At 37.3% G+C, this 144179-nt stretch overlaps 5 protein-coding genes and 1 long non-coding RNA gene across 13 annotated transcripts in view; 4 read left to right on the top strand and 2 right to left on the bottom strand.

Annotated features, from left to right (window-relative positions):
• The first annotated feature begins 45464 nt into the window (after nucleotides 1-45464).
• KATNBL1 (katanin regulatory subunit B1 like 1) lies at nucleotides 45465-64270 on the top strand. Of its 2 annotated transcripts, none has more exons than XM_027642343.1 (10): nucleotides 45465-45557; nucleotides 53689-53816; nucleotides 54567-54607; nucleotides 54978-55257; nucleotides 56569-56687; nucleotides 56851-56901; nucleotides 56989-57078; nucleotides 57634-57723; nucleotides 58157-58250; nucleotides 59798-64270. In XM_027642343.1, the coding sequence occupies exons 2-10, from the start codon at nucleotides 53703-53705 to the stop codon at nucleotides 59828-59830; spliced, it is 912 nt and encodes a 303-aa protein (XP_027498144.1). In that variant the 5' UTR covers nucleotides 45465-45557; nucleotides 53689-53702; the 3' UTR covers nucleotides 59831-64270. The 2 variants fall into 2 exon arrangements, with proteins under 2 accessions (XP_027498144.1, XP_027498145.1); XM_027642344.1 differs by lacking the exon at nucleotides 45465-45557 and adding an exon at nucleotides 45791-45950.
• A 12240-nt stretch (nucleotides 64271-76510) lies between these two features.
• Nucleotides 76511-84117, top strand: EMC7 (ER membrane protein complex subunit 7). The gene is made up of 5 exons (XM_027642346.1): nucleotides 76511-76791; nucleotides 78870-78989; nucleotides 80858-80996; nucleotides 81496-81576; nucleotides 83641-84117. The coding sequence occupies exons 1-5, from the start codon at nucleotides 76526-76528 to the stop codon at nucleotides 83791-83793; spliced, it is 759 nt and encodes a 252-aa protein (XP_027498147.1). The 5' UTR covers nucleotides 76511-76525; the 3' UTR covers nucleotides 83794-84117.
• Nucleotides 84118-89718: 5601 nt separating this feature from the next.
• On the bottom strand, nucleotides 89719-95985 carry LOC113946691. Its single transcript, XR_003527515.1, has 3 exons — nucleotides 95975-95985; nucleotides 95481-95487; nucleotides 89719-89794 (listed from the first exon to the last, which is right to left on the bottom strand). It is a non-coding gene; the product is annotated as an uncharacterized LOC113946691 (long non-coding RNA).
• On the top strand, nucleotides 90930-107604 carry LOC113946689 (fibrinogen-like protein 1-like protein). Its single transcript, XM_027642345.1, has 4 exons — nucleotides 90930-90942; nucleotides 98435-102009; nucleotides 102092-102276; nucleotides 104577-107604. The coding sequence occupies exons 3-4, from the start codon at nucleotides 102129-102131 to the stop codon at nucleotides 105275-105277; spliced, it is 849 nt and encodes a 282-aa protein (XP_027498146.1). The 5' UTR covers nucleotides 90930-90942; nucleotides 98435-102009; nucleotides 102092-102128; the 3' UTR covers nucleotides 105278-107604.
• Nucleotides 107605-111780: 4176 nt separating this feature from the next.
• Nucleotides 111781-144179, bottom strand: part of CHRM5 (cholinergic receptor muscarinic 5) — a 56835-nt gene continuing 24436 nt past the window's right edge. For 6 of the 7 annotated variants that reach the window (XM_027642340.1, XM_027642334.1, XM_027642336.1 and 3 more), the window contains one exon: nucleotides 111781-114640. In XM_027642340.1, coding sequence (XP_027498141.1) covers nucleotides 112971-114557 — 1587 coding nt within the window. In that variant the 5' untranslated portion in view covers nucleotides 114558-114640 and the 3' untranslated portion in view covers nucleotides 111781-112970. Of the gene's footprint in view, nucleotides 114641-137870; nucleotides 138011-144179 lie in introns of all 7 variants that reach the window. The other variant, XM_027642335.1, reaches the window with a different exon arrangement.
• Nucleotides 120273-144179, top strand: part of AVEN (apoptosis and caspase activation inhibitor) — a 93878-nt gene continuing 69971 nt past the window's right edge. The window contains exons 1-2 of the mRNA XM_027642342.1: nucleotides 120273-120530; nucleotides 142363-142543. Coding sequence (XP_027498143.1) covers nucleotides 120288-120530; nucleotides 142363-142543 — 424 coding nt within the window. The 5' untranslated portion in view covers nucleotides 120273-120287. The remainder of the gene's footprint in view (nucleotides 120531-142362; nucleotides 142544-144179) is intronic.

The following is a 144179-nucleotide window of genomic DNA, read 5'->3' as shown; positions in this document are numbered from 1 at the left end:
TAAGGAGAAATCCTTCTTCTAAGATTTTCCATTGCCTGATATTCTCTGCAGTGGCTGCAATGCTACCATTTCAACTGAGCTGGTGGGCTCTTTCCGTCTCAGAACAGTTGCTGTTGAGTGAATACAAAACCAGTCTCTAACAGCTGCACTCCTTATACTAATTTCTAACAGCTACACTCCACATTATATTAGACTTTATTTTTAAAACCCTTTACTGACACTGGCAAATCCTAGCCATAGTCTTGTGAATGATTGACATATTCTGAACCTAGAAAAAGGTGCAGAAAAATTAAAAATTACTTATCCCGACCAGTGAGACAGACAGCATTTCAAGCTTAAAATAAGAAGCAGAAATTCCTGGGTCTCAGCTGTATAATCAGCTACAGATTCTCTTCAAATACATACATACAGAATCCACAGGCAAAAGTCAACTTTAAAAAATGTATGTTATTATAATGTATTCAATGCATTGGGCATCCATATGTTTCAATTTTCACAAGGGAATTTTTGATGTTGGTAAAAATTCAGTCCACTGTCCATTCAGATGAAATTTTGTATCTGCAGGAGCAAATATAAAAATATATGTCACCTGTCAAAGAGTCATCTGTTCATTGATAATTTCTGGACTTCAAGAATGTAGTCATTTCTGAAAGCAGGTGAAGTTCTGACACATAAGTATGTCCAAGGAGAATCTGATAGGGAAGTAAGCTTGCTGTGAGAATGTAATCAGCAAGCAAGTGGAGAGCTGAGAAGCTATTAAATAATTCAGATTTTATCCGCTTGATAACTGAGTGCATAGGTCAATAGGGACTTACTGTAGGCTCAGGAACAGCAGTTAGTTTCCTAAGGCAGCAGACTCTGGGTTGTTAGCAATAACCTTGGCCTGGTGGCTTCCTTAACCCACACCTAAGCTACGGAAAACCAGTCTGGCAGCTTCCGAACCAGTGTGGGTTTGGCATAAGCTTATTCTGTCATGTGGAGAGGTCCCCACAATCAGCAGCTGTCTGCCCCTCCTTCCCACGGCAGTGGGAGGAGTAATCCCTATTCTCCAAGGTCCTTCCCTATAACTGGCTTCCTGGACATCTGTCCCCACTCTTCCCTGTGGCAGGATCCTTCCTGAGACTGCAAAATTCATGGTTTTCTACAGTGCTGAGAAGCATTGGGCCAGTTCTGGTTCAGTATCACAATTTTTAATGACCAGCAAATGGTTACTTAAAAAATCATTACCCTTACAAAAGGCCTGTGTTTTTAATCCTAAAGAAGGACTGGCACCAATGTAAGGAAAACCACTAGGTGATAAGGTTCAGTAGCTAATAAGATACTCAGTTTCACTGATTGCCTCCACCTTTCACTATGCGAGCTGCAATCTTAAGACTCCAGGTTTATTACTATTATAGATGTCTGACACAATTTCGAGACGCATGTCAAAATTAAAACAGACAATTTATGAGAATGGACCATCTACACAGAGTTAAATGATTTGAAATTATGTACTTCTCTGCTGATGCAGTGTTAAAATCCTTACTGTTAATTCAGATTAGCTTCTTCCAGATTGCAGATTCTCAATTTTACTTTGCACGTAAAGCCTGAAATGAGGCAAGCCATTTTTCTCTATAAGCAATATTTTGTCCATTTGATATACACTAGGAATCATCCCTAGGCAAGCTTTTCCCCCATCATTAGTTTTTTTCTCATAACAGAGCTGTTGGATTTGAAACAAAAATGTGGTTCTCTAACCACAAAAATCTAACAAGGAGCACGAAGTAAAAGAATCCTTAAAAGGCTCCAGTTTTTGGTTTTGATTTTAAATATAGTATTAGTAAAGTGCTAGATATGTCAGAAATCTACAAACAGAGCACCTAATATAAATGGAATGCAGCTTAAAATCACAAGTCTTCATATGCCAGCTTCATATGCAGCTACTTCAAAAGTATCATTTTGAACATCAAATACAAGGATGAGGAGAAAAGTTATTATATGTTCCTATTCCATCTCATCTTCTCTCTGTAGAAAGTATTTGCGTAACCTTTCAAAACTCTGGTGTATTCTGAAGAATTTATTACCTTCTTATCCATTAAATGAACTGTAAATTTTACTATACTTTTGAGCTAGTGCCTTTAATAAGATAATGGATTTCAATAAAATGAAATCACTATCCTTCTTAGTATATATTATATATTTTATTGTAATTGATCCAGAATTTAAGTATAAAAACTCTTGCACATTAGTTTTTAAATATGAGTTTAGAGCTTCTGTGGTGCTTTCTCAACTGTTTGTTATGGACAGCAAATGCCATCTTTTTGTCAGCCATTAATTAATATTTAAATTGCTGTTGTGCTTGATAATATATTGGCATTTGTTTCATTATGTTATACTCCAGAAGAGAATACATTACTGAGAAAGACACAATGTTTTCGACAAATGTATATTTGTGGAATGTTTTTTTGACAAATCAAATTAAAATCGTAGGAATTTTGATACCTCTTTTTCATTCCATGACCTTCAAAGATTGTTCTCTAATCAGCTGGCACATTTCCAAAAAGTGCAGTCACACAAGTCCATATTTCTGAGTTCACTGCCTTTAACAGAGCTACACAAAAGAAAATTTGGCCTCTTTTTGCTAATAAAATGCTAGCAGATAAAAGAAGGGTGATATGAAGACAAGAAATCACTGATTCAAACTGTACCCCACATTCTGAATCTGTCTTCTGTATTTGTGGTGATTTCCTGATCTACTTGGCCAACGAATAGTGAAAGACTCATGGGACAATCATCACTAACGTTCATTCCACTCAGAAAATGCATCTCATTCATATAAGAAAAACATGAAGATATCTAGGTTCGGAATTTGCTATGTATAACAATCAGAAATGTCCCTGAAAAGAAGTCGTGATAACTGTGACAAAAAAAAATTACATGTGTCATTGGTGTTATGCCAGATACATGTCTCATTTAGCTTTTTCTTAGACAGATGTTTTCTTAGTTGCAAGATTTCATTGCCCAGAAAACTGCTTTAATTCTTCTGATTTCTGCCTCTCATAGGCTAACTAAAATGCAGAGCAATGGCACCCTGCCATATATCTCAGGATATCACTTCCCCATCTGTCCAAATCAGGTATCTGTCCAGAGTGAAATGGAGCTTTTCTCTGTTGCACATCTAGATTTAATTCTGAAGGAAATCCAGGGCTGTGAATGATGGGATGTGCACCTGCATCTGACTGGCACACAGAATCACAATGCTGCTTGGGCATGTGTCCATCATCAGCCTAATGTGTGGCAGGAAGTCCTGAACCACTTTCATAATGCCTCTGTAGCTGCTGTCTCTTACGGATGTGTCTTGCAGAAGTCAGCCAGACCCTGTCAGATCCTGTGCTGGAGACCATTTCTCACAATCCTCTAAAATCTCGTCAGCAATAAAATTCAATTACCACTCATGGTGCCATCAATTGCTCTGTTTCTTATCAAAACCAAACATTGAGCTTTCTCTCTAAAAGGTAGTCTTGGACATTGAATCAATTCACCACAAGTGAACCGGTTCCGAATAATCTTCCACCATGTTCTCACTGCAGACAAATGCTATTCCATGTCTGATGAAGATGCCTAAATTAGACCACCTTTGCTGACATGGCTAGAATTTTTGCAGTTTAATATCTGCTATCAGAAATTAATATGTCTTTCCTTTTTTCTGGATTTAGAATAGTTCTGCTTACAAATTATTTATAGGTTACATAATTTAATTATTCATTCTCTGAAAAAAACATTTTTGCTTGTTCACAAATGTACTGACAGTTTCATTGTGTGCCTCATAGTTCTTGAATTGTGAAATATATAACAAAAACATAATTCTGCAGTTAAGAATATAGTAGAACCAAATAGCAGCACTCCTAGACTGCTCTAGTTTTTTTGATCAGAAATTCATTTTGATTTTGTCAATGACCTTTGGAACTCACTTTTCTCTCCGGTCTGTTCTTGATCATGTATTGCTCACATATAGGCTTTGAAATCTCACAAAATGTATCCGTTTGTTTCTGATGCAATGCCTGATCTTTTTCATAAAAATTTCTCATCTCATGTCACCATTGCCACTTTTGCTGAAGGAACAACTAAGGAAAGTTAGAAGACAATTAAGAAAACAGTCCAATGTAAATTTTAACTAGACATACTACCCCAGATAAGGAAAAAAATTGGAGAGTTATACCTATACACCTAACACCAAGAACACCAAAAGATGTCAATGACAAAGGCAGACATGCATAGTTTTCTGTGTCTACTCCCATACTCAGTCTACTTCCATGTGCACTTCCAGGACAGAACTTCAGTGTCTACAGAAACTGCAGCTTTGAAAATACCCACTGATCGTCTCTACCACAAAATCATGTGGGTAAAGTTCAGGGCCAAACAGCTCAGCATATAAGTATCAGTCCAAAATTAAATCTTTGACCCCTTTCAACAAATATACACATATACAGCTGTTAAGATTATTATCTATCTCTTTACCCTTCTACATTTCACAGATCTAGGTAACATTTATCTTTTGGAAAGTATCTCACTTAATGTGTACATCATAAAGAAACTTGAAGAAAATGTAAGGCTTAATTTTATTTTTAGGGACAGCCAATAGAAAGTACACAAATATGTTTTCTTCAATATTTAGACTGGTGCCTGAAGTCACAGGATAAAAACTGTAAGAATTTTTCCAGATGAACCAAAACACCCTGCTACTTGTTTAGCGTCCACAACGCAAACACTTCAAGTCTGACAACTGCCAGGATGGGTGTGTTTGTGTGTGTGGTACACACATATGTGTGTTTATCTCCCTCTTTGTCTTGTTCCCTCTTTTCCTATTTTCATAGAGTCTGCTCTCTGGCTTTACTTTTTTTAGCAGTTTTTGCCAATCCAAAATATGTAGACACTAAGTTAAATCACTCCTGTTGTTTATGTGGCAACAAGTTCAGACTTCTTGCCGAAAAATGTTCTTGGCTTTGGACAAAGCAGGCTTTGAGATGCTTTCATCTGTTTTGAATACACCACAAATCGTAGTATGGAAACCATTGCTCTCAACTGGTAGCCAATTTGCTGAATAAACCTATATTAAAAAAAAAATAAGAATTATTCAAACGCAGACTGTTTTCATATTTTTATATCATTTAACTTCACAGGAATCCAATCCTTATATGGAAGAATTTTAAATACTTGTGAATTTGTTTTACTGGGTAGAGGGTGGAGCAAGTAACAAAAAACAGTTCTTTTACATTTGTTAATTGCTATTATCAGTGAGGGAAAAATGTTTAGGCCCTTTGTTTTCTTATAGTACTATTCATAATAGGACCTCAGCAATGTTGTAAAGGTAATCTCTCGATCTCTCAGCAGTTTTAGTTCTTTTTAGTTTCTACTACTGCTTGAAAGGAAGTATTTGAGAGAATTTGTGAGTCAACTGTATAGAGAGTCTTGGAAAAAGTAGATATTCTCTGTTTTGTCTTTTGTCTGTTGTGGGAATCTTGGTTCATCATTTTACTCTTCTCTTAGTTCCTTTTTAATTTCCACTGCTGGTTTTGGAAAGGGAGAAGGTTTCTTTAACAACATGTATAGACAGCACCATCAATAAGGACTCCCAAAAAGAATTGTTTTCAAGCACAGCTCCTTTGGACTCCAGAAAATTATAATAATAGAATCATAGAATATCTCACGTTGGAAGGGATCATCAAGCCCAATTCCCTGCTCCTCACAGGGATTTCTTTCTTTCAAAATAGTGAGCAAAATGTGATTTGTTTATACTTGTGTATGATTTTACATGAAAACTAATTCTAGGATTTACTCAAAAGATCAGAGTAGATACTGAAGTAAAACCTTGAACAACCTTTTGAAATATATCTTTCAACTCATAGCACTGGTGCCCACATTCTGCATCTAAAATCAAGCATAGCATGGGAATGTACTCTAATTTATCCTCTAAGCAAAGGCTAACAGAGATGTTAGTAATTACAAAACATTGGTTTGTTCCAAAATATACCCAGAAAAAATCACTGGCACAAGGAACTTCACTGTAGGCTGGCAGTCATTATCTCAGCTCTGTCAGACTTAATGTTATCCTCCATTCTTTTACATGTAGACAAAATTTAGAGTAATATCAGGACTGCCTGCCTTCAGTAAAGGGAAAAAAAATCCTGTTCCCTCATTTGAAAGCAATTTTTACATGTTCTAACTCAAGGATTCCCTATTATTCTGGTTATACCTACCTGAGATTATACCCTACAACATCTGCAATCACAAAAAGCATGTATATCTACATGCTTTTTGTGGATGCAGATATTGTAGGGTATAACCTGAGATAATGTGGAAGTAGTATCTAAAGGTATGCAAAACTAAATCCCAACTTTGACACGCTAGTGCTAACATTTCACCTATGTTGCTAGTTTTCCACCCTTTTCTATATTGTTTTTCTACTTCATCATGTCTCCTAGCATTTCTTGAACAAAAAGGATGAGAAGCAAGAGGCAGCTCTTCTCTGCACCTCAGCTAGGGATGCTCCTCCCCTCAGCAGAGCTCATGGCAGGATGATGCTACTGCATGCATAGAAATAGTGGCAATCTGTGGATGCTGTGAAGAGCCCAAGGTAGGTGGGGGTTGCATACTCTAAAGATATAAAGGAGAAAATAATCCCATTTCCTCTACCATGTGGGTGCCAAGATCCCCCTGAAAGAACAGACCCATGGAAGGTTAGGATAAGAATGCAATTCCCTTCACAAGCCCCTATTATATCTTTAACTCTTTGGCCAGAACACTTATTAGTATCTCAATACTTGTTGATCCTTTCTGCTATCAATATTATTACAAATTTAACTAATGAGATCTTTCATTGTTAATCTGCCAGTGCTATTACTGTTTGCTTCCTGGATTGAGACTTGGCCTCTTTCACTTTCCAATAAATTATACTTTTTTTTCAGCTGTTCCTAGTGAATATTTTTTTAAATTCTTCCAAGGACAATAGCTCATACCTTAATAGCACCAAAACCAGGAAGGGAGACATTAGTAATTAAATCATTAAACCCTCTCACTTCTCTAAATTTGCAGAGCATGAGTTAGAGAGACAAGAAAGTATTCCCACACAACAATGAACTACTTCATTTGCTCACTTATTTTAGACCCTGAACATCACATATACAAACTTTATACATTTTTAAGCATAGCTCAAAATCTCTTGCCTCACATAGGATTACTATAAAATGACCTTACATCTGTAACTTCTCAGCATAGTAAAATCTCTCACACCATAAAAAGAGACCTTCAAATGACTTCTAAATATGTTGCAATTTACATTTCATCATCTCTGACTATTCTTCAGCAGATATCACTGCTTAAATCTCCAGTTAGATATATCAAAGAAGGCATCTTTCTGGTATATTCCTAAGTTTTTATTAACTTGACGACATCTTTGGAATATGTAGCTTTACTGAGTCATTGCTCCAGTTTGACAGTCAGATGGATCTAGCAGTCTTATTTAGGAGTAGGCTGAGGGTCTGCTGCTTACAATTATATCCTTATAAGACATCTTGGTTCACTTCAAATAATTTCTTTTTCTACAGCTTTCATATTGTGGTGAATTATTTTTGCCAGCAAACCAAGAACTCTCATTGCTGATAGTATCACAATGTTGATAAGAAATAACATCTGAGACTCCAGCTTCTATATACCTCCACAGAATGAGAAATGAAGAAGCTCTCTGTTCTTCTTCATAAGCAAATAGCTGGTATACTAATGACACTATATGCTGAGCACAATGCACAAGGAAAGCCTAGCCCCTGGGCTTTCAGCAGGTTGTCAGCTTGTCCTCACTCACACAATGCTTCTCCATAGACCTGTTTTACAGCACATATCCTTCACCCAAATCCACCAAACATGAGATGGCAACAGTTTTTCTCTTCTGAAGTTCTGAACGGTAATATAAGTAAGGGAGGGGGAAACTTGAAAGAAAAAGCACAGATTAAAAGAAGGCCTGTCCTCTGTTAGCACTGGCTGGAGTAGAGCATGCTCTCAAGCCAGGTGACACTTTGCACAAGCACAGCTGTGACTTCTCTCCCCTCCTTGTTCAGCGAACCATGCTTCCACCAGTCTCTTAGCAGTCCCTCTAGTCACTCCTAGATCTCAAATTCAATAAATGTGCTAATTTTTCTCCTGTGCTCTGCTGCTCCTCAGGCACTGCAGTGTTTCTCTCAGTACCTCAAAATCAGGTCAGAGGCTTACAGGACAGATGCAGCTTTTTGCTGTGCATACACTATATGTACATTGAGTTCTCTCTGGTCAGGGTCTGGAACCACTGCAACACAAATGAGTAAATTATACCCACATATTGGAAAGGGATAGCATTACCGAAGCCATATCTAGCTGCTAACTCAACATGCCAAATGGGTACCTAAAGAGACTTTCTGAGCTTTGCTAGTAGTATCTTCTAACTAGACACAAGGGTAAGCAGTGCACCATAAATATTTATTATAAATCCTACCTTTTGTTCTGATCTGTCTATACCACCAGGTTGAAATACCAGCCAGTTCAGTGGTATTCAGAAGTGTATCAATGTGTATCAGTTTTCATGCAGAGAGAGTATCAATATAAATATCAGTGAGAGGAGAGTTTCATTCTCAGTGGTAACTTCATAAACAGACAAAATATTCAAAATGTTAAATTTTTTTATTGTTTTTAACAAGCAATTAATCAGAACTGACTGAGAAAAGGCCATAATGTTAAATCTTAAATCACAAAAAGTGCAAACAGTCCTTTTTTAAGTAATTCTAAGTAAAGCATTCTGGCTGCCCTTTCGCTTCAATAATGTGCTATTCCTGTGAATTCAGTTTGCTTTGTGTGCTTTGTTCTCTTTTCCTACAGCAACACCTACTGTTAAAAATACAACTGGAATTTTCAATTACAAGCCCACTGGCTTATTTTTAAGTAACCACTAAGAGTTCAAACTTTCAAAGTGATCCTAATCCTGTTATACAACGTGTATTGTTTCCCCAACAACCTTTTTAGGAAGCGATCTCCTATCTAAACTGGTCTCTGAGTGCAAAAGACATGAATTCAGATTTTTAAGACAACTCTGCACCTGATTGAAATATCTGAACTGACATTCCATCTTGTGCTAGGTCAGTGACAAAACTCAGATGTGGACTAAGATTTTTTAAAATCCAATGCCCAACCTGACTTCTGACTTAAAATAAAAATACTGAAATAAAAAGTAGATAATCAAACAAGCCCAAGTTAAGGAAAAAGAAAGCCATCCTATAAAATTGGATCTGGTTTTACTTTAAGATTTCAGTTTCAGGGGAGTATGATCCCAGTTTTTGGATCCAGTTCTAGCCTTAATTTCACCTATGCTGTGAGGTAGAAATTTAGATTTATAATTTAGTGTTCATGCTTTGAAGAAAAATTATATGGAACACAAAATGGAGGCCTACAGAAAGTCCAAGTTTTGTGTCCATTTTTGTAAAAACTTAAGTGAATATTTAAAATGGAATAACAAAACCCATGCTTTTGGTGGCTTATTATGAGATTGTTTTGACAGAAGGCTGGTTCACAGCTTCTGTTCCCACATTTATAGAAACTGACAGCAGAGCTTCCACTATTTCTTGTTTTGAAAAAATGTATTCTATGTTTCTCTGTGACTAAGGTCACTGTGTGTCATCATATTCCCTAGAGCATGCTGCGAGCAAAGTTCAGCCTCAAGAAGCCCGTTAGCAGACTGTTTTTCTGAAGTCATGTTCTATGTCTGTCTTTTATACCTAGAAGAATTTAGAGCAACCTTATATACAGAAACACTCTGTGACGATGTCATACTTTGTCTGAACTTGAATCACTGACAGATTCAAAAGATAAGCTGTTTAAATGAAACACATCATTTGACTTGAGCCAGCTGCAAAAAACATACAATATTTTATTTTCCAAAGTTCCTACAGTGAATTTTTACTAAGCTTTAAAGATGAAAAAAATCTTTTAAAATCTCACTAATTCTTCAGAAAATAAAAGCATTTTCCATTGCCTTCCTCAGTTTGGATATGAATCTACATTTCTTTCTGCATTGCCTGACAGGTCATGAAGGTGAGAATTTCCTATGGAGAGACACAGTGAGAAAGCTTGAATAACAGGATCAGTGAATAGATGGTAGCCCCATAACACCACAAGCTGTTTGGGTCAGCCAACAACTCTCAACACCTTCTGTTAAATTCCCCTGAAATCTGAACTGCCATAGATGCATTGATCTTAGTTTCCAAGCAATCTCTGTTTACCCATTCAGTCATCAGAGAAAAGGATATGTATTACATATCTGGACGAGGTTGCCCAGAGAAGCTGTGGATGCCCCATCCCTAGAAATGTTGAAGGCCAGATTGTATGGGGCTTTTAGCAACCTGGTCTAGTAGAAGATATCCCTGCCCATGGCAGGTGGGGTGGAAATAGATGATATTTAAGGGTCTTTTCCAACCTAAACCATTCTATGATTCTACTATTTGTTGGCTTCTGATGTCAGTCTTCAGCAATCCCATCTAATAATAATATACTCAGTACCTGAAACTTGGCATTTGTCACCTTCATGTAGCAAAATATCCATGGCTTAAAGTAGAAAAACACTCAACCTCTCAGGTTCCCGACAGAGAGATGCAAGAAATACACATCACACAAACCCAGCACAGGACTGTACAGAGGCTGCTTTTCACTATCAGTTGAAGTAATTTCCTTGTTCAAATTGCCATACCAGACCAGCCTCCAAAACCCATAGGAGTGGAACTGCAGTCCATACCCTACCATAACCACTTACATTGTTTTCCCTCGTATAGTAGATCTTGAAAAAAAAAATCTTTATGAAAGAAATTGCCACAGGCCTGGTTAATAATCCATATGTCCTTTGAAGCCAAATCAAACCATCCTTTCTAAGTAGGACAATTGGTGCATATTAAGAGAAACTTTCACCTCTATTGAGTGCTTCAGATATGCATAGGTTTATTCCACAGGGAATGCAAATTTCACAAGATTTTATCTACAGAAAGTGTGCAATATTCACCATTGTTTTACTTCAGCATGACAATGAATAATCATGTCACGAGGCTGAGTCTGGCACAGATCTCAATCTGCTGTGAGCTTATAACTTATGGAGTTACTTCTTTAGCCTAACTGCTAAAAGTGGAGCTAAAACCTTGATTGAAAGAAAGCCTGCTGCAGTCCATGTGAAAATTTCCACTGACTTCAATATGCTTTAGTACAAGCCAGAGTTCAACTGATGAAAGCAGCATTTGTATGCGGTTGTGATTTGCTATGTAAACATATGATGGAATATGCTTTCCATGGATTCTTTGGCCAGCAACAAAGAATCTGGTAAACATTCACCCCCTTCAGACTGCAGTTTCAGCAACTGAAAGTTTTGTTTTTTCTGAGAACTGTGTGAACAGAAGTTAAATTTCATAATAGCTCCCTAAACACTGCTGTCTGGTTTCTGTTAACATTTCCATTACCACAGCTTTGCAGATAGATTCACTACAATGCTAAATTCTCAAGGAGGCATTAGGAAAAGATATCATTTCCCAGTAGGTGTTTTTTACTACACAGCTCAAGTGCCACAGTGGAGATTGATTTTTACATGGAGACTCACCTAGGGAAAGCAGAATCACCTGATCAATAATAAGCATGCAATAAACTTGCAAGGAAAATGAAAACTAAATGCCTATTTATCATTGGCATGAAACAGTCTCGAGACAGTGGTGCATGGCTTATCAGGAAGGAGTGCTATGAGACCTGGTTGTGGATTTGTGTACTTGAGTTTGCACAGACCCACACAGATAAATCTATTTACTTGGTATGATTGAACCTCAGTAGACATAAGTAAATTGTCTGACAAAGTGTGACAAAGAATCTTAATTTTAAAATTTTATACATATAAAAAATTTTTAAACGCTTCTAATTAAAAAAAAAACAACTTAATTATATTCAGCCAGTCACTTCAACAAAGATATTACAGCTAGTATAAAAAAATATCTCTGGCATTTTGACCAAAATCATCTATTAAAGCTTATTTGTACTCAGTGAAGATATAACACAAGAGACTTGGATAGCATTAACCTTCATCTCAAGGAAAATTTGGAACTGACTTATCTTTTCTCTATTTCAGGTAGACATAGCAGAGAGGCATTTCTAATGATAATAATTCCACTGATTTTGTGGATACATTGCCTTCGTACAAATGAATTTACTTGAAGAAAAACTATTTCATTTATAAATCAAGCTGAAGATGCAACATGGAAAAGGCTAAAGAATATCGCGTTCATACACACTTAGAAAACGTCAACAAAACAGAGAAAGCTGCCTACAAGGAATGAATCTCTCACTGGCTGCTGGATGCAGAGAAAAGCTTCTGAGAATTTTGATGATCGCTTTCAGCTTAAATTACATTCTAATTCTGAAAGAATAGCTATAGGTACAACTGGTATTATTTCACAATACCCGTTCTTCACTGGCACTAACAAGTTCTTCATTTGAGATATAATTCTCCTTTCAGGGACAATAGCAGATTGCAGTTCCAATATCTTGCTTCCCCAGCATGCACAGAAGCACAGAATTGATCTCAACATCTGACAGAAGCGCTAAAAATGACCTCTGAAGGAACTAAAAGCAGAATCTAGGAAGTAAATGTACACGAACCACAGATCATAAATAATGTTGTCCCAAAGGAAAGAAGAATCTTCAAAAAATTTCCAAGGACATATCTGCCCCACAGATGTAGTACTGCCCAATGTTTTGCACTGTAGCAAGAAGCAAAGTGCATGCGCATTCACATGCTGTATGAAAGATATGTGTTATGTGACTGTTCTCAGTATAATTAATCTTGTTCTCTCAGAACTAACAGCTCTGCCTCATTCTACTTCTATAGATATTGTTAAACGACCAGTGAGGCTGCAATTTCAGCAGAAAAGGAGAGGACCTATGCCTTGTAATGCACTTTGAGATTTACTATGAGGAGAGATGGTAAATATGTTTCTATCACTTACACAGATATAAAGATAAAAATACACATTTGTGCACACACACATACACAAGCACACACATATATGAAAAATTCACTATATATAAAGTTAACAAAAAGACAAGAATAAATTATCAAAATTAATAATGATTGAATAATTTGAATATGAGACTAACATACTACTTTAAAAAGCACTATAAATGCTATACAGCAATATTTTCAGCAATAACTATGATATGCTAGACACTTTCCAAAAATTCACAAATATTCAGTCCCTGTCCTTAGGTGACCACATGGCAAACTGACAAGTACATTAGGGTTAGGAAAAGGATATAAATACTTTTTCATATAGTCTGTCAGAGAGAAATATTTTCACTTATTTGAAATATTTTCTATAAAGTTGATTATTTAATATTAGTCAAAAAATCATAAATTAATCCTTATGTTTTCACTGCAAGGGACACTTAAAGGGAGCTTTCAGGGAAGTTCAGACTCTAGGAAGTGAAAAATTCTGCTGCCCAAAAGAGGCATAAAAGTGCCAGTTTCACAAAATAAACTCTGCAAAAGTGATCAGACTGCAGACTGAAAAATCTAGTTCAGAAGTCAAAAATGTAATAGTAAACCAGGGCAGTACAGACTAGATAGAACAACATTTTCAGCAGCAGACAAAGAGGACAAATTTGCTCAATGACTGTCTTGAAGGAAATACTTGACTGCTCTGTAGTATCTCTGAGCTAAAGAACAAGTGTTGGAAAGTGACAGGAGCTTCTGCTGCCTTCCAAAAGGTGTGTTCAGAAAGCCTGATGCCCCACAAAATCTGCACGTGGAGTTGCTGCCAGGGTTATTCTTAGTTTTACCTTCTTTTGTGTCTTTCTACTTTAGTGGTTCAAACCTCTTTGCTTTTTGTTTCTTCCAAACTATGGTTACATTCCAGTTCAGGATATTCCTAAAGTCTGGTTTTTTCAAAGATTATGTTTTTGAAATGTCAGTATTTAAGTTATACATTTCCTGTAGTTTCTTTTAGAATAACCATAATTTCTTACATATTTCCTTCAAAACATTCTTCCCCAAAACAGTGACCCTGAGGGTATGATCCTCACCGATTCATGGAAATGTTTTCTTAACAGAAAATAAGGGTTCTGTGGTTTCATCCTGTATTGCAACCTTCCAGCCTAAGACCATGTAAGACAAAACAGAAGGAATAGAAAGCCTCATTTGTCTAAGGCAGAACTGCTTGCAGGTTGAAAACAAAGGAGGCATCTCCACTTCATTGCAATGGCAATGAACAACTACTTTTGTGCCTTCCCACGCTTTTGTTTGCAGAGACAAGCAAAAACTATCAAAAATGTAGTATCCTCAGCTGACATTTCTTGTAGACTGGCTGGCAGCCTCTACAGAGAGAAGAAAAACTAAAATACATTTGAGGGTGCTATTTCCAAGTCACTTTACAGATGTGCTGGCCAGACAATGTGGGAAACGGGCCTTCCACATGTCTGTGCCACCCGTACCAGATTTAGAAGGTTAAGTAAGGGGACTAGTAGAGCTTCATCTAAAGTGTTCATTGTCGTAGATGCACAATTTTTCTTTGACAATCAAAATGTGTGGACTCATTCCCAAAGCTCAAAATGAAGCCTTGCACCATATTTGATTGTTCTGCAGTGCTAAGCTACATGTTTCTGCTCTGTCAGGCAAGGGTAACAGCAGAAAATAAATAAAAGGCATCTTCTGCAGGGGTTAAAGGAAAGGTTATGCTGTGGTAAAGCTAAGGCATATTATCTTGTCTAATTCTATACCACATTTCCAATCCAGTTTCTGGCATTAGCAGTCCCAGTAGAACTGCAGTGTAGACATCAAAGGCTCTGAATTTTGTCAGTCTTGAGATACCATAGAAGCTACAGTCTTGCAATTCATCTTTAACGAGTTGTTTACATGGAAATCAAACAGCCATGGAATTTCTTGAAACTAGCCGAGGATCATTCCTAGCTCCTGTCCAGCACTCTGTGTCTTAAAAACAACTTCTGTGGCCATACATCAACTATCACTGAGTGAGATTCATAGCTGTAATAAAGCTGTTTACTCTTTAATTCAGAACAGTTTTCATATTTATGTGTCCCAGCCCATAACTGCTAAAATATATACCATCTCTTATTGTTGTGACCTGGAATTTACTAAAAGTATCATTAATAAATCACAAGAAACTACTCTCACTTTTATTTCTCTCTCAGAAGTGGGCTGGAAACCTTTACACACAGCTGTCTGAAGTTGGATCATTTGCAGATAAATGTATTATTTATGCTCTTAAGTGTCCTAGGAGCCTCCTAGGCAGAATTGCAAATAGCTGGGATCTGCCTATTTTCACATATGGGGAAACTAGGCAAGATTCATAATGGAAAATCTCATCCCAGTTGAGTCTGGACCATGCATGTGCATACACAAAGTTCAACCAGCTGCTTAGGAGGTCATTGGACATTCAGCATGATCACTTCAGAAAAATACTGAAATTTGCATTGGTTTTGTTAAATCTGTTTATTCCTGTGTTCCAGTTTGTTCCTTTTTCAAACACCTCTTCTTAGTCTGACTATGCTTTTTCCAAAATTGTATGTTGTTGGTTTGGATTTTGGATACTAAGAGGTTTAGCTCCATTATGAGATACAGTGTTCCATGTAAGTGCAATTTGACACTGGATACAATCCAGGATGAAATATATAAAACCTGGGCTGTCACATCAAAAGATACTCAGTAAATTCAGTCCTTTAACCTTATGGCTTTCAGCATTTTTAATTATACTTTATGTGTTAGGATCTTTGTGCATTCAGTCTGTAAAGGGATGCTGTATTTGGTGCAAGAGCTAATCCTAGCTCTTTAACAGCACTACACTCTGCTATCAAAGCTCTCAATAGCAGCTGCTAAATTCAAGAGCTTGCTGTGTGTATTAATCCAGTTTTGTTAAGGTCTCTGGGATGAAAGACACTGCTGAAATGCAACCCCCTATCACTATTTATTTAATAACAAGCCAAAAAGGCTAGCGGGACTTGCACAATGTTTAAATTTGACAATGATATCGTTTTGTCCTCTTTACTTTTGAACTAACATGTGACCACAGAACTTAAGAAATTATCTTTAACGTGCCAATCCCTGTAAAAAGACCTGAAAACATTTAAAAAAAAAATTGGTTTAGTTTTTCTCTAGTCCTTTAAAACAGAAATACCAGAAAACCTAAAATTTAAATTAAAACTTTCTCTGTGCTCCCAAGGAGAAAGTAGAGATCAGTAACTAAAACAAGATCTAATGTTATTAAATTACAGTCATACTTTATAGTAACATAGTTACAATTATCTAAAAATGGCCTATCAGACAAAAATACATGTTCAATATTTTTAACTGAAAGCTTATTTAGAATACCTATGGGCTTATTATAAAGGTGACTAAACCTGAAGCCTGTATCCTCAAAGACTGGCATTTTACTGGGATTTAAATGTAAGGCTTCCATGACAATAAAAAAGAGATATTTTGAAATGTAGCTTGTAAGTAGCTGAGTAACAGCAAGAGTGCCATATACAAATAGGTGGAATATTTGTTAGGGCAGAAAGGTAGCTCTGCAAGCTTAATTTCATGTGTGTGTGTATGTAATTCTTGTCCTATACTCCTGTTATGTTTTTTTAATATTTCATTTGGAAAAACTCTAAAGCTTAGGTGACATGAACTGATCGTTCACCAGTGAAACACATCATGGAAGAAAACAGGCCATTCAATGTCCCTGGGCATAAGAAATTTTAATGGAATTGAGCAGTGGGGATAACATTTTCAAATATAGAGTTCCTAAATTAAAATGAAAGATTTTCTAGGATAACAGAAAAATGCATATCAAGTAGACGCTGCACCCTGGAAAATAATTGACCTAATATTTGCCAAGCGACCAGACACAATATTTGATTTGAAATGTCATATAGCTAAATGAAGTCATTTTACTCTGACTGATAAACAAGCCAGAGAATAAAAAGGAAGAAGTCTGACAGACCTTCTTTCTTGCAAAACTAACAGAAGACAAGAAAGCTTTTATGAGTTACTGTGTTTACTTCTAGCAGTAGGAACTGACAAGACTGACAGCAACAAAGCAAAAAAGGACAGATCTGCTTCATGAATTAGAATCTACTTTTGAAATATTTTCCCCTTCTCTAAAGAAAAGTTTGTCAAAACATGATTTTAATTACTTTCAGAGGTATTTTTTGTGTTTCCCTTAAGTGTCTACAGCTGTCCCCTGCTTAATCATTTAAAAAATCAGATGAACTCTCCTAAAAATCATTTGCTCAGAAGCAATTTTTTACATATCACATATTTACCATATCTTTATTCCTTTACTGTTTCATTAATTTGAATATTGGAATGAAAATAGGATAACTGCTTCATAAAAAATGTTTTTGTTTCTGCCACTTATTTTCCCATTTGCACAATAATTTCTTGGATTTAAGAAGATGGTTAGGTTAAGACATCTCTAAAAAATACCTAATAAAGCAATAACATGATACAAATATAAAACATTCTCAACTGCAAGTGTTCCATTCCCCAAAACAGGCAGCATGGGACAGACTGAACCACAGGAAGAGTTGGGTCCTTCTCTTCGTGTGCATAAATGTAAGAAAATAACATGTCATTATAGAAGACAGAATATAAAACTTTGGGTCATCTGACAGTTTCTAACAGGAGCTTGAAGAACCAGTGTCAAGGAAAAGATTCAGGACAAAATTTTCACACAGTATTTTGTAGCTCAAACTGTGTGCATCCTTCAAGAATCATGTCAGAGAGCATACTAGGGACAATACAGCTAAAAGCATTCCGGAAGCCATGGTGTTCTTCAGCTGCTGTACAGAGCCATCTGTATTTGAATATGTATGCAGAGCCATCAGTACTTCGGTAGCATGTAACAGGAACTGAAGAATTAGTATTTGCACCATCTTGGTTGGAGTCTTTAGCTGAAGTACTTCCTGGATTCTGACTATAAGAAGAAAATGAGTACTAGGAATATATATTTATAGTATTATTTGTTTACAATATTGTTTCTTTACAGTATTGCTTGTTTACAGAAGAGCTAGGAGAGAGGGAAAGAGAGAAGGATATGTAGTTTTCAAATACTACTTTTAACCACAGAACACTCAGTTTCTATTATTCACCTTAACAGAATCAAATGCAACCTCCACATGAATCAAGCTCCCTCTCTGCAAGCTCTTGAAAATAAGTACATACATACATAAAAATGGACAATTCTTTGAAAAAGGATATAACAAAGGATTTGGTGGTGTTTAAGAGGTATCAGAGTACAATCATACAGAAGTATACACTGTCCATGTTTACGGGTTTCTACAGTGATTCCTTGAGATTTCAACTGCTTAACTGAGCCTTAAAAGGCATGTAAATGCTGGGTGTATACAGGCAAATATGGCATTTCATGACAAGCCTCTTTCTTTTTCACTTCTGTGGACATTACATCTCTTCTTTATCTCTGGTCATATCACCCACTTTTAGATAGAACTCTCTGCAATCAGTAAATGGAACCAGGATTGTATGGAGAGTGAACAGAGCCTTTGGTTGTTCCTCTCCTCAGTGCATAGACTACCAGAGTTACGCCAGAAATCACAGTCTGTAAGAGACAGGGCCAGCACAGTTCTGAAGGAAGCCAAAAGAAAAGTCACAGTCCTCTTGCTGGTGGGTCCCAGAGAAAAAGTGCTTGAAAAGTTGAAAATAATTTATTAATAGCTGACCAAACCTCTATCTTCCTACATCAAAATTATAATGCATTAGTTACCTATTTTAAAATTCATGTTATTTAATTACGCAGTATTTCTAACTTCTAGGGTAGGTATTCTAGAGATACTGTTGCAAATCAGTTTGTGTCAGTCTCATATGCTTCTTAGAAACTGTCCTGTAAAAGCACAAAGATTTCATAATTATTTTCTCCAGAATTTTAATTAAAAAAAAATATTGTGTCTAACCACCAAAAAGCTTGGTTTCTGTGCAATAACTCCCAAAAAGCTGCTTGCTGATCTCTAGACTGTCAGACCCATTAGTCTGCAGACTAGCATAAAAATGAGTTTCTAATCTACTCATCCTAATAGATAGATAGAACAATAACATTTTACAAGACAGACATTGTTTCTATCAAAATCTTATAATATTAGTTATATGTGAAATTCAACTGTGAAACTTGACCCATGTTCTGCAACAGCCTTATTTGTCCTTGGAGAATATTTAGAGTCACAGAGGTGGATTACTGAGAAAAAAAATTTGCCACTGAAATGGGAGATCAGTAGCAGAAAAGAACCAGAACACTGCATGTAAGTTTGTAATTAGGGACCTGATTCTGCAATAGTCTTTCCTGAGTATTTCCTGAATGGTTTGGTGCTGAGTACCTTTAACTCATCAAATGATGTCATCAGTTTAGTTTATTTAACAACACAGCACTGTGGTAAGAGGAAGGTACAGAAGGTTGTTTAATTGGAGATGTGTTCCAATTGTTATTCAAAGGCAGAAAATCAAATGTCAGACAACTATAATTTTTTGGTTGGGACTGCACACATACTGTGCCAACCAAGGCACTAGAGCACCTCACCTGAAGCAGGCAGAAGGCCACTTCATGAATTAAATGGCTGGAGAGATGCCCAACAACTAAGAACATAGAGCGAGAGCCACAGACTCGCTCCCACACTCAAAGTGCTCTCACACTCAAAGCATTCTCGCAGCATTAAAATTTGATGCTGTCCGAGCCACAGAGCCACTTTTCTTGGTACTGATTATGAGGATAATGTGTAGCTGTGTTGGGGGGGCTTGAAAACTGTTCAGATTGGCTCCAAGTTTGTTTTGCTTCAACTGTCTAACACGTAAAAAATTTTTCCTCATAAATCCGTATCTTCAAACATGCTGCCTTATCAAGCATTACAGATTTACCCATGAGGAAGAATAAGATTGTTCTATGACCTAGAAAACCCAGACCAACAAGTTCATATGAACATGGGAACAAGGTGGCATGACCATCTAATCGTACATGAAGGAGGAAAGAAACTAAGAAATTGTAGTGTACAAATTCTATCTGCTGAGGTGTAAGTTGAGGTGTCCAGGGGTTAAACTCTTTTCCTCATTGATTTAAATATAACTAGTAGGAAAAAGAGAGTATATACTTTTAAACTAGGACTGTGAATTGTATTAAGGAATTTCCAAACTTTCACACCATCTTCCTGTGTCAGAACAGGATTTTTGGAATCAGTGCATCATTGCTAAAAAGTACTGGCGGTTTCTTGAGAGGGATTTCAATTAATGTTTACAGCTTTTATGCAAGGGATAATGTCCTCTCCTACCTGCCCTGACTGGATGTAGTAAATAGTTTGTGACTGATTTTGAAAGTATTCATGCAAGTGACATCTGCCATTAGTTCCTTTCTAGTTCCACAAATCAATTCAATATACACGGTCCATACTTGCCTCCCAGAGATGCAACACAAGTGATTTATCCACTGCAAATCTGTCTAAAAACATTGGTTCTGGAAATGAAGCTTCGGGTGTCTAATACAAAGGCTAAAAATCAGTAGGTTGGATTCCTACATGAACTGTTTCACCTCACATTAATGAAGGTAAACAGTTACTGAAAAGTTCATTATGCAGAAGTATATGGACCTGATTTCAGGAAAAGCCAAATTTTCAATGTTAGTAGTTTCACACCACCAGTCCTTTCCCCCTCATACACAAATCTAAGGGCAAACACAGCCTATTCAGAGACTGAACTTTAGCTGACTCTTTTTTTCTGTTCCTGTCATCATACTCCATCTGCTTTGATGTTACTAGAGATTACACTGAGGTATGATTAGAAGGGGAGCTGGAATTATGCCCACCTCTCCTCCCAGGATTTTTAAGAGAGATGTAAGTAGAACTTTCAGACTTTGGCTGAAGATGAAAGACTCTAAAAATATGAAGTGTGAAAACATGAAGGGCTCACATGCTCTCTGTAACCAAGTAGAGCCCTCACAATTGTCTTCAGTGCAATACCACACAAGGGAATATCCTCAAAGGAAACAGGATAGTCAAAAAATACACATTTAGTATCGGATGTCTAGATCTATTTTGCAAAGAATCCAGATACTGAATGTTTTTGTTCAGTTCTTCAACTGAGGTTAAAAATTAAAAAAAAATAATTAAAAGGAAATAGAAATTAAAAATAGCCATATATTCCAAAAAATAGGGTTTGTACATTAGAATCTTAGCTTTGCTTTTGCTAACAAGTATCCTCTCACAAAACAGTATCTCTCACCAAACAGTCAATAGGGACAGCACTTGAAATAGAGAGTACCCTGCAGCGTAATGGCATGCATTATTCCTGAGGACTAAATAACTCACACTGGATGACAGCTCTTCAAGTACCATGCAGGAGCTGGAACAGAACCCTGTAAGCTGCAGGTTCCACAACCCCATCAAAAGTCTTTGCAGACAGCAGCTGCTCCTGCTCCTTTAATCCTCACCCACACGTCATTGCTCAGATTTTGCAAAGTCAACAGAAAAAAAAAAAAATCTGAACATCCTTTTTAGGAGGTACTGTTTGACCAAACATTGCAACGAGCAAAAAAATTGCTGAAATAACCATTAACTAACAAAAGTGCATAGGAAATTATTTTTTTATATATAATAAAAGTGCCAAAATTAAACTCTCCTCAGTCTCTCCAAAAATTATGTTTTATCCATTTACTACATGATAAAACTAATTCTCACCAAGACCTGTTGAGCAAGCAGTGTTAATCCTGCATTTTGACCATCAGCTAATGTAAAACTTTGCTCAGATTAATATTTTTGCTCAGGTTTAATATTTTATACTATGGGGCCAATGTTGGGAACAAAGTCAAAAAGGAGTACCTAAATGTGATCTTCTATTTTTAATTTTACATTATTTTCTCCAGATTACCAACAATGGTAGGATGACAATAGAAAATATCTCTTCTTCATGTTTTATGAATGCTATGGATAAGTACAGAGTTTAACACGTTGCTGCTTAGGGTGCAGAGCCATCATGCAGCAATTATTTCCATGATAGAGATTTTCCTGTTTGATGCTTCGGCATAAGTGTCAGACAAAATTCCATAAGGATCTTTTCAAAGAATTTCAAAGTAGTACAGAGAGCATACATCTTAAACAGAGAGTCAGCTTTCTGAATTTTATATACAGCTCAACTGTTTATTTCCTGCATGATTTTGGTCAAGATCACAGGTATGCACCAGTTTCAAAGAAACAGTTACAAAGGACCATGGAAACTAAGGAAGCAAAGACTTACTAAAGAACCAATGTGCTGCTCTTATTACCAAGCCTGTGGTGTCTTAACTGTGGCTCAACAGAACATCCAGCACTTCTCATGCCACAAGCAGAGAAAGAGGTAAAGCTGAGGACCTTAGACAGGTTTTCAGCAGGAGACTGGACTAGATGACCTCTTGAAGTCTTTTCCAACTCATATGATACCATAAAAATGCCATGTTCCAACAGATAAGTACTTGTTTACTATTGCTGCTTATAGACCGGAAATAATCAAAAGAATAATTTAAAAAAATAAAATGCAACTACTTAGACTTTCACATTTAGTAAGATTTGGCTTATTAACGGTTAAGCAATGTTTTCTAAATTTATGACTATTCCTAGTGGTGAGATTTAGTCTGTATTTCCTAGAGGAAAAAAACCCCAGCCTATCAAATATCTAATACATTAGTAGTGCTTATCAAACTCGCAGATGTTTTCTCTGAGTTGTACACAACTCACAGCAAAATACTTGAAAATATTTAAGTTTGTGCATTTCATTATCACAGAGAAAAATGCCAAAACAAAAGCATTTTTAAGAAAGAATTAAAAGAGTTTCCTCTCACTGATCGACAGGGTCATTTGAATACGAATTTGGGTCCTTTCAGCTGTAAATTAAATAATCTAAGATTTATTCCAGAAGCAGATAGGAAGCTATGAAAAATCAAGCAGTTACATAAACTGTCCTCTGTTCTTAAACAAAAGAGAAGGAAACAAATCTGCCAAGAGTAAGAATATGTAATGAAAAATAAGTATACTGAAAAACAGCTGCTCCTGAAATGACTGATCACTTGGGTGGGCAGATACTGGAATACACGTTAGGGTGATCGGTGCTGACTGAAACAGCTGCAGTGAAAACTAGGCTTGCAGTAAGAAAGGTATATATATTAAATTATTTACTATTTGCCAGCCACTACCCTCAGTTCCTTATATATTATGCTAGAATTCCCTGAGCCAAGTATTACTTCTCCCAAGGCTTGACTCTGTATGTATGAAGGCAATGGGTATTTTGCTCTTGACTTAAGTGGAGAATGACTAAGTTCTGAACTTGATTTACCTAAGCATGAAAAAACCCTCAGTTGTTTATCACAAACCAAAGTCTTGGCTAACATTGTATTGTTATTCTCACTAAAATCCTTGACCTTACTCACTAAGTAACTGTAGCTACAGTCACAAACCTAAAATTTGTTTTTAATAACAGCAGTGAAAATCTAGCCTTCCCTGAAGTCAGGAAAGAGGAGTAGATCCGCACCTATGAAATTTCCAGGAGGAGGTTTTGGCAAAAAACTTTCACAGATCACTTAATGAAGACTGTCCCCTCCATCACACTGCATCTGAGCAGAGACTGAATCATTACAATAGCTGTGGCTCCTGACAGCAAGCACTGACTTGGCAGTCAGTGACAGGACTTTTTCTTGGATAATGTATCTCTAAAACTTCTCAGAATGAGGTTTTCCGAGAAAGACAATGTCAATTGGAATCAATAAATTTTTGGAAGATTTTTTAGAGGGGAGAAAAAAAATGTTCCTTCACACTCCATATGCATTTGGCTTATTTTGGCTCTGCCTCTTCTGCCAGAATCGTATCTGCACCACAAAAAATCTTAAACCCCAATGCACTGAATCCAGTCAAGCACAAGCAAAGGTTGCTGTTGCCCTAAATATCTGGAGGAACTCTGTCTCATAATTTTATTCTACATTTTTTGTGTTCCTTCAAAGTGTTCTGAGCCCAATGCTGAGTATCCAAATAGGAATAAATTGCAGTAAGTATATCTGTGATACTCTTAGCCTTGTCTGCTTCTGTGTTCTCTTTCAAGCTACAACTGAAAGCATAATTTGAATCAGGAATTCAGCAAACACCCATCTCTCAGTTGGGTGGCCCTGACTATTCTCATAACTTTTTGCACAGTTACTTCAGGAAAACGAGCAAGTTATGAGCAGAAATCTCTCATGTACTGATCAGGAAATCCTGTTAGATGTTGGTGTGAGTACCTTCAAGAATATCTGAGAATTAAATTCAGAATATGCTTCAACTACCACTTTCTATTCACAAAACAAAGAATAAGCATAACTTATGCTTTGAGGAAAAAAAAAAGACATCAGCAACTAACTCCAGGAGGCAATTTAGTGCTGCAGATCCTGTGTAAGTGGATGTATCCCTTACAGTGGAGGAAATAGTCTGAGGAAGGGGATTTGAGATTTCCCCTCACCTCAGTTTAGATATTGGGCTAGATTCCTTCTTAGCAGTGAAGCTTCACAAATCTTTCACTTCAAACCCACTGTTGGGGTTATGTAATAATAAAAACCGGGTTCTGAAGTGTAATCCAGGGGTAAAGTGCCTAACAAAGGTTTATGGTGTCAACCTTTTCTGAATCTGGCCTCTAATTTAATCTTATTACCAAATAAAAACATCAAAGGCAAATTACGAAGATATTTCCAGCACAGAAATAAAGCTGCATTTATTATTACTTAAATCAGCTAGAGCAGACTCACACATGCTCTCCTTCCTAAGGTCAGTCTTGATTTCTTTAAATAAAAGGAAGACACAAGATGAACAAAATATTTGGAACAAAAAATATTCGGATAATAGTTTTGTAAAAGTTAATCTCAGAGGTGTAAATTTTTTATAAAAGACATGTAAAATAAGACAGAAGTTCAGCAATTGAAAAGATTTGACAGTTAAAATTCTGTGGCTGCTCCACCCTGTCCTAAATGTTAAAATGAACAGTAGCATGAAGGCATGTGTGCCCTTAGAACAATTTCTTCTTGTTTACAATTGCAGTAGGCTACAATGAGTCATCGTTCTGTACAAAAAGAGAACTACGTGCTCCCAAAAAATGTTTTCATATTATCTGAAAAGTTTCAGTAAATTAGAATGTCAGAGTGATATATACAATTTCTTTGAATATAAATTTGTAAATCATGGTGCCTTTAAGAATGAAAAGATATACAATTATTTGAAATTCTGTTTCATGATGATAACTTAGAGGAGAATTTCTATTTTTCTTCACAACTGTTCAAAGGACAGGTGTTCTAAAACTAAATTAAGTTCACCACAATATTTGTCCTTCAGGAATTTCTAAAATAGAACATTTTCTAGGGTTATAAAAATTGTACGTAGCATTTTGGAAAATTTTAAGAACTCTTTTTGTCATGAGTTTCTCCTAATACACATACTAAATATAGAGAGTTTTTATGAAAGGCTCCTGTATTAAAACATAAGCTGTAAAGATATCATCTTCATAAGTTTCCTGTACTAACCATGTGTATGGCAGTTTTAGTGATAATTTCAAAGGCAGTAGAATAAGACAAGCACTTTGTGCTTGAAAAGAACTCAAATAATTAATTGTAAAGTGTAATTCTGCTCAAATTATGCTTAGGCAGCTATTATAATGTCTATATAAAGACTACATCTTTTCTTAGTTTAATAACATAATATATAATATATATTTCAGTAAGTTATCAAATCAGTTGGAGAATAATTCATACAATACATAAACACAAATTTCAATACATATTAGAAAATATATACATACACCATGAAGGATTTAATCTATTCTTCAGCCTCAGTGTTGAAACACAAGCTAACTTCACTTGAAAACCATGCTACTTGTCTGAAAATTCAATTAAGTAGATGAAGAGGTTAAAGTCTTCACTTCAGGAATGGAAAATCAAACAGAAAGAAGACATGTACATTCCCGTAAGTACTCTCCACAAAACAAGCTATCAGAAAGGTAAATCCCATGTACTTTAGCAAATATTCTAGGAAAGAGTATTTGTGTTTTGTGTTAGAGGAGAGCACCATCATAGAAGAAGCTTTTGATTTTCTTTAAAGGTCACAAAAGAGGCAGAGCAACAAGAACTTTTAAAGAACAATATACCGTCACATCAACTACCAAAACACAGTAGAAAATATACAGAAAAAAGTATTCACAGCAATTTTACCAGTGGTTTCTGTATTGACCCAAAAATTTCCACACAAATGAAGACTTAACTAAATGACGATATCAGGCCCATCATGAAATCCATTTAGTATGAATGAAAATACTAACTTAGTCTGTGTTCAAACCCTCTGATGACATTAAAGATGCTCTTGTTTTGCTATGTTTTAGAAAATAAGAGGAGAACCCACAAAGAAAGAAAACAGTCCTTACCTTTCTGAAAATGAAAATGCAACACACTCAGGAGCTGTAAAATTGTACCTTTATTTCTCACTGTATCTGGACCTACATGCAGGTACAAATTAGAGAAATTAAAACTGTAGTGGAAAGTATGAATGGACAGTTATCACAGCCTCCTATTTTCACTAAGATTTGTTTAATGAATAGAAATACAAATATTCCTGTAAAACTTGTGGGGAATATCAATTTTAAGAAATTGAATGGGGTCAGAAGTGTTGGCTCTTTCCTTGTGTTTGCTGTCTTTTCTCCATGGGTTTGGCAGTGAAGTTCATTAAGTTCACAGTAGAAATTTCTGCTTCTTCACAACACACCTCATTATAAAAGGGATTTATAAAACTCATGCTGATTGTAGCCATGGGGGCTGTCTTACAGAAAAGGCAACAGCTGGACAGGTAAGTTTCCTAGAATTTCAGGCAGAATGTAAATGAGAGCAGAATGGGAAAAGACTCATTAACTTCTCCAAAGAAAGTCCCATTTTGTCACTTTGACCTGTAACTGCTTGAAAAATCACATCAAAGACTACTTCAGAGGGCTTTCTACAATTTTAGCCTTAAAAGAGGTGTTCAAACTTTCTGAGGCAAGTCACTAGATTTAATTTGAACTACAAAACATCAACAAAAATAGCCAGCTACTTGATAGACAAAACAAACCTATAATCAACTTTCATTGTTATTAAAACATAACTGTTTTGGCCACCTGGAATCCAAACAAAATCCCATGTGGATTAATGTGTTAAAGCAGCCAAGTTTAACAACAACGTTTATGACTTCATTTCCGAAGTAAATGTCATCAAAAAAGACTTTATCATTGCTTTGATTTCCGTTTTGCACAGAAAAATTCCTTAGGATTTTGCAGACTTAAAGATGGGAAAAGATACAGAATTAAAAAAAAAATAAAATGTTGTGTGCACCTCATTCTATCATAGATATGCATTCTACTCTGCAGAAACATCTTATCATGTTATAAGGGGGAGAGTGGGGATAAAGTGCAATCACTTGGCCAAACATCCCAATGACCCACCTTCGAAACAGCTGTTAATTTCAAAGAAAAGCAGAACAAGTCAGCACAAACGGAACAAGGAACAACAGAGAAGCAATGCAGACAGAAGAGAGAAAGGGAAGAGCTAGAAATCCTTAAATTAAATATTAAATTTTTCTCTCAGAAAGTTAATTGTTGATTTTACAACATCAAAAATATAAAAAACTTACATAACACAACTTCATCTCTCTATTCTGTAAACCATATTGTTTCTTAAGAACATGTGTATATGCACTGGGATTTGGGGAAGAAAAGGCATAGACTTTTTAAGCAAGAAGCAGGAAGACTGTATAAGTATTAGTTCCCTGACTGCTATCCAAAAAGCTCCATGTTGATCCTTACATTTTTCCAGAGTATATGAGGTTAGGTCCGCTTAAAACAGTTTTGTGTTAAGCTGAATATAAAACTATCTGGAACAAAAGATGAGTTTACTTGCACAGCATTATAAATCAATATAATATCCTTTATATTTTTTGAAATCCCAATTGACTTCCCACAATGCAGTGTTACACAGTCTACTGTCTTTCAAAGAGGTACCTGTTATATAGGTTGGACAGGTAATCTATAAAACACAATTTATAAGGAAATACCAAAATGACCATAAGCATTTCAGGAGTCCAGGGAATTTTCCAACCAACAAATCAAAAAGAAAGGAAAAAGCAGTTGAGAGGCTGTTGCCTCATAGTGTTTTATATTGTATTATCTCTAACAGTTGTTAGGGATGAAAGTGCTTATTCCTCCTATCCTTCAAAAGAGAGATCTTCCCCAGGATGTTCTGCTTACTTAAAGCTAGAAGAAAGCTAGCTAATGGGGGACTGATGGGCTGCATCAAAAGAAACATGGCCAGCATGACAAGGGAGATGACTCTTTCCCCTCTACTCCACTCTCGTGAGATCCCACCTGGCGTACTGCCTCCAGCTCTGGGGCCCTCAGCACAGGAAAGAAGCCGACCTGCTAGAGCAAGTTCAGAGTAAGGCCATGAAGAATAACAGAGGGCTGAAGCACCTCTCCTGTGAAGACAGATAGAGAGATTTGGGGTTGTTCAGCCTGGAGAAGGCTGTGGGGAGACCTTATTGCAGCCTTTCAGTATGTAAAGGATGCCTGCAAGAAAGATGGGTACAGACCTTTTAGCAGGGCCTGTTGAGATAGGACAAGGGGCAACGGTTTTAAACCAAAAGAGGGTAAATTTAGACTGGAAGGAAGAAGATTTTTACAATGAGGGTGGTGAGACACTGGAAGAGATTTCCCAGAGAAGCAGTAAATGCCTCATCCCTGGAACCATTCAAGGTCAAGTTGGAGGGGGCTCTGAGCAACCCAATCTATTTGAAGATGACCCTGCTCATTACAGGAGTGTTGAACTAGATGGCCTTTACAGGTCCTTTCAAACCCAAACTATTCTATGATTCTACATGTTTCTATTACTATTGCATATGCCACTGAGCATAGAAATTGCCATCTTCCTTTTAGTCATGGATTTATGCTGTTCTTCATATTCAACCAGATACATCATTATGGAGAAAATATAAATAGCAATATAGAAGTTTTGTAAAAGTCACAAGTGCAGAAATGCTAGTGTAAGTAAAAAAAATGGAAAAGATTAGGTTAGTAAAGGTAGAATTAGTATATACAGTGTTCAATCACTAAAGATACAAATTGGATTAGCAAATGTGATTGCATAGGCAAAGGAATTGTCAAAAATAACAACTTATTATATCCAGCCATTTTTTTTTATTTATTTTTATTATCTGGCAGATATACTTCATTCTGATAACATGTAAGACATGTGGCAAGACAAGAAGTTTCTGCTCTACCATATCCCTCCATAGTAGTACTATTGTGAGTCCTTTTTCACTATTCTGCTACAAATTTTCAGAATACTTGAAAAACATTTGGTGTCCTTAAGACTTCTACACCTATTTGAAACCTTCTCTAAATTTATCAGTGTCACTTGGAGAAATACAGGAAAAGGGACTAGTGCATTTCCATGATGCTGCACTAGAGAGTTTCTAGGGTCTTTAAAGTCTCTTTTTTGAGATGAGAAATTATCCACACAAAAACACATTAAGAAAATATTATTTGAGTTATAATCAATCAGAATTAGGAACTGCTTAAGTTACCATTTTTTCTGACTGCATTATGATATGGCCTTTAACTACACAGTCTTTTTTCAAGCTCATCCTCATCCTACATCACACTTACGATTTCCTGTGCCATGCTGACAAATCAATTAAATTGAACATTTCACAGACTGCCAGTAGAGCATGCTTCTAGATGACAAGCTTATTACCTTATTGGAAGTCATGTCTAAACATATGAAATGTTTAATGCCAAGTTCAGTGAAGAAATCATGCCATGATTCATAGTATTCACAGAAGTTCATAGTAACAAATAAACAGTCTTGGCTTCCTTTTGCTGGCAAAACTGGCAGCCAGGGTGTGAAGAGTGATTGTCTTACCCCACTAACTGTTTTCTTGTATTGCGATCACAGTAAATAGTGTGAATGCAGTCCTTTAAATCTGTGTCTCCCCTTTGCTAAATAAGGTTAATAATGACTCCTTTTGCAGAGTTGTGGCGAAAATGAGTAATATCTGTACAGTTATGAGATATTATTGAAAGATGCAATAAAACAGTGGATGGGGGAATTAATCACTTTCTCTGAAAAGCAGAATTTCAATACTGTGAAATATATGTGGTGCTGGACTGCTTTATTCTCACTAAATAAGAATAACTGGGTTTTTTCTCAAGGCCTTTAACAAGATGGGCACTGTTTTACACTAGGCTTTGGAAGAAGTTTTCTGTAAAAATTCTCTTTAAAACTGACCACATTTGCAATTTACTAAAATGCAAATTGACTACTATAGTAATTAAACTGTTACTCATAATTCATTTACATACTTTACTTACTCATTTAACAGAATCTAGGATTCGCTTCTCTTTCTTTCTGATATTGCTTAAGTGGAGCTTTAAACTTGTTTTGGAGACTGAGGTCACGGAATGGTGGTTCTCTGAGCATCTGCAAACTTAACTTTAACATAGTGGCTATGAACCAGTAGCACCTATTAGTGGGTGCTACTTTACACCTTATTTCTATATTACCAAGTTTGACCTTGGAATTCTCAAAACTACAGAACAAAAAGGAGTCTCAACACAATTCTCACATTTAAATCACATTATAGCTCTTCAAACACTTTACTAGAAGCAGTTGGACCAAAAGTCTGCTCAGATGATAAAGAAATGGTAAGAGAGGAAAACATTATACATTAAGATTTTCAAATTTCTTACACTACATAGAATACAAACATTCGATAAACAAGAGGAATGAGAAAAGTCTGTACATAGACTTTTGCACTAGCTGATGACCAAACTTCAAAAATATAATATGAAAGATGCCAAGCATGAAATGCTAACCTACTATTGAATAATAACAGTGAAAGATTTGTCATTTATTTCACTGTGAACAGTGCTTTATTTCAGCTCCCAGCAGGATTTATGATCTTGATGAACAAAATTACTAATCTGCTGTGAGTTTATCCCACAAGTATCTGGAAAGAAGGAAGCATGGGGAAGAATCTTGCATGACTGTAGGTTTCTTTCCCTAAAGAAATTGGAACATTTTCATTGTAAGCAGCAGGAGCTAGTTTTGCATTCCAACAAAGACCTGGAGAGAAAACACTCTCTACCTCCTTAAAAGTTGATGTCTCTCATGTAAGTTCATTTATGCTTTATTACAATAAAACTATTTATAACCTTAATAACAGTATTTACAAGCTTTGACTCAGTTCTTCCTCCTCTGTCAGACAGTACTGTGTCCTCCCTTCCTGCTAGAGCTGTGGCAGGATTCCATGCAGAAATATAAGACTCGCAGGGTGAGAAAACTACCAGGAAAGTGGGAGGCCAGCTGGGGGGATGGGGGTGGGGATGGTAGTTCTATGCCTTTTATTTGCATTTAAAATGTCAACTCATGCTTAATAGAAAAAAATGGAAATGTTGATGTAAACAGGGACCCATACCTTGCAAGTGCCAGAAAACTCCCTAAATAATATTTCCTTCTAGACTTCCTCATTCCGTAACAGAGCCCGGAATTTCTCTTTTTACTCCACAGTTGGTCAGATTCAGAAGAGCAACAAAGTGCCCTCCAACCAGCATAGTCAATAATTTGATGACTAAGACATTTTTCAGAAGAGCAGTAAGGTGGGTTTCAACTCCATTCAGTTAAGAAGTGCACCAAATCTATGTCACCACCTTCTGGGTAAAAAAATGCTCTGAACCAGCAGCTATTATAGGCACTTCTTACAACAGAATTTTGAAACAAAATAGTACAGAATGCTCAATTATTTTAATATCTAGATACTGGCAGGGTAAACACTGGGAAAATGTGGAGACACATAACAGCTTTAGCCCCTACCCACCCTACCTGTTGGGATACACAGCCTGTCACAGCAGGGAAGACTGTGTGTACTATCAACCCACTACCACTATCACCATTATAGTCACAGTATTTAATAACAGGAGCAGACACAAATTGGAGATAAATATATGAAGAACTTGCCTACCACGTATATGAAGTATTCTTGCTCCACTGGAGCACAAGATTTTAGGCACATTCATAGAATCACAGAATCACAGAATGATTTGAATTGGAAGAAACCTTAAAGATCATTTCACTCCAGTCCCAATGCCATGGTCAGGTACACCAGGACACCTTCCAGGCCATCCAGTCTGGCCTTTAACACTTCCAGGGATGGGGCATCCTGGGTAACCTGTTCCAGTGCCTCACCACGCTTGCAGTAAAGAATATCATCCTAATATCTACTCTAAACCTACCATTTTTCAGCTTGAGGCCATTAACCCTTGTCCAAGCATTACCTACCCTTGTAAAGTGTCCATCTCCAGTTTTCTTGTAGTCCCCTTTAGTCACTGGAAGGTGCTATAAGGTCTCCCTGGAGCCTTCTCTTCTCCAGGCTGAACAACCCCAAATCTCTCAGCCTGTCTTCACAGGAGAGGTGCTCCAGCCCCCTGATCATCTTCATGACCTTCCTTTGGACTCGCTCCAGCTACGTCCATCCTAAGTTGAGGGCTCTGGAGCTGAATGCAGTACTCCAGATGCGGTCTCACAAGAGCAGAATAGAGAAGGAAAATCACCTCCCCCTACCTGCTTGTCTATTCATCTGATTTGGCTCCCTATACAGACTGAAAAATGTTCAAATAAACCTTTAAAGGTTCTGATGTTCCCATACATTGGAGAGGAAGTTGACATATATAACACACAGTTCTGGATCTGGAACTCCAGCAACTGGCTATATAAAAGGCATAGTGACACCTGCTTTTCGAAGCTTCCAAGTCTTTTACTGTTCTTGGCAATTTGCTGTGATGTAATTTCTTAAAATGTATCCATTTCTCTTTTACTTACAGTTTTATGCTTTATACTCTGTAGTGCTTTCTCTACACCAAAAAAGGCAGTGTAGGCATTTCTCTTTATTTACTATTAATGATTAGCAATTCAGTAAAACCTGTCACTTACATTCATCTTGATCTTTTAAAATACTGTATTTATACCCTAATTTCAATGTACACCAAGAACTGAATATATTAGCTGTCATGTTTTTTGCTACCTACTTTAAAAACGTCCACTTGTATAATAGCTGACTCAGGTCTCCAGGCAGTTCTTATCTATGAAAACCACCATTTTGTCTTGATAAAGCAAAACCAGAAGATCTCACTGCTTTATAAGAACCAAATATTTGAACTACGAGATTAGGTAAAAGAAATTTCTACGGTTTCCTCAGTAGAGGAGATGTCCCATGCACTCTGTCATTTTCTCCAATACCAATGAAAACAGTGACTACTCTGGCTTTCTAAAGTCTGGGAAGTACCTTAAAAGCTCATTTCCATCCTATCACAATCCCAGTAACTAAGACATTCACTAAAACTGATGCTGTCACAAAATGGGAGATGGACTTTGTAGAACTTTGCCTGGTCGGATGACTTTTCATGGATCATATTTTTCTGTGCATCTTACATCTTTCTGCATGTCTTTCTGTATGTCTTTTTGTATTTCTGCACATCGTATACCACCATGCTTTGGGTCCTCATCACAATAATTCACCAGCACACCAAAAGTGATATTCGATTTTTCTCCTTAAAGACATATTATTTCAGATATTTGACAAGAACCATGCAAACATAGAATAGTCTAGGTTGAAAGGTGGCTCTTAAGATGATCTGGTCTAAACTTCTCCTGAAAGTAGGGATTTAGATTAGGTTACTCAGGGCTCTGCCAAGCCAAGTTTTAAGTAATTCCTGTGAGAAATACTCCACCACCTCTCTAAGCAACCTATTCCAGAGTTTAGTTGTTCTCATGGTAAAGAAAATCTTTCCTATATCCACAGAGATTTTCTTCCAAAGCTGCTTGTGCCTGCTGCCTCTTGTCCTGTCCATTTGTGTGCTTGAGAAGAAAGCACCTCCCACTCCACCATAGCTACACTTTCAAGTACTGGAAGACTGCAACAGAATCCCACTGAGCCTTCTCCTCTCCAGGCTGAACAAACTCCATTCCTCAGCCTTTCTTGGGGATTTCTTCACCCTCTACATTCCACTGACTTACTTGGGAATCTCACCTATTGAACATATTGAACAACATTGCTTCTGAATTTAAGTATTTGGAAAGTAAAGAAGAATCACTTTAAAGCCTTCAAAAACAAAATCAGCTTCTTCTAACAGTCTTAACTCCCTAAAGCAATTTAAATGATTTATTTACTAGGTCACCTTCCTTCAGGAAAAAAAAAAAATCTAGTCTTTGAAGTAAAAAGCTTTAAATCTTGCAAAATGCACAAATGGCTCATACACAAGCTGTATGTTAATTATTTTTAAAGATTTGCAGTCCATGAAGACACCACGTGGAGTGATGCAGAATAACAAGCTTAGAAGTAAAGTATAATCAAAAGTAAAATTATAACCAGCTTTTTTTGACATGTCTGTGATTATTTGGGCCCAGAAATAAATTTCCTATACTTCGAAGGAAGTGAGAAACAAATAAACAATACAGGCACAGGAGAACAGAGAGTTATGAGATTGCTAGGGTATGATACTGCAGGACTGCAGTTAAAATGACATTTCCTCACCTTGTCCTTTCTTTGGATACACATTTGTAGCCTAATAGCTGCATACTATTTTTTGCTCACTGTTGGAGACTTTCTGAACCACAGCATTTTAGGCTGTATTTCATATTTTAATTCCATTGCAGTTTAAAAACAGCTTATGTAATCTATTTAAATCTGATTTTGAGAATAGCTGTTTTATTTAACTCATGAAAAATTGTCTCCCGTGGAGTCCAGGGCACCAAGTAGATAACAGAGAATGGAGACATGCCCTAAGTCTTTAACAAAGATTGACAGAAATCATCTGCTTTGAATCTTTATGTTTTTAAATAAACCAGCAAATCACAGAAATATTTCCAGAAGTCTCCAAAAAGCTTCTCTTCAATCATCGCAGAATTTATGTTCAAAAGAATTACATGTTTGCAAAATATGATTACAATAAGAACTGAGCTATCATTCAAGACCCAATAATGTGACAGTTTATGAATGTCACTGCCATTTAACACACCATAAGACACAATTTTATATGTGAATGAGGAGGAGGCAAATCTTCATATTAAGTGCAGAAAGTAGCAAAGAATCTCATAGCAACCGACCAAAATAAATGGATGCTCCAAGATGCAGACAGTGTCTGAAGGTTCCCACACAGCCCCTTAGAAGCTTAGCAGCTCTTCCACCCCTTTTTGCAGAGACAAGTTGCATGACAGATACGTAGGAGTAGGTATATGGAAAAAAAATATAATAAAATGAAAAAATATAATAAAAGACACAGGAAGAAGAATAATGTTATTTACAGATTTTCCAAATCTGTACCTCATAGAAGTGAAGCATGTAAAGAACAGAATATGCAACCTACATGTGAAAGTACCAAGTCAAATTTCTTAAAGACCGATTTCCCTTTCTTAAAGAAAAAAGCTCAGCCTGCAAGTTTTATATACAATTTTTTTAAACCCAAATTGGAAAAATTGTAGCCAAAGGAGGAAATATTTCAAAATGCAGCTACAGAAGAGCAAAAAGATGTAAAAAGCAAAAAAATGGACCCAGGTGTAAATTATAAAAATAGAACCTACTACCTCCTTGCCATTTAGAAAAGTGGCAAACTGTTCATGTCATAGCCTACATTTGCAGCAAACATGTAAAATTTTAAAACTCATCAAAGCAAAACTCCCTAAAGAATTACCTTTTTTTAGGTTTTTTGGGGGTATTTTTGGTGGTGATGGGTATTTGTTTTGTTTGTTTGTTTTTTTCTTGAGTGGCTTCAACAAAGATGAGAAGAAGATGGTATCTAACCAACATGAAAGAGCTATGAAGAAAGGGCTAGGATTCATGCAAGATCAAGCTGCAGAATAGGCATAGAGGATTTTCCATGTTAAGGTACTGTGAAAAGAGGAAAATATCCCAGAACATGTTGCTTATTTAAGGAGTTACTCCTTATAACATCAAAAAGCAAGTCTAAAATGAAGAAACCAGGATGATGCTTTGTTTCTCTAATAAGGGTAGACTACTGGTGCTCACAATGACTATTATGATTATTACTAAAAAGTCTGCAGGGATTCAATACTGCTCATTGTGAACAAGTATGGATGGTCCCTAAATTGGTTTAATTCACTTACAGTTTTTCTTCACAGTTGTAATAATTTCACGCAAGAAACAGCAAGCTCAAAGATAGTGTAGTCACCATGAATTCTCTTAAATAGCCTGTAGTGTCCAGGCTATTTTCAGTAAATCTACAGTATTTTTATCAGCAGTGACAAATGCTAAAGGAAAGAGGAAAATAATGGTCTGGCAGCAGTATTAAAATGGTGACATTTTTGTCACGCTCCTACCAATTAAAATCTTATCCCTTAAATCATGAGTATTTGTAACATTTTAACTTTAATCCTACATTAAATCCTATTCTTAGTAATGTTATATCACATCATATTGTGCTGTTTGCCCAAGTAACATCCTGCAGAGGTGAACTCAACTGCACAATTAATCTGTGTTGATATAGACATTTGGTTGCTTGGTTCATATTCACAAAACGTCCCCATTTTCCCAACAGTATTAGCCTGGTAAAGAAACCCTGTATTATCTCTACCTCTCTACATTATTATCTCTACATTTTCCATAGCATCTGCTTTTTAATTACTGCTTTATAGTTTCTTTAATCTTCTCATTGTATTGAGAAATACAAGAAATGTATGCTGAATATTGTGTCTTAATCCTCCTCATTAATTAGTAAGCTTTGGCATGAGACAACTCTGCTCTCATTGACTTCACTGGGAAGAAATCTGAGCTTATGTGTCTCCTCCACAAGCTGTACGGTGCAAGTCTTCCCAATGTCTCTTCCCCAGAAATGCATTTTCTCCCACATCCCATTAGTTGTCATGTTTGTTCCCCTTTCTTGTACCTACCACTATGTCCTTTTTGGTGTAGAATGGGGAAGTGGATTTAGAAGTCTGTTTGGTTGTTCTAAATAAAAAAAAATTGGTTTTGAACATTTTTATTTTCAATAGCTTAGTCTCAGTTACTCAATCACAGAAAAAATATTCTCCCAAGAAATCGTATTGAGAAAATAGTTCCAGGCGTTCCATTGTTACCAGCTCAGCTTAGTGTGCCTTATAAGGAGAATTTTTTTTCTTAGGCAGAACCTCTTTTAAAAATATGTTGGAAAAGGTGATGCCATAACTCTGTGTCAGGCACAGATGTGCAAGTTTCTGGTGCTTAGAACTCATCCCAACTTATATTCATATATGCTTCCATGGTTTGTTTAGGCAGTTTAAAGTAATGTGTGTACATTAGAAAAAAATCACTCAATGTACATCTGGTAAATATGTGATATATTAACTGTACTAAAAGACAAGAGTTGAGCACCAGAAGCTGTGGTTCAAACGCTGGTTAGCAAATTTTTCTCAGAGGTCATAAAAACAGTAACAAGGAGAGTATTCTGTTATTCAAGCTTATAGGATTCAAGCTCTCTCTGTATGTTTGTTTAAGCATGTGTATGTACCCTCCATGACAGCTTCAGACCAGATGAACACAGAATAAAGATGCAGATTTCATGACTTTTCTGTTTATCATTACCCCCTAAAAATATATTCAGAACAATTTAGAATTTTTCCCTAACACAGGTGCTTAATAATGAAAACAGGATTGTGGTTTTTTTCAGTTAGAATCATGAAATTTAGTACAGCATTTTAAATACATACAAAATTTATAGACAGACACACATAGTTCCTTTATTCTTTCAGGTTAATTTGTTTCTATTACTCACATTCCAGGTATTTGTTTTCCTGTACTTTCACATGCTTAATTTGATACCCCTCTTCTTGACACCACCCTGATATCTTTCCAGTCTCTTTTTATTCTTTTTGGACCTTATTAAAACCCAGTCCCTTACGACATTATCATTTACTTTCACCATTATTAAGAAGTCATTTGCTTTCAGTACTGTATGTCATTAAAATTTGTAGCCTTTTTCTAAAATTCCTGCCATAATTTTATTTTCTTCTCCTCTTAATACTATTATATAAAAATGTTCTTCATCATCTTTTTAAATAGCATTCCAATTAACAAAATCACCGGTTAATTTTAGTCAGAGCCTCATCTACTCATTACTCTCAAAAAAAAAAAGTTTTACTACTTTACAAATATAACTAATATAACTTATAGGAAAAATATAACTACCATAAACTAGTGTCATCATCCTAATATTATGAATTTCCTAAGAGAAATTAATACGTTTATGAAATGTTTAGAAAAATACTCAGGCAAATCAACATAATATCATCAAGTGCTGTCATTTTTAGATGCCTGAATTAGAATGGTTATACACCTTGCAGAGTATGTAAAAGAAACTTTTGAGGAGACACAAAGAACTTGATAATAGTTACTTGAAATCAAAAGAGTCAAAAATCTATGCTTTATTGGAATTAATTATTTGAGATTACATCAATGTCAACTATAAATTCTCACTAAAAGAAGTAATTGTTCTGATAGCGGAACACAACCACCACTATTTTTACAATGCTCATAGTAATACTGTGACATCAAGCCCTCCTATAAATGGGAGCTATGTGGCATGAAATTTTCCATGGGTATCCTAGGAAAGAAAATGCAGCAGTAAACATCATTAGTCAAGAGAGACCTACACGTCATAAGCAATAGGCAAGAGTCCAGGAAGGCCACAAGGTTAAAATGCTTTGTTTGAGTAATTATAGGATTTGAAGGATTAGGCTGAACCAAAGGATTTAAGGACGTGGAAGGATTAAACGGAGAAATAAATAAATTCAATTAAACAGAGTGATTGTATAGAAGGCAGCAAAAAAAATTGATATTATGTTCAGTAAAGTATTTGAAACAAGAATTGTTAAATGAATTAGTTGGAATTGAAGGCAACATGATTTTGCTGTATTTGTTTGCTATTCAGTAACTGAGTCTGTAGAGACAAAGATTTTTTACAAAATATTTGTATGTTTCTGAGATTGAAGATCTAACAATAAAAGAACACATTTGAGGTGAGATGTCTTAGCCAACTTCTTTGTGTCCCAGAATATACTCTGTAGCTTCTGTGAAATCCCCGTGTACAACCATAGGTGAGATCACAGCCACCACAGCCTGTTATTGAAATCCAAAGATTCTTTCCACATGCACAAAAAATGAATTCGAATCTTTACCTTATGCCACCCTGAGTTACATTTTACAAGCCAAGTTTGTTTAATTTAAAAGCATACTGCCCTTGTGAGCTGTTAATAATGAGAATTAACTCACTACGTCTATTTAAAAAAAAATCCACAGGCTCTGTTTCTTGAATGTCGTGGATGAGAAAAATTATTCCAGTGTTATGACTCCTGGGCAATCCACAGTTCACGATGAAAATCCGACAAGGTAATCATTGGTATACAACACTAAACATAAACGAATAAACGGCGGGGGGGTTATGAAACAGTCACTCCCAAATGCGAGATAAGTGTGCTTTCAGCAAAGCTGTGCAGAGACAATAAGGCTTCAAAAACGGCCCTGAAAACAGGTTTGAAAAACGAGCGCGCTCCCGGGCCGGCCGGAGGGGCCCGGCATGGCGGGGCCGCCACCTCCCGGGCGGCGGCGGGAAGGCAGCAACAACCCCCGCTTAAAAGCCTGTTGATTCATTTTGTCCTGGCCTCGGCGTGTGGCAGCAGAGCATACAGTGTCACCGTGTTACAAATTACGGGTCTGAAACCATGATCATTGTCATCGAGATGCCTGACCTCAAACAAAGCCAAACAGTGTTAGCAACCCAGAAAATCAGGTACTAAATTCTTCATACATTTGCTTAAAACTCTTTATCAAGGCCTAGCTGGTTAGTTTCTCTCAAAATGGTCACTCTGAAAGCCTAGTTTTGCTTCAGAAACATTAAGCAAAGCCCTGAACTAATTAGCTATAGTTTATTATTTCCATGTTAAAGTAAAATATTATAGTAACAAATAACAATTTTCAAGATAACCTTTTTTCAATATTACAGTATGTGTTTTTTCTTTAGGTACTATTTAACTTGGGGGTTTTCTAGTTCAGATAGAATATTGCTTCAGAAAACTACAGAAATTCAGACACTAACCTAATTCACATATTCTGTAATTACATGTGGCCTTATTTCTAAAATAGGAAATGGATGCAGTGTCCAGAAGTGCTATGTTACAGAGAATCCCAACCTGGCACATCAATGCATAATTTCTTATTCATTAAGTCAGCTAACCTATCTTAGATTGAAAAAACTTTACATATTTGAATAGATCATCTCTTTCAGCTGAACTATTTGAGTATTGCCATCATATGCCAACCAGAAATATTATTGGTGGGTATTCGCACTTAGAAGCCCAGCTGTTCTGCATCAGAAAAAAATCATGTCACTTTTTGTACACACTGTTGTCATTCTCAGCCAAGAATTATGAGTTGTTTGCTTTTTAAAAAGCTACCTTCCTGTAAACTGAATATTCCCAGTGAAACAGCATCTCTCCTGACAGCTCATACTGACAAATTTTCCTATGCTCCCTTCAGTGTGCTGAGGCCTGATCATCAGGTTTCTAGAGTGATTTTTAGTCCTCATGCTCATTTGGAGCTGTTTGTGGTGCAATCATTCTTCACACAGTGGTTTTTTTTGGGCAGTGGGTTTAATTGTAAAGCTGTTCACCAACAGCAGGGATGGCTACTGATTTCTCTCTCATATGGGTCACTGACCAGACACCAGATGGTGGAAATATTATGTCCTACTAATCTGGCCCAGAGCTGGCAATTCAGAGGTGAAAAGCTTTATCCCATTACCAACAGCCTGAGCTGTTCTGTCTCCAACCTGCAGGCTAAAGATTAAACAGTTAATAGTCTTGAAGTAACTACCACCCCCTCAAATATCCCATCTACTGCACATCCCAGATATCTACTGGGCAGATCTAAGAGAAGATCCCTGTCAGTACACTTCATTGACTTTAAATTCTGCCTAAGGAGGAATGAAAAAGAAGCCAGTCTGGTAAAATAACATCAATTGGGACAGTACTACTTATTTAACATCTGGAAGAAAAAGTTTATTGCAGACAAAATATCAGGAAAAATAGAAAATCCAAGTAGGCTGTTTGTGAGAAATTAAATCTGGAAATAAAGGGAGGGGGCATCATAAGAAGGAAATGCAAACACACAAAAAAAGGCAGAAAATATTAAGATGCAATTTCCTTTTGCAAGTTTCAGAAAAAAACCATATTATCAGTATAACACTACACAGTCATAACACCTTAGTCAGCTCTGAACAGCAGAACCAGTTTTAGTGAACTTACCTATTCTATGCTTCCCATTTTCTTTGCCTCTGCCCAAGTATTTTGCTTTACTGTACATTTAAGCTTTCAATTTTTATATATTAGATTTCTATGTTGCATTCAAAATCACCATTAAATTTTCTGGTTTTCACTATAAATTGCCAGAGAAACTATTGTTACATTTGAGAAGATGACACCAAACATATAATTTGTAGTTCAAGATCACTGCAAAGGAAACAACTCACAGAATTCCTGAGCTCCTCTATATCCAGACTTAATCACTTTAATTCTTTAAAAATGCAAATGGGTTTAATAGCAATATAAATTTTAAAAATAAAAGAATACAAGAGAAAGCAATTAGTAGGTTATTTTTAAATGTAGATATGTGTACATTTCTGCATGTTAGGCCTGCATATATTGGAATCTGTATTCTTTCACTCCTGCAAAAGAACATGATTCAGATTACGTATCATGATCTTATAAAATCCTATCACACCACAGTTACCTTATCTAGTTAGACTCTTACCCATCTGGAATATTCGACTATTTAAATCTGTCAAGCTGTGCACAAAGAACTGGGGAACCATGAAAGTAACTGTAAAAAAACTGTCCTTAAGAGAAGGGAAAGGGTAAGCATAGCTCTTTGGTGCTATCTTAGATGTCTTAGTGTTCATTCCTCACTTCGTATTTCATACAGCTTCACTTAGGGTAGGTACAGAAAGTCATGCTGTGAGTACATACAAGCTCTTGGTTGGCTTTATTTTTGATAACCTGCTTAATTAATTTAAAACCATGATGTTTCTAAGGACTGAAAATACTCCATCTTTTGTTCATAAAGCTGTCCTATCACATCACACTGTGGCATAGTAAGAGTAGTAAAAAACATTGTTCTAAGGTAGATTACATAAATGAAATCTCTCATGGGTAATTCTTTTCCTTGAAAGTCCATAATTAGACCTTGCAAAAAAATTTAAATTATCAAAAAATTCCTTAAGTATACAATTTTCTATATTAGGAAAGCAGCTAAAATTGCTTGAGGTTTGAATTTATTGTAAATATTTATTTTAAAAGTGCAACATTTTGTTCAGGTTCAATAATAAGACTGGTGTAGCTCTTCTGCCAAAATCTCCTGGTTTTACCTGTATAGCAAATTTGACTCAAGAGGGTTAAAATAAGCAATGTTAGTAAAGTACCATTCTCTTAACGCAAACTTCGAACACTTTACAAGTATTGTACAGGTGTGGTATACTAGCACTCCTCTATTAGCTCTGTGCAGAAGCAGAAACATTAGATCTTTATTCTATTGAACAAATTACACAAATTAAAAAAAAGGGCAAAAAAAAAAGTAAGTTAAAGGAAAATAGGCTAAGGAACAGGTTCCCCAGAGAAGTAGTCACAGCACCAAGCCTGCCAGAGTTCAAGGAGCATTTGGACAATGCTCTCAGCCACATGGTGTGACTCTTGGGGATGGTCCTGTGCAGGGCCAGGAGCTGGACTCAATGATCCTTGTGGGTCACTAACAACTTGGCATATTCTGTGATTCTGTGAATATATTTAGGAAGAGTATAAGGATGTTTAGCTAAGGGAATTGTTTTTCCGGGCCCAGGTAGTAATTTAAAACACTTGAAACTATGCATATCAAAAACAGAATAAAAGGAAAAGATGAAGAGATTTTTAATGGAAATTACTGCAGCTGAGCCCTAGGATAGCCCTAACTAACTTGTTAGTATTAGCAGCTAGATGGGCCATGGTCATTGCTGTGTAGCCAGAGTACACAGCCTGTGTGCTCCTGAAAACAGAACAGGGCCCTTGGCAGAAATTGCATCTTCATTACAAAATTTTCCCCCTATGTGGACTTGCAGAGCAGCTTCTTTTCAGAAGATGTATTTAATAACCAGGCCCAGTAATAAAAATATTTGGCACCTTGACTGGACAAACCAGTTGCTCTTCCCTTTCAAGCTAAACATAAGATCACATCGCATAAGAAACACATCTCCCATTTCTGCCACTGTCTAGCATAAGCATGCAACTCAGCTGCATTTAGCTGGCAATCATCTAAAAATCGTTGGGTATGTAACTATGTGCTCCAGACAAACTTCATGGGAAAGGTCTGTTTTGGAAAGCCCAGGCATTTTGTAGTGTACATCATCTGGTAATTGCCCCTTTCTCTAAAACAACATAGCATCATCTGTTTCTTTTGGTAAGTTTCCATCAGTACACAGCTCAAAGAAAATATTCTTTTAAAAACTCTTAGTGACCATATATACCTGCTGCTCAGATGAGTAACAGAACCATGTGTAGAGTAAACACTGTGCACACAGGGCAGAAAATTCAACATCTGCAAAAATGAAGGTAGAAGTGCCATTAGGATGATTAAGCAAACAGAAAAGCTGTCCTGCAATAGGAGATCAAGACTGTCTGGCAAGTGAAATGAAATTCTTGAGAGGATAAAATTATTCTCTTATATTATTCTCTTATAGCAGATACACATACTAGAAGGTGACAGGTTTTTAAACTATAGGGTAATATTGGCACTAGAAGAATAAACAGGATGTGAATTAATTTAGACTGAAAATAAGAATGCATTCCTAATCACCAGGGCATTTTGGATGAAAAGGCGAATGATGATGGTAAAAGGCTCTAACCACTTTTAAGATCAATAAGGTTATGAAACTTTACAGATGAATCATTACCTGACCTAAGGACCTGTTATATATTTGCACTTAATTTTCATGCTATTAAATGCCTTCTTTGTATAATAGTTTGCTGTCATAAACTGGTATCTAATGGGTTTAACTTGTTTTAAGTCTGATGATATTATAAGACAAAAAGCACATCACAAAAAGTGGTAATGTAGCTTCTGATTAAATCCACATAGTCTCGGAGTTGTTCAGACACCGAGGAAATGCTTTGGTAGTCAAGTTACAAATTAAATTGTCATATGACTTATTGAAGAAAGGATGTAAATTGTCAAAGCCTACACTCCCATCCCTCAAAACTGAGACTAAAGTATACTAGGTAAAAAAGTTTCAGCCAATACAAATCTTATATGCCTATAACAGTGACAGATGAAGTCTCTATCTTACAGGGATGCTGTGAGCTTGCATGAGGAAATAACACACTTCAGGTCAGAATTTATGATGGGTAAGAGGACTAAAGCGAGAGGAGACGTGTAATAAATCTCACCTTTCCCTCCACTTATGACGAAAACAAGCCATTTTTCTCACTGGCTTTAGGTATGTTCTGAGATGTTGCAACAGATTAAAGAGGGAACCTTAGTAACACTCTAGCTTCAGGAATACCAAAACTATCCACACTCAACTATAATTTACTTGAGTTTTAGCTAGTGTACCTTGGTACACTCAGCTATAATCCTACGTCCACACAAGAGCTTCTAGGACACAAAGTCTTGCATGTTATTACCTTCCCTGGATAGCCTTTCATCACCACTTAGAACACTAAGCCTACATGCTTTCCTTCCTTCAGAAAAGTACTGTCATTCTCTTTCAGGATCCCATCACTGAAATAGAAATACTACCTCCAAAACTGAATATGTCCAAGGATTGCTCCCATACAAAAGGTGCCAGGTCTTGCTGCATTTTACCTGCCCTGGGCAGCCTTCGATCTGTCCCTGGAGCACTGGGGCTATTCCTTCCTATGGAAAAGTATCTCCCTTCTCTTTCAGGAGCCCATCACCGAATTAAGGATACCACCTTCAATAACGAATACCATTGCTCCCACTCGAGGGTAGCCAGGACAGAAAGATCTCGCTGGTTACAGTCCAGCGGAGTGTGGAGCGAGTATGGCTTTCTTAGCCAGTTTGAGCGTCGCACGCTCATAACGACGCCCGCGTCATTATCCTGCAGACACGGTGGGGTTGCGAGGTTCCTGACAGAACACAGGAACCCACAGATTCCTCGCCATTCCCGGGCTGTCTCGCGGCGGAGCAGGCCGCGGGTGGCGCGCGGCACCTGCCGCGGCGACCGCCAGGGGGCGCGGCGGTGTCGCGCGGGGCGGCGCGCGCGGCCCGGCATGCACCGCGGCGGCGTTTGAATGGCGCAGGCTCGGGGCGCCGGGCCCCGGCAGTAGCGATCCCGCCGATCCCAGCGATCCCGCCGATCCCGCCGCCCCGCCCGCGGCCCGGCCCGGGACCATGAGCAGCGGGTGAGTGAGGCGAGGGAGCGCGAAGGTTCCCGGGGCCGCCGGCCTTCTGGAGCGTGGCGGGGCCGCGCTGTGCCTCGCCGGACACAGGTGCGGCTCACAAGCGCCGCGCCGGGCGGGCGGGCCGGCGGCGGGGACGCCGATAGATCCGTCCCGCTCCGTCCCGCTCCGTCCCGCTCCGTCCCGCTCCGTCCCGCTCCGTCCCGCTTCTCGGCGGCCCCTGCCCAGCCCTGTGCGGTGCCCCCAGCTTCCGCGAGCGAGATCTGGCACTTTGGGCGTTCTCTAAGATGGGGCCATGAGCCCCAGCACGGAACAGGCGTGTACAGAGGCAGATACGTGCCAGGAGGGCGAGGAAACCTCCCGTGCTGCAGAGAAAGGGAAGACAACAAGCTGGGTGTAAGGCCTGCTGACGGATTTAATTTCTTGGGTGTGACAGATTCCAAGGAGGAAAGGGGGGAGGGGGCGCGGGGGGAATCTTCGGTTCTAGAAGATCAGATCCTCCATTAATTACTTTGTTCAAAAGCCTTTAAATTTATTTTTTTTCAGTGTTGTGCTGGAGTAGTTTGGCATGCAGATCTAAATGACGTTTTGAACAGGGAGATTTATTAAGGAGAGAGATTTGGAGATAGTTTTAGGTACCTGTTGTTTCTAGTTTTGAAACATGCTCTGCTTTGAAGCTTTCTTCCATCTCTTCTTGAAACATGAATTTTGCTTTTCCCGCTTTCTTCTCTGTACTATTCTCTGGCTGAAATCAGAGAAATAAATTCTAAAAAAGGATAGTTACCCCTGTTTAGTAAAATTAAAGCATGACAGAAGGCACTCTAGTGCTTCTTTGGCCTTGTTGATTGGAAAGAACATCTTGTTCTTGTCAAAAGGTGTCACTTTGATTTCTTATTAACAGTTTTTAGACGTTTTAATCAAAACTTATAATAGTTTTGATTAAAATTTCTATGAAGTTATTTCATTAAACTCAAATTACCATTTATTTGAATTCCTCAACTTTATAACTCAGGGTTTCATTGTAATATATTAAAATAATATTAAGGTATTTTATATGTGTATACTAAAACACATATACATGAGTATTCCAATACATATGTATTATTATATAGTAGTGTGTATGTATATTCTCTTACTCAATTTTGAATGTTTTCTTTTCAATCTATTTTCATTGTAATAATTTAAATAAGCTTTTTTTTTTCTAATTTTAACTGTGTGTTGGTCCCAGGGTAATGAACTTGTCTATTAATTAAGAAAGTTTTTAAAATATTATAAACGGATTGTAGTCACAAATAGAAGTGTATTTGATGGCAACATGAAAACTCATGTGAAATGGAGTCATAGACTGTTCATTCAGGTGGGGATGTAGTGGGGATGCCTCCACTAAGTGGACCTTGAGAGGTTTTTGAATATGTCTTTCTCTGGGTTTGAATTCAAAAATCTTGTTGCAGTTTTTTTTTAAACTCTTTGGATTGAGCAATGAATTTAAAAAAAAAAAACAACAACTATATTTATAAGTAGTTTCTTAAAGCTTCTGTAAAAATATTAATATGGGACCTTCAGTGTATTGGAAACTTATATTCTATGTATCAACCTTATTATACGTAGACTGTTCGTAACTGAAAATGAACAGATGAAGGTATCTTTTCATTACTGAAGGATGACTTCAGAAAGAACTAAACCACTGACAGCTACTGTTACTTTATGGCAGCTTAAAATATCTGTAAATGGTACCTTCAGATGCAGAAAACTGGGTATTGTTTGACTTTTTTTTTTTTTTTTAGAGAAGGTGAATAAAGTTCCGTTATTAGACTCCTGGGTTATCTCCACAAGGAGAGCTAATGCACACCTGCGTTCACCCTCGCTCAACTTGAACAAACTTCTGGTCATTTTTGGAGGTTCATTATGGCTGTCAGTGGGCCACAGATAAATTGTACATGTAAGAGAAAAATGAGCCTAAACCTTAGGTATAAGCTAACTTACCTTAATTAGTTACTCAATTAATCTTTGTCTTTATTGCATATTTAACAAAATTGCTGTGATTTTTATCAACACAAGAAAGTTTAAACTGGAGCAGATGACCTGACAGGTATTGCACATTAAAAAACTTTGTCCTGCTGGCCTATAAGGCACTTTTTATAGTGTTGCAGAAAAATTTTGCGGTAACATACTCCTTACAATCTTGAACTCTGCTTTCTTTTTTTAAGAAAATTCAGTATTTAACACCTGGCGAACTGTCAGTACATAAATTACTAAAAAAGGAATTTGAAAAAAAACCTGTTTCATATTCAAAGGATGTGGAAACCTTCCAAAACAGAATGTTATGGATGAATTCTGTAACATTTTTCAGAAGTAAAATGAAATTAAATTATGCCAGGCTTACAAAATCACTTCTACATCATAAGATAGTGCTAATTTTTTTTTGTAGACAAATTACCCTTTTGGAAGTAAATTTGAAATAACTATTGTTAGAGGTTTCTTGTGATAATGACCAGAGGAATTAGTTGACCATTACTGGTTCCCTGATGAATACCTCATTGGGATGTTTTCGAAGAATGAACTCCCCTCCTTTGGAGTCACAATTAATTTACTCTTTCATCTGAGTTTAATATTGTCACCCTTGAACTTGAGTTAATAAGGAGTGGGGGAGAATTACAGGAACATTTGCAATGGCCAGTGTACATGGAATGCTACAGGAAGAAATAGCTACTAAGAATGTGGTCAAAGAATAGGATGGAAGAATGTTGGTTTTAAAGGATATTGCTGATGACTTAAGATATCCAGCTATTTTATGTTTTCTTTGCCGCCATGCAAAGTACTCCAGTCTATGTTCTGTAAGAAAATAATGTTATGTTAGTACTTGTGTAGATTACATAACGTGCCAAGAAGAGTTTGTCCCTCTCTGGGGGCCATGCCCAGAACATAGGATAGGAGGGAGTGGCAGAGTTGTTAATACTTGCCTTAGATAGATATGCACTAGAAAGCCTGTTAGTGCTGACTTTCTTTGCTCGATTCTGGTATGGCTTGAAGAGTTTTATTGCATCTGGGAGAGATCAGAAAGTAGCAGAAGAACCATCAAGAAAACTTTGCACACGTCCGTTGACTGTAGAAACAAATCAGCTTACCTATCAGGATATATGGCTGCTATTACTCTAGTCCTTGTGCTTTATGAAAATTGAGGAGAACAAAAGGGGGAGAAGGGAAGGTCGTCATCTACTATGAGAAATCATCTATGTGATGGGGGAAATTGGTGTAATTTGAACCTATTATCTTAATGAAATTGTCCATCTCTGTTCACATTTGCAGTCTGGTGTGTTATAGTTGTAAAACAATTTAGGACTGTACGATAGATTGAGGCAGAGCTGAAGGAACATACATTCTGTCCTTAGTTTAAAAAGTTTTATAAAGCAGAACACTTGCATTGGCCTTGGTGAGGTGATATAACAGATTGTCTTGAACAAATACCATTAGCCGTGCTCATCACAAGGGTAAAGTCAAAAATTAAAAACATTAAGGTATATGTTTTTTGACTCTGTACAAATTGGTATCTAATGTCAGTTTAAACACCCTCTGTATATATCCAGAATAACTGAGGGCTGTAGTGTCTAATTAGCTATCCCTAGATGATATCTGGTGATAGATAGGAAAGGAAAGTTGTGAAGAGCCCTGTAAATTGTCTTTCATCCTGTAGCATTCGTCTTTTTAATTGCCAGCCAGCTTGCATTTTGTTAGGTGTTACTAAGCTTTTGGAAGCTGGTTTCTTAAGATATCGACTAAGTTTGTTATAGCAGTGTTGGATTTGTATATACTGAATTCTTCCACTTATGTTCTGCTCTGGCTGGACTGCCTGGTTTGTGTATCTGAATTTAATCACTTTCAGTCTATTTCTTCTTTTTATGAATTTGCAGGGTCTGTCCTGGAACCCACGTAAACATTTGGGTCCACGGTATCCTGTGGCAAGTTCAACTTGATTATAATTTGCACAAAGAGCTGCCCTCTTTTATTAGTTTTGAACCAATCTTCAGCTATTGTCTTTTGACCCTTTATTCTTATATTGGACAAGACAGTGAACAATCTCCATGCAACTTCTCTGAGCCATTAATTTTGTAGTTTGTTGTCTTATTTCCCCTTTCAACTATAAGTAGCCTCCACCAAGTATAAGTAGCCTCCATTCCACGTTAAAAAGGCTGATCTATTCAGTTGTCGATTTTATGAAAGTTTTTCCATACCTTTTTTAACTTGCCTTTGTCTGAGCTCTTTTTTATTTTACGAAGAAGTTTTTTTATTTTTGGAGGTTGGGGTTTTTTTTGTTTTCTTTTTAAGGAAAGAGAACTAAACCTGCACTCAGTATTTCAAACACAGGCACAAATTGGTTCTATACACTGTCACTGTTTTGTTTATTTTTTTAACTATTTATTGATCCATATGGAGGGCTGAGCAGTCCAAATGATCTAAATTAAACAGCCATGTATCCATATCTTGTGGGTGACAGTTATTAGCTCAGAGCCTGTGATTCTGTGTAGGAACCCAGAATTTCCTCATGCCTGCAGACACACAATGCTTTGCTTTATATTAATCTGTAATCATTGCTTCTGCTTATTGTACATCACAGTCCTCTAATTCTTCAATTAGCCCACATACTCACAGTGTGGTGTGACCTTGTATTGTCAACAGTCTTCATCAATTAACTACTAATCCCCTTTGTGATGTAACTTATGAATATATTGAAGAGCATAAACCAATACAGATTTTCTGTAGGCATTTGGAGGTGACTTTCTGCAGTGTGGAAGCCACTTCAGCAGTTCCTTAAGTATTGCTCCATGCTAAAACTTTCCCCCTTATGACTTGGAAGCACAGTTTCCTCAAAATTTAAGTGAGGGACTTGTGGAATCTTTTTGGAAACTCCAAGTAGTCTCTATCATTCAGCTGTCCTTTATCCATGTTGTACTACCACGTACTCTTGATAATCAATTCCATTAGTTTTGGAGGAGAGGACTATATAATGATTTGGGTTAGAAGGGACCTTAAAGATCATCTAGTTTCAGTTCCCCTGCCATGGCCAGGGACACCTTCCACTCAACCAGGTTGCTCAAAGCCCCATCTAACCGAGCCTTGTACACTTCCATCCACCACTTCTCTAGGAAACCTGTTCCAGTGCCTTACCACTCTCACAGTAAAGAATTTTGTGCTAATATCCAATCTAAACCTACCCTCTTTCAGTTTGAAGCTGTTCCTCCTTGGCCTATCACTAAATGCCCTTGTAAAAAGTCCTTCTCCAGCTCTCTTGTAGCCCCAATGAGGTCACCCCAGAGCCTCCTCATCTCCAGGCTTTGTTGCCTTCGTGACAGCCAGGTTAAATCTTTCCCAGTGTATTATTTGGTTGTGTCCACTAAGTCTATTCTTGACTAATTTTTACTAATTAGCACAACAGAGATGTCAGTCTGGATCTTCCTTGAGGCTGTCTTTAAATACTGACTATATTTTCAACGTGATTTCTTTAGGTGCTTTGTCAGCTCCAAGGGAGAAGTTCTGCACCTTGCCTAATAACACAGCTATTTCATTACTGCTTATGTATTCACGGATGGTTCTGCATGATCTGAGACCCCCACAAAGCAGGTTAAACTGTGGAAACCTCTCCTATATACATAAGAATTCTACTTTGCTTCATCAGATGTACCTTTATATTTGATTGTCTCTTGGCCTTTTTTTGGATTTCTGTTACCAGTCTTTAAGGAAAGAATTGATAGTTCTGTTGTGTCTTCCTGTTTCAACTGGAAGGCTGGAGAGTAATATGTTTTTAGATCACATTTGTCGAAGAGTGTAGTTCTCTTAGTTTTTCTTCTTGGACGCGTGCAACTTTTGGTAGGGAACTTCTTCCCCTCTAGGGTCCTTTCTCTCCAGTTCAGATATTTTGAGATGTTGCTTTAGGCTCTTTAAAGCCCAATATTAAATACTGACATGCTAATTGAATTTCCTCAGTAAGACATTTTTTTCTAACCTGATATTTTACACTTCTATTAAGTAAAGGGCATTCTAGTTATACAGTGCTGTCCTTTTATTGGCGATCAGATTCCTGCATACTGCTTAGTGAGAAAGAGGAAGGAGAGGTCAGTGTTAGGCATGAAGGATTGTAAGCTGGTAGTGTGTTAAGGGAGTAGTCAGAAAAATTATTCTTCAGGTACAGAGATTATGGCTTCTTTTAGCTTCTGATGAGATGATCCTGTGGGGGTTAGCTCTGGTGGTTGCAGGTTGTCCTCCCTATTCTTTTGGAGTTTATTGCTTTATCCTCAGCTTTACTGTCAAAAAGAGGATGAAAAAAAATACCAAGATCTTTCCAAGTTCTCCTACCTTTCTGCTTTCATCATAGGCCTGAATATAAGCCTTGATTTGTTTGGATTTTAGGATTGTTGGGTTGGAATTTTCTTCAAAAGTTCAGTTGCTCAGCATATGCCTTTGTGTTGTGGTCAAAGTTCAGATTTTAATATACAGCCCATTTTGAGTCCAAATGGTTTTAACCATAAGCAGAGGAGAAGTTGTTTGGTTTGTTGGGGTTTTTTTCTAAATTTCAAGGGGGGGGAAAACCCTTTTTTAGTATTTATTTATAGGCTTGGTGTGGAAGAAGTAGGAATTGGAAGTGTAGAGAACTAACTGTGATAACTATTCTGTTATAACCATCCCATAGGGTGGAAAAGAGTCAAGTTATTGAACCAGTGTTAAGCCAGCCTTATATCTGGAAAAGTACTGACCACCAACTGTTATAGGTCTTGTCCTAAATAATGCTACCATTTGCAATGCTTGCTGTAGTCTGAGGGCTCCATGGTCCCATCTTACAGGGTAAGGGATTCTGTCAGTAAATCTTCCCTTTTTTGAGAGAGATCTCAAATGAGATCTTTAGTACTGATCCTCTTCTAAAGAAAATTGAAACATTTGAAGAATTCTTTTTTTTTGCTTCCACTGTACCTTACAATATGGATTTTAATATGCCTTATGTTTAAAGTACAACTTCTGTCTTGTTTTGAGCCTGCCACCTGCTTACTTTATTTGATGGCCTTTAGATGCCGTATGGAAGGATCTTCATGGCTAATAAGCTGTTTGCCATCTGGCTTTTTCAGCGCTCAGTGTCTTAGTGTTTTAAATACTGAAGTTCTTAATGTGGGTTAAATCTGCTACATAGAAGAAAAAGGATAGGGCTGTTGCTAAAAGAGGAGGGAAGAGATTAGAGCACTCATGTTGGGACCAGAGTTTTACCTTTTAGGGGAAAAAACCCAGAAATATTAGGGAAAAAACCAATAATATTAGGGAAAGTCGTTGTCTTTTAAAAATAGGGTAGAATGTCTTGCTAAAACACTTTAAGAATAATGCTCCATGATGACATAGTAGTTGAATCCAGTCTCAAGCAATGAATTTTCTTATCACTTCCAAAAATGCAAAATCATATGTACAAGTGTCTCAATCTTGGTCTTGCTTCTTATAAAAATATTTGCATACTCCCAAAGACGAAGTACTTTAGACATAGAATAATGGGGTTTAGTATGGAAAATAACCAAAGTCATACATTGAAAAAAATGGACAGGAGTGCATTTGCCAATAAATTAAGGGGAAGATCTTTTACTTCCATTTTTTTTAACCTTTGCTATTTTGAGGAAGTTTGCCTTCTTCCTGAAAAAAAGTAATTATTTTTTTAGGTGCCTTTCTCTCTTGGAAGCAGTTGTGGGACTAGTTATTTTTCTCTAGGCAACAGATGAAATTCATAGTATGAGGAAAGAGTCTCATAAATTACCTTATTCTTTTCTTGAATTCTTGCTCGTATGGCACCCCTCAGTGCAAGTGTACACAAAGCTAGTCTGAAAACAAGATCTCTGTTTCTTGGGGTGATTTTGGGTTTGTGTCCTTTTTTGTTTTTTTTTTTAAAGGTAAATAGGGATTATGAAATGCTAATCACCATGTTACTAATGATAAGACCTCCAGCTAACGTTTGCTAAATGATGATGTCTTGGGTTATTTATATGGTGGAAGATCTTGCAAATAATTGAGTTCTTTTACTTAGTTTTGCCAGCTGCATTTGAAGAAAGTTGACTGCATGTTTTAGAAAATATAACTAAAATATAACTAAATATCTTTCCCTTGAGAACAGGGATTTGAGAGATTATGGCATCTGAAGCTCACAATGTTAAAAACCAGAAAGTATTGCATATCGAAGGTCATCCCATTGATCTCCGCAGAAAAGGAATCTCTTCTTCCACTAAAAAGATCATGAAGGAGGTGAGCTGGTTGTAGTGTTTGTTGGGTTTTTTTATGTCCCCTGATGAAACTGAAGTAAACATTCAGACAGGTCTGTAGTTCTGAGCAGTCTAAAACTAGAAGCACAGCACTACTAGGCACTTCATGTTCAGATAGTAGAGCTTTAGCTTAGACAGCAATTACATTATGAAAACTATGCATTACAATAGACACAGGCAGTGGCTGCACTCATAAGTGCATTGTGTTGTCCAGGTGAGCAGTAGGTACTGATATGGTTTTATTCATACCTGTTTTTCTGCAATCTAGCCAAGAATGTTTAAATACAAGAATTCTGTCATGAAAAAGTTCTCTCTTGCCAAGAGAGCTCTATGGTACAAGTAAGAGGTGGAGTAGGTGAAGCACCTGCATTGAAATGGATCTGTTGTCTTATAATCATACAGCTTGATCTACCACATTGTCTGGTAACACATATATTTTCACTGAATTCTTGCTATTCAAAACCAGTTTTCATAACCTCTTACCTGTGTTACTGGCTGAAGAGTAAGGCAGTGGAGTAAAGAGGAAGCACTAGGGAGGTAAACTCACTGTGAGATCTCTTCAAACAGTGGTGAAGATGCCAATATCCTCTATGTGTTAACAAAAAAGATCATAACATTGTTTTGCTGATGTGCACAATGTAAATGTTACTGTTAATGTTAAAAAGTATAAATGGGAGTGTTTGGGCCTTTTTTATTAATAAAGCTTTTTTCTTCTCTGTTTCCTTTCTCCCAGGGTAAGAAATCTCCAAAACAACTGGCTTCATACACAAACAGGTAGGAGGGCTGTGCTCTGTAGTATCTGAGTTTCGAGTACAATGGTGGTAGGGAGGAAGAAGCAGTTGAAATTGATTAAAACACCAAAGCAGACACAAATGGAAGATAAGTCTTGATTTTACTGACAATTCTTGGTTCTTGTGTTCCCTTCCATAATAATAGGTCTCTGCATTAATAAAAACAGAGAAGAATGTTGGTGACATTTCTTCTGATAACCCAAATGTCATGAAAGTATATATTGGGGAAAAAAAAGTTTTCAATAACCTGGAAGTTGACTACTGAATTTATAATTATATATTTTAACTTAATAATGTAAAGTATTGATTAGGTTTAGAGCAACCTTCACTAAAATACTGCTTTGTTATTGCAGAATAACGGTTGGAAAAACGGTGACCAGTCCCTTCTCTCTTTTCAAAGTGATATATTGTAAAAGAAAAGTTCATTGTTATACTCCAAAGCCTTGTTACAGAAAGAAACTGTGCCCTAAATCTAGGGGCTGTGACATGGCAAATAAAGAAAATGAACTGGCTTGTGCAGGGAATCTGCCAGCAAAACTTCACAACAGTCGTACTCACTTGCTAAATTCTAGTGACTCTGGCTCATCTCAAACAGAAGGCCCCTCATCTAAATACAGTGGATTTTTTTCAGAGGTAAGTAACATTTGAAGAAACTTTTGTTTAAAATAAAAGTGTTCCTGGTAGTTAACTGTGAAAGTTTTCATATAGATTAATTTTCCTCAATTCTTTGAATTTCAGGTCTTGTGATTTACAATCACTATCTGTCAGTTTATGGTGATACAGTTGTCAACAGTAATAGTCCTGCCAGTTTTCCCCATGTTTGTGTCATGTCAGAAGCTCAGATCTGACAGACTAGACTGGGTTAAAACTGTACCAGCAGCAAAGGAAAACATTGTTTTGACTTGGTTAGGTTTCATGATCTGACTGAACATATGGCCATGTACATGTTTATAGAATGTGAAAGTGTATCAATGGGAATAAACTGGTGAGGTAGGCTTGGACAATTTTCAATAGCAGTATCAATTTTGTGTGTGTGAAACTAACTTAGGTGTTTTTGTAAGGCTGTATTTCCTGTTAAGATTGCTTGAGGAAATGCAGTAGATGCTGAGAGCTCCTGAATCTGGCTAAAAGGTCATACATTTAAATGAAATGGGTTTTGTGACAGTGAAGGCCATTTAAGTCCCTGAGGCATGGCAGGGAAGATAAGATCAAAGACTATCACCGTGCTGTGTTTTCATGGTGCTGTAAGTTTGGGCTTCTATGAAGAGAACCTTGAAAGTCTGGTGGACTGAAGGTGCAAGAATGTGGCATCCTGCACTGTTAAATTTTATAGTTTCAGGAAAGGAGCAGCAGAATAGCTACAGTTAAAGAGGTTGCAGAAAGAAAGGTAAAGAAATGGATACTGGGGAAGATACATTCTCTGAGAAACTAAGGACCAGATCAGTGAACACAGATGACTACTTAACTGGTTTGAGAGATGTGTGTGGCTCTGCAGTGTTCATTCCAATCCAAGGTCTATTTAATAAAATGCCTGAACTTCATTCAGAGAACAAGCTTTTTTCAGAAATTAAGCTTTTCTGTCAGAATTTGGAACATGTAATTATTTGTGTCTAAATTGTGTCAAAATTGAGTAAAAGTTGTCAGAGTTCATAAGAATTACAGTTTGATGCTCATGGGTGCTCTATTTAATTATTAGATACCTCTCTTTAGGTGGTATCTAATTCTTATAGCTTTGGCGTAAAGTAGGTTTAATATTTTTGTCCTCTTCTAAGGGAAATTTGTGGATTTAAGGCCATTGTCAGCTACATTTCTAAAACAAACTCATCAGCATACCAGTAGAAAAGTATATTTTCATATACTAGATTACTATAGTAGAGCAGTTTATTGTGTTATTCCTGGCTACTTAACTTGTGGCAAACTTCTTTTATATTTTCAAAAACACAGGTTTCTCAGGACCATGAAACTATGGCTCAAGTTCTTTTCAGCAGGAATCTGAGGCTGAATGTAGCTTTAACCTTCTGGAGAAGGAGGAGTATAAGTGAACTGGTAGCCTACTTAGTGAGGTAAAATAAGTGTCTCTTTTATATTCTTAAAATAATAGCAATCCCAAATATGCTGCAGTATTTTCAGCAGTTCCTTAAGTGTTGTAACTTTGTTATACTTTTTAAATCATAGTGGAAGCATATACTTTGGTAACATTTCTGATTTTATTCTTAATGTTTCTAGGATACAAGATCTTGGAGTAGTAGTAGACTGCCTTCCTGTTCTTACAAACAGGTACAAACAAACAAAAAAAAAAGTGGGGGATTAGAATCTCCTATAACATTGGAGTTCAAACACTTCTGAAACATCTTGTTTTTGAAGTTTACAGGAAGAAAAAGCATATGTTTCAGTTGGCTGCTGTGTAGATCTTTTGCCTTTAGTGAAATCTCTGCTTAAAAGCAAATACGAAGAGTAAGTATCAATTCTGGAAGTTTTCAAAACACTTATTACTTCCTGGCTATGCAGAGCCCTGGAAATTAATGGGTTTTAGTCCTCTGACTCTTTTTCCCTCTGCCTCTTCTCCCAGCTCTGCCTTTCTCAGGAATGCCTACCTGAGGGGGAGCTTTCCTCTGAGTCTTTAACAAACTAGAGGTGCAAAAACTTTTCTGCAAGGTCAAGGACTTGGGGGAGAGGACTGGTTTTGCCCTTATGCAGATTTATTTATCCTAAACAGTGAAACAGAATAGCACTAAGGATTTAGTATGCTTGATGACATAAAATCAAGGCAGAGTTTTCAGGCAAAATACCTGAGAAATTTCTACTTTTTCAACAAGAACTTCAGTTTACCACTTAAAAATGGCAAATGTACGCAAGTATTTAAACTTGCCAATTTAGATTTTTCTTCTTCCAGAACAGCAAGTGTGTTGCTTTCTTAATTGCTTGCCAATTTATCCTGACACTCTATCTGACCTGTAGATGCTGTATGTGGAGGATGAAGTGCATAATGTGTAAAATGTGTTGTTACAGATATGTGATAGTTGGTTTAAACTGGCTTCAGGCTGTCATTAAAAGATGGTGGTCAGAACTATCTGCACATACAGAAAAGGCAGAGGATGGGTGAGTACAGTGTTGGGAAATATTTAAATGTATTTCTGTAGCTTATTTCATCTCAGTATGTTTTAATTTTGATCAGTAGGAGCCTTGCCTACAAAAGACAAAATTATACTCATAATTTGAAAGTAAAAGCTTAAAAGTACTTAAAAGTAGTTTTGTTCATAAGACACAGATAGTGTTTGGAAGCTTACTTTAAGGATCATCCAAGTTTTTGGTTTTGTTTTGGTTGGTTTTTTTTTTACCGATGTTTTAGTACATGTAGAACATAGTCATATCAGGGGTTATACAAATGCTGTAGAAGTTGGATCAAAATTTTTCAGATCTTGTGGTAATATCTATTGTATAGGCTGTCTGTATGCAGTATTAATGCATTTTAGTCAAAAAGACTGCTGAAATATACTACATATGTTATAAAGTGTTGTTCATTCTTTTTCAGGAATATTCATATTTTAAAACAACAGCTGAGTGTTTTATGGGAACAGGAGAATCATCTTACTATGGTTCCAGGATATACTGGTAGTATAGCTAAGGTAATCCAGTTCCAGTTGTGTTCAGTAGCAAACGAAGTTGTATCACTGGCAGTATTCCTCTTGTTTTATTTATGCTAAACTGTGGATGGATAGAAATACCTTTACTTATTTTGCACTAATGCTCAAGCGTATTGCATGATTTTTACAGAAGTCTGGAGTGGATTCCCTGTGATGATAGTAGTATAGTTTTTTATCCTTTTTATGTTCTTTACAGAGGAAGCATCTCCTTAATAACAAAGTAGCTAATAGTAATAAACCTTAAAATTGATGTAAAAAAGGGCTCAGATGAGTAGGTAGACTGTGGAAAAAACAGATGTTTTCTCTGAAATCTGTTGTACCCATGGTTGTAAGTGTGAGGCAGAATGGAGAATCTTAGCCCAGGAATGTCATTAGTACTTGCACATCAGGTGACAGGGCAAGTGACAACATACTAAATTTTAAAGCTTATTGCTGACCTAATGCTTAGAAAATTGTGAGCTTGTGGAGAGCAGAAGAGCAGATCTATCTAAGCCAAATCCCTGTTTGCCTTTCTCAGTAGGTTGTGGTGTCAGTAATATAATGAGGGTGTCTGGTAGATGCAGGTTTTGCTGCTTGTTCTCGTCTCTAGTAACATGGCTTTCTGAGATTGGGCACCAAGAGTTATGCTGACCAAAAAACCTCTCCACATGGAGGGACCTGGTGGAGACAGACAAGTGAGAAAGAGCTTACAGCAGACACTTGGTTAGTTATGTGCAGGATTTGAGTGAACTTGAAAAGAACTTAGCATCTTTTACTTATGTCTTAAGAAGTTTTGTGGAATCCATAATTCTGTGCCTACAGAATTGGTCTATTTTGATGTATCAAACAAGTAAGTTATATCTTGTTTTTCTGGGGGCTGCTGTGCACCCGTGACTTCAGTTTTGGTATCTCTACAAGGATAATTAAGAGCTCCCTGCAGAGTTTGTCAGCAGGGATGCAGAATAACTGCATTCTAACTCCCAACTGGTAGAGCTGTGAGAGCATCTAACATTGACTGCCTAGTTCTTTTGCTAGATCGACATAACAGCTAGTGTCAGTTTGTTTCTCTAGGATTCAGGTTCCCCTTATGTTCATTTGCCTGCTTCTTAATACATATCAGGATAGATTGTGGCCATGGTCACCTGAGAGAGTCAGGAGCAAAAGCAGTACAAGAATGTTGGAAGGATTGGGTACAAGAGTGTTGGAGGGATTGGGTGAAGGAATATCACACTTGACATGTTTAAACTACATGATTATATGATGACAATTATCATTTCTGTGTATTCAGGGAGCAGAGGGATAACAGACTAAATTGATGGCTTTGTAAACTAATCCTGCTGTTCTTGCAGGCTTTTTAGTAGATAAAGAAATGTCATTGAAAGCATTGATTGAAAGTAATCATGAAGATAACTTATTCTGAAATTTGGCCGAATATAATTATTCTTGTGTTATGGTCCTGATTAGTTACCCCGCTTCAGACATAGAGTTGATATTACAGCTATAAATAATGTGACAAAGTCTTTCTCCTTTTTTTCTTTTTTTCCTTCTAGGATGTAAATGCTTATTTATTACAGCTACACTGACATGATTGAGAAACTATGTGTGCTCATGTGGTGAAACAATCCCCTAAAGTATCCCTGAAATACGTACAGAAAGCCTTTTGAGAAATACTGGCAGAAGAGAACTGAACTGTCAAGCTGTTTAATGAAACCACTAACAAAATCCTAGCAATCTACTTCACATTGAAGTGGAAAAATGTCTAGTAGGAGCAACTTTTACTTCAGTGAGGTGAAAGTGCGCTATGAAAACTGTATGCCTTTGCTGCATTTGGGATTCACTCAATTACTAGGTATTCATTTAAATGCTACTGTATTTTCCTACAACATCGCGTAAAAGAAGATGAATTATACTGTCATGAAGGCAAGACAGCAGAACCAGTTATAAGGAACCAACAAAAGCAATCAGCATTAAGAGCTTTTAAATGTCTCTTTCACAAGAGAACTCCAAAATGCACAACTATCTTCCAATTACATTAAAAAAAACCCCATCTTTGGGATATTCAGTTACTTCTATGTTTTAATCAAATTATTAAAGACAGTTTTTGTTTGCACTAAATAGAAACTATACAGCAAAGATGCCTTAATTACTAGTGTTTTGAAAAGCCAATGTGTTAAGATGCAAATAGCTATTATGTTCATGATTGTGATAAAAATGACAAAAATCAGGGTTTCACATTGTGTAGTTAATGAAATATTGCACATATACAAAGATTCATGTATGAAAAAATATTATAAATACCTGAAGTTAAGCTTGGATAAACAGTTATTGCAAATGTCAGCAGAATGGTGAATTTATGTCTAACAAATGTTTTTATATTGTATGTGGATTTCTAACACAGTAATCTTGTTCTGTATCATTTAAACTACATGCAAATAATATTAAATATATCTACTGTTTTTTCTTTTCAAGTTCAAAAAATACCAATTTCTAGAATCTGTTCCGCAGTACTTTTTATCATAGATATTTATGTCTGTTGTTTGAAATGTTTACAGCCAGGTGAGGCCATGTTATTCAAATCACATCCTTTTTATACTACCTCCTTTAGGAAACTGACAAAGAGCTTTTGCAAAATTAAGTTCTAGCCTGATCAGTAATGGCAAATTTATACCAACAATAGCATTGAGAATACAGCTATAAGTTCTTTTGCTGTCATATTGCTATGCTGTTCTATTTTAATTTAAAAGCTATACCTTAATAGCTCTGAGGGAGTCTTGATTTTAGGCTTGCTGTTGCCTTTTTTAATTTTGTGATTAGAAAGAATGCTTTTTCAAATAAAACTTACGAAGTGCCAGCTCTTTACTTAAAACATAGACATACATGCACAGTATGTATGACCAAATCTACTTTCTTAGAAAACTAAGTACTTACAAGGGTTGTTCTCATACCTAGCATTAAGCATGTGCACTTTTATTGCTGTGCAGGAGAAAAGTCTTTTGATAGCCCCAAGTGGTTTTTGCTTTACAGGTTAAATAAATGAATTTTAAACTCCTGTAGTAGTCAACAACTTTAGACCTCCCAATGGTTCATTTTGTATTTAGTTTACATATTGTTATTGCTGACTTCTAACGGCCAAGTAGAAATATGTCATCAGAACTTGGTGCTTTTGGTTATTTGAACATCCAAAGGTTTTGCACTTCCCAGGGCAGTCAGTTAACAGAGAAAAGTTTCTGGGACATCCCAAACCCGATAACTTTGTGGGACAATCTGGAGACATGCACGCAGCCAAATTATTTTTGCTAGTTATCATTAGAGATATTTCATGCTCAAAAGAGTTTGAGATAAAACTTTTCAAATGTTCTTGCTGTCAATTAAAAATTTAAAGAAACTACAGTATGACAACATTCTTGTATTACTTTACTGTTCTGTTGACCAATTAAATGTAAAAGTAACATAGAGTCTAGCTTCATAATTTGGGTAGCAGTTGCTGAAGCTCTTAGATTATTCCTCAAGGAGAATACTGTAAAGGTAATGGAAACTCAGATCTTTTCTCTTGTGTTTTTTTTAATGGACAAAATGAAGTAACTCAAGGCCATTTACTTCTGATAATAGAAGTAATAACTGTAATTGATTAAAGGGATACCCTAGTACTTAAAAAACTGGCTTGACTGTAGATGTAAATACATGGGCTTTTAATGAATTCTTGTATGTGGTCATGGAGTTACCAAATCATAACTGTGGATGGTGCTTTTGTTCTAGAGGCAAGGTAAGATTGACTTGAGGATTGTTATTGAGAAATTACTAATAAAATAGTGCATTCTTTTTAACTGCCAAAAGTTGTATTTTGACAGCATCAATAATACAGTATTAAACATTGTCAGTATCTGTGCCTTATTTTAAATGAATTTTCTTACTGTTTTCAGGCAGCTACTAGACTGTAAGAACAGGATGTCTCCGATGTCTCCATTATGAAATTATTTTTCTGTCATGATCTTAATTTAAACTATTCACACTATATTTAGGCTCAGCTTCTTGTATTCTCTTTAGTTCTTAAATGGCTAGGAATCAGTTTTGCTGTTAGAGAATGTACATGTGTAATATCTGGTCAAAGGACATGAGTAAAATGTATTAATAGCTGTATAACTCCATTAATTCCATATAGTTGTCTCAGTGAATCCAAGAATTAAGTTTATGAACTATCATATGCATAAGTGCTATCATGTCATACTTTCTGAAAAAGCTGTTTCTAGGATATGTCTTAAGAATCAAGCAGAATTAATCCTTTTCCTGTATGTTCTTGTGATGCAGAAGCACGTATTTACTTGAGGATGAAGGATTCCTCCACAAAGCTGTTCTTCATATTATACTATTTGATATGAAACTAATATCTTTGAAAAACAGTGTGTCTTTTGCCTCAATGTCCCCTGAAAATACTTGAGGCTGTATTGCTTAAAGAGTACTTATTTGAAGTGTGACCCAGGACTTACCCATTCCCTAAACTGAAAGTGAAGAATCCTTCTGGCAATCTTTCTCTTTCTGCAGAGTTAAGGAAAAAGAAAATCCAGTGTTTTGTAACTAAGAGTCAAAGTTTAGGTATTGCTTAGAGCTTGCTGAAGAGTGGAGATAGAAAAAGCTACCCCATTAATTAGCTGGATAAGAAGTTAGCATGCCTTAATGATTATGTATGTCTCAGTTTTGAAGGAGTTACACCTATTTCTCAGTAAAGAGAACTCATATCACACAGGTACTGCTACTTAATAGTGCTTACAGATTGTTGCTGGTATTAAAAAAATTAGCATTAGCCCTCCAGCAGCTTACCTTCTGCAGTGAGATATAAATAAAATGATCTCTCCCTTCCTGTAGGCTGCTTTATTGTTATCACAGTTTTAACACTTGAGGTGCAGGGGGGCTGGGGGAATAGGAAAGGACAAAAAAATACACATGCGCTGTGTAGAGGGACATCAGCCTCACTGCATTATACCATAACTTAAAGCAGGCTGTGTTTTCATTTTCTGGCATCTGAAGCAGGCAAGTTTGGAGTTAGAAGTCTTTACACATTTTGCATTGAAGAGAGAAAGGTTTTGAAGATGGATGCTATAGTGCTAATTTGTGATGTATTGATTCTTTTTTTTTCTTGAATGAGTGGACATTTTTGTGTGTAGAAACTTGAAAGTATCTGAGCTTACATTTTGAATTAGCAAATGGTTGCTTTTGCCAGTTCATCTTGCCAGATCTTCCAGTTTTACAGAAGGCTGAACATCTGTCTAAGTGTGGAGATTTGCAGCTATATTTTGTGCTGAGTTTTCTGGTACAAAGTGAAACAGGTGTTTCATAGTCAACTATTTCAGAATACAAAACCATGCAAATCATCCTACTGGTGTGAAGTTATTCCAGCTTTGCACAATGCAAATGTTTAATTTTATGAAAGCAGTTGATTCTTATGTAAGGAACTTTATATTGAGTTGATGCTGCATTAGAGGAGGCAAAAAAAATGAGGCCATTTTAAATAGCCTTTGTAAAAGCCAGACAGGATAGTCTAATTTTTGTCTTCAGTCTACTATCCTACACACAGTAATCATTGTAGGCTACAGATAAACATTCACAGAGGAAATAGATTGAGCATACTTGTGTTTTTAATGCTTATATTATCCTTCCTTAAACAATTTATGTCTATTCTATGAGTTAAATGGCTTGGTGTGTCTCAGAATGAGACTAAATGCAAGTGTTTTTCTTTCTGCTTCCACATTTGTTCTTCAAGTCTTAATGAAGTTATTTATTCCTCTTCTAGTTTAAATATCCTATGAGTGTCTATTGTTAGAAGAGGGGAAGGGAGGATGAGAACTCTAGACAAAACACGAGGCTAACTATTTAACAAGATTTATTTTGAAGCAATTGTGAAAACTTTTCATCTCTAAAACTTTTCACACAAATTTTGTTAATAGCTACTAATTGAAGTGGGCACTCACAGATGCAAGTTTGACTTTGAACCTTGTCGGAAAAAAATAAAGTGTTTTCATTCTAAATAACCATAGCTGCAGTATTGTTTCTATTCTTGGTTTTTTGCATTGAGTACTAAACTGGATTCTTATTAGCTAGACTAACCTGCTGTCAGGGAGACAGGATGTGTAGCACTGTCCCTTAAAGGGATAAAATAGAAATACTCACATAGTCTTCAACTATTGCAGACCTAGAATATTTTTGTTTTCATACTGACTGGATTTTTGTAATCTCTTTATGTAAATTGTAGCTGCTGATCACATTGCTGTAAAATGAGATCTGCTACTTTCAGGTTGAATGTGTTGCATAGTTGTTTCTGATTTATATGGAACACTGCTTCAATTCAGGCAGTCATTACTCTGAGCGCTGAAGTGTAGATGAGCAACTAACTGTTGGGGTCTCTGTGCTCTGCTGTAACAAAATACAAGGATGCCATGTTTATGTTTTCCACCTTTATATTTTTCCCTTATTCCTTAATTTAAATGCTTAAACCTATTTTAATCCCCTCTGGAAAGTGATAGCTGCCAAAATGTGATAAAACGCTTTTACAAATACGCTTCTGACTTGTTTTGATAAAGTTCTGTGAATAATAGTTTTCTGTGGATTTGGGAAGGAGGATGTTTTCTATATGTGTAGGCTTGAAATAAACAGAACCAATGGATTTTACTGAAATTCTATTCATATCCTTGATACTTTTTTTTTTTTACATAAGCATTATGTGAACTGTGAAACAATTAAACCAAATCTAAATATCAAGATAATATTACGTTCCAAGACTACCTGCTCTTACAGGTGTAAGTGTTGAAATACATATGCACCCTAGTATCATACTTTAAAGTGACCTGCAGACAGTTTCAGGTAACTCTTGTAATTTACTTTGATGCCTCTTTGTCAAGTTGTATTTAATCTATTGAACTTCACTTTGAAAAGCCTGAATTATGTTTGGATCTTGCAGTTGTCACTCTTATTTCAGATATTCTATGGATTGAAAGACTTAAGACAATAAGTATTCCAGCTTCAGAAAAATAGCTGGTCTTTTTCTCTTTGTGACAACAGGCTTTCATTACATCTCTTCTGCATGAAACAAACTTCTTTTCTGTAAGAGTTAAATAATTTTTGAGACACTTTCAGAGGAGGATTGCCACATACAAGAAGCCTGTGGCATGTTTGGTTTTAAATGGGGAAATTGCACAAATACAGGCAGCTGTTAGGACAATGCACATTTCATTACTGTCGAATTGTCTTATCACATGTGAATCAGCTGTCCTATTATCTACTTAGTCTAGATAAAAGTGGAATGATGGATTATTGAGGAGTTGAAGTCTTAACAAGTCTTGGCTGTGAGAAACTAAAACTGTTCTTTCCATTCTGATGAAATTGCTACAATTAATGCAGAAAGGAACTATTTTGTGTGTTCTGTTTGGAGAGCAGAAGTCTCTTAATACTTTCTGTGTCTGCTAATAGTACTTTGTCTTGAAGCTTAAAGGCATAGGCATTTATGTGTTTGCTTAAAATAACATTAGGTTTCTGACTGAAAAGGAAAAAAACCCTTGTTGCATTAGTTCATCTCTGGATGACTGTGCCACCTCATGTTCCAACTGCAGAAAATAGTAAACTGTATTAACCACCATTGTACAAATAGTGTTAAAACTTCGTTTTCAGCTTTTTAAGGTTTAGGCAAGTAAAGTAAGCAGTAAAGCAAATTAGTAAGGCAGTAAAGCAAAGCAGAACTAAAGAATTAATGGGCAGGTTTTGTTCTCAGCCTTGTATTTTAGTAACTCTAAAAGCTTGACTTTTTAATCAGAGAGAATGAGTGGTGAACCTTTTTGTTACTTATAAGTAAAAATGAATTTGCCTTTTTTTTTTCCTTTTTTTTTTTAAGGTGTTACAGTTAAGGTGTTTCTGGATAAAGAGGGCAGAGAGGGAATTCTGAAGAGTAAGTTTTCTAAATGTCCTTTTAATTGGATGATAGAGTACTGCTGCAAGGATACCTCTAAAAATACTGCTCTCTGAGTGGTGGCATCAGTAATTATTAAAGGGGATTGAGGGCTCAAACACAGGCAAACTCTAATCCAGACTGTGGCTGATGTGTGTCTTCCCGGTTGGCAGTGTAGGGAATTGACTTGCATAAAACTAGGGGAGTGTTTAAGATACAGTAAAAAAATTCCTATCACCTGAAAAGGATGCCTGTGATTGTTGGGTGATTGGAGTATGATGATACTGGAAGTCTTTCCAGTCCTGTGTGCCTAATCCACGGCAATGAGGCACTTCACAAAGGAAGGCTGAAGACTTAATGCTCACAGAGCAGTCATGTTTCCTCCCAGTTGCTGCTTTCCCACCCCTCTGACATGTTGGGGCACATCTGCTTGGCTGAATTCCCAGCTCCACATCCTTGTCACTTATCCAAGTGAGAATAAAATGCCTTCATATTTGGCACACCTAGTTTCCCAAGTGGTGTCTTGTACCTCAAGTCTTCCAGGTTCTCACTACAAAACAAATTATCAGCTTAGTGGCATTGAACTGTGAAAACTCAAGAGTCTTATGCCCTATGCTGGGCAACTGTGAATGCTTGGTTTTACTCTTTAGATTAACACTAGAGAAGCATAATGATGCATGCTAATGTAATGGCTGTTTCAGTCAGGAGGTTTAAGATGAAGCTGGTGTATTAAGAGTGTGTGTATATACATTTTTTTGAACATAAACACCAGTGTTCTACTAGTATTAATTAAAAATGCCTGCAGTTCTGAACCTTTACAAATGGTAGGCTAGTGATTGCTGCTTAGAGGTCTAAGAGGTTTGTTGGTTTGGATTGGGGTTTTTTCCCTCTTCACCCATCTTACCTCTCTCTCTGAGTACAATTCTTTAAATTTGTTGATGCCTCTTATAAGCTTGCAAAAAATGAAAATTCAGTCTTTCAGGGTTTTTTGACAACACAAAATAATCAGGGAGTTGGGCAGAGTGAGGACATGTCTTGTTCACACAATGCTGTGTAAGCATATGTATGCCCTCATTGCTGTGCAGATGTATCATCTTTTGCACTTTCCTCTGCATTCCAATACATTTGTGCTTCAATTGGTGGCATATCCCGTAACATCTCTAAAGGGATTCTTTCCATCTCACAATTCTTGATTCAAAAAGAAGATTAGCTACTTTCCAGATGAACAGATAAGTTGCTACTGAAGCTAAAAACAAGAAAGAAGAAAAAAATTCAAAAAACCTCGACACAAACAACAACCCAAAACTCAAACCAAAACAACAAACTAGAATGTACTTGTCTCCAGCATAAAGTAACACTGTGGCCAGATGATAACAAATGCTACTACCGATTTGTCATTAAAAAGGGGACATAAGAATGTCTGAGCAAAGAGTCTGACATGACAAATTGTTTGGGGTTTTTTTTTAGGATTTTAGTGTATTGTGATTTAGTTTACTTTCCACAGTATCTGAATATTTTGTTTGTGACCTCAGCCACACTACTCATGAGGGCTGTAAATAAGAGAATGCCCCTGGAGCTGTTTTCACAACTGGCAGCTTGCTAACTTCAGCTTTTACCTTGGGGACCCGCAAAACGTATTTCAGCATTTCTGCAGGCAGGATTTGGCATACATACTTCAGATATTGTTTCCTCATTTGATAGTTCTCTCTGAGCTCTGGAAAATGAGCATTTAGCCCCTGGTGACTCCTTCAAGTCCAGTCTGGTTGAAACAGTCAAGGATTGTGCTTATGTGAAAGGAACTGCAAGACATCATTCATAAACTCACCACATCTAAATCTTGATTGTAATAGGCTTTTGTATTGAGAAAATGTTAATCTACAGGTCTCAGTATCCTCATTAATACCTTTTTCCTGTCAAAATGGATTGGTCAGTGGTTGCTTTGTAGTATTTATTAAGCTTATTCTATTTTTCATACCTTATAGAGCAGTTCCTATTCATTACTCTGTCTCCAAGTTACTGCAGCCCACATGTTCCTGGTGTTCAGCATAACTAACTGATTTTTCAGACTTACTTGAAGTTGTCTTTTGGCCAGGAAATGTATTCAGAACTTGAACTGATTTTAATGGTCTGCAGTAATACCTTCACTGGTGTTTAGAAGCATTATACTTTTTGAGGAAAGTGTCGTTTTAATTGGCACTGCAGCAGTATAATTGAATTTTACTGTCTCATCAATGAGAGACTTGAGTGAGAGGAAGAACTAATTTGAGTCGGATGGCTCCAGCAAGCCGTACCTTTTGCTCCCACATCTAGTGGTGAGATAAAAGGAAGATAAACAGCAAATACTGCTTTAAGGAGAGCCTCAATCACATTTACTGTCTCATATACTGCTTTTTCTCCTCATGGCACTGCCAGCTGTGAGCCATGCAGAGCTGTGGCATGTGTGGAGCTGCAGCACTGCTCCTTGATCTGCTGTTCTGTTTGAGCTTCAGACAAAGCATTGCCTCTGCTAAGAGACCCTTTTGCTGAACCCTTAGTAGAATTCTTTCGTAGCAGAACTTCCCTTAGGAGATATTCCAAACTCATCTCAAGTTGTATCAATGATTCAGTTATAAAAGAATCTGCTTTTCTTTCTTGTATGTGCCTGTTCTAGGTTAAGATGCCACTGTGTGCTTTGTATGCAAGGAGAATCTTCTAATGTTAAATGCACAAGCTCAGGCTTTCTAATCTCCCTATGTTTTGTCTGCCACAGAGACTGTCCAGCCAGATAATGGGCTGTGCAAAAGCCTGCGGTGGGACTTGCTGGTGGTTCACCCGAGCTCGAGCTTTCTGTGGCCTTGCCGAAGAATGCTCCTATTCCAGGTAGCTATGCTGCAGCCAGTAAAAAGTCAGTTGCTTTTTCATCAAGCATCACATTATTTTATAGAGAAAGAGATTATCAGTTTCAGAGACGACCAGATTGGTACTTTTTATTTAGTTTGTTGTTTGAAGGGGTTATTTCTTCTTTTCTAAACAGGTATTACTTAGGAGCTCAATGTAAAACATATTTGTAAGAGTTTATGCACTGTTTCTTTCCCTCTCCATCCCACCCGTCCATCCCCTCAACTCTTGCTTGAATACAAAGCAGCCCTGGCAGTTATTTGATTTTGCTTCCTCTTCCCAATATTTTAACGTGTCAATAACTAAAAGCATATCTTTACACTTGCAAAGAGTAAGCCTAAACTATGCACCAGAGTCTCTGTCACCTGTAGTGACCACCACTTTTAAGATGCTTAGCTGAATTCTTTAGGCTTGCAGAAAACAGCGAAAGTCATAAATGAAAGCCTGCAATAATCTTTTTGTAGGTCATAGTTACTTTATTTGCCTAAAATAAAAATCTAAAACCAAAACACAAAATTAAGTTCAGGATTTCTGCTAGCTGTGTCAAAGATACTACTTGCACTGGGCCCTGGATTTTACTAGCCATTATACAGTACAGAGCTTCCCAGAGGAGCCTGCTGTCAAATATGGTTACAATACATTTACAAATAATGAAAGCAAGTAGCTAGAGGGGAGGAAAAGGCATTACAAGGTGACTTATGGTATTATTTTTCCCAAAAATATATGAGACATAGAAAAATAACCCATTCTTACATGGTTCAAAAAATTAAGGAGGAAGGAAACATATGCATCCAAACCCATGAATCATATAGCAAGTACAACACGTCATGCTGCAATTACAAATATTTTATATGACAAAGCTAGTATTTTAAATCTAAAAATTATTTCATTTAACCCCACGGTGCTTATCTGAAAAATAGAAAATCCCGCTTCAGGCTAAACTATTAAAATAATAAAAAAAGAAAGATTAATATAATACAGAAATAATCACTATACTCCTATAGGACTCTTACTTACCTGTAGTCTAAGGCTGACATATATTTGAGTCAAACAGGAACTACTACTGCATATTGCGAAGCTGCTAATCGTTTCTTTAATGGGACTGTTTAACACACTGAATAGCAATGTAACAACGCATAGAAAATTAGCTTGTTTGCCATTGATTAATGATAGATAATGTGTGCAGTTCCCCACAGTGGTTCATTTGAGCAGTTCTCTGTGATGTACAAACTCTGGCTCATCAAGGCATGCCTTTACTTGCACAGTCTGATTCAGCATAAAGGCCCACAGAAATAGGAATGCACTTTAAATACGAATCCTGTCTTTAGCTTATTTACAGTGTAATGGAGGTGTAATGCACCTCCAAATTATTTCATTCAGATAAACAAGGCAAAGATTGAAGGGTAGAAGAAAAAAAGTTCCTTATTTCAATAATAGCTTGAAAAGAGTTACAGAAGTAGTACTGACCAATACAATGAAAGAAGACAGTAGGAAAAGCTATCAGCTGTTATTCTTCTAAGTGTTGAGTTTCAAAGAAGTAGCAGCTGGTAAACTCAGGTATCAGCTGTGCACATGTACAGTTATGTATCTCAAATGCCAGTGTACAAGAAAGGTGTGTACAGAGAAACTTGAAACCAAGGACAGTTACAGTTCTCAGCTTCTCAAGAACAGCCAGAATGTGTTTAAAAAAAGAAAGTTTCTACAGCTACTGCTGAAGTTAAGTAGTAGGAGTAGCTAGAGCTTCAGAAAAAAACCCAAAACACTGCAGAATCATTTCTGAGATCAAGAAATAGCCAACTGAATCCAGAGCTACTAATTTTATCTATAAATAAGAAAATGAGTTTAAGGCCCAGCTTTGTTTCTTTTGCTTTGTCAAATAATGCGAGTTCAGAGGTTTTACTACTTTCATATTTAGTTTGAATCCAGATTTGGTAATGGTACCCATTGTAATAGTTTTTGTAACAACATATTTAATACACCAAAAAGAATATCATCTAGAAATTGCTATTCCAATTTCCCTCGCATTGTTATACTTCTAAGTTCCACTATAAATTGTGTAAAATAAAGCTGTTCCACAAAAAAAAAAAAAAAAAAAAAAAGTGGGGAAAGATGGGCTTTGAAATTATGCAAATCAATCTTTGGTCTTTGGTCATTCACTCCCTAGAAAACTAGCATCAACTTTCATGATAGGCCAGAAATAGTTAAAATTACAGCCAGAAGGAGGATCTCTGCTGCTTTTGGCCTTTATTTCTTCAGGTTCTCCTAGCAGAGAAGCAACTGTAGCATAATTTAAGCAACTGCTTAAGGCTCTCTGAATTAGAGCATCGCTTTGCATGTCGAATTCAGGATTTCTCAGACTCTCTGCAGGGCAGACAACTTGTGGATCTGCTCTGTGAGTGTGTTGCTTGGTTCCTGAACAGCCTTCTCTCTGGTAGAACATCCTACCCCAGCACTTGCAGCTGCTTTGTGTTGCTTAACCTCCTGTCTCTTGGGAACCAATTCTACACAGCATGTGAACTATTTGAGCTTGACATACAAATAAAGGAATGTTGTTTTGTGGTAGTCTATTACCTATACTGCAGTAAAGCACAAACATGCTTTCATATGTCCTTCTGTAAAGGATGTGATGATAATGCTGTATTATGTGGAGGCCACCTTGTGGCATTATGGAAGTAGAATCCAGATGTAAAAAAAAAATAACACACCATTAGACTCCATACTGAAAAGTAAGGACTCTAAACTGCTTATTTTTTTAGGAACCAAATATCACAGTGATGCGTCATTCTAACCTCATGTGAATGATTACAGGTGCTGTCCATACAAGTAACAACACAGGAATCTGAGATCGTGTGTAGCACCATTCTGTGGGACATAGCTTCTTAACTAGTCAGCTTAATGAATGCTGCAGTTCTTAAGCACGCTGCTTGCATGGTTTTTGAACAATTGCTGCTTAACAGAGATGTAGGGACAAATCTTTGCAGAGAACAGGAGCACATGAGGAATGCAGTCATAGTACTGTAAAACTGGCTTCCGGCTTACCATCGTGTTACACCCATACTTGTTCTGCTTGCACGAGGGAGTCTGGAAATTTTTACAGCAGGAAAAGTATGCTCCTTTTCCCTGCACCTAAGCTATTAATTAAATTTCCTCCACAAAAGAATGAAATTTGAATTCAGTAAAGATCAGTTCAATTGCAACCAGACAAAACTGGTTATTATCTGGCAATCTCAATGTCAGCATTTGCTGTCTCCTGTGAAGAGTGTGCCAAAGTAGAGTATCCTGTTCATGATTTTGGACATATAAGAAGATGAAAACAATTCTTTCCTGAAAAAAAAAAAACAAAACCCACAACCTGAAGAAGTTTGTCCAGTCAACTTGAGATGAAAACAAACAAGGGAGTAGATGAATGTTAGCTCTCTGAGACTTAAAAGTCCTCAATCATATGTGCTGACTCCAGGCTGTGGGGATGGATGTGTTGGAGATGTAGAAATTATTCTGACAACTACACAGTTTACAGGGGATTAAGAGATTTTTCTGCCCCAGCACAGTTATTTAGGTTGCCAAAGCCCTTTTAGATCATCAAGTCCAACCAGTAACCTAACACTGCCAAGTCCACCGCTAAACCACGTCCGTAAGCACCACACCTACGTATCTTTTAAATACTTCCAGAGATGAGGACTTCTCTGGACAGCCTGTTCCAGTGCTAGGCAACCCTTTTTGTAAAGAATTTTTCCTAATGTCCAATCTAAATCTCCTCTGGTGCAATTTGAGGCCATTTTTCTTCCTGTTACTTGGGAGAAGATATTGACCTCCACCTTGCTACACCCTTATTGTAGAACACAATAATATCTCCACTGAGTCTCCTTTTCTCCAAGCTAAACAACCCCAGCTCCCTCAGCTGCTTCTCATGAGTCTTATGCTCCAGACCCTTAACCAGCTTCATTGCCCTTCTTTGGACAGGCAATCTGTTTGAAGCAGAATGGGATTCTGGAGCAACTGAAGATGGTGTACCTGTGTATCTTTCTGCCCCAAGTCAGATGTAGGACCCTCTCAGGGTGTTTTATATTCAGGACAACAAAAAGACTGTTGCTGAATCCAGTCTGCAATCCTGACTTGTTCTGTCCGTGTTCTAACCATTTCTAGTGTAGAACAGAAAATTTCCAGTAGATGGCATTATGATTCCACACTACAATAGATATATTTTTTAAAAAAATAAATCAGCGCTGAAAAGATATGCACCACAATTTTTGTTAATTCTGTATTTAATCATAGTAAGGTTCCTTGGTAAGGAGAGAGCTCAGCAAATGAGTTAACCTGGCTGTGGCCTTTCACTGTACCTTTATGCCGAATTCTTCCATCTACCTTCAGTTGTGTATTCTCATAAATCTGCTGTCATTGGCTGGGCATTTTGATTTCTTCTCACCTCTAATTAGTTTCTCAAAAAAAAAAAAAAAAAAAATAGGATGTAGCTGTGCTACAGTATTCCAATGCACATGTAGTTCTTATATCTTCTTCATGTCAGCAAGGATTGTATCTTTGCTTCCACTGAACATATGTTAACCAGAATTACTCATCTGGTGTGCTGGGTGTTGTTATCTGTGTACCTATATCGGGGGACTGACTCAAACATTATGATAAGACTAGAGGCAGATGGCTGAAGCTGCTCCCTGCTTGTCTGGTCAAAGTCAACACCTCTGCATATTACAGCCTGATTTTGGGCTGCTGCTCTTTGTGGTCCAGTGTATTGAAGTAAACTAGTATCAATGACAGGATCATGTTCCTTTTCAAATGTAAATATTTAAATACTAGCCAAGGTGCTATCAGCTTTATGGAAAGAGAAGTTTTCAGAGAAATTACACTGACATGTTCAAGGGTGAATTAAATGCTTTACTAATGGTGTCCTGTAAGGAAAAAATATATATAGCAAGTTTTGCTAGCATTCCAACTGTGAAAAGGATTCCCCACAAAAATAAGTTCTGCTACATTGTTTGCAAAGTGCTTTTATCCTCGCAGGATTAAAAAACTCTCTTGCTACTTAAGAGTATCCAACAGTATCCTAAACCACTTAATTCAGAAACAGCTATGATGGTCTTGGATTTTTGATGTTTTGTTCAGAGGGATTTAATGGATCTCCTCTGCTTTTTCAGTTTGTATGTGAAACCACATGTGACAAGAATCTGAGACATAGATTTCGGTGTTATCAGTGTGATGGAATTACATTAATCTAGACCTCCTCTTTGTTCAACCCATTAGGGACTGTCAGCTCTCATCCATCTGGCTGACAGTTCTGTAGTGTTAGTCACAGGTGATTGAAGTAACTCAAACAAAACCGTAAATGTGCTTATGAGCAGGTTAGAACTTCTAAGAAACTTGCCATTTTCTATGTAGCTGTTACTCAAGGAATGAATCCATCAATGAAGAGGCAGCTACAAAACATGGAGGTCACCCTTGATTGCACTTTCAAGTTGTTGGAATTGTTCAGTTGTTTCAATTGCAGTGAAGCTGTTGCTTGGCAGTTTTATCTGATTTCTGACCAGAGATTCACTTGAAATCAAGCGGCAGACACGACTTTGCTAATAGTAAAATTCCTTCCAGAAAAAACAGATAGCATCTCTCAGGTGAGGTACTATTTATTTTGATAAATATATACCTGGATGTTTTTATTTCTTTGTTTCCATTTGTACTACTGTTGCTCTGGGATTCCTTCTTTTTACCTAGAAAGCAAACACCAATAGCATGATATCAAAACTCATGAACAGACTTGTGCAATCCACTCAAGTGAGTTGCCACTGCAGCTAGTCTTAATCGAAAAAAAGGCAGTAATCAGTTATTTTCTCAGTTGTGTACACTTAAAAATACGGTAACCGATATATCTGCATGAAATAGAACTTTTATATGTAAAGAAATTATGTGGTTAGAGGACAAGGAACTGTTTACCTAACATTGAAAAGGTTGCATGCCAGTGCAGCTATTGGATAAGGCATATATGTATGTGTGTGTGTGTGTATATATATATATATATATAATTAGTCATATATAAAGATATACCTCTGCAATGAAAGCTGCAATTACAGTCAAGGCTTCTACATGAGGATAAAATTCTAGCCAAGATGCTGTTTAATTAGCTGCTAGGTTTGTTAGCAGGACGATACAGAGACAGAGAAGCTTCTTAGATTAGACTGTGAAAGAACAAATTAGGGGTTTTTTTCTTTAGGTTCTCCAAGTATTTAAACCAAGAAACTCTATTATGTAGGTTATAAAAATAAATTATTTGGTTGAGGAAATCCTTAAAACTGGAGGGCATGATCATTCTTTGTGGTCTGACAGTATCCTAATACAGCTCTTTGAAGATATTTTAAAAATATGAGCATTTTTACACTAACTGCATGCAAAAACTATTAACACAAGGTGTCACTATGAAGATGATGTGTCTCTGTGATGTTGTAATGGAAACAGTGTTGTGTCTGTGGCTTTAACATAAATCCTACTGCTTAGTGTTTTATTGGTAAGTACTTCTAACACTGTTCAGTTCTGGCATTCTTAGGTTTTCACTCCCAAAACCGGTGGAGGTTAATGCTTTCATGAGCTTATATGATGGAAGACCCTCATAGATCATTGTCTCCAAAGCAGACATAGCTAAAAGATACTGCCAGACAAATAATTCACAACATCCCACTGACATGGGATGACATATGCTTTTCAAATCATGCCTAGTATGATACAATGTTTTTATTATCTGCTGGTGACCAGGCTAATCTTGTTTAATGATAATGTTTTCCACATGTTCAGTAATTAACTCTGACATAAATAAGAGAGGTAAAAAGGAAGCAAGTGTAGCTACAATGTGACAATAAATACATATGACATAACACGATGTGCTTCACAAAGGAAAATTAGGGGACAGGGAAGGTACTACAGCCCTTGTGGTTTCTCCTGTAAGTCTGTACTCCCCACTAAGTAACACATTTTCATGCTATCGTACTTAATCAGAAACAAACTGCAGTGCTATGAATCACTGCTAAAAGATGACAATTTAGGCCTTTATTTTATGATAAATTTTAATCTTTTGTAAGCTTGTTACTTGTTTTCCCTAGAAAAAGCTTGTTACTCTTTGCATGATAACTATTAAGATTTAAAACTAAAATGCCTTAAACAGATCCATTACCAAGGAACATACATCTATTTCTTACACATTTATGTTCTTCAGGTTCACATTTCTGCCAATCCACTTTTTGAGCAGCAAATTATCTTATCCTTTGTTTTTACTCACAATCCGAAAAAACAAAGGATCCCGCCCTGCCTTTCCAACACCCGCGTGTGACGCGGGCTGTTGGATAAGCGAGTTGCGTTTGGGCAGATCGTGCAGCTCAAGCCTCCAGCTCAGCCGCGCCTCTCCCCGTGTCCCAGAGCTCCGGCCCGAGGGGCGGCTCCGGCGCCGCCCCGCCCTCTCCCTGGCGGGCGCAGGCGCGCGATGGGGGCGCGGGCAGCGATGGCGGCGCGGAGCGGGAGCGGGGCCGGGGCGCTGTGCCTGGCGCTCCTCTGGCTGTCGGTCGCGCCGCTGCCTCGCGGCGCCTGCGGCTCGGAGCTCCTCGGGCCGGCGGAGCTGCCAAGCGGCGCGGGCCCCGGGGAGCGGTTTAAGATCGAGGGCCGGGCCGTGGTGCCTGGAGTGAAGCCGCAGGACTGGATCGCGGGGGCCCGGGTGCTGGTGGACGGGGAGGAGCACGTCGGCTTCCTGAAGTGAGCGGCGGGCGCGGCGGGGGTCGGGCCCCGCGGGGCGGCCCTGGCCAGGCGGGGGCCGGCGGCAGGCTCGGCCCGGCCCGGCCGTGGTGGGGCGGGAGCGGGGGCGGGGCGGCTCCTGCCGGGCACGGCCGTGTTCCGGGCAGCCGCGCACGGTTGTGGGATCGCGGGATCACAGGCTGCCGAGATGGGCTGCTGGAGTTACGCTGGCGCCGTACCTTGTAAGGGACTAGGAACGGCCAGGCCTGCAGCGCTGTAGGTTTTGGCCTCAACCTCCTGCAGGCGTATCCAAGCTGATGGCTCAGGCTGCTAGCGTTGTAGCGATCAAAAACATTGGAACAGAGTTATAAGTAAAAACAACTCCAAAACAAAGAAAAACCCCAAACGCGTTTGCACTGTCTGGAGGACAATGTTTATTCTCAGCTTCTGTTGGTGCAAATTCTGCCACTTCGTTTCAAGAACCTTAGCTTTGCTAAGAATTTATGAGATGTATGTTGCAGTTGTTGTTCTGTGTTATAGTACCCGTGAAAAACTTTCACTCCACTGGTGAAAGCCAGTTCAAGGGATGACTTTACTGCTTTACACAACATCATGCAAATGCAATTGGAAGTTGTAAAGAATCACATTATCTGATTCAGTCTCAGGTGGTAGTGGGTATACATAAACAAAGGATCTAGAGATTTTAAGACAATGTCCTCAATTAAGAATGTCATAGTTTCAAAAGTAGAAGTTACCAAAACCATTCCAGTTATCAAAATAGGAAAATAATTATTTGGTATAGTAAAGTTGTTTTTCGAGTATTACAAGAGTCGTTCTCTTGTATGAGCATTTTTATAAATCTGATTAGTTTCCTCACTGAGGTAAAAATGGAACTTTTTTCTTCTAAAAAAGCCAGTACTGGATACCAGTATATGAAGTGAGAATTTACTGTGTCATATGAATACATCTTTAGAAAAAAAATGAGGGGAATTTTATTAAAGTGATACTGTAAAGAATGAAAAATTAGAAGGAAATTCCTAGGGAAACATCCTTCTAGCAATTGTAATATAAGATAGTGTAAGCATTCTTAGTGCTTCAAATCATCACATAAAAGTGGGAAAGTGCTTAATTGATGTGCATCTTTGAAAAAGAGCTGGTGTAAAGGACATAAGGACAAAATTCTTTTTGAGAGTTCCCTTTTAAGAGGGTTTATTTATTTGTTTTTCTGATGCACGTTTCTAATGTGTCAGGTTTTATCGTGTTTTTTTCCCTCTGAACAACTTTTTTTTTGTCTTAACTTTGAGCCTTATTTTTAGAAGAGAGATCATTGCTGTTGCTTTTAACACTAAGATTTTCTTACTGGAAACTTCTGGAAACACATAGGAGGAAAACTTCTGTACTTTTAAGACAACTGGAGCTGAAGCTTTCAAGTATCCTCTTAGTAATTTCACTGAATATTCAAGTTTCATATTTTAAAATAAAAGCCATCTGTATAAAAATCCCTTCTGTGTATATGTTCAGAGCTCTTAGTTTCCTTAGTGTTGTGACTGAGTTTTCCGGTGTGGGCTAGTCCTAAAGGGAGCAATTAAAATTAAACCCCTCTATTTCACAACAAAGGCACAAACTACTACTATTGTGCATTGCAAATCTTCCCTAATATCTACCCACACTATGTAGGATGTCACTTTGGGGAGGGGGTTTGCTACCCGCAGAAGTGCTGAAGTAAACTTCATTGTATGTATTTCAGAAGGAGGAAAGAAGGTGTAAATTCCTTCTGCTGTTACCTGAATATGTGAAATGTAACTACTTCAGATCTTACTTGGGCTGTTGAATTATTCTTCCAGCAAGACAATAACTTGAGGGCACAACAAAACCTTTAACAAAACTAGTAATTTCTGCTACTGTTGTGGCGTATATTGATGATCTGAAGGGGTTTGATATTGTGAGTGCTGAATGATTTAAATTTTTCTTTTGGCCATTGTTATATTAAGATTTATTATATAAAATGATAGTCTTACAACCTCTTTTAAAAAACCAGAAAGCATGCTGTCTTGTATGCTGGAGCATATTGAAATGTAGCGCAACTTACTGTTTTTCAGGACAGATGGAAGTTTTGTGGTTCATGATGTACCTTCAGGATCTTATGTGGTGGAAGTTATATCCCCTGCTCATAAATTTGAGCCCGTGCGAGTTGACATAACTTCAAAAGGCAAAATGAGGTAAGCCTTTCCTGATTTGCTTCTGTGTTGGTGTATTACGTGTTCCTGACAGCACAGTACAAGAATTAATGTAAACAGTGCTGTAGGTCTGAGGTTCCATTTCAGAGCATATGTGTTAGCTTCTTTTAACATCACTTCTAGGAGCATGTTTCTTAAAATCCGAGTCTGATCTCTTTCTTTCTTTCTTTCTTTTTATATTTATGGCCTTATATAAGAGAAAATAGATTTTAAAAGTCTTTCTGTTTACTTTTGTTATCTTCTTATGCAGCTATCCTGAAATAAAATCTGGGCATGAATCAGTTATCTGCTTTATCATTTGCCAGTACCTTTTTTTCCTTCTTCCATATTCCGTTTCTTTAATGAATGTTCTGTCAGGATTTGGCACAGTGAAACTCCGAAATATTTCTGTTACATTCCCATAGGACACTTGTTACAGTTACTGGTTAATAGTAGTAGTTGCTAGCCTGCAGTATTTCTGTAGCATCATTAGCTTGTTTTTTATGTTATGGCAAGATACGTTATACCAAACCACTCTAACTGTACACCTATAAGTGCAAGCTATTCAGAAATACAGAAAAATTATATATCTGATGTAGTAAGGTGATTTTCATTTAAATAAACGTGTTTGTAGTTAATTTTTGTTTGTTCAGGCAGACATAGAGTTTCTTAACTTCATTATTGTCTTTTACAGTATCTTATAAAAGTTATCATTACATTTTAGAAATACAAACATCAATATAAATACTCCAACAGTATATTTAAGGGAGGTTAAAATTTGAAATCTCACTGAAAATGGTGCTTGTTTAATAACAGAACAATTTGTTTGAGCTTAGGTTTTTTCCAAACTTTATGTAATTTTTATTTTTATAGTTCGTTAGGCAATATCTTACTGGCAACAATACGTAATAAATATGGACAGATAGACACAATAGTGTGTTTAACGTCACCCCTAGCACTGTTTGGGTATCTGAAGGCTAGTAAGGTAAGAAATTTGATGTTAAGTAAATCGCTAGGATATGTCTGCAGAGGAAAGTCGCAGTAGGCTTGACATGTCTGCCAGTCAAACAGGTAGAAACTGTAATGAGGAATACGGCTGAGGAATCAGAGATGCACGAAAAACTATGATACTTGAGGAAAATGTCAACAGGGCTTTTCTAGGGAACATTCTGCCTTAAAAAATTAATGTAATTCCTAGAAAGAGGAAAAAGAATATTTGATAAGATCTACTTCAAAATCTCAAGTTTTGGAGAAAATATTTAGTCATAAGGTAGGCGAGAAAGACATTCTGTGGATGAGTATTTGATGAAAATTTCAGAAGGAATAAACTATTTCTCTTGTAATGAGCAGAAACCATCCTTGGAGTTGCACCAAGGCAAGTAAATATTCGTTAATCATGAAAAATGGGTAAAGAGTGACAAAGATGGTAGTAACTGAGTAACTATCTAAATACCAGACCTAAATAAATAACATGAGTGAAGAGCTATGGAAAAACTTGATAAAGTAATAAAGACTGAGATTCAGTATTGATAAATGCATAGTAATGCACTTAGGCATAAGGTATTAACTTCACATACAAATAATTGATCCCTGAGCAAACTGGTTAAACCAGACTATAGTATGCAAAGTTGTATCTGTCTTTATACAGAGTAGTTTTTCTTGTTCATTACCAAGCTGACAAAAAATGGCTTTTTTTGATTCCATAGAAGATGCTGCTGAGAGGAACTAGTTTCTGAAAAGTGAAGCCTAGCTGACACTGCATAATTTTGTTTGTAGTCTATTATTAAAACTTTGTTTTGATTTTTTTTTTAAATCATCTTTGTTAAAGATTCTATGATTATATTTTCAATTACTCACATTTTGCTCATTAGAGCAAGATACGTGAATTACATCAAACCCTCTGAAGTTGTCAGGCTGCCATACCCACTGCAGATGAAATCTTCTGGACCACCTTCATACTTTATAAAGAGAGAATCTTGGGGATGGACAGATTTCCTCATGAACCCTATGGTACGTACAAGCAACACGTAAAGGTTAAAAGTATGCTAAGGATCCAAATACAGCTGTTTTTCAGAATACCAAGAATAAAGTAAATGAAAAAAGGTGTACACACTTCGCTCCTCCGAGAGGATTGTTTTATTTTTTTCATTTGCATACAAATAGAAAGTTTTTCTGTGACCTCTCCTTCCTTAAATACCCACTCTGTGAAAATAGCCTGTAGTCTGCTTCATTTGACAGCATGATCTTGTTCTAATAATTCTAATTACAACAGTTTTAAGATATAACAACCATTTCCTTTATTGCAATAGATTTTGAAATTGTATTATTTAAAGCACAGTACTCCCTTACCAGGTTTCTTTCCTGACAAATGGATTACTGTTACTGGGTTACTGACTCGGAATGCAGTGGTTCTAGAATTTGGCTGTTTAGCTAAAGCTTTATGTTATTATTTCTGAAAGTGTCTAGAGCAACAACTAAGCTGAAGAAGTACTTTCTGTTTTCTGTGTAGGTGATGATGATGGTTCTTCCGTTACTGATATTTGTGCTTTTACCTAAAGTTGTCAACACCAGTGATCCTGATATGAGGCGGGTAAGTACGTTCAGTTGATGCATACATAGAGACCAGAGATAATGAGATTTTAGGGTACAGAGAAGCAATAAAAACAAAACTGGACTTTTAAAGAGGTCTTAATGGGCATCATTTATTCAGTTAATGCAGTGTTGCTGTTCTAACATTTCCTGACTCATGAATTTGTTGTTAAACAGCACAACACAGAATTAAATTATTTGCCACAACTTTGAGGCTGTTACAGTATGAATGGTGTTTTCCAGACTTTCTTTAGAGTGATAAATATAATTTCTCAAAGGATTTTTTTTCTGTAAATTTCCAATATATTTTTGCACTATATTTCAATCTGGCACTTTATTTTTAGACATCATTTAATAAGTGTGTATTGAGAAGAGTATGATTTGGGGTTCTCTTTCCCATCAGGCTAAAGCACAGTTTCCTGTGTTAAATCCAGATGTCACAGTACTGTATATGATACAGAGTCCTAATGTAGTCATTAAATTGCCTGATTTATTGTCCTTTCATCATGCAAAATGCCGAATAGCAGAAGGCTAGGACAAAATGGAGATTCAAGGTGTTTGCTAAATCTTTTTTTATTTTTAGAAGTATTCCTTGTCTGTCATGGGTGGCTGTTTTTTGAGGGCTTGGTTAAATAAAAACTCCTTCTCCCCTAAATGACCACTGTCTTCAGTAGTACTTTATAGGTGTCTGAATCTTTTTTTTTTATAAGTAATACCTATAAAAAGCATATCAGAGCTATGTAATGCTATTTTGGCTGTAATTTTCATTAAAAACCAGATACAAATATATGCTAGATATACATAGCATGTTCTTCAAACCAAGCTGAACTCTGGAAGTTGAATTAAAAAAAAAATCACTTATTCCTTACTTTTTTCACTGGCCTGACACTACTTACAGGCAGGCCATTCTGATGGTAATACCATCAGAACTTCTGATGATTTAGTTCTTATTAGCTGACCAATATGACTTGTTAAGGAGAAATTTTAAGTTGAAGGAATTCTGCTTGTAATTTAAATTATCTTTAAAGAGTAGGAAAAGGGAGTTTTTAAGAACTCAGTTGTAGTGGTATTCTCTAGATGACCATGTATTAAGTTGTTAAGTGTATATCCAAATTCCATTTGTTTTTGGAGTCTATGGAGCTTGTATAATATTTTTCAAGTTAACTTGTTTTTTATTTATGGAATCAGCACAGTACTAGTCTGTATAGAAAGTTAATGATTTAGTGACTGCCTGTTGTGGAGGCTTTAAGTGTAGATGTAGTGTGGATGCAATAGTAACAAAGTCTAGCAAAATGCCCTGAAATATATCATTCTAAATGGTAACTAGAAGAGCAAGGTGACAATCCCACATTAAACTGGCAATTGCTGCAAGCGTTATCCCATTGTGGATGTGCAGTTAAGCTGTTGTATGCACTTCAGGGGTGGTTTGTTTTGAAACATGGTAATTCATCTCACAGAACCACTATGCTAAATTCTAAAGTTACATTAAGCTTACCTGGATATATGGTCTCACTAAAATCCTTATTTTCGTGAAGCAAAGAAAACTCAGGTGCTGTACTGTAATAGCTTAATGTCAGAAATTAGGGCAATGAAAATATCTAATCCCTTCAAACAGCAACAAATTTTATGCTAAAATTTGTTAGATTTAGCATAAATAATACTAATTTGAAAACATCAAAGTGTGAATCTATGAAAGCACAGATCTGAAAATCTAAACAAAAGCTTAAATTTTAAAATGGAGGAAAGTAGTGCTGAAAATAAATAATGACATTTTTTTCTTTAAGATTGTTTTTTTATCAGATGTTTGCCCTGTAAGACTGCTTAAGACATGGTTACCATTTTCCATACACCAGTGCTTTTAGTTTTGGGGTTTTATGTTTCTGTATGTAGCTGGGTGTTTGGCTGTGCTTGCATGAAAATATATAGCAATATGTACCTTGGAGGACTACAAATAGTGAAACAGTATTTTGGGAAAGTTTGAAATCTTTCTGATACAATCAACTGATGCCTTAACTACAGCCAGAATTGTTACAAGCTATTAAGATTATCTAATCTTTGCATGCAGGAAATGGAGCAATCAATGAACATGCTGAATTCCAACCATGAGCTGCCAGATGTGTCTGAATTCATGACAAGACTTTTCTCTTCAAAATCTTCCAGCAAGTCTGGTGGTAGCAGCAGTAAAGCAGGGAAAAGTAGTTCTGGAAAAAGGAGGTAGTTGAGTCTTCAGTTTGCCCAGCTGTTTGTTATGTGCTGTCGTGTTTATTTGTCCTGAAAGATCAAAAAGCCACTACTGTAAACTTTAAGCGGGCAGAAAATCAGTATGCTACAATTGTAGTTTGTAGCTTTTTTTAGACTGTTATAAGCTGTTTTGTACTTGAGAGTAAGCAAAAGAGGACATGGCTTCAATACTGTATCTGTATAAAGTTACTGATTATACTGAATTAACTATATTGTTCTGTAGAGAATTAAAATAAATTATATGATGTGCTTCACAGTAATGAATGTCTTAAGACAATGTATAAAAATATTTCAAAGATAATACAAGTGGAGTTCAGTCTTAAGATGTCTTTAATGTTTTACACTTGCTTGAGTTCTGAAATGAACAAATCACCCTTTCAAAATTGAGTTGTGGGTTTACTAAGTAGTTTGCTGTATCAGCTTGTCAGATGTTACATATAAAATAATTTTATGTTGTTTACTGCCTACACAATTTACACAACCACACAGTGGGTAAGGTTGGAAGGGACCACAGTGGGTCATTGGGTCCAAGCTCCCTGCTCAAGCAAGGTTGTCCTAGAGCAAATGGCACAGAATTGCATCCAAATAGTTCTTGAATATCTCTAGTTAAAGAGACTCCACAACCTCTCTGGGTAATCTTTAGTTCAAAGACTTTCCACTTTGTATTGCCCAGTTTTATTCTGATCTACTTCCTGCTAAAAACTCTTTGGGAGGAAAAAACAACAAAGTATCCTTCATCAGAAAGTCTTTTAAGCTGTCAAGTTAATTATGAATCAAGGTATCTATATAACATGATGAACGTTTATCTTGGATCTTTTCTTTCTAAATCACATGTATCATTTCTGCAACATTTTTGCTTCTTACTGTTTTCTGCATGCTGTGCTTTCATCTTATTGGTGGCATGATTTGAGGCCAAATACAGAATTTTAAATTACTTGAAAATTAAATCATTTTAAAATGAAAGAAAAGAACTAAAAGTGTAGTAGGAAGATAAATCCCACTCATCTTTTAAATTATATTTCAAAGTATATGGCTGTTACTAAGTATGCTGAGTCACTGGCAAAACTTTGTTCTTGAGCATGCCTGTATGTTATGCAGTATCTTTTCAAGCTACCTGGTAACTTCAGAGAAAAGTTCAAACAATTGATTGTTTTCCACTAGCTGAACATTTGCAAATTAAAGTGACACCAATACCTGTCAAACCACATTAGCAACTTATAAGACCCCAGGCTCGCCCCACAAGCTCATCAAAGAGGTTTTACTCTAAAAATATACAAGGCTCAAAAAATCCACTCACTGGATTTATTAAAAGGGCCTTCAGGTCTTTTATACCTTGAGAGAGCGCACAGGAAAGGGTGCTGCACATGTTACTCAGCAGGTTAAATGACATGCTTTTACTGGCAAACTTTAAAAAATGAGGGAACTTGACAAAAGTTTAAGGGCAACATTCAAATTAAAGCTTTTCACAAAGCAATGACTTAGCACCTGGTTGCCCATACAGCTTAGCAAAATCCAACCCATCCACTTTTTAGTTACCCAAATATCAAGAAAAGAGATTAGGAGAAGAAGTAAAGAAAGAGGGAGAAAAAGAGAGAATTACAGTTACCACCCCAGATCCAGCATAGATCCAGCTACCAGGAGTCCAGGAGATGGCAGGGTCACAGTCACACGATGGCTGCATGGTGCTGGTTTTATCTGCTCTGGCCCCCTGTGGCCACCCCTTCCAGGAAGGACTTCTGGCCCGCTGGCCACTCTGGAGCACCGGGGTAGGGTAAGGGGCAGTGTTCAGGTGTGCCAGCCATTCTGGGGCTGGATCGGGGGGGAGTGTGGTGTGGGCAATGCTCACTGCAGTGCCAGTGACTGACAGCTGTTCTGGGGCTGCTCAAGGAGATTCCAAGGGGCTGGGGTATGGGACAGGACACTATTCCACTTTCTTGGAATTCAACCTATTCCCCACACCCCATTCCCTACACACTTGACTAAGTCCAAGCCAATAATTAATATAATAATCCAGTGTCTCACAACCATCCATAAATATTTTTTATTCAGCATAAATGGTGTTCTCTTCCATTTTTACAATTGCTAACTTCTTAGGTAACAGTACTGTGCAATGTCAGTAATGTATATCTGATTCCCAAAATGGGTTTAACATTTAACATTCACCTACAGTACACCTGAAGCAAAATCAATTCTAATACATTTATTTGTTGTGCCAAACACTTAGAAGAGGTATAAATTTTTTTAGAATACATACTTCGAAGTATGCTGTGAAACATAAAAGCTGCAAAAGAATAAGTACTCATTCAGAGGATTAAGGCAACTTTTAAGATGTTGGAGAAGAAATAACCCAATAATTTTGTGGACAACGAAGACTTCAGTCTTTGCACAGTAAGCTGCACAGTTTTGCTCCCTTTTTGTTTTGCTTGAATGGTCTTTTTGTTTCATGTATTAAGTAAAATATATTCAATGGTGACAAGAGAATATTTGGGTAGTCTTGCTGAAAGGATTTACTGAAATGAATGTCACATTGCCTTGGTGGGGAAAAACAAGCAAGCAAACAACCTCTTTCAGAGTACCTTGCTGAAAAATTTTTATGAAAAACAGGGAGCAGTCTTTTGAAGATGGAGCATTTAGCAATGTTACTATGCTATCCTGAAAGTACAAGCCACAATCACTTTTGTTTAACAGCAATTGGAATGACAATTGCATTAACTTGTTTTAAGCATAGTTTGTTTGGTAGTTAATAATCATAGTGATGCATTTTTCCATGTTAAGTAGGACCAGCAATATTTCTGCCTTCTTTCATTGTGTCTGTTCACATTCTTCATTTGTCTTCAAGGGAGAATGGTGATTTCAGGCCATGAAAAGATGAAAGTCTTTGTTAAATGTTCAGAGTAAAAAAGTTGATGGAAATTGTAAAGATCCTAGTAAAACTTTTAAAGGAGCATATGGAATATTAAACACTTCTCATTTTCTTAGAACTTATGTATAAATGTCCAGGCAGTTTCTTTGTGCATCAGGATCAGATGCAGTGTCTCTTCCTTGCCTCCCTCCACAGAAAATTCTCCCCGACTCTCAGAAACCTGTTATCTGAAAAATCCAAGCCCAAAAATCTTGTTACCTAATGTTATTACCTGAATCTTGTATTTTATTCACCTCCTTTTCAGACACCTTTGTGATAAAGTAATTTGTAGAAGTCTGTTATTCTGCTGAATTAATGCTAGTTACAACGGTACCATTTTTTTATTTTGTTTTATTTTAGAGCTGGAATCTGTCTGTCAAGTGAGCAAAGAGGTTCTATCTAGCCAGAGTGCTTTGGTCACTTAAAGTCACTTGGTCATTGTTGTGGTTTAACTTCAGCTGACAGCTCAGCTGCATACAGCTGCTCGCTCACTTTCCTCTGTGGGATGGGGAAGAGAATCAGCAGGGTAAAAATGAGAATGCTTGTGGATTGAGATAAAGACATTTTAATAGGGAAAGCAAAATCTGCACATGCAGACAAAGCAAAACAAGGAGTTCATTCACCACTACCCATGGGCAGGCAGGAGTTCAGTTATGCCTAGGACAGGAGGGCTCCATCATGCATAATGGTTGCTTGGGAAGACAAGAACCATTGCTCTACATGTACCCCCTTCTTCCCACAGCTCTATAAACTGTGCATGAGGCCATATGGTGTGGGATATCCCTTTGGTCAGTTGGGGTCAGCTGTCCCAGCTGTGTCCCCTCCCAACTTCTTGTGCATCTCCAGTCCCCTCACTGGCAGGGTGGGGTAAAGAGCAGAAAAGGCCTCGGCTCTGGGGGAGCACTGTGCAGCAGTAATAAAAACGTCCCTGTATTATCAACACTGTTTCCAGCACAAATCCTAAACATGGCCCCATACTAACTGCTGTGAAGGATATAACTGTCACTGCCAAAACCAGCACAGTCAATTAAAGTTGTAATGTGGTCTTGGGCTATCATAAATGCCACTAGGCAAAACTTAACTTGATAGCTTTGCTGTTGCAGTTACTATTATAATGCAAGGTTTTCTTTCTGCAGAAAGTAAATATTTGTTACAGTTCAGTTTTGTTTTCTTATTTACAGATTTTTAGTAGTCTTTCTTCTGTGTTAGGTCTGGCAACTCCGTTTTCCAAAAAAAAATGTAGCTGCTTTTTAGTGAGGCTATTTGAGATAAGGCAGACTGTATGTTGGAGCAACTGATACCTCAGAACAGAAAGTAAAGATTTACAGAATCTGCTTGGACTATAGACAAGCTGATTTCCTTATTGGCAAAAAGAGGAAGACATGCTTCCTCTTTGACTGGGTAACCCTGCTGCCTTCTGACTACAAGTTCTGGTACAAGTTCTCAGGCTTTGTCATTCGTTGACTTAGCAAGAGAAATTGGTTCATCTTTCTGCTAGATTTCTCTTATGTTTTAGAGAGTTAAATCAGCTCACAGAAGGATCAAAGAAATCCTAAGGCTAGCAGAAAGTAAGTGCCAGAAACATGCAGTCAGAGACAGGAATTCTCTGTTTCTGGCACTGAGTGTGCGTAATACAATGAACTCACTGCGTCTTAAGGATCTGTAGTTGAAAAGCTCATTTAGCTACATTCTGAATGAGTAGGCAACTGAGTTTATGACAGGCCATGTAGAAGGGAGAGGAGACATATTTTGCTGAAGTCTGTGTTAGCTATTAGTCATTTAAGATGGCCTGGAAGGTGTTTAGAACAGTTTGAAATAATTTTATCAATTACATCATCAAAGATGCTTACATTCTTCACATGTAAAGAAAAAAATTAATGCATAGCTATTTCACCTCACTGTTTTGAACAAAAAATATTTGTTGATGCTCTTTATCTTTTTGATAAAGTGGGGACGATAATGGCTCCATAAATGGGGTGTGCATTGCTTCACAGAGACAAGCTGGCTTGTGGTTAGGATTTGTGTTTGTGAAGAGGACTTTAGAATCAAGGCCTTAGGTCCTGATACAACTGTTGGACTTTGTGCAAATCATTTCTGATTTCTGTTTCAATTTCTTGTGTTTGAGGTATGAGAAGCTTGTCTCATAAAAGTAGTTGTGAAGATAAATTTAGTAATGAATATTGGGTACTCAGATAGCATGGCTATGAGCTTACTGAAGAAAATCCAGTATGTAATCTTGTTAAAGAGTTCCTTTGTTAAGCATTATTATGTAGCTCTTGATACGTATCTATTAGAGCAACCCATTTCAGTAACCACGTCAAGATTTTCAAAGCAATCTAGGCAATTTTAAGTGCATATCATTTTCCAACTTAGTGAAAAGTATATTAAATCACTAAGATCCATTTAAACATCTCCACCTGGGTGTTAGTGGACCTTGAATTGCATAAAAGTCATGTGTGATCAGTACCTCAAAGGGCAAAGTTTCTTTTACAGTTTGATAAAAGACCCTGTTTTTAAAGGCTAACAGTGATAGCAATACCTTAAGGTACTAAAAGGATTTCACTTTTGTGTCTAAAAGATCATGTCTGACCTTAATCCTACTCCTATTAATAGTGAGTAAATAGTGAATTTGTATTCCTATAATTTTATGTTTCATTTGAAACCAATTTGAAAATAACCAGTATAAAATATAAATAATAAGAAATCCTTAGTTGTTTTCAATGATTGAAAACATGAATGAAATACGGATACCTATGGCTGTATATTAGACTTGTTTAACAAACTGAAGGAAAATACAAGTTGTTTACATCTACTGTTGATGGGCTAAGAAAGAACTTAAAATTTTGAGCTTCGTATCAGTGGAAAAACAGATTTATTGAGGAAAGTATGTTGAAAGGTTAAAAAAAATACATATGCACATTTTGCACGTTCTTGGGCAGGAAAAGCACAAGATGCACCTGTGGTACACAGAGCTTGGGAAAGTCCTATTTAATAGGCTTAATCATGGTCTCTATCTCCGTTAATTATCTCCCATGTCCAGTGAAGTTCTCTGGTGATGTTTCATTTAGTAAAATACCTGAAACTATAACTAACTGTAAGGAGAAAAATTTGGAGAAAGATCCCAAAGGTAGAAGAAAATATAAACATTGCTGTCATGGCATATTTGACACTAATATTAAGGTCTGCAAAAAGTTGTCGATGAAAAATATTTTTGTGATGTTCTACAGACATTTTTTTCTAGATGACCGTAGCATTGGCAGTAGTGCCAGCATATATGGACAAATGGTTATAAGTGAGCAAATCAACTGTAGTCACAGCTTAAAAGCTGATTTCTGGTTTTGCATGTTAACCAGGTGAGTGGTTCTTTCCAGCTGGATAGGATTGCTGTACTATTCAAGAGATCAAGATCATCAGTCTTTCCCTCTATCACTACATAAAAACTGGGCACCCATTTAAGGTTCTTCCCTAAATCTTCCCAACCTAGCCAGCTTTCCCCCACTTACTATAGGTTTCATTATGTATAATAGTCTGCCAATGGACTGGTTAAATACATTATTATACTTTTAAGAGCCAAAAAGCAAGCAGTATCAATAGTGAAAAAAAAATTGAATTTCAAAAAGTCTTACCTCTTTCATCATTTCAGTGGCTGTGAAGACAGGACCCTAGATCTGTTTTGAACTCTGTGTAAAATCAGGTGATTCAGACCATAAATTAATACAATGTTCGGGGAGCTTTTAGTCACAAAATTGTCTGTACGAATAGTATTGAGTTTTAGTCTCTTTTCAGATTGAGCTAGTGGAGGTCACAAATAGGTTGTGGCATTTTAGTTTATTTTATTTCTGTTGTTTCAAAAGCCATAAAGGATTATGAATCCTCTGACATAATAAATACCGATTCTTCAGGAAAACATGTCTACTTTTGAAATTATAAGGTTATTCCTTGAATTATGCTGGCAGTGACCCTTTGATAATACTTTGTTTCCAGTAAAGTTAGGAAGATTTAATGACAATATAATTTTCTGTGCATGTGGAACTTTAGCTAGTTGTAATATGTTTGAGACTTATTTTATTGTAGAGGTTTTTTTTCAAAACCTTTAAGTGTACCCTGAGGATAGTATTAGAAGGATTGTACAGAATCAGACCCAGTTCACTGCAAATACAAGAGTTTAACACAATGTACTGTTTACAGGTTTTTTTATTGGGAAAAAATAAAATTGAACAAAATGTCCAAAGGGCCTAGACAGCTCGTCATGAAAAATGTCAGCTTCAGTCCTAGTAACCAACACCAAAAGTTGCCTGCTGCTTTCAACCCACTTCATTAGTATTGCATTGGAAAGAAACACACTTGTAGAATTCTGCCTCTTTCAGTCTTAAATCTGTATTACAAAAAATCTGCTCTCCTTCATACATTGTAGCTCTTTCTACATCTTTTGTATATGATGGAATACACTTGCCCTCTGAAGGTCATTAAGTTCCTTTATAGCTTTGTGGTCCATCATTAGCCTTTTTTAATCTTTTGTACATTGTTCAAATTTGATAGCTTTTCTTTTTAACTAAATAAACTTCTACTTTCTCAAATTTGCTTCTCTGCAAGAATTGGTTACGTCTATAAAGACTTAAAATTTTAACCTGATTTAAGCACTGTTTGTTGTTTTAATTCTTTGATAGTGCTTATATTTTCTACTCTTTTCTTTAAGTATTTTTAATACTTTACGTATAGTTTGTGTTTACATATTTTTACTGGCTAATCATTCTTTTATGTTCCAAATTAGGAATTTGAATAAGCAGGTATTTCTGCAGTAACAATATGTGTTACTGAGAATATTAATATGGTTTCTCAACAGAAGTCCAAACCATGAATTGGACTCTACCATGTTTGCTATTTTTAGCAGTGCTTCCATGCTTCGGTTAGCTCCTTTATGAACAAAATACAGACTAAAATTGCCAGCGCAGCCAGGTTATATTAATACCTGTGGAAAAAGATGTGAACACATCTGAAGATCTTGCTCTTCTACACGATGTTTCTTTCGAAGGGAAGTTTAGTATTCTTTCTCCAGCCAATGCAAGTGCTATTGGTCTTAGCAGTGGAACACAGACAGCGTGGCTGCAAATAGTACATTATGAAAAACTCCTAGCCTACACTGTAGGAATGTACTTCTAGCATATGTATGGCCTTGTACTGCTGTAGCACTTCCAGACAGTCTCCTCTGAGTGACTGTCATCTGTGGCACAAGTACGCCATAACCATGCAGTGCTTAAAAGGCAGTAGTCAGGAAAGGTCATTTGCCCACTAGACTGAAGCAAGGATAAATAAATGAGAATTTAAACCATAACCATGAGATCTGTGCATGAACTTCCCTTAATTTCTAAATTCTATAGGTTGTTTCAGTGTGGGGGGAAGCAGCAGGCCCGTTAAGCCCCTAGAAGTTGACGAACATAATGTTTTGGATGGCATAAGACTGTTCCTGTGAGAGCAGGGAAGCTCATTAACCATTCCCATGAACAGAGCAGCCTTGAGAAGTTGGGAGTTAATTGGAAAGGTGATAAGCAGTTTTAGGGAGGATAAAATGTACAAGGACAAGAATATTGGCTGTGTTCATGGTGCAGATGCATAGTGACGATGTTTTGTAGAAATTATGTTATTTACAGAAAGTGTGTGAGAAAATGTGGGCTAGCTGCCCCAATAAAGGATGCTGCTGCGCTGACGCGGCAGACAGCTCTTGTCTCAACTCCTTGTGCAGCGTGTGTGTACGTGTGTGTGCTTTTCTATCGGCCAAACCTAACTACTATGATAGATACCCTGCCACATTTCAGAACCAGTATATTAAAGGGGTATTGCAGGTTTTCTGTTCAAGTTCTTAGACTATAGGTTCTTAACACCATAGTTCCTTAAAATAGTTCATTTCAATAGTCACTGAGCAATCTGACTAATTCTTATGATGTGATCTCAACCTCTCCTGGGGAGAGCTGTGGGCAGTGAAATGTGTTGTTTTGGTAGAAATTTTTCTGCTCCTACCCTATGCACCCCCTGTGTATTTTTCATGTTGCTATCCATTTTCCTTAAATAGCAGGATCAAGAAACTAAGTCATGTAGTTAGTGTGAGACAGTGAGATCTGTGATAAACATCATTTCCAGGAGAGATTGATTCCACAGTCAGTTGCACAGAGTGACAGTTAGAGTGATGGGATATACATGTTTTGGTTTGGTTTTTTGGTTTGGTTTTTAACTTGGGCTCATCATCAGACTGAGAATTTAACTTGTTTAATTATGTCTGCATTATGTTTCGAAGCATTCTTTTTCTGATCCTTCCAAGCATTTCTTGCAATGGTATATTGCTCTATATGAAAAATCCCCCCCCTTTTTTTTTTAAGCAATGCTACTGAGCGGTGAGGTTGCTAGAGAGCAACAGAAGTCACAGAATCTGTATTTGGAAATGAGATGGTTGCCATGGCAATGATCCCAGCTGCTTCTTTTCCCAGTTGAGAAAATAATTTTTAGACTCCTATATTACAAGGTTAAGCTACAATGTTTTAAACTAAATTATATAGCTAATTGATTTAAAATTAAGATCAACAAATTGCTTATTAAAAATCTTTGGGGTCATAATCATCTGAAATTGTTGAATCAAATATTTGTGCAGGTACTTATCAAATTTTTTTTCTGTTTGTTTTGGATCAGGTACTTGAGGTAAAACTGGTGCATTGAGATGGAAAATATTTTCATCTTACTGATTTTACTAAATGTGTTTTTTATAGTAGAAATTATCCTGAAAGCTGACTGATACCTAGATAAATAGTGTTTAAAATGTGACTCATATTTTGCAATATGCCAAATCTGGATCAAACCTGAAATGTTAGATACTTTTAAGGTTTATTGTCTCCAAAGTCCAGACAGTTGGTAAAGTGTTGGTTGTTTTGGTGGTCTCTAGGCAACCTCACTTTGAGCAGGATTATCACCAACACCAGTTCAGTCATGCTATATATAGCCAGTATTAAAAACCTCCAAGTATGGAGGTTCCACAACCCATCTGGGAAACCTTTTGCTATTCTCCACTACTCCTGGTGAACAAACTTTCCCTGATGTCCAGTTTCAGTCTCCCAAGTCACAGGTTGTGGTCATTGGACTGTGTTGGTTTTAGACTATGGTATTAATCATGCTAAACTAAAAAGCCTGTAAAGGTTCACATGAATAACATGAAGAGGATCCCTATTAAGATAATTAGTGAACATTGGAAGGCACAGACTTCTCTGCTCTTAAGACTATCAAAGAACCATTGTCCCTGGTGTAAAACTCAAAGAAAAACTCCCAGAGCTCCTTGCAGAGTGAAGTATTACCTACAGGGTACTCTCTGTGGGATGTAGGGGAAAGGGCACTTTGGAATTGTTTAAAGGTTATTATGGGATACTTTTAATGGAGCATGTGGCACTATCTACGAAATGTTTAGAGGAAGGACCAAAGATTGGGAAAGGGAAGGATCCATGTAGCAAGGAGATACAAGTTTGGTTTGATTTCTTTGTTGACCAGTCTTTGCTGGCTGCTTTTCATCATCTTATCATCCACTGGTTTGGGGGTTTTTTCTCTTATTTTCTGTGTTTTGAAATGTAGCTCACTCTTCTTTATTTCACTTAGCTTTTCCCCTTTTCAAAATATAGGCCCACTGAAATCCTCTGGGACCTCCATGACTTCTAAAAGGTCATTGTAAATAGTTGAGAGGACTTCTGCTTGTTCACAAGGTGCCTATAGAATTTTATCTGTCCTTACCACTTGCTACTTACTGAAGTAGTTAGGTGTCAAGTGTATCTTTGAGATGCGTCCAGTCCTACTCTTTCATTAAAATGCATTTCATTAAGTATCTGATCACTGTTTATGAAGTCTGCAACAAAAAAAATCAGTGTCATTTGCCTGTCTCCCTCATTAAATAATGGATTTTTGGGTCTGACTTCTTTTTATATCCAATACATTTACAGAATATTTGTTGAGTTTTTATGTCCCCTGATAGTGGTAACCTTTTTAATCTTAATCTCTAATTTTAGCATAAGCAGTTATTGTGTTATTCTGGTATAATCGCTCTTAGGATTTGTCCTTTGATTCCACTCACTTGCACAACTTCATTCTGACTTTCAAATTTTTAAAGAACTTTTGAACCAGACCTTTTGAGCTCCTAGTATGGTTTCTGCCTTTCTTCATGAGAAATAGTTTGTCATTTAACCTTCATTATAATGCCTTTTATTAATTGCCAGCCCCTTCAAAGCCCTGTCTCTCTCAGACTCTTAGCAAGAGAGGATAGAAAATGGTTGCCTAAGTTTATTGGTCTGACTTTGTATTTTTTCAAATATATTGTCCTTACAATGCTGCACATACTTTTCCTCAGAATCACAAATTCTGCCATCTTAAGATAGATGTCACTACACTGCATTCACACAAATACTCTCCAATAGTTTTCACCTGCAGTGTTTATATCTGGCAATTTCTGCCACCTTTAGGAAAAAAAAAAGTCATTTACCAGATGTCCTATCATACTGTTTTTCAAAGCTACCTGAGTAACTTAAGTTTTTGATTACCACCAGTCCTACCTGTCAGCAAACCAAACAATTATTTTGCAATGTCTTCCATGATGATGAATTTGGATGTATTTTTCAAATTAGGTCCTACTTCAGTGCTTTTATTGAAAGCAAATGCTTTTCAATTCAGTTAACTTTCTGCACCTTTAAATTTAGTCTTGAGTTCAGCAGGAAGACGAAGAATATGATCTTAGTGTTTACTTCAGTTCTTGAAATATTTTCATAAGAAATCTGAACAAATTTGCTGAACATCTGAAAAGTCAAATGTTTCTAAGAGTGAAGCATTTGTTCTGTTTTACATTCAGTGAAAAAATATACTTTGGTTCATTTCCCCAATAATGGTTCATCTCACAAATAATGAATGTGTAAAAAGAGATTTAAAAGCTGTATTGAAAATAGCCTTATGTGCAACGTGTTTCAGCACTTAATAACTGCTTTCTGCATTGTCAGACAAAACACACACTTCATATGCCACTGCCAGCTCAGAAGTTCAAGAACAAGTGAAAAGTGTTATGAACACTTTTTTTTGTTACTGATCCTATGCATAGATACCAAAGTGCGTTTAGCTGAGGTTGCAAAACAATTAAAAATCACTCAAAGTTGCAGAAGTATTTCTATGGCCCAATGTGCTGTTTTAAAAGTAAACCAATGGGAGAAATGAACCCAGCTCAAGAGATATTACAAGTCAAAGTTACAATTTACTAAAAGGATTATGATAAATACAATGCAGAGAATAGATACAAAGATACAGAGAAAACTGGTTTTAACCCCTGAAGACAGATGTATAACCCTGCACCCTGGGACAAGAACAGAATGGTGTTCATTGGCCACCCTGGGCACAAAGCAAAAGGAAAGGAAACCTGTTCGTGCAGATGATGGTGGCAGTTCTGTCGAAGTAATGATCACAGTCTTGTCGAGAGTGGCAGTCGCAGTCCTGTTGAAGTTCTGGTCCTCCTCTGGATCCGACAAGCGGTACCAGAAGTTCCAAAACCCCAAGATTATACATGCTCAGGTTCGGGGTGGAATGTCCAGTACCTCACCCAGGGCGGGGAGTTTCACAATGGATGATTTAACTCTATGAGTTCTGGGATATTTTTGGAATCTTTGATGGTCTAGGTCTTGCAGCTGCCTATTATGCCAGTTCAGTATGATCCTTCAGCAGAGATGACCCCTCAGGCTGGGTGTGAAGGTGCTAATGCCTCACTGGAGGGGGGTTATCACAGGTGAGTCATTGGTGTGAAGACAAAGAAAAACTCCCCTGCCTCAGCTTGTAGCCTAAGGTGTCAGGTGGGCCCTGGGCAGCTGCTGCAAGCGATCCATTAGTAATAGTCCATCAGAAATGACATAGAGGGTGTAGAATACACAGTTTTAGTTATACCCACATAGCGATAAACTGGACCCAGCCCCAGTAACTAGGACACCTGATTTTGTTGTTTGGTGGGGATTTGTCAATCTATTTTCCCAAAGCATCTTTCAGGATAGATACTCAGTGAGCCCTTCATTATGTGTTTTATGTGTTTTGACTTGTTAGAACTTTGTCTCTTGAGTTCCTCAGTATGCTGAACAACTTTCTTGCGTGAAAGTTAGCATTTTACATGTTTCTGGCGACCATACAAATCCTTTTGAAGGTCCTGGGTATGCAAGTTGCCAGCCTGTGTCAAAGCCTTTCCCATAATTAGAGAGTCCATCTTGGGCAGTGATCATGAAATGAGAGATTTTTTTGGTTCTTGGACAAGTAAGGAGGTAGAGCAGAACTTCCTCCTTGGATGAGAGAGAGCAGACTTTGGCCTGTGGAGGAGATTGTTTGACAGAGTCCCTTGGGAGGCAGTAGTGAAGAGCAAAGAAGTCCAGGAAGGCTGGACATTCTTCAAGAGGGTGAAGGAGCAGGCCATCCCCATGTGCCAAAAGGTTAGGTGGCAAGGAAGACCTGGCTGAATGGAGAGCTTGGGCTGGAACTCAAGGAAAAAAGGAGATTTTATGACCTTTGAAAGAAGAAGCAGGAAATTTGGGAGAACTACAAGGGTGATGTAAAGTTATGCAGGGATAAAAACAGAAGGGTCAAAGCCCAACCAGAATTTAAACTGACTTGTGCCCTAGAAGACTGTAATAAAATAAATAAATAAAATATTTCTGTAAATACATTACCAGCAAAATGGCTGAGGATAATCCCCATCCTTTATTGGATGTGGGGGTAGAGAGTAACAAGGGATGAGGAAAAGACTGAGGTGCTTAAAGCCTTCTTTGCCTCAGTGGCAAATTAATAGCAAGATCGGTTGTTTTCAGGGTACTCAGCCCTATGAGCTGGAAGAGAGGAACAGGGAGCAGAATGAAGCCCCCATAATCCAAGAGCAAATGCTCAGTGACCTGCTATACCACTTAGATAAACTCAAGTCTATGGGGCCAGGTGGGATTCACAGGAGGGTACTGAAGGAGCTGGCTGAAGAGGTCCCTGAGTCACTGTCCGTCATTTACCAGCAGTCCTGGCTAACCAGGGAGGTCAAATGCAACACCTATCTACAGGAAAGACCAGAAAGAGAAGCCAGGGATCTACAGGCCTGTCAGCCTGACCTCGGTGCTGGGGAAGGTTGTGGCACAGAAGGTCATTTTGAGTGCCATCACATAACACACAAAAGGACAACCAGGGGATCAAGCCCAGACAGCATGGGTTGTGAAATGCAGGTCCAGTTTAACCAACCTGATCTTCTTTCATGAAAAGGTGACCCACTCAAGTGTAGCAGGGAAAGGCTGCAGGTGTTGTCTACATGGACTCTAGTAAAGCCTTTGACACAGTTTCCCACAGCATTCTCCTGGAGAAACTGGATTCCCGTGATTTGGATGGGTGTAGTCTTTGCTGGGTAAAAAGCTGGCTGGATACCTGACCCAGACAGTGGTGGTGAATGGCGCTACCTCCACTTGGTGGCTGGTCACCAGTGGTGTTCCCTAGGGCTCAGTTTTAGGGCAAGTCCTGTTTAATGTCTTTATCAATGATCTGAACTAGGGTGTTGAGTGCACCCCCAGTAAGTCTGCAGATGACATCAAGTTGGGTGGGAGTGTTGATCTGCTGGTGGGCAGGAAGGCTCTGCAGAGGGATCTGAAAAGGTTGGATCAATGGGCCATAGAATTACAGAGAACTTGTAAAGAGTCTTTCCACATAGAAGATGAATGTTTGCCAGTTAAAGCTGAGCAGAATTAGAAGGATAATTAAAACTTCAGTATATTGTACAGAAGGAATATGTGGTCATTGGGCTAGGAAACTAATTATTTTAATTAACATGGCTAAAAATAAGTCATAGCAATGCATTATTTTGAAATCTGTATATGACCAAGCCATAATAATGTAAAGTGGTCTGACCTTAAGATCATTATATAATTTTCAGGGCGAAAAATTATTCTCAGAATCAAGAGCAGAGAGAGATATGTAAAGATTTAGTTGTTTTTTCAAAGTTTTCAGCTACAGAAATAGATGCTTTTTCTGAGCATAAGTGAATGAATTCTGATGCCCTTTTCTCTCTCTCCTAATTAGACACTTCCCACTTCACTTCTGCTCTGCCAGCTCAGATGAAAGTTTGGAAGTCAACAAAGAAGCAAACTGCAGGAAGGTAAAGAAAAATGGAAAGATGGAGGAGGAGATAAACAGTGATGGAATATATGGGCATAAAAGGCACAAAACAAAGATATACCCCAATTTAAATCAGGGTGACAAGAGGCCTATCAATAAACAACACTGGAGTCAATGTTGTGTTTTAGAGTGTATCAATATGGGCAGAGTGGAAAGGCTCCTCTGCCTTTTCTTAGCATACTATTTCACGAAGATCTTTATCTGTTCAAAGCAATTTTATTATTTCATAATCTACCATACGATCTTTTCAGGCCTTTGCAAGGCTTGTAAAACTTGGTACTAACCATAAATAACATATTATGAAACACACAGATATGAGAAATTCCCTGAGCTTCATAATGCTAAAAGCAGAGTAGCTCTGCTACTGACCAGTGACAGAGAGAAGATACTGTTATGACTCTCTGTGGCCATCCTCCTGTATAATAAAGCATTGCTTGTACTTTAAAAGTGAAGAAAAATATCACTGATTTTTAAATGTTACAAGCAAATATTTCTTAAAACATTTTCTAGGGGTATTTATTTATTTGTACATAAATACAAATCCTCACATGGGGATCCTCACTAAGGATGAAGTATTGAAGAAGAAATTATGATTTTATATGAATCCTGAAGTAGAGGTTGCACAGGACTTAAATGTTCCATCAATTTTAATTGTGATTTGTTTCAAGGATGGAATCTGATCAGAGTGGGTTCCAGAGTGGATCAAGGAGCTCAAAAACTTAAGCGTTGGTTCATCATTAAAGGGCAAATGCTAGATTAGACACCATCTAAAGGCCATGCAGACAGACAGTACAACTTTCAGATCCATAGGAACAATTAATTCATTACAGTTGTGACCTGAATTAATGTTAATTAATTCTTGTTAATCCACATAAACTCAAATACAAACCTGTTGACCAGCCTGTTCTGCTTTTGTTTTCTTTATTTTTAGAGCTCTGAGACACTGCTTCTGATTCATTCACATTAAAACATGAAGTAACAACATAATTTATGGTTGGATTGTTCCAAATAATTAAAAATCAAGTTGTGTCTGTGCAATTTAAATGTGGCTAGCAGTACAGCTTCTAGTTAATTCATTTGTGCAAAATGACATCTGTGCAAAATGAGCATCTGCCTGTGTCTATTTAAGCAACATAAATAATTTACTGAACTGAAACTTCATGGTTCTCCATCACTGTGCCTGTTGATTAACCAAGGAAATATAATTTAGTAACTATGTCATTTTAATCATTATGGAAGAACTTTGTACTTTATAATTCATACATACATACTTGCAAGTGTAATATGTCGGAGCAAAGTCCAGCAGAATAAGCACAGTGTGAAATAAGGAATATGCAATTTTGCTGCATTTGTGATAGCATGTTGGAGCTGATTTATCCACTTGGACTTAAGTAGCAGACAAAGTACAACTGTAGAGAGTGAGCTCATTTACTTGTGTTCTTCCTTGCCTGTCTTCACTTCAAAGAGGTAAGATGCATGCCCAGGGCTGTTTTCTTTGGGTGATTTCTTAATAATTTATAATATCAACTTCTATTCTGGAATTAAACAGATATGTAAATAACTTCAATGTGTAAATATGCATGAAAAAAGAAAAGACTGACTCATTCAAAAATGCTAAAAGAAAGATGAAACAGTTAAAAAAATAACTCCAGGTTGAAGGTCAAATTTCATGAAGTTTAATTATGCTTGGGGGTTTTGATTTCAAGTCATTTAAAATTTAATCGTTAGCAATAGCAATAATAATAGAAGCTTTCAGGGAAAATGATACATGACAGTAGGAAATACAGGCACAGCAAACTTAAATGCTTTAAGGGAAGCACTGTGCCAAATTTCATGGAAGGTAATTTTCCAATTTATTATGATCCTAATGTCAAATGACCAACTTTGCATAAAATAGCAAATTATATGCTAATAGTAAATCATAGTTATTACTGAATAGTTTTAGGTAGAGTAGAAAATTCTGTTTTGCTGGTGTTTTCTATGGTAGGTATAAAACTTAAGTCTCAAACCTGAACTTTATTATGTTGATTTATCTTGAACATTTTTTTTAAAAATGTGCTGAATGTTTTTTCACTCTGGAAAACTGTTTGCTGAATCTGCTACTAAGTCATTAGATTTATAAGGAATGTGATCTTGTTGCAACATAAGCCACTGTGGAGGATACTGGCCTCTGCAGACTGTGTGCTAACGCTGGTGGGAAATAAGCTCTGACTGAAGAGCTGTTTGTTGGATCTATTTTCTGCCTTCATCAAAGTCACTGTAGGGAGCCCAGTCCTTAAAAATTAAATTAAAAAAAAATTAAAGAGTTAAAAAGGTTCAGCTAGAGACTAAGTAAATTTGTCCTTTGAGAATATAGGAAACATTTGTTATCCTGATTCAGTCTAAACTGTCATTGATACAGAAACTCCTCTTCAGAGAATCTGGAATTTGCCTAAGTGAGGACCGTAGGATTTAGTCTAGTAATAGCCTAAGCCTTCTTGCTGTATCAGATGGAGGGTTACAAGTTCTGTACCCCAAAAGGTGGATAAAATGAGGCTCAAAGCTGTTTTAATTAATTATATTGCACTCTGGGTTTTGAGAGGCTAAAGAAAGTTCTTTTTGATTTGTTTATTGAACTTTTGGATTTTTAATCTGATTTAAACCTGTGACCTATTATTTAAACCTGTAGATAGAAATTCACAAAAAGCATAGTTCAGATGTGCTTAAGTTAGTTTTCCTGTGCATGGAAACATTCCCAGCATTAGGAAAACCATGTCTTTGAGTACTGTTTGAGCTACAGACAGTCAGCAGAGATAATGTTACTGTTTCTGCCAATTCAACCATTGGTGTCTCTCCTTAACTGTAGTTTGGACTCAGGGAATAAGACAAATTCAGCTCTGATAAATATAAGACGTGCTTTTTCTTTTGTCATTACATTACTCTCAATGGCTTTTTTCATTGCCCAGCATGGCACAAGGTGGCAGAGGTGAGAGATGTTCTAGGTGTCGCAGCACAGTTCTCTGTGTCACGGGAATGACTAGTCAGAAATGGGGTGTGAGACACCTGGAAAGGAGAGGTACCTCAAAGACGGAAGAAGCCAATTTTGACAGAGGCCTACTATGTTGAAGCTAGGTATTTCAAAGCCTTTCTCCTTCAGGACTTCCACAGTAAAAGTCCTAAATATTTCCATTTTCAGCTCTAATCTGTGTTACAGTTCTGTATTTCTGCAGGAGAACTGACTCAGAAGGAAGATGTTGTTGACAAGCTCAGCAGGATTTATGCTGTTCTTGCTCTCTCAATGCACTGTGTCACTGAGCACCAAAGAGGCAGTGATCCTGGCTAATGCCCACCTTCTCCCCCAGAGAGACTCTGAGAGGCTGGGTAATGCCAATGAAAAAGGTACTCACAAAGACAGTGAGAGATTTAGATGCGCGCTGTGTTTTACTTTATTGCTTTGTTGTAACATTTTCAACTCACATATTTGAAAGTTAGCCCTGAAAAAATAGTTTGCAACATGAACATGTACTGCCACAAAGTCCCAAATCTTTAAAAACCTTACTTTGCAGCCATCTAATTCAAGAGAAATCAACACATTGTTGGTTTTTTGTGGTTTGTTTTGTTGCCATTTTGTTTGGGGGGCTTGTTTGGTTTTGTTTGTTTGTTTGTCATATTTTTAAATAAAATTCTGTGACATTTGAAGACTTATTGTTAGAACAATCATACCTAGATTACATCTTACATCTTGATACCTAGATCCCATTGGTACCTATAATTGAGGCAACCCTCTGCCTATCTAGCTTTCAAAATCCAGCTTGGTACACTTTTAATACATTTACCAGAGTAGATCCCACATAAAATGTACACAAAGAGTAGTGGGATTGATTCATTTTCATCCCCAGACTAATGGCACTTTGGGGTTTATAAAATTTACTTTCCAAATTAATCTTATTGTCTATAACAATCAGCCTAAAAATTTTTCTCATTATCTGTCGATAGAAATTGTTCTATAATTTTCACTGAGGGGGTAAATACAAGTGTCACTGTGTATATCACTGACTTGGACATAACTATATACATAACTTTAATAATCCTTCTATAAAATCATGGGATCAGGTTTGGAGGCAGGCAGGCAATGTCTGCCAGGCAAATGTTCTAACAACCAGGGTACAGAGTTGTGTACACAGGTCTGCTCTTTCAGGATATTTAATAATGTAATGCAGATAGTATTGAGATTTAAGTTTATTCTATTCATGGCTGTAGATTCTACTAGGAAATGAAAGGCAGAAAACTTAAGACCTCAGAAAGCCTATATGCTCCTGTAAATCTGTCTTGAGTGGCTTAGAAATATCAATTAACTTCCAAATATCAAATATAAAAGACTATATTGAATAATTATTTAACAAGTTTAGTCCATCTGGATATCTACAAAACCTATGATACAATACAATATTAAATCAGAGATGGATTAGTTACATTGAGATTGACAAGAAAATGAAAATGAGTTGGGTAGAAAAGTAAGCCATAAAGTCAAGGTGAGACCGGAAGTATTTGCTTATTAGTTATCTTTTCAATATTCTTATGGAGTATACCAATGCAGAAATAGGAATATGATAATAGAATTTAATGATACCATGAAGGAGAGAAATGCAAATACAAAAAGCAGGAATATTATGTAGAAAGCCCCACAGATGTTCTTAAGTAATACCACTGAGACGAAAAATAAAGTACAAAATTTTAGGTTATACTGCAAGGTGGTTTTACTGCAAGGTGAGGACCTTACCAGTTTCAAAGAACCAGCTTAAAGGAAACTAAGCAATACAAATGCAATCCTAGAAAATACCAACAAAGATGTTTTAGTAAGATTTTGAAAGAATCAGTGTCACCGTATAAGGCCATCTGCAATACTGTGTACAAATTATACCCACATTCTAGGAGATTATGCAGTGAAGAGATGCAGAAAAGCTACTAAGACAAATAAGGAACTGAAGATTTATCTTACATGAAATAATAAAAGAAATTATTTACCGTAACAACTTACCCTAACAAAACAAAGACTTATTAAAAATATAGGTTTTGTCATGGTATATGGGGGCTTATTACACAGGAAGAAGCACTTATTTAACTAAAGATTACTATGGCACAAGAAATGAAGATGGACAGTGGAAGTCATTAAAATTAGATTGGGAACCAGATGAGGATTTCTATCAGAGTAGTGAAGTAGTGACAGTTCGTGAAGTCTACAGTGCCTTTCAGTTGGAAGAGAAGAAATTTAATTATTTTGTGAGAAGACTGTATGATATAATTCCCTACAGCACCAGTAGTAGATAAAATAGTCAATCATGGTCCCCTTCTCTTTCCAGAAAGTTGAGGGCACTTTTTTTTGTTGTCATTTTTGTTTGTTTGCTTTTTACACTAACCAAACTGTTTACTGTACTTTTGATCTGTTGGTCATGAGACCATACAATACCACTTCTGTTGTATCACAGGGTAACAAACCTTTTTTTGAGTTTCTGAACATTTGCTGCATCTTCTGTCCTGAAGTCTTCCCTCTTTAGCTGAGTGAGTGCCAACCATCTGGGATGAAGTCAGAGTCAGCTTCCAATCAGAAGACAATCATTCACTCACTCTAAAGGACAGAGTTCAAATTCTAAAATTCATTATTTGAGCAGAAATTTACTTTAATTATTTTTTTTTCTCAGACTATCCAAGAGATTGTTTTGAGATTTTTCAGCGCTCCAAAGGAAATTCCAGAGATGGTCTTTACATCATCCAACCAAAAGAGGACCCTATTGTTGTCTCTTGTAACATGCAGGATGGTGGCTGGACAATAATCCAGCACATTACTGCCAACAGTACTGTCGACTTTGACAGGACCTGGCAGGACTACAAATATGGATTTGGCTCTGTTCATGAGAACCACTGGTTAGGAAATGAATATATGCATCAGTTAACTAGCAGCTCTGTGCAATATATACTTGGAGTTAAACTTGTAAACCTAAATGCTGAAATTAAATGGGGACAGTATGAACCATTCCTTATTGAAGGTGAGGAATCTCAATACCGCATTAGGGTTGGTCTATACAACGGTAATGCCACTGATGCGCTGACCCTGGACACAGAAGCCTATCTCCATGACAACCAGAAGTTCACCACCAAGGACAGAGACAATGACAATTACTTTCTGAATTGTGCTAAACTGGAACTCAATGACATTCCTGGGGGAGGCTGGTGGTACGACGCGTGTGCTGGAGCAAATCTAAACCGTAGGAACATGATATACTGGCAAAAAGACTGCAACAAGCAACGCCTATGCAAGTTTGCATGGATGATGATCAAACCCATTGAGCACCACCTGTCATCTCCATCAAAGTCCTGCCCGTGTCAGAAAATTGAACTGTAGATAAGCCATGTGTACTTTGAAAGGAACATGGACTTTTTGTCCAGTGACTGAAGTGAACTCACTGACTGAATAATCACACTAAGTAAACATGGTTGAAAATTTAAATTGGGCCTCTGCAAGGGATTTATGATAACATATCTTCCAGGACTGGACCATGTCATAGAAATATGCCAACCACACAAGTGAGAAACTGTCAGAAACGGAGGCCTCTACCACAAGATTTAAATAAACAGAAAATTTAAAAAATTCATTTTATAGTATTTTAGCCATAAGACAAGCCAGGTATGAAATCCAGGATATGATGTCTTATACAATATATACATGAATATAAATGCATTTTGGAAGGTTTTGTTCCAGTATCAATGTTCATGATTGATCTCCTATAATTGCACATCTTCATATATCATGCATGAGAGAAATTTCCAGTGAAGTGCCTACATTTACAAAATGCATATTGAAGAGTATTGTGTACCATAGGGCAGCAACAGGCCTTTTCTTTCTAAATTTAGTGATTTTGATTTATAAAATTGGAATTTGCCTTATCTCCCATGGCTTCTTTCCCCATTCACTGACTCTTCTTTTATCTCTACTTTTTAATGATCCCATACACATTGAAATATTCAGTATAGGCTTTTCTTTTCTTCCTTCAATTTAGAGCACCCAGCACTAATGGGATTGTCAGCTTTGCCATTTAAAGCTACTAATCAAAAGCTTATAACCCATCTGAATATTTCCCCAAGAAACTCAGACAACACTTTTTTTAAAAGATCAAATTGATTTTGCAACTGTTTATTTATTGCTTCATTTTTTCCTGAATATCACTTCACTTTGTTTACCATGATTTGACTGTTGCTTCTCCCTGTTCCATGATGTGCTTCAGCTTTTTCTTTTTTTAATACCACTGTGAGAAAAAAAGACAGCATTGCCTTTATTTCACATTTGCTAGCTTCAGTTGTTTTGGTACTCAGACCTAACATTATTTCTAATTTTTCTAATTATAAAATAAAATAAAAATTATATATTCTTCTGTTTTAAAATAATAAATAAAAGAATTTTAGCTTTGATAACCTCGAAGACCTTGTTTTCTTTTACCTTTGTTTGAGTTCATTCACACATTTCTATACCATTGGAATAGCTGAATGATAAATGAGGAGGTTTTATTGTTGCATTATACAAAGTGTCAGGATAATCATTAGATTATCATGTATATTTTCTTAGATATTTCAGTTACAGAAACTCAACAAACAAATACTGGCAAATTCCTGCTTTTTAATTTAAAATATGATAAAATATCATCATTTTCACAAAAATTGCTTCACAGAAAATAAATCATATTGTGTTTTGAGAAGACCAAGACTATCAGGATTATTTAAGAAGATAAATTAACTGGGAAGCAGAAAAGCCAAAAAAGTAATATTTATTTTTTCATGATGCACTGCAACATTTTCAGAAAGAGATACAGCTATGTTGCGTGGGTGAGGCCAACCCAGCACACATGCCAATTTTGCAGCATTTGATTTTTTTTGCCCCTGAATTTGTGTTCAAAGACAGAAGCGTGATACAGGAGGAGACAGCTAATACCTGAATTGAGTTTATATCATTGAGTCAATTTAATGTGGGTTCTGCTGTAACTCTATCAGGATACCTCCAAAGTTGTAATGAGGATACAAGAAAATCACCTAAGTGCTGCCAGTCTCCCATAGCTTTTATTTGAATTCCTGGCTATATAGCCAGATTCTCATACACCTTCCAAAAATATGTTTTGAGTAACCTTGACATCAAAGCACATAACAGAAAGTCCACAGGCTGCATCTGATCATCAAAGGCAAGTAACCTGCTCTGCAGCCCATCCTTGGTCTGTTTTGGAGAGTTTTGAAAGAAAGGACTCTGCAAATAAGTTGTATAAATGAGTTGGGCACTGGTAGCCCAAATCCAGCTGCCCAGTTCTGGAGGAACTCTAGTATTAACTAGAGCCCTACAAACCTATGCTGATATTGAATTCTAGTAAAGGAATTAGATAAAAATGCAATAAAAACTCATAAGAAGTCTAAAGCAAGACAAAAAAAAAAGACAGAAATATCAATTCAGTTCAAACAAAGACATTTAATGGAACTCAGGGACTGAGGTACATTCCACACTTCTAAACAAACTATGGATGGATATTACTATTGGAGCTGAATTTGGGACTAAGTAAGAATATTCCAAAACATCCACCGCCATGGAATCGTTAAAAGTGGACTAAATTCTACTTCATAATCCCCTAGCAAAAGACTGTCTTAACAGACTTTTTTTCTTCCATTGCTGAACCTTAATCACCAAATTGCAGAAAGGCAATCCAGAAGGCAGCTGGCCTTCAACACTGAGTCAGTGAAATCTCAGACTGAAGCATGGGGGTTTCCATTCTGTCTACTCCTGTTTTCTTTTGCCCATCACATTTCTCCTATGCTCTCTCTCTCTTAGCCTTTCCTGACTATAATGTCGCCTGCAGTATAAGAAAGGAGGAGAGTCTTCTTGCAAGTATCTGCTGAAACAAGTCTATTTGGTCAAATAAATATCTTTCCAAAATGACAAGGTCTAGAGTAATACGTTTCAGCTCTAAGCACCTGTGAATGGGAGAAGTTCCTTTTTTAACAAGCAATCTCCTAACAATAGCAATGAAATACTTTTCTTCACCTCTTTGCTACTTTGCATTTCTCCCTATCCCTGTTTTCTCAACTGCAGGAAAGGCAAGCACATTCTCACATATCGATACCACATTAATTAACTCAGAATTTATTTATTTTTGTCTTTAAAAATCATTCAATTTTCATATGAGAAAATGCTTGCTCTTGTTTCTGATTTCTTGGCCTTTCATGTAACTTTTTTTATGTGTTAACCATAGGTTTAAAAGTATGACAAAGTGGTTTTAGGACCGAAAATCCTGTGCATCAATACATTAACAACATTAGCTGTCCCACCTCGTTTTTATTTCCTAGAATTAACAAGGAGTCCTTTAGTCACTCTAACATCATCACTTCAGAAGGCATCAGGGCCCAGGCAGAGTTAAGTGCAGCTGTGCTCCGCAGCTGGTATCCTCCTCTGCACCCTCTCTCCACTCTTCCTCCCATAGCTGAAGAATTGCACACCTAAGGAGGCCTAAGGAGGCATACAGTAAAACCAACTGTCTGACTTCCACTATGTCTAGGTAGCTGCACCATGTAAGTAGTAAAAGATATTACAGTTTATATCTTGGCATTGCAATCCAGGGATTCTATATAACCCCCAAACTTAAAATGTCTACTGAAACAGGAGCCATCAGCAACCCGGGTTTGGAGAAGTACCTGTTGAGAAGAAAACTTTTGAAGGACTTCAAAGATTTGGGTTTTTTTTGAGGAAGACTGACTGATATATCAGCAGATACACATAGATGTGAATGGCATTTAGTGGCTAACGGCAAAAGTATTGAGTAAAAAGCAGCACTTTTACTGAGTGTAATGAAAACTGAAATTCCTTAATTCTGAAGAAATACAGCTACCAAGGTAGGAAGAACAATTGCAACACCATCCCTTTCTGAAACCACTAATAGTCACAGATTATCTCATGTTTTACAACACAATGTTATAAATTTTTTTAAACTAGTTACAGTTATGGCAACACTATTAATAAAATCATAAACAAGATGCTTATTTGAATGGTCAAAGTTTAAGGCATTATGACACAACTGTTAATTGTATGTGGAAGAAAATTTCTTAGTGGGTTCAAAAGGCAGCAACGGAGACTTGGGATGACCATGTATGAAATAACTGGCCTCTTTCTGATTTGGTAGAGGGAAAGCCAAGTAGTTAAGTGAAAAGACACAATATCCATTTCTGGAGTTAAGATTTAGCAGGCTATTTCAAAACAGAAAAGCCACTGATTACCCAGCAGCTGCAGGAGCATTACAGGAACTGAAGGAGGCCTTGGAGTCCCCAAGGCAAACACTGTGGGCACTTCACAGGAAAGTTCTGACCCTGGTCTGTAGCTCATAAAAGTAGTGAACGTGGGCCATTCTTGTGGGGTTTTTGTTTGTTTGAGTTTTTTTAAACTTTCTGTAATATCAAAAAGAAGGAAGCAGTTTGGAGTTTTTTGGGCAGAGTTCTTTCCAACAGAGGGGCACCTAGATGTACACTTCACAGCAAACTGACTGTAGTAACTCCAGCTTGATTGTTAGGCATATCTGAGGAAACAGGTTTTTGTTTCTCACTAAGCCTAAGTAAGAAACATATTCATATTCTTCATATTATTTCTATCTGTATAGAAAAGAAAGAAAATGAATTTCAGAGAGAAGCTAAATCATTCTGTCTGTTTGTTTGTTTTCCTAGAGCAAAGAATCCAGGGAAGGCAGCAGTAATTAGGTCCCCTAAAAATTACAGAGTAACTTTAAAAAGGAAGCATCCAAAAATTCTCTTTCAATATGAAGATTTGGGGAATCCAAAACTATGAATGGGCGATTTGGAAACTGCTTCCTACCACAAGTAAAGAAGCATCTTACAAAATCCTATTCAAAATTCAGAATCTGAACAAAGTCCACAACTATTAAGTTCAGTTTTAAACTGGGTATCCAGTTCCATAATAACTACATTCTAAGAGAAAACAGCACCTTCCAAATCGATATGGGATTCTTTATTTGTTGTAATGACTTCTCAGTTAAATTTAACATGCTTACCACACCTCAGTGAGATTTTTATTCCTTCAAGGATGTGACTATCCTTAACTGCATCTGCATTAAGATTTATCAGTGACATTAATTTGACATGTTCAGGTCATCTATCAAATCTGACAAGGAGGCAATGTCACAGATCACTGAGAAAAAGCCCTATGTGCCAGATAGAATGATCAGAATTAGAGATGGGGACTTTTTATGAGACTCAGCTCTGAAACTGGAACAACATCCAAAGTGTGATGAGAAAGTACAGTGAAGTATTTTGCCTTGAAGTCCATCACGGCCTCTGGATCTAGACTCCTCAAGTCCATATTTCCCAGTGCAGGGAATGAGATGAGGAACAAAAATCCACATATAAAAATAATTTTCAACAGTTAATAGCAGTTAATAATTGACATGAATAGTTGAGTAGGATAAGCATTATTGGCAACTGAATTGTATAATTAATGGAAAAATATTCTCTATCACATTTTACAGATTCTTAGACTATTTTCTCTGTAAGTCTTTTGATTTCATTACTTTGCAATTCAACAAGATTTTTTCTATAAAGGAAACCCTTGCATTTATGGTCTATCATGACTTTCTGTCCTTTGCAAAGCTCTTCACTCTAAGTAGTCACAGAAAGTGCACGACAGTATCCAGGTGTTCTATACCTGTTCAAAAATTCTGGGAACTATTCCAAGTATTTATCTACAAACATAAATAATATTTACAGAAAATTAATGTTAGTTGATAATTTATGGGGATCTGGAACATACAGGGAGTCTGGCATATATGAAAAGGTAGAGGCAAAAATCCTACCCCAGTTCTGTGGGAAAATTCAATACCCAAAAATATAAAAGCTGCTGGGTCTCTGAAAAGTTTAGTTAGGGATGTATATTTATGCATCTCTATTGATAATGTATACATATATATGTACATATATGTATGTGTATGTAATTATGTATAAATAAAATGTAATTTTTCAAAAAACATTTCACTAGTCCATGACCATAACCAATTATAGGATCAGTAAAAATGTCATTATAACTACAGAAATACAGACAACAAGATTGTCCTACACTGCAAAAGTCCCACAACACTTTTCAAAGGTACAAAATATAAGTTAGTACTAAGTGATACTCTGATGACAACCACATTTGTCCTTTTGTGATTCTGATTTCTTTTTTAAGAAAAAATATCCTACATAACAATAAAGCAACACATACCTCTTTATATAATTCTTGATATTTACAATGTACTCATGTTTGGCCATGTAATCTCTCACATGATTAAGTGCTAGCAGCATAATTTGAGCACATATTTCACAATTATAATAAATCAACATTGTTGCATCCATCACCATGTATTCTAATACCGTAGCTGAGCACAGAGTCCATAAACACTTACAGAACATTCTTCAACAGAAATCGAAACCAACAAAAAATATCCCATTTAATTTCAGTAGAAGCCAGTGCTTCATTTTAGCAATAACAGTGCAGCTAGCAGGAACTGTTACTACCTCATAAATTTTGCCATTAACTACAGCTTTTGCCCCAGAGGGGCACATTCATTTGCTAAAAATCAAGCATAGTTTACTGAATGTCTGATCCAATGTAATATAAAATAAACCCACTATAATAACCAATGTGTACATAGTTACTGTACACAGGAAAGGCTCTGGATAGTGACAGAGCAAAGTTGATAAAAGGGTCTTTATAAAAACCTCTGCTTTCCTTTATTAAGTAATCATATGCTAATGCACAAAAAATAATAGGCACGGTATGGTGCATTACAAAATCAATTGTGAATTTAGAGAATATATTTTTATATTCCAGCCCCTGGTACGGTAGCAGAAATGGTTCTGCTGGACCAAAAGACAGTACTTGAAGGTAACTTGTGTTTCCAAACACCTGATACTGACTAGTATTTGTAAAGCTATTCAAAGACAAAAAATGTAAAGTGTCCTTAATAGTTTTATAGAAATATTCAAAAGTTACTTTAAAAAATCTTTCAGGGATGCCAATTCTGTCGCTGTTTATATATAGGTAAATGTACAGTGCACCAATCCTTATTCTTCTCGTGTTCTGCATCATTCCATCAGTAACGGAAAATTCTGGGCTCAGGGGAAGCACAACAAAGGTGATTTGGAAAAAGACTTTCCTTGTGTTGTAGGTAGACTGTATCCATTACGCTTTACAGTCAGTTCTGTTTTGTACCATTGTCAGTATTGCATACAATTTTAAAATTTCCTTCAGAGGTACTGGGAACTGGAGAAATTTAGAGATATCTGCTAATCAACACCATTTTTGCAGATGACAGTCACTTGTATGATGGATTGGGACTGAGATCGGGACTGGCTTCTTCATATACAAAATACATTATCTATTCCCTTCACTATGAGCCCTTCCAATGTCTCCATAAAAGTCCTCCTTAAAGTGGAAATTTTATCAGTATTACAATCTCCTGCAATATGTGTGTTCATTTTGAGTATTATTAATCTCCCTAACCATTTAGTATTGGGCATGACAGCATTTATCCCTTTACATATTCCTTGTTGCATTTTAACAGCAGGTGGAAAAGTCTCAAAACAAAAGTAGTACAAGCTCCATTGCTTGGTACATTGAAAACTCAACAGACAATACACTAGCAAGGAATTATAGAAAGACAGGGAATTACAGGGAGAAAGACTGGATGACCTAACCTGATAATTGGATGATCATCCCAGTCTAATTTCTAGTAGTTCACAATTTACTCTACATATTCTTAGGCTGAAAGAAAGGACGTAAGACCCCAAACATAGTAACTTTAATGCAGATCTACTGCATAGTCGAAAACAAACTGTGTCGTTCATAGCAGCCACTGACTTTTTATCCCAAGCACGCACTATTTTCATGCAAAATTTAACTTATCAGCAGATTTTTTTTTAACCACTAGACACATAAAGCATCAGCTTTGAAAAGACAGAATTACAGTCAATTTGCTAGGTTACATCAATATATATATTTCCCCTTATTCCTTATTCAAAAGCAATTATGGCAGTCTGGTATTGCCGTGCCAGTATAGTTTCTCTTCCACTTTTTTCTTTTTCCACTGGCAGAAAAGCAGCATCTTAAAAGTCTTTCTGAAAGTTTTATTACAGAGGGCATAACACATGGGGTTAACAGTGCTGTTCACATAGCATAGCCAATATCCAAGGTGCCACAGTGTTACTGGAATGCATTCAGGGCAAAATGTGGAGATCAAAACCATGATATTATAGGGAGTCCATGTCATGATAAAAGCCAAAAGAATGGCACTTAAAGTCTGTGCTGCTTTGCGCTCCTTTATAAGAACCATCCGTTTCCTTTTGGTGATTTGGTTATTTATATTCGGATCCATGCTTTTGATGGAAGGATCCTTTGACAGAGCAGCAGAACAAGGAGTTATTTTTACTTTTTGGCAACCATTGTTGGCTTCCTGGGTGCCATCAGTCTTAACCACCAATCGGAATTTATAGGCTACACATTTTTTACTTTTCTGTATGTGGTCTTTGGCAGGTGACAAAAAGTATTTCTGGTTCTCAAAATCATTTTCTTCAGGTTGGTCTTTGACAACAACATCTGTACTCTCATGAAACTCTTCTGCCTTACTATTAGATGGACTTCCGTAAGTTACTTGGAAAACTGAGTCAGCAGCAAGTTTATCCTCCTCTTCTGATGACGTGTAGCTGCTGCAGGTGGTTAACTGGTCAGCCTTGGCCCAGTCGATACAAGTACTCGCTGCCTGAGAGGCTTTCACCGTGGCTGACGTACTTCGACTAGATGAAGACCAAGAAGCCTGACACCTCTCTCTTTTGACTAAGTTTTGTTGCTTGCAACTGAAGCAAGACTTCAGGAGAGCTTTCTGGGGCTTTACTGTCTCAAACTCTGCCACAGACTCTGAACCCTGCAGTTCAGCAAGGTCCTTGGTACGTTTCTCTGTCTCTTTATAGATGCGGCAATACAGAATGGTCATCACAGACACAGGAATGTAAAAAGCAGCAATTGCAGTACCAAAGGTGACAATGGGTTCATCTAGAAACTGTATCTGGCACTCTTCAGGTGGTACTGTTCGTTCACCAACAAAATACTGCCAGCACAAGATTACAGGTGCCCACAACACAAAGGAAATTAGCCAAGCCAGACCAATCATGATGCCAGCTCTTTTGGGTGTGCGTTTGGCCCTGTAAGTTAAAGGCCTTGTGATGGAAAAATATCTGTCAAAACTGATGACTAGAAGGTTCATTACTGAGGCATTGCTAGCTACATAGTCCAGTGCTAGCCACAGGTCACAGGCAAGGCTTCCAAGAGACCAATGGCCTATGAGTATATAGGACGTATAAAGGTTCATAGAAAATATCCCAATGATGAGATCTGCACAGGCAAGGCTCAGCAAGTAATAATTGTTGACAGTTTTGAGCTGACTGTTAACCTTAAAGGATATCATTACAAGAATATTTCCCACTATGGTTATTAAGCTTACAATTGCAGTTACAGTGGCAATAGTAATGACTTCCCAGAGGCTATGCCCCTCTAACTGCTTATGGTTGATTGATGAACTGTTTACAACAGTAGAATTGCTGAATAAATTGACTCCCATTCTTGTTCTTGGTGTATTGTCATCAGGATCTTAGCAGTGCTGCATATTGCTTTCTGTATTCAAAAACATCCTTTTGGAGATAGCTATAAAGATCAAAGGAAAAAAAACAGAAAATGAAAGTATCTCATTAAATAGCACAGACTTCCACTAGAGTTATCATAAAAACACCTGTAAAGCAACCTATCAAATTATTTGTGTTCTCCTTTTGCATTTAGGTTATTCTTCCTACCACTGTGAACATAACTAAAACCCACAAATGTACATCCTAAGACTGTACTCTGACATTTTATGACATTTCAAAAAGCAATGTAACTATTGTTTGATAAGATAGTCAATCACACCAGCTCCTACATTTTGAATACCTTAGGAGACACTCTACATATTCTCAAAGACAGACATGTAAAGTTTTGCAGTGCATTAAGACAGTGAGTGACCGTGTTGTTTCCTACAGTACTCTGTAGAAGGCATGTCAAGGTTTCAGAAATTATCTCTGGAAAATTTTGGAAAGTGACCAACAACAGAAAGAGAGCAAGAGAAAACTGAGGATGCATAGCGATTTAGGAACCACACTGCCATGTAGACAACAAGAAACAATTAGGTGTTAGAAGTGCTTGAGGCAATTGAAGGGGAATCTGAGCTAAGGAAGCAGGCAAGGTCAAGAAGATGTTTCTAGAAAAATAAGTTAGGCAAGGAAGATTCTTCTCTATTGAGAGATCTCAGGACAGAGGAGACTGACTGGGTTAGGTGTGGAAGTACAGTCTGGGTAGTTTGGTGAGTGAATGGTAGGGCTGAGGATAGAAAGGAGTAAACTGAAGAGGGAGAAGCAATAGATAACCATAGTGACAAAGAATGCAACAAAAGCAATTTAATACTTGCATTAGCAGCAAAAGGTGAAAACAGGACCACTCTATTAATGCATACATACCTCTGACATCCACTCCTTCCTACATTCCTCAGTGCTGTTTTCTTGTGCCAGTGAATACATGCCTGTATTAGGCAAAATTTCTTTCACAGATAACCTCTGGATTCTGAGCAATTCAATCACATCAGATGATGCTAATGACTTGCTTGATGCTTAGTCTTGCAAAACTGTGTAATTTTGGAATAGTCAAATAGTATTTAGTTTTTAAAGGCAGAAATGAAAGAAAAATTATTAACAGGTTTTTCTATTGGGCATATAGCTAGTGTAAAACTGGTAAGATGATCCCTTTTTTTAAAGCAGACACTGGTTCATCACTATTGAAGTCCAGCTGTAAGCCATTAGGATTCTCTCTGCATCAGATCTCTATTATATGGTCCTCCCTATCCACCCACACCACTTCTCTATGTTTTCATCTTTCATCCTAACTCTCAGAAAGTTGTTATCTTTGGCCTTGGCAAGTAGCTTTTACAGCCTATCCCTTTACCACATCTATCTTTTGTACCAAGTAGTTGGGTCCCGTCTCTCATCAGTTGAATACAAGCTTTTACAGCCACTAGTTGAACTTTCAGAAAAGCATCTCACTTTCTTTCATTGTCCTCTTTGCCCAGGGAGGTGGTTGAGTCACTATCCCTGGAGGTGTTTAAGAGGCATCTGAACCTGGTGATATGGTTTAGTGGTTTAGGGTTTACAGTGGCAATGCTGTGTTGGTGGTTGGACTTGATGATCTTAAAGGTCTCTTCCAATCTTGAGGATTCTATGATTCTTATTTGCTTTCTTTGTTTCCTTCAGTTTTACCCCTGGTCTCCTAAGTATCCACAGAAGTTTATCTACTTTAATCTGTATCTTTCTACTTCAAACCCTACCTAATGATTATCTCTTGTTGTGATGAAACTGGATAATGGCAAGTTTCCTGATGTACCGAGACTTCTGCCTATCATGCTCCTCAAAATCATTCTCCTCCATCTGTGTGTCTGTCATCTCCTGTTTTATATTTAAATATTTATGCATCTGTATTCTGTTTATACACAGCATATATTGAACCTAATTCAACAGAATTCTAGTTCATGTATAGGCCTTGCAAACTAGCAATACTCATAGTATGTGCATGCTGACCATCTGTATGCTTGGCTCTCTCTCTCCAACCTGCAGAGCCAGTCTAGCAGCCAAGAATGCTGAAGTGTGACAGCAGTTCTAATGAGCCTTATACAAAGGAAGACATTCCATTCTGGTTCTGCATTCTGTAAAGACTTCCCCTAAGCCAGAGCTGCCCTGATGGCTGGCCGTGCTGGCTTTACAAACCTTTACACAACCTTGAAGAGCAGAAATTAATTTAGTGTGAAACAAAGGTGTGTGGAGCAGCTGTATGGCTGTGATAGGTAGCTGAGCTGTGAGAGATGAATCTCTATCTCTGCTACCTCATGTGGCTTATGCTTCTTTTATTGTGGACAGTGAGCAGAGTTGTTCTGCACATTAAAAGTTCCATGTGACAAAATTTTATGCATGGCAGAGTGGTAGTGGTTTTAGTGTGGCAATGTCAGGGGGTGTGAGGGCCATTTGCTTAGCAAGGGAAGGTGAGCCATAGGTGGAGCATGATGCCAAGGCAGGTGGGAGCTAAGACCTCACCAAAAAGCAGCAGGGTGTGGAGAAGCACGTTTGGTTCTTGAGAAGTCTTGAGAAGTGACAGTGATGAGACATAGTTCATTGATTGCACAGCAAGTCTGCAGTGATGAGGAAGGTCCAAGAGCAATCCAGGAAGCCCAGCCCAGTCTATCCTGACTCAGGAAGTCTGAGTCAGGATCTGAGTCAGGATAGAGGAAATAGGAGACCAGCTGTAGATGTAGCTGCTGTGAGGATCAGTGGTACAGCCTCAGCTTAAAAGCAGTTCCCAAGGGAAGGGAGAAGGAGGCTCTCATTTCTAGCTTTCTTCACAACAGGTCTTAGCAGCAGTGCAGCTGACCTTTGATTCAGCCAGCTAAACTCTAACATAGCCAGTGGTACTCCTAGAACGGGGCTGTGCTCCAGGCCTCGCAGCTAATGTACCTGAAACACTGTCAGGGCTCATGAATTTTATGAAAGTTGCAAGACGGTAGCTAAGGCTAGAGATGTCTTAAAAAGGCACCAGCTACAAATATCAAGCACATGGATAAACATATACTAACTTCTACATTTGCCTAACATCTGGGTTTGAGCAACTGCATAGGAGATTTTTTCAACTTTCTGCCTTTTCTTGCCAGAACATAGCACTTTTCTCAGAGGAGGGAAGACAAGAAATTGTCTAGATGCTGTTGCCAGTAACATTTTGTCTTTGCCACAGGTAGCAAGTGTGTCCCCCTCTTAAGTCACTTACTTTCCCTAACATTAGGATTTAGGAAGAAAGACTGCTGAAACTATGCCACGTGGATTGCAGACTTCAGAGCAAAAGGAGAAGCAGAAGTTTTTGTTGTCCTGACACAATTGTTCTTGGTTTGAACTGACGTGGGTGGCAGAAACACTGGTAATATGGTAGAGAAACTACAATTAATTTCTTAATAAAAAGCAGTCTTGTTACCGTCACGCAAAGCCTTCCCTCCCTAATAGGCTATTTTACTGTGATGTCTATAAAAGCTGACAGTAGCTAAGCTACTAGTATGCAAAGATCTCTTCTTGGCATGTTGACCATTCTTGTCACCTCTTCATACTCTATAATCTTTTGTTTCATAGGTCTGTGTTAACACTTCATGGCATTACCTTTTGTCATCTGTTTGTGTATTACTCATGGCAATAGTGCCTGTGAGCAGGACTCCAGTGTGCTATGGTAACATAATTTATGTTAATTGTCTATCTTAGAGATGATAATAATAGGGAGATCAAAATTAAATTACAAAATCAAAATTCATTTGTACAGTATCATGACTTCGCTGTGTCTCATAATTACTGATGTATAACATTCATGCTTATGAGTTGTAATGGTATTTGCTATTTGTTGCCAAATATTAATGATACTTTTTCAATCTATCTAATCAAGTGTTAATTAATGTGAGTTGTTAAATTTGTACATATAGTCAGCCTCCAGTTATCTGGGGGCAGATTGTTCATGTCACAGATTAATTGCACCACAGATGCCAGCACAGCTTGGGTTCTCCAGGTTTTATTATCTCTATCTCCTTCTGAGTCTGCCAGACCTGTGCTGGCTGCACGAGAATTGCTTGGATGTCTTTGCAACATGCTTGCCAGAGCTGCTCCCTGTTATTTTATTTATTTGCATGTACGCTAAGCTAATTTACTGATTCGCTGCATGCCGTGCCCCAGAACTGAGCAGCCCTTACCAAAGGTAGTAGTCCAAAGTACTGCCCACGATTTCAGAGAATGGGAGTTGTGGTCATATTTTGCTGGAAGGGCTACTGGGTTTAAAAACCTTCAAAACCAGATTGATGTTTTAATATGTGTTGTCAAATGACAGCCTGCATGCTCAAGAGGGATCTGGCAAGCTGGTGTTAGGAAACTGGTGAACTTTCACGAAGACACATGGGTGGCTACTTAGTTCAAGACAAGCAGAACAAACCAGCATGGCACAAAGCTGTTCCCGTGTCTCTGCTCTGCATCCTCAGAGGAGGACACTCCTCCAGTGGCTGTGGAGTCACCTCACGGGGTTCCTGTAGTGCAACCTTCTGTGTAACACCCTGTCAGCTTGAGATCAGTTGCTTTTTTCCTCATTTGCTACAGAAAGCAAAGGTCTTGCATTTGGGTCACAATAATCCCATGCAATGCTACAGGCTGGTGGAAGAGTGGCTGGAAAGCTGACCTGTGGAAAGGGAGCTGGAGATGCTGGTCAACAGCTGGCTGAACACGACCCAGCAGTGTTCCCAGGTGGCCAAGAAGGCCAATGGCATCCTGGTTTGTTTCAGCAATAGTTTGGCCAGCAGGACCAGGGCAGTTATTTTCCCTCTGTAGTTGGCACTGGTGAGGCTGCACCTCAAGTCCTATGTTCAGTTCTGGGCCCCTCACTATGAGAAAGACATTGAGGTGCTGGAGTGTGTTCAGAGACGGGAGAAAGAACTGGTGAAGGGACTGGAACAAAGGAGGAGTAGCTGAGGGAGCTGGGTTTGTCTAACCTGGAGAAAAGGAGGCTCGGGGGAGACCTTATGACTTTCTACAACTACCTGAAATGAGGTTGTGGCCAGGTGGGGCTCATTCTCCCTGCCCTGGTAGCAAGCAACAAGAGGAAATAGCCTCAACTTGCACCACAGGAGGGTTAGATTGGATATTAGTAAAACTTCTTCACCAAAAGGGTGGTCAGGGATTGCAACAAGCTGCCCAGGGAAGTGGTAGAATCACCATCCCTGGAGGTATTTAGAAGATGTGTGGATGTGGTGCTTATGAACACAGTTTATTGGTGGACATGCCAGTGCTGGGTTAATGGCTGGACTCAGTGTCATTAGAGGTCTTTTCCAACCTAAACAATTCCATGATTCATGCGGCTTTAGTTCACCATACTGTTTTCTAAACAGTAAATACATATTTGCTGTAGTTCTTTTTCTTTATTTTTAATACATGTGGATAGCGATTTTCCACTCCTTGCTCGTTGAGACCTCTAGAGGGTGCAGCGGCAGAGCATTCCGCGGCCACTGCCCGCGGCTGTCCCCGGGACGTGCGGGGCTGTCCCGGGAGGCGCGGGGCTGACAGTGTCCCGGGGCCGCGCGCCAGCCACCGGCAGCGGGCGCTGCGGAGGTCGCGGACGCCGCCATTTCCCTGTGGCCCTGGCAAGTGGCCCCTTTCCGGTAGTGGGCGGGGCGGGCGCGGCGCCGCGGCCCGGGAGGCGCAGCCCGGCCATGCAGGCGGAGCGGGGCGGCAGCCGGGCCCGCAGGGAAGGGGTCCGGCACGGCCGGCGGCGACCTAGCAGCGCGGCCGAAGCAGCAGCTGAAAGAAGCAGCGGGGACTGCCACGCTCCCGGAGGAGGCGGGGGCCGGGGAAGAGGCGGCGCTTACGGACAACGAGGAGGCGGGGGCCGGGGCAGGCGAGAGCCTCGAGGTCGAGGGGCAGCGCCGCCGCCCAGCGCTCCCCAGCACCAGCGGGTAGGCGGGAGCAGAGCCCGCCCTCCGCGGGCGGTGGGGAGGCGGGGCTGGGCGCGGCGGGGCCGGGGCGGCCCTTGGGGTGGGGGCGCAACCCTTCCCTCCCCTAGTCCTCCCCTTCCCGAGGTGGAGGTGGGCTGGTAGCTCTTTCCCGCGGCTTTTCCCGGGAGTTTGGCGGTGTGGGGCAGTATTCCGGTGTTGCGGGGCGCGCTGGGACTGCGGGCGTTACCTCTCGGGCCAGCCCGGTACCTGCACGCGCGCTCTGCCCCCATCGTCCTGCCCTGGCACGGCTCAGCCAGCAGTAGTGCGCCTTGGTGCGGTATACACAGGAGTATTCTGGCCGAAATACGTTTATAATTTTGTGCTGAAGGGATAAAAGTGTTGTTTGAAAAATGCATCAGAAAAAATGCATCTCTGTTTACAAATAGACGTGAAGAATTGCTGAACGTTTTTGGCACAGTCGATTTAATGGTTGTGCTCGGATGATCTTTGAGATCTTTTCTAACCTTAACGATTCTATAGTCAGAAGTCGAAATGAGCGTGTGTCTTGTCCAGCCTGTTTTACAGACATCTTGCATAATGGATATCTGTGATTCACTGGAACACGTATTTACCATTAGTACAAGTTAATGGTTGTGCTTTGACTAATTAAAAAATATTTTAACAGATTAAAAGTAGCACAGGCATACCAGTGTGTACCACAACTACATCTGCAATTTCCTGTGGAAGTGCTAAAATGCTTTCTGTAACCTACCATGGTGTCAGATCTGTGCCTTTAAAACAGTTTCCATTAAAAAATACTTTGACAGTACTACATCCAGATTGTCTCACTTCCGTTAGCATTGTTGCAACATAGAAATCGTGGTTGTGGAAATCTGGATTGGCAGAGACATTACAATGATGCTTACTGATTGGTAGTGGCAGCACTGGGAGACCAGCTGCTACACCATTTCCAGCATCATGTTGATTAGATTCACTTCGACTGTTACAATGCCATGGCTTCAACTGACTCCAGCTAGTGTTTTATCTACCTTAGAACTCCCATGGTTGCTGGAGGATTTAAAAAATATAAAATACTAATTTTGTCACTGTATTTAGATACATTTTAGCACTCATGTTTAAAAGTGAAGCAATAGCTAAGATTTTCCCAGAACTCTAGTAAAGACTATCCAAGTGTAATGCTCTTCCTGCACTGGAGGATTTGGATATTATGCATTGTATAGTCTCTTAGCACACCTGCCACAAATCTTGTGCTTAGCAGCTTGGACGGGATGGGCTCCCAGCAATCCAGCCACACAGCAATGTGCCAGCCTGCAGCTGCTGGTTCTAGTGCTGCTGAGCCAGTCCTGTAATTTAGCACTTCTGAAGCAGGGGGGACTTCCTTCTTCAGACTTCCAAACGTCTGTGTGGCCAGTTCTTATCTTACAGGGAGTAACCACCTTTTATTCCCAGTTCCTTGATGTTCTCTCTGTTCAGCAAGGTGACTTGTATTACCTGAGTGCACCACCTCAGTGAGAGGGTGCTTGGCCCAGAGTAAGCGGTTTGTGTGAGAGAAGACCTCACTGTCTTTCAGTAGCAGGGGGCAAATCTTTTGAAGTGGTGATGTGTGAATGGTAAACCTGGAAAGCTGGCTGATAATACAAGGAGTGTGATGGTCTTACCACATTCGCATTCCTCACTGTGTACTGAGAAGCTGAAATCTTCTTTAAAAAATTTTTTTTTCCAGTGAAGTAGAAATTTGCATTAAATTGCATAATATTTTGGCAGCTATATTTCTTAGTCAATTGCGTTCATTTAAAACCACTGTTGATCTTAAAATTTTGCGGGTTTGGATGTTTTAATTTAATTGTTCCTAAGCTTGTATTTGAAGCTACAGGTGGACATTTTTTCTGACCTGTACAACAGGGAGAAGAAAGTGTTATGGTGGCACATTTGGTTCTCAGTTTTGTGTGGACACATGAAGACGGAACACCACATTATATGCTTTACGCTACTACAAGAGTCCTGTTATTCTTTGGTTTTAGTCATGGATGATCAGCTGTGTTACTTGCAAAGCCTGTGAAGACCCAGTACCTGCTGAGTCAGTTCTTCACACCTTGGCTGTGTGCTATTGTAGAAGGAGATCAGGGTGCTGTTTGTTTATAAATAATTGACATCACACCCTGCATAGTACATACAGCTGTGGATCAGGATCTTAGAGATGAGTTTTCATGATTTCTGTTAGCTCTTAAGGAGGTGACTCTCTGAGTAACTCCCAGCTCTGCACTTGAAACAAGATGCTGCCTCTCTCAAACGTGGAATTGGTTTAGAAAACGTGAGGACAAGTGTTTTTATTCCTGGTTAAGAGGGAAAAGGATCTTCCACCTGCTATGTCTTTTTGTAACTAGTGTGCTTGTTGGTTTAACTGGCTTGATTACTGAAGATTTTGTGTCCTCCCTTCAAAAATGAGTTTGTCTAATTATGACCAGCTGGTTTACCAAATGGCAGATTTCTTTGTAGATCTGTCATCTTGAATAATTTTCTGTTGTTTCAGTCTGCTTTAGCTCGTCTGTGCTATGTTAAATGAATAAAACACGGTTGCAATCACTCATTTTTAGTAAAATGTGGAATTATAATGCCTGAAGTAAAAGATCCAGTGGACATTGGCCCAATATAATCTCTTACTTTTAGTCTAACTCCTCTGACTTGCTCAGAATTTTACATACTGTCAGAATATTAGAATTGCTTTCTGTATGAGATACAACATATTAAAACAGAAATAACTTTCTGAAACTGTGGACATGACACTGGGTTTTATTTTAATGGTCCTTGACCACATTCTTTTGTGGGGTGTTTAAGGAGATTTTCCCTTGTCCTTTATGTTTGCAATTTATGAAGTATGTTGTAAACTTTCTATTCAGTTATTTACTGAGTGTGCATGTAACGACTGCTTCAGTGCGGGTGGAATTGGCAGATCTGTTTCAATGTTCCTTTTCTGGTTTGGGGCTCTGGTTGCAGTAAATATTTTATTTTTAAAGAATGGAGGTTAACAGATGGATTTTGGTGCAGTTTTTCTTAGGTATGGTTAGTTTCAAGATATCATACTTATTTAGTGTTTATTATATCTTCATTCTTGTGGGCCACACACATATAGAACTGATCTAAGAGAACATATAATGCTGTCAGCATTAGATAATTTTTTCCTAATGAGTATGAGCTAAGTGTTTACATTCTAAGCAACTGCAAAAAGCAGTTCACAGGCACAGTAAAAAAAGCTTGCATTTTTCAAATGCAGATATGTTTGATTTCCTTTGGAACGCTGTAACACAACTTGTGCACATAGAAGAAGAATAGATTTCTGGATCTTGAAGACAATAAATCTTTTGATATTTTAAATTAATGTTCTCAAAAGCAACTAAAAAACCCCTTACTTAAATTAATGTACCTCAGTTTGTGAGCTGTACTTAATTACTAATGAGGTGTGAAGAGCTTCCCTTCTCAGGAGCTTATCTACTGTAATGGTTCAGTGTCAAACTGGTGTTTGTTAAACAGAATTCTGCAAGGCTTCATTCTGTATCTGCTCATGTTCAGTGTTTCTATTAATAATTCTGATGAAAGATTAAAATATACAGTGTTAAAATTTGCAGATAGTGCTAAACTGGCAGGAGGGTGGAGCACAGAACACAGTCTCAACAAATGGGAGAAACAGCCTGCACTAAGGTGTAATTCAAGGTCAAATATTTTGTAAACTACATTTACATAGGAAAAATCTATAAAGGTGTGTGACTGATTAAGCTGCAATTTTATAGCAGAAAACTGTCAGTTTAATGGATGAGAAGGTATCAATTAGCAATGCAGTCACACTGAAGAACTGGTTCTATTCTGGCAAGATTTGGACCACCTGGGAAAGTTTAGAGGGAAGGAATGAAGAAAGGTATGAAGTCTTGAAGATATGACCTAGGAGGACAGGCTCAAAAACCTGGTTCTTTTTGGTTGGGTTTTTTGTTTGGTTGTTGTTTGGTTGGTTGTTTGGTTTTGTTTTTTTTTCTTCCTTTTTTTTTCTTTTTTTCCCTTTATCTGGCAAAGAGGACACTTTGAACAGGCCTGTGTAGAAATGTTCCGTTAAATAGAAAGGTTGCTGTAAACAGGTCCATTTTAGGCAGGACAAGAAGAAAAACATTGTTAAGAATCAGGAGGTTTAATTCGGGCCTTGAGAATAAAAATTGTGACTGAAAGGGTAGCTAGCTTGTGTAATGGATTGTGTAGGAAGTACTTGGAGATCAGTACAGAAAAATATGTATGGTGAAGGTTACTGAGCCTACTCACTAGAGCTGATGTGTAACCACTTGTCACAGTCCTATTTATTTTTCTTTTATTTTTTCAAGGCTGTCTGTGCCATGGAAAAAGAGAAATGCTTTTTATACAGTGAAAGTTAATTTATTCTTTTCAGTTTCTAGACAACAGAGGAACCTGTTTTTCACAGTGCTGGGGACTGCAATGTTTTGTAATAATCCCTAATTGTTTAGTGTAGAATGGTTTAGTGATATTTATTGTTATGCCTTCATTGTATTTTACCAACTTTCCTGCTAATTTAACCTGAGACACTTGTATCAAAAGCATCTCATTACACAGGTGAACATGCAGCACCATTGCTGCATAGCACCTTTGTGTCTGACTCCCTGTTACTTCCTTGGAAAGAGCTTGAGGTTTTTTTATATTTTGGATGGCTGTGCTTTTCTGGCCTTGCCTACTTAAGTACTTTTGTTCCTCATTTTCCCCTCAAGTCTCTGGGGTAGTAATTTGGTAACTTTCAAACAGGTTATCCCAAATATTTTCTAGCTTAAAGAAAAAACTTTAGCAGCTGCATATTTTGTTAATCATGTGAAACATAACTTTCCATCCTTCTCTTATTTAGATTTAATTACCCAATAAAATAGAGTGGATATTATTCAGATAAAATGAAATGGTAATATTTTGAATATTGGAGAAGAACTTCCCATCATATTTAACTGAAGATTTTAGAATTTTGGGTAGGACTAAAACTACACATTTAAGAATCCATCCGTCCATCCGTCCATCCAGGGCAATGAACCAATGCCGTAAGAGACCAGTAGGTGGTGCAGGCAGCCCACCCGCTGGCTGCTCCATGCTGGATGGCCCAGCCTTGGAAAGGGCCAGAATTACATGATGGAGAGTAAAGATGTGTGCATGTCACAGGCTGGGAATGTTTTTCTCATCTCATAGTGTTTCTCGAACGTACAGCGCAATGTGTGAAAGTCAAACGTGTGAATCATTAGGACTTGCTCCTGGGTATTTCTTCCAAACAGAACTCAGAAGTTACTTGTAGGAAGGGAACTCTGTAATTCTGAGCTAAAAATCTTGTTGTGCTACTGGGATAAGTGTTTGGTCCTAGAGAACATAATACAGGAGTTTGTTTGGATATATAAATTGTAGGTAGTAGGTATTTCTGGTGAAGAACAAATAAATTTGTAGAAGTGATATAATTTGATTAAAAATTATTCCATGCAGTGCCATGCTGTTTTCCTCACAAAAGTAACTGGGTATTTTCAGGAGCTCTGTTAAGAGTTCCCAGCCAGTCTAATAGTTCTGCACAGCCTTTGTAGCTGTCAGGTTTCCCTGTATTTAAAGAAACAAAAAATTGCTGATTATTGGTTCAGTGGTGATTTAAAGCCTTATAAAAAGTATGGAGGAATATTTCTTACTCAGTTTTATAATCAGAGGATTTCAAGCCTGTGTGATTCAGTGTTCTGTGGTAAGGGTCCATTTCTCACTGTTCTTGTTCATGTATGCAATTCCTCAGTACTTTTATGTGGATATAGGGGGGTTAGGGTGGTTTATGGGTTTGTTTGTTTTATTTTTGTAAATAAGACTTTTAACTCTTCTGCAGGTAGACTTAGTAATACATCTTGCTGGTAAAACTCATAAATCTTCTGGAGTGTATAAGAAACTTGCCTCAAGCACCTATTTCTATTCCTGCTTCTCTTTTCCCTGAGGATAATTCTACAGTTACAGACTGTACAGTCTCTCTCTTTAACCCTGGAATAGCTGGGATCTTTGCCTTGTAGAGAACAGAGTGATGATTCTTGGCCACAGCTCTTCCTAGGCAACTGCTCTGTCACTGACATGTTGTGAGGCCTTGAGCTTTCTCTGATTGCCTGCCAAATTAAGGTTTTTGGTCGCTTGTTTTTGTTTGTTTTGTTTGGTTTGGTTTTTTTTTTTTTGTTTTTGGTTTTTTTTTTTAGTTTTGGGTTTGGTTTGAGGTTTTTTTCCCCCCAGTATTCTGTTTCAGGCTGTATTATTCACATTATGCCACATTGCTGACTTTACTGGCCTGTTATGTTCCTGTTAATTTGTAACAGATGCTCAAATGGTCCCATCCTCTGTATTTCTTTTTCTTCCACTTCAACCTCATTGTTAGCAAGGATGTTAAAAGTCTCAGAGTAAAATGTTTCTGTAGAGGTAAAATTAAAAAAATGAATTGTGCTAATGAGAAAAATTACTTCCTTCAGTATTTTTGGCGTGTGTCTTTGTCTTAGTTTGAGTTACTGTCAAGGAAGATTTTTTGGTGCAAAATTGCCTCGTGAGTTACACTTGAGTGTAATATTGGTGAACTCAAATTGTTTTCGCTCCTGATGGAGTCACAGCTGAGTTCTGTCTGTAGCTCAACATCCACTGCAAAATGGATACAAAGTTCTCCTGCAGTTACTGGTCTGTATGCACCTAAGTCTGGCAACCAGTGCAAACTGTAGCACATAAAGGTGTAATAGGCACATAAAATCCTGGGATTGTAGTGTATCCCAACAGGTACAGCCCAGTCTTCCTTTAACTTGTTGGTAGTTTGGATGTGTTTGCACTTTCAGAAAGTTCTAAGTGACTCTTAGAGCTTCCTCACAGTAGCGTTAAGTTCAGGGTCAGAGCATCATTGTGTGGTAGCTTTTACTTTTTAAAATTATACTCTAGATCAATGGCAAAATAAAATTACATTTTAACATCTTGGGTTTTTTTAAATATGGCATTAGGGCATTGAGGACCTTGGACAATGATTCTTCATTACCTTATGCTACGTGTTGGATTTAGGGAAGCACTTTCTTTAAGGCTATTTAGAAAAATATCTTTCGGAGGATTTCCCCCTCCACCCTCTTCCAAAAAAAGTTGAAGGTCAGTGAGGGAGGGGTGTCTGGGCTTCGAGTGGTGATCTCTAAAATGTCTGCAGTAATTTGCATTCAAATTTGATATACAAATAACAAAGGGGTTTTTTTGAGTGAATGCAAAGACAGATATTTGAAAATATCTGTGGTAGTATACCACTCAAGTGTAGTTATAAAACAATTTAATGAAGATGGTTTAGATACAAAACAACATCCACTCAAGAGGCTGATACTCACAGAATAAACTTGGAGATGCAATACACAGAAGTGGAGTTTTCATGAGCACAGGGTAAGTTTTGTTCTGTTCGTATAGAATTATTTAAACCTTGTTTAATGGTAGGCTTTTTACTGATGTTATGTGTAGATATGAATCATGTTTTTTCTTCAACTGTAAATAGGTTTGAACATAAGAACTTCTCAGGATCTAGACTTTTTCTTTTGTTATATGAGATTGGTATTCTGCAAGTGCAGTGATGCTTTTCAGAGAGGAAACTTTGGTTATACTCTTCATCTACAAGTTACTTATCGTAGAGGATGACAGTTCACACCAGGTCACATAACTAATCTGTTTGAATTGCCCATAACACGTTTTAAAAATCAAGGCGAGGGAAATACTTTTTGCTATTCAAGGCATTAAAACAGCTTCTAGAACCATACTTAGTGATCGTTGGAGCAGTCACAATTTTATGTAGAAACTTCAAGAATAAGTCTTCTTCTTGTGTACTTCATGAGATGTTTTTCCCTTTAGCTAGAGCACCATTCCTGTTAGGCAAAACATTGTTTTCAGAATAGGATGTCTCTCTTGGATAATTTTATCCTTAGCTAACACAGAGTGATGAGTTCCAGTATCCAACATTTATGAAGCAGTCTTGGGATTTCATCCCTCTTTCAAAAATTCTCATCCTGTACAATAAAGACTAAAAGCTTTTTTCTTCATGCTACCTGCTCTCTCAGCTGCCCTTTCTGCTAATTAAGCTTCTCTTTAGCTTTGGTAGATCTTTCTAAAGGTCACCAGTAGAGCAAACTAGTGAAGAGGATTACTCTTTGCAGCAATATTTTTTTCTTTTCATGAAAGAACCTTTGTTGAGGCTCTTCCTTCCTTAGTGTAAAGGAAAAAAAAAAGAAGCTTTAGCTTTTTTCTTTTTCCCTCAAGCTGAAAAAGTGGTTTATAATAGAAACTTGAACTTTTACTGACAGAGCTCTGATGTCTAGGTGAGCAATAAAGAAATAAATTGTTGCTGTTTATGAGAAGCAATGCTGAAAACTCACTGAAGGCTTACTACAAATTCATCAATAGGTCACTATGCCAACATGAAAAGACTGTGAACATACGAACGTGTCGCCTCATCTCCATTAATACTTTTATAGAAATTTTTAAACTTACTCTGATATGTGTCATTGTAATGATGGAATAGATTTAATGTTTAACACTACTATTTGATTTTATTAATATTGTTGACAAATCAGACAGTGCAATATACAAAATATTAAATATCAAGTTTTTTTTTTTTAGTCTCTGTATTTCATTAGGTGTGGTCTGGAAAAAAACCAGAACATAAAACCAAAAGGATTTGCAAACATCTCTACTGGCTTGTTTAAGCTGGCTGCCAAGAATTGCAATTAAGTGACTTTTACAAATGCTAATTTTCTGTTGAATAATTGGAAGGAAAAAAAAATCTTATCTAAATTACATGAAACCCTGAAGGAGAAGGCATAATGAAAAATAGTTTAATTATTTTCAGTGAGACAGCAAAACAGATTGATGAGTTTATCAGTAATTGCTTATTTTCTTGTCTTATTGTATCCTTTATTAGCCACTGAAAATGCCATTTATGATGCAGGAAAAAAGTCTCATAATAAGGTAGTGTATTATTTTTGACTCCTTCTCAACATATATAGCAAAATCATCTTTGCATCTTCCAGTTCGTGTTAGAAACAGCTTGTGCATAATGTTACAGAGCCATTAGCACTGATGCTTTTTTGTAAAAAGGGAGGCAGTGGACACAGAGTACACGAAAAAAAGTTTCAGTCTGCAATGAGTAATGAGGCAAAAGATTTGGAGAATGTGGAAAAAAGGAACAAGTCCAAACTGTGATGTTTTCTTCCCAGTTTCAAATACAAAGTGCAGTCAAGTTTGGTTTTTTTCACCTCTCAGCTAAGTGACCTGCCATTGAACTTGAAATAGTTTTTAGCTGAATTTCCCTCAATTCCTTTTTTTCAGACCTTTTGTACTTTATGTAAAAACATGATATTGTCATAAAGAGAGCAGGAATGAAAGACAGAATGAAGTGTTACTTTTTTGTTTTTTCTTTTTTTCTTTTGTGTGCATGGTGATTAGGCATCTACAGGGCACACAGGCCACCAGCTTCTTGAGTTCTACTAGGAGGTGCAATACAAAATAAAATAGGTCTGGCTGAGAAAACAGGTTAGATCTCACATTTCAGAGTATGTACAGTCACTGTGTTCTCATGGAAAGTGGGAGATGCAAATTGAAATGCATTCGTGCAGAGAAGGGAATTGAACTTATTTCCACTTTCTGGATAAAATACTGTAGTTCTGCAGTAGCTGAATAAACATGGATTGTATTTATTTACACTGCCTCTTTGAGATGCTTTGTTTTGGCAATCCCCTCTCTTATGCCCCAGTCCCCATCGATTCTCAGGTCATTTCAGGACAAACTGAACTATTTTTGCTGGTTAAAGTTTTATATTTCTGTCAAAAGTGTACTGCTTCAAGACCAAGTGCGTGTCACACTTCGGTGATAAAACATTCTGCTTCTGGCTTACATGAGTCAAAACAATGTGATGTCTCTACATCTTTTATTTTTGTTATATTGATATTTTTATATCAATATAAACAGAAATAAACAGAAATAAACAGAATCCACAAACATGTTTATCATTAATACTCAAATAGCGGTTGGAGAACATGCTGCTCCGGGAACTGTACTACTACCTGTACATCTTTGAGCTATACTACTGAAAAAGCTTGAAAATGGGCTGTGTGGTCTGTTGCTGCCTTTTGTTTCAGAGGAGCATCATAGAGACACATTGTCCATAATACAGCTGTATTTTAAATGACAGTGCATATGGATTTGACACTCTCACCTTTGGAGGCAAACCCACCACAAATCAGATGTTTGGGAGTAATTTGCTGCATAACGGGACAACACATTGCATGGTGCCTGAGAGAATTCCAACTGATTTGTTCCTTTTTAACTGAGTTTGTGCTAGGAAGGGGCTGACTTTTGTGAGGAAGTTGATAATGGAGGGTATAAGTGGCTGCTTTTTTTGCGCCACTCAGATATACTGTCAGGGAAATGCTGCCTTGACTATGAAGCAGGGATTGCAATGTCTTAAATTTGGAAGCATATCCTTGATGAATTACTGTTTTACTCATTTCCACTTTCCTCGCATCACTATGTTGACTGGTTTGCAGACATGTATGAAAATGGATCAGCCCATATGTTCCTCACATAATTGAAAAGACAGGGAAAAAGAAAGGGTTTGGTGTTTGTTTGTCAAGTGGGTAGTTAGTACTCTCTGTATGTTTTCTGGTTTTCCACCGTATAAAGAAAAACATTAATTGTAGTATTGGTCTAAGAAATGCTGTTTAAAACCCTGGGCATCAAGGATAGTATCTTTTTGATGTAGAATTGCTGTAAGTGTGGTTAGTTGGTTAAGTGTGACCTGCTTCTTTTTATAATTGGTGTCATTCAATATATCTATATCCTGCCTGGTTTTTTCTTGGTATGTGGTTTTTACATTCAGCTTTATAGCTATGCATTTTATTTGCCTGTCAGACAGTCTGCTTTTTATCCTTAGTGTCTTTTATATAACTTGTTCATTTAACTGTCTATTGGTCCTAAAAATTACCCCTTTTTTGACCGTCCTTTCTGAAAATATTGTCAAACAAGGCAGTGTGTAACTCAAGTCTTACTGCTTCATCGTGCCACACCATAAATGTAATAATGCAACTTAATTTCAAAAATGCATAATGGCTGGATCTGCCAATTTGTTGATAGAAGGGTAGTAGAGATGTGAGGTTTTTTGGTAGCATGTGAAATTATATTTATGAAATGGCAATATATTAATAATGAAGAATGAAAATCTTAAGGGCTGTGCTACTTATGATGTTGCAGACATAGTAAAAGGGAGGAGGAAAACAAAATGCTGTCCACTGGAATTTCTTTATATAGTATCTTCATAGGGTTTCAAATTGATAGGCTGTCTCCTTTTGCAGCTTTAATTTTCATTATCTCAGTATTTATGTGTTTGCAATATACTGTTATTATGTGATAGTTGATCTGAAAAAGTGACAGGTGTTGGAGGTTTTAATTTAAATTCAAGATAGAATTTCCCACCATGAACCAAATATCAGTACTTGTATATAGAACCTCTAAAATGATGCCTTACACAGCTTAGTGACTATCTTAAAACCTTAACTGCAAAGGGGGGCTAAAAGCAGTCGCAAATGGCAAATGTTCTGAAGTTTATGTTAAAAATTTAATCAATCAACATAAATATTTGTAGCAAAGCGTTTTTTTTCTTAACTATGTGAGTTTGACAAAGAGTACCTCTATATCCACATGTCTTATGTGAAGCAGGAATAGTAATGGAGAATCTGTAAATCTTTAGTGGAAAGACAAAACAAAATTTACTTTAGAAAAACAAACTTAAGATTGCAGGAAATTAAAGCCAAGGATATGGCTTACCAGTACACTTAGCCAGTCTAGCAGATAACTTTTACCAGATAGGAAGGAAAGACCTACTTCCCAGTTCCCGTGTTTTATGACATGCTTTCAGCCTATCTAACCTTTATTTTTGCATGTCTCATTCTGCTGTGAACTGATAAAGGAACTTAAGCTGGCAGAAGGTTAGGAGTAGAAAAGAGAAGAAAATGATTGATTATGTTTCTGGCAGTTGGGGTGTACAATTTCAAAGAATACTGTTCTGTTTGGTGTCTTTCAGAATTTTTTCATCTTTAATGCTGTGCCAATTGAAAATAGAACAGTGTGAGTGAATATCACTAAGCTATTTTCATGTTTTGAAATCCGTAGAAAAATAATGTCTTACTCCTATGTGCTTTCTCTTTTACCAAATAGATGCATTTAAAAAACCCTAAACTTTTAACTTGTTACTATATATTACTAAACATTTTTGAATCTGAAGATAAGGAGTAGATTTGTTGTTATTGAAATGTAAGTTTTGGAGGACTCCTTTCATTTGCAATATAGCATAGCAAGAAATCTTTCAAGAGGTTGTTTCGGGAGGGTTGTTTGTTTATTTTTTCTATTTTCACTGTGGTAAAAAGATGGATCTCTTGAGAACCTTTGTCACATATTTCTCCTTGCATGAGAAACCCTGAAGCTTCTTCAACATGTTGTTTTTGATCCTTGGTGGAGTCACTGGATTTGTGTTGGCTTTGTCCTAAAACTGTGTGCTTGTAGGGGTTATTGACTAAACATTAGACTTGTCAATATAGCTGAGATCTTCTCTAAACTTCCCTCTGTAGAGCAGCCTTTGTTCCAAGTTTAAGAAATAACCTTTGTGAGTTAGGATCAAGACTCAATTTTGTCTCTGTTCTGCAGGTGGCTGCTTTGAATGAGCTTTTTACATAATTAGTCATGCTTTTACTTCATCACTGATATGGTTGCAGAAGTACAAAGCTTTTCAATACGTCTCAGTTTATAACAGATACCTTTATTGAGAGAGACTGTCTTACCCATTGACTCGTGAAGACCAGTAAAATAGCAATATCCTTCAAAAAGTCTCTTATTTAACTGTTGAGGTGGATATTTACCCTCAATACACTTTGATTCCGTGATGTTACAGAATTCCTCATGTGTGTTCTTTACAAGTTATTGTTAAAGCTGTTAATATGACTGCCTTTGCAATTTTAGAAGTGCTGGAATAAAACAGCAAAATGAAATGCTAAGAATTAGGTATACTGTTGGAGGTTTTCAAGCTGTGAGTGAACAAAGCTACAACCTGCCCAGTCTGATTTCAGTTTTGACCTTCTTTTGAGTAGGTGGTTGGACAAGATAACCTTTGCAATCCCTTTCAGCTTGGATTAGTCTATAACACTTTGCCATTAACACATAAGAATTGAATCAATTTCAGGGTACAGTCAGTCTCTAGTGCAGCTCAGGGCACTTCTGCTTAGGAACAGCAGATTTGGTAAGAACAAATAACTTTCTCTAGAAGATTTCCTTAACCAATCTAGGATACTAAGTGTAATACAGCATTCACATATGTGGAGCCATATGTATGCCATATATAAACCTTCTGACTGTTGCCAAATACAGTCTATACATAGGAACAATCGGTAATCTTACTGAAAATGCTATAACCTTTGTGACAGTATACTTACTTTGTAAGGTTTTATTGAAACCTGTTATTTCTGTCAAGACAGAGGCTCCTATTTTGTTTGCACTCATGTTTTTGACTGATGTTTGGAAGAAAAAAGTCAGCTTTTTAAAGTTACTGTAAATTTGAAGGTAATAAAGCTGCCAGGTTTTGTGCAGGTCCATGTGACAATTTTGTATAAATTGCCTGAGTTGCATAGCTGCCCGTAACTTTCATATAATGATTTCCAGTGAATTAAAGGAAAAATATGGTTAGTTGATGGAAATGCATTAACTTGGCAAGTTTAGAAAATCAAAAGTCTCTTTATCTATAGATAGCAGCTGGACAAACTTCCTACAGACTCTTTGTTCTCAGCATGGCTCAGCCTTGGTGAAGGAAGACAAAGCATTACTTCTACAGTTAATGCAACTTGTTGATTCTTTACTGAGTTTTGCAATTAGTACAGAATGAGTGCTGAATTTGTTATGATACTATTATCACAACATACCCCATCAAATATCCTTCAGTTTGGAGTTTTAATCTAAATGAGTAAAGTGAAATTTTAGCTAGTGGTTCTGTAGTTTGGGAAATTCTGTATCTAATGAGCAATGTCTTAAAATATGCAGTTTTTGCTTAACCAAACCCCATGTCTTGATAATGTACATTGCATGGTTATTAAGTTTAATTTATCTGCGAGTCAACAGTTTTCAAATGGGGTCTCTAAAAGTTGCAATACAAAACTTGAGCAGTGTGTATTAGATTTTGCCCCATAAGGCACTCATTTGAAGGACCATGCAGCTAATCGTGTACTAGGTCATGCAGGTATTTCTGAGAGGGCAGTGAAAAGTGAGCATCAGGACTTATGGATTGTTTTCTAGTTCTTTGAAAGGGAAGATAGTCTGCCATTTAAATCAGTAGTTGCAAACAAAATAACCAAACTGTTTGCCTGTGGGGCTTTATTGTTTTTTCACCTATCTCAGTGAATCTAAGGGAGAAATTTAGCTCTTAATAGAAGCTCTAGTTCCAATTCAGTGAGGTGTAAGATTTGTACAGAATATGGCTATAGCTTGTGGAAATATTAATAATGGTTTGTGAAAAAGGTGAAGTACAACTTGTAGTCCTGGTGCTTGATCATGTTATAACTTTACAGACTACAAAGTATGTTTTAAGAGATGGGGGGTTTTGTTCCAGAATACAGTCTTTTTCATTTTAAGTTTTTAATCCATTTCAATTATTTGTGTCTTCTAGATAGAATAAGCAAGAACTTTGAAGCAAAATAGTTTGGTGGACAAGATTGTTCTTTTTACTTTTTTGCTGTCATTATGATCAGACATGCGAATATGATATCTCTTGAAAACAATGCACTACAGATAAGCTAACAGCTCAGTTTTTGGCAGCTGTTCCTGAGTGTTATTACAAAATATTCTTTTCTGTCTCTGAAAGCAGTGGTATCTTATGATATCACTGCATTGGGAAAATCTTATTTTTCAGGGAGATTCACAAAGCTTATCTTTTGTTTACTTTTCTAAAATCTGAATTAAGAGTACTAAATAAGAATAGTTTATGAGATTGTATTCTGCTCTTAACTTCATACTGCCCTTTTTATATTGTTCTAACGTGCTCATTTTTCTCAGTACAGAAATTTATCATTAATATCATTAACTTATCAATAAAATCATTAATCTAGGTAGACTGAACAATGTGTTGGCATGCTTCATGGGATTTTCCCAGATAGCAGAGTTGTATGCAATATACTGACAGACATGTTTACCTCGTAAATTGACATTTGCTATTATTTTATTTTTGTTGTTTTTGAAACAAGATTCCTCCTTGTCCATATCATTCTGAATTGCATTTCAAAATCTATCGTTGAATTCCAACTGTCTGTCTAGGTAACTTCATGGAGTTCTCTATTATTTCTTGCGGATAAGGACATCTTGATTCTAAACACCTACAAACTTGCATCAGTATTGATAAAACTGCACTAGTATTTTGTCTTTTGTAAAATAATACCACTAATTTAAAAATGCAGTTCTGCTTTAATTTACCATAGTTCTAAATATATTCTGTTTTTCTTTAAAGACAGTTTTTCTTTACCTTACAGTTCATATTTTAGAAAGTCCAAATGAATTTCCACCACAATAAACCAGATGATGTATTCCTTTGTCAAGTAATTACTCACAAGAAGAGAAGGACATATGTCTAGGGTTTGTAATTAGGTAAATGTGTAAAATAGGAACAACTCTTTTAAAGGTTATTATACTATATATAACTATCTTAAAGTACAAGCCTATCAATCATAGTGATATATAAATTAAACTGTCAAGGGATTCTCCTGTATCTTCCTGGATTTAAGTGTAAATAAAGTGAATTTAATGAACACTTTTACTAAAAAAGGAAATAAAAATCTCAGTGTTGTATTTATAATGTGCTAAGATAATTCCTGGTGTAATCGCATTGCTCCTGTTTGGTTACACCACCAATAACTTTGAACCATTAAATTAAAAGCAAGTATGTCTTTCCAAGAGCAATTTAAGTCATTAAAGTGTAACTGTAAGTCTTTCACATTTTCACTTTTGTCTGCCTAGAGGAACAGTTGATGTCAGTAGTCAATACCAGCCAAACTGCCTTACTTATTGACATGCATACAAGCATCCATATACAGACTTTTGTTCTGTGAAACAATTTGAAGTGTAGAGATCATGAACTGCCTTGTTGATTAATTATATGTGTTTTTTTGACCCTGTGACTTACAAGTTCCATCCGTAAAAATTTGACCTTAACAGGTGCTGCTGAAGTTGGGATGAAGAGAGGAGAAATTGTTTCTACACAGACACTTTACTATTTTAAATATAAATGAGAAAAAGATATGTGCCACTCATGATGCAGCAGATAGTCTATTCAACCCACAGGATATTTTCATTTTGTCTTGCTAGTCTTTTCCCCTGATGAGACGAGAAATTGGGATTGATACAGATAAGCAGAAATGTCCTTGCACTTGACCACAGCTGTACAGCACTTTCTAGGAAGGGAAGAGGAAATCAAGACAGAAGTTTACTCAAGGAATTGGTATGTGCTGTTGCTTGTTGTGAGAACGGCAAATGTAGGGAGTAGACAGTGGTTATCACTGTCTGTGAACATGCAGTGTTCACATGTGGCAGTGGCTAGCTATTTATTGTGGACTCTGAGTGGGTATATAAGGTGTCTGGGGTATTGTAGGTAAGTGTCCCTAGTAAAGAACGGAAAAGATTAAGGAAATATGAATGTGTTGGAGGTGTAATATTCAGAAGAGTAATACAGAGATTAAGTAACAAAGGAAGAAAGTTGCATTTGATCAATGTAATTCTGAAGAGTTTCTAAAGATAATTTGGGAAGACAGTGAAGGAAAGAAATAGCTATGCTCTTTCTAACAGATTAACAAAAAAAGCTCAAACTATGTGTCCATACATACTGTAAAGTGACATTCTTGGCAAGAGAATTGAGAGAAATACTCCAAAATAAATAAGAACAGAAATCTAATAAATGCATGACACCTACATAATGGGGAAGGGCCGTTGGCCCAAGGCGAGGTAAGCCGAACATATGATGTTTATGTTACTGTAGGATATTCTAAGTACTGAAATGTTCTGAATTTTTCTTACAGAGTTATCAGAATTGAACAGGAAAAGGGCTATAAACCTTAGCTCCTGTGGCTTCCTAAGGGTAATAAATACAGTTTTAGAAAGTCTTAATGAAAGCTCTGACTTTTAATGCACTTTCAAGGTTTTTTTTAAAGGGCTATGAGCTCAACAATTCTTGTTGAATGCTTGGACATATATACTTAACATGCTATGAGTGATTGCACTTACAGTGAAGAGCAGTTGAGTAATTGAAGGGGGATCTAAGAGGTCACTGTTGCACTTTCTCGATTGGGTACTTCAGCCTTGGTTTGATCCAAACCACTCAGGGTTCCAGGGAAGTGCAGAAGAATGATCCCAGGGGAAATTACCTGTTCAGAACAATGTTTACTTCATTTTAACACGTTAATTCCTGAACTGCGTGCATCAACATGATCTCATATGTAAGAAAAGTTGAATTAAAGACCACATTTTCCTGTATTTTCTCAATACCATACTGTCTCTAAAGGTGTATGTAAAAATAGTGTACTAAAGTATCCTTTTACTGTGGTAAATTGTAGATTGGGGTCATTTATGCTATTCACTTAGCTTTTCTTTAGAAGAAAAGTGAAGTCATAAGCTCTGGTAAAGGATAAAAATGCATTGTTTGGCAGAAGACACTAAATCTTGCAAGTTCCTCTACAAGGGAGCCTGGCTCTTTCACTGTTGTTTGAGCACCGTAGTGTTTAGGCAAAATACTGTGTATCCTTTTTTTGTTCTTCTGATATGCAGAATAGTCTGAAGGTTTCCAGGTTTCATTCAACTGGGCTTTTGCATACTGTCCCCACTTTCAAAATTTCAGTACAGTGTGCAAATGATAATGCACGTAATCCTACCTGAAGCAGAGGCACAGCAGATAGATATTATACCTTCTGTGGTATCATGGTGCATTATAGCACTGAGCAATAATGTGTAGATATAGTTCAGTACTGTTTAAAGGCTTAAGTTTTTCCCTTACATAAGTAATACTGTTTTAAAGGTTATATTTGAGTTGGCTTCTAGAATTTGTTTCAGCTTGTATCATCTGTTATTTGGGGATGTGGCAGGAGGGAAGTTATTTTATTTCATTAGGCATAGGACAAATGTTTGCTCTGTACTGATTAAGACTCATTTTCAGTAGGATGGGATGACCATGGTAGCAGTATATAGTGTAGCTGAATAGGCAGCTTAGAGGAAGGTGATTAAAGTATATGCTTATTTGTTTCTGAGGTTGTTACTTTAGATGGTAGCTGTCTCATGTGAGATGGTAGAAGCAAATTATTGTCTGAAGTTTCGCTGATCAGAGTTTTTGAATGTATTTGATAATTTTAATGGTTAATACACATCTTTAAGTTGATTGAATGTTGAATATTCAAAAGTAATTATTTGCAGTTTTATCGTGTAGCATGACAGTGCATCATGTAAAATTTTCCATTAAATATTTATTTGAAATGAAGCAGGTTTGTATTTGAAGTTTATTCATTTCAACAGTAAGCATCAGGACAGTACTTGGGCAACCAGGATGCATAACTGCTATTAATGTTCCTGAGAATTTGTAGTTTATTTCTTGAAGTTAACTATTTTACTTCTAAGAAACGAAATTTCCTTGAGGTGCACTGTATAACATAGCTAATAACAGAATGTGGAAAAGAATTTAGTCCAGTTTAAGAGTAAACATTTGAATCCATATTAGTTTACTGGAAGCTTGTTAAAATAAGAATGTGGTACTCCTGATTTATGTTGACAGCTGAAAATGGTGAATTCTTCAAACAGGTCTGTAATAAGTAATTGTGGATAGTGTCATAGTTGCCTAAGGTGATAGTGATTTTTTCTTAAAAATAAAGTGCAAAACTGATGTATGTGTGTAGCACTATTCTTGCTTTGTCTTGTGAATCATATCAGCTCCAAGTTATTTTGGGCACTGAATTTCACTAGGTTTGCTGGATTATAGCAAATCATTCAATTCACAGAGAAGAACAGAAAAGAAGTAAGTTTATTTTTATCTGGATGTAAGTGGATTTGGCCTTTGTTGTGTGGAAATTATAGTTCTGCATCAGTTTCCAGTAATATAGTTGCTACTTCATCCCCTTGCCCACACAACCAACCGTTTATCCACAACACCCATTTTAGTGTATTTATCTGATGAATAGAAAGAAAAGAGAATTTGCCTAAAACTTGCACAGAACCGGTGAGAATGCACAGAATATTTTTCTTCTTGTCAGCTGTTTGACAACTGGGAGTATGTTTGTGTAATTATGGCAGCTTTTAATCTCTTCAGTGATTTTATCATTCCTTCATGCTGTTCTTAACCAAATCTCTCAAACAGTGCTGAAAGAAGCTTGCTTATGAAGTTTGGTGGATTATTTTTCTTGGAAAGTCATTGTTCTAATTCTGATTTTGCTACTTTTATGATATTCTGGGTAGTCATTTTTTAGGCGTCAAACACAGGAGAATCCAAACTCTCACAATCACAGAATCGTGAAATCATTTAGGTTGGAAAGACTCTTGAGATCCTCAAGTCCAACTATTAACCAAACCCTGCCAAGACCACCACTAAACCATGTTCCTAGGCCCCACATCTATACCTCTTTTAAATACCTCCAGGGATTATAGAATCATAAAATGGCTTGGGTTGGAAGGGACTGTTTAGAACATGAAGTTCCAACCCTCCATCATGGGCATGGATACCACCTACTAGACCAGGTTGCTCAAAACCCTTTCCAGCCTGGCTTTGAACACTTCCAGGGATGGGACAACCACAGCTTCTCTGGGCAACCTCTTCCAGTGCCTCACTATCCTCTGGGTAAAGAATTTGTTCCTAACATGTAATATAAACCTTCCCTTCTTCAGTTTAAAACTTGTCCTATTGCTGTCTGCCCATGCAAAAAACCCAGTCTCCCTCTTTTCTATAAGCCCCCTTCAGGTACTGGAAGGCTGAAATAAGGTCCCCTTGGAGCCTCCTCTTTTCCAGGCTTAACAACCCCAGCTCTCTCAGCCTTTCCTCATAGGAGAGGTGCTTCAGCCCTCTGATCATCTTGGTGGCCCTTCTCTGGACCAGCTCCAACAGGTATATGTCGTTCTTATGCTGAGGGCTCCAGAGCTTCTTTGCAATGGATTTCTGAAATCAGTTTAAAACGTGCTACTTTGCTCTGCATCCTTTCTGTGAAAGTAACTTGTTGATTCTAAAACAAATTAGACAAGTGATAGTGATTTGTTCCTGATAGTGGCTTTGTGCAGTTGTTTTCACCAGGTTTTTCGATGTTGTACCAGTATGGACATTCACAGTGCATGCTTAAAAACCCCAAACCCTAATGTAGTTTTAGAAACACAGCAACTACGAGAGATTTGTTAATGTTTCTGCTCAAGATGTTGCAGCTTTTCACTTATAGGGGCCTTGTTTAAACATGAATAGTTTCCTTTCTTATTTATTTCAGGATTACATGTGGTTTAAACTATAAAAACCAAAGTCCTCCTTAAAGCCAGTATCTGATGGGGAGCTGTAAGGGTGTTTTGGCTTATGGGTATATGATGACTTACTGAAAGGTTTCTTGCTTTTTAAATTAGTTTACACTGAAGGGAGATGACTTTAATCTTTACAGCAGTGTAGATTAACTTGGAATTTCGCTGTTCTTGACATGAAGAATGTACTTATTGTTGGGACAGCAAAATTTAATCCTATGGCTTCAATACACTGTGGTTTGAAAGGAGAGATAGAGTAAAGAGAGAAAAGAGAGTGGAGCTGTCAGCAGGAATGTTGGGAGCCACCCTGGTGGGAACCTCTTTCTCAGCTCCTTTACTCCAGCTCTTCAGTGCTTTTTAAGCCTCTGCAGAAAATATCTTGTACAGAACTTTTCTGATTGGTGTCAATTCGTTTCTTGCTTGTTGAGTGCTCCTTCCTCCAGGAAGCAAATATTTCTGTTTGAGAACCAATGTCTATTCCAGCTGAACCCCCAGCTCTGGGAGAACTGCATATATAGAGGATTCAAAACAGGAGAGTCTTCCATAGCTGTTGGGTACTTGTGGCAAATGCCTATTTCACTTGTTTCTTAAGTTGACTCTGCAGTGAATTCTCTTTTTGACCCTAGAGCTTTTTAAGAGGTTAGGCTAGTAGCTTGACTGCTAGCCTATTTAATTTTTTCATGTCTATTTCCATTAAATGGCTTTCATGAAGGAAATTAATTTGATTAATTATTCCATATTACTTGATGTAAGACACTGTAGTTGGTTATGATGGAAATTCTTATGTACATAACCATTTCCAAGATGTTTCTCTGCAGAATTTATCTTTTCCTATTCTGCTCTACAATCATCAGCTTTTTCAGTTATCATCTATATCACTGCAACACTTGGACAGAGATATTGGGATTAAATTCTTAGTTCCACTCCCTACCTATTACCAGTTTTAGGAAGGAACTGGGTTTCCAGAATGGGAGGGAAAGCAGTGGAACTGGCATCAGTGTGACTGCTTGAGCCCTGTACGAGCTGGAGCTTCACTAGGTGCTTTTAATTACATACACTATTCATGAATTGCCTATACTTCAGGAAGATAGTAGCACCTGATCTAAAATGTTGATGGGGATCCAGGTAAATTTGTCTTTCTGGGTTTAATTGCAGTGGTTGGAGTTGTTTGTATGAATGATAGTTTAAATACAGAACAAATTGCTGTTGAGTTGCAATGGCTTAGCTGTCTATTTAAATGTCACAGGTAGCGGAGGACGATGATACCGAATCACGACAGGAAGAAGAGAAGGAAGAATTGAAATGCTATTCAAGAAGAAAGTTATTTTCCAACTGGAACCGCTATGAAGATACAGAAAAAGAGGAACAGAATGAACATGGGGAGTCACAGAGAGGAACGGACTTCAGTGTTTTGCTTAGCTCAGCAGGTAGGCATTTTCCGGTCTATAGGGTTTTTTTAGTTTTGCATTTTGAAACATTACTACTTTTCTGGCTGTTGTCCTTGATGATGAAACAGGACCCTAGAACACTATTCTTATCTGTCCAGTAAGTCTGCCATTTATGTATTTAGGAGTGTTCCAAGTCTTCATGGGAGCAGCCTTACAGCATCCAGGCTGCACTGAACTGTGACAGATGGGAAGTAAAAGGGGGCTCCTGGCTGCATTTGTAGCCTTCTTGTGAAAATATGGGTCTGAGTGTGTGCAGCATCCAGTAACATTGAGCTTATTTCTGCTGGCAATAAATTTTTTGCTGATCTTGGTCATTGAGTTGCTTTCCAGGAAACAAAAAAGGTTGCTGGTATGACTTAACACAGCAAACAGTCAGGCAGCTGCTTGCAGTTGTTTGTTTTGGCAGAGGTTTGTAATCAGCTCTGTACAGATGTGTGCGTGAATAGCAAGTGTTACTCTCCTTGGAAAGTAAAGATCAGTTGTTTTCCCCTCTTTAAAGGAGATAATAAACGAGGAGGTGGAGGGACAGGTTGTACTAGATCCTGGGATTTTTTAACTGTACATGAATAGTATAGACCGTTACACAAAAAACAATTACCTACAGTTATTTTAGAAACTAAGATGTGTCATTGTGTTGGAATACCATTCAGTAGAAAGCTGCAAACAATGTGTTATGGGGGGTTATATTAGCACCTTGGAAGCTCTGAAATCTCCAAATCTAAATAACTGGATTTTTCAGCCATAGCTTGGTGGGGTAAGTTAGAAGTTAGCTACAGTAAAGAAACAAAGACCAGAGCTTCCTTTCTGTGTTCAAGAATCAATTTCTGAAGTTCTGTTTCAATGAACGTTGTGAAGTTGGGCCTAATCTGTCAGTTTTTAATCATAGGATCATGAAATGTGTATTGACTTCTTGGAATGGTACGTTGCATGGTAAATTGTGTTGGGTCAAGATGCATGGTATGGACCTCAGAACTGTGTACGTAACCGAGGAAAGCAGATACTGCAATTCAAAACTGCTTAAATCAAGAGGCCTACCCTGAGCTGCATGTATCCATGGTTCAGCTTTCTAAAACAAACTTTAATAACTCTGTAGTTAGCCTTCAGAATGTCTTTAAAATTGTTCTGAAAAATAGTACTTTTGAACTGAGGCTGCAACAAAATAGTATTTAGCTCTACTAATTTGTATTTTTGGTGAGTTATACTTCAATACAGTTATTGCCAACCTATTTATTTTACTCTTTAGATTCTTTCAATGTCTCAGATTAAAATCTTGTTAGTATTCATATATTCATTCTATGTATTAATTCTAAATCTTTGATTGATAGAGGATATATTGTGACCGTTCTCTTACAATAAAATAAGTTGATAAGAAACAGCAATGAAATAAAGTACTTCCTTTCAGAGGAAGAAAAAAGTACCTTCTAAACAATAGTGCAGATTTCTTGCAGTCAAAAAGCAGTATATGTTGGCAAGGTTATTTTTTTTTGGCTTATGTATGAAAACTGAGAATACAGACATCTTTATTTATAGTGATCTGAGAAGAAGCTTGCACCTGTGCTTTATTTGATAATTGCTGCTATTAGTATATTTCTGTTTAGCGTTCTGAAGTTGCAAA

The sequence above is a fragment of the Corapipo altera genome, unplaced genomic scaffold (assembly GCF_003945725.1).
Source record: "Corapipo altera isolate COAL_440 unplaced genomic scaffold, ASM394572v1 23b, whole genome shotgun sequence".
NCBI lineage: Eukaryota > Metazoa > Chordata > Aves > Passeriformes > Pipridae > Corapipo > Corapipo altera.
Note: the sequence above shows the minus strand (reverse complement) of the source record. Positions and strands in the feature narration are given on the sequence as shown.

Excerpts from the sequence above, each read along its gene's own strand:
- LOC113946689 (XM_027642345.1), top strand. The coding sequence starts at position 102,129 with ATGTTGTTGACAAGCTCAGCAGGATTTATGCTGTTCTTGCTCTCTCAA. Across the intron at positions 102,277-104,576 it reads GGGTAATGCCAATGAAAAAG|ACTATCCAAGAGATTGTTTT; the intron begins GTACTCACAAAG and ends TTTTTTTCTCAG.
- KATNBL1 (XM_027642343.1), top strand. The coding sequence starts at position 53,703 with ATGGCATCTGAAGCTCACAATGTTAAAAACCAGAAAGTATTGCATATC. Across the intron at positions 56,688-56,850 it reads CTGGTAGCCTACTTAGTGAG|GATACAAGATCTTGGAGTAG; the intron begins GTAAAATAAGTG and ends TAATGTTTCTAG. Across the intron at positions 58,251-59,797 it reads ATACTGGTAGTATAGCTAAG|GATGTAAATGCTTATTTATT; the intron begins GTAATCCAGTTC and ends TTTTCCTTCTAG.
- EMC7 (XM_027642346.1), top strand. The coding sequence starts at position 76,526 with ATGGGGGCGCGGGCAGCGATGGCGGCGCGGAGCGGGAGCGGGGCCGGG. Across the intron at positions 76,792-78,869 it reads GAGCACGTCGGCTTCCTGAA|GACAGATGGAAGTTTTGTGG; the intron begins GTGAGCGGCGGG and ends ACTGTTTTTCAG. Across the intron at positions 80,997-81,495 it reads ATTTCCTCATGAACCCTATG|GTGATGATGATGGTTCTTCC; the intron begins GTACGTACAAGC and ends TTTTCTGTGTAG.